We start from the raw sequence: 135,922 nt of genomic DNA on the forward strand, positions 1-135,922 counted from the left end.
CCTCTTCTTAACTTCTATCTGTATAGTTGGTATATTGGTACAGCATTGTTGACTTACAACGTTGTGTTAGTTACAGGTGTACAACAAAGTGAGTCATTTATATACTCTTTTTAGATTCTTTTCCCATATAGGCCATTACTGAGTACTGAGCAGAGTTCCCTGTGCTATACAGTAGGTCCTTATTAGTTATCTGTTTTATATGTAGTTGTCTGTATATGTCAATCCCAATCTCCCAATTTATCCCTCCCCCAGCTCTTTCCCCCCCGGTAACCATAAGTTTATTTTCTCTGTGACTCTATTTTTATGTTATAAATAAGTCCACTTGTACATTTTTTAGATTCTACATATAAGTGATATCATATGCTATTTGCTTTTCTCTGACTCACTTTACTCAGTATGACAATCTCTAGGTCCATCTATGTTCCTGCAAATGGCCTTATTTCATTCTTTTTTATGGTTGGTTGATATTCCACAGTATATCTGTACCACATCTTTTAAAAAATATCCACTGGCTATCGGTTTTACACATGGTAATATACATGTTTCCACGCTTTTCTCTCAATCCGCCCCACCCTCTCCTTCCCCGACTGTGTCCACAAGTCTGCTCTCTGTGCCCACCTCTCCAATGATGCCCTGCAAACAGGTTCTTCAGTACCATCTTTCCAGATTCCACATATATGCATTAATATATAATATTTGATTTTCTCTTTCTGATCAAATTCACTAATAGGCTAAATTCACTAATTCAGTAATAGGCTCTAGGTTGGTCCACCTCATTAGGACTTATTCAAATGGGGTCTTTTTTATGGCTGAGTAATATTCCATTGTATATATGTACCACAATTTCTTTATCTATTTACCTGTCAGTGGACATCTAGGTTGCTGCCATGTCCTAGCTATTGTAAACAGTGCTGCAGTGAACACTGGGGAACATGCGTCTCTTTTAATTATGGTTTCCTCAGGGTGCATGCCCAGTAATAGGATTGTTGGGTCATATGATAGTTTTATTCCTAGTTTTTTTTAAGGAATCACCGTACTATGTCAATTTACATTCCCACCAACAGGGCAAGAGGATTCCCTTTTCTCCACAGCCTCTCCAGCATTTACTATTTGTAGATTGCTTTGATGGTGACCATTCTGACTGGTGTGAAGTGCTACTTCATTGTAGTTTTTCTTTTCTTTTCTCTAATAATTAGTGGTGTTGAGCATCTTTTTCATGTACTTTTTGGCCATTTGTATGTGTTCTTTGGAGAAATATTTATTTAGCCTCAGGGGAGACCTCTGGAAAAGGAAAGAATCATCTCTGTGAGAATATCACAAATCACAAGACAATCCACAAAGTTCTCATTTCTAACAAATGTCAGACAGAAAGTTGTGTTGGAGAGTTGTAAAAAGAAAGAAAAAGAACCCGTAAAAGTATTTCCATGTAAGTTCATTAAAGAATAAATCTTTTTGATTGCAGGAAAAATCTTGGAGAAAATAGGAGCTCAGTGAATAGTTTTAAACAGAATTGGAGGCAATACAAGTAAAGATGCGTAAAATTCAGCTCGGCTAAAGCTGAAATCAAAAGTGGATTAGAATTAAGTGTATCTCAGGGAATGGAAAAAATGTTCTAAGAGTTCATATTAATAGAATGGGTTTATCTGAGGAGCAGATAGATAGCCAATGACTCTTTTATTATGAAATAGAAAAACAGAAGGATTAGGTGAGTCTAGATTATTTTAGAAAGGAGTGGGACTGTGTCTGTTACAGGTTTATCCCCTTTATATTCTCTTATAACTCCCCTGCCATTGTGAGAACTCAGCATTTGTTCCTCTCCTAAGCTTGACTTTAGTTCACCACTGACAATGTCTCTGTGACTGGTTTGTGCTGGCTGCTTCTCCAGAAAGACTCCCTAGAAAACAATTAGAACTGCCTTACCCAGCATGTTCCTATCCTACAAAATTGGATTTCCGTAAAAAGGTTCAGTGCTTTTATTTATGTTACATTCCCTACTCGTAACTTGCAATGGACTCCTATACTTGTTTCTAAGGTGACATCATGGGCAAAACGTGACCTAGAAATAACAACTAGTGTTTATAGCGGCACGTGCACACCATATGCCAGGCAGGGCTTCACATGCACACTCCATCGCATTCAATCCTGGCAGTCACCCTCTAGCTAACCTCTGTCTCTTACTAGCTATGTGACCTCAGGAAGGTTCTTACCCTTTCTTCAGCTTTTTTCAACTTAAAATCCAATAATGATAATAGAGCCCACACCATGGAGTTGTGAAGGTTGCAGGAGTTTAATATACTTAATGTGCTTACAGTGGTGTTCCGTATAAAGTAGGTCTCAATAAATGTATTATTATTAAAGTTGCTAACTTGTTTAGCTGCTAAGTAGTGTCCGACTCTTTTGCAACCCCGTGGACAGTAGTCAGCCAGGCTCCTCTGTCTATGGGATTTCCCAGGCAAGGATAATGGAGCAGGTTGTCATTTCCTTCTCTGGGGGATTTTCCAGACGTAGGGATTGAACCTGTGTCTTGTGCATTGTCAGGCAGATTCTTTACCGCTGAGCCACCAGGGAAGCCCATTATTATTACGGAGGCGCTATTATCATCCTTATTTTACACATGACAAAACTGAGACACAACTTGTTTTTTTACCCAGGGTCAACACAGCCAGGCGGGAAGTGGTGGAGCTGGATGGTACCAGAGCCGTTTTTCATATAAGAAGCCAGTTAGTGCACGCTCCATTGCGTCAGACTCTTTGCAACCCCGTGGAGACTGCAGCCCACCAGGATCCTCTGTCCGTGGGATTTCCCAGGCAAGAATACCTGAGTGGGTTGCCGTTTCCTACTCCAGGGGATCTTCCAGACCCAGGGACTGAACCCGCATCTCTTGTGTCAGCAGGTGGATTCTTCACCACTGTGCCACACGGGAAGCCAAAAAGCAATTAGACTAGTGAGCAAATAAAGCTCCCTGCTTATTTATAAGAAAGAAAGGTAAGGCACCATGGTTGTGTGGATTCCAATCTCACTGCCCTTCCTTGTCACCTGGAAGTGGCGCATGGCTTTCTTGCTCCATTTGCTTACATGCCCAGGTAGTCTGCATGGATTTCCTTGGGCACTCGCAGCCTTTTGAAATTCTGTGAGCTCTACTTTCCTCCAAGTGCATAGAGCACAAGCCATTTCTGGGGAAAAATCTTCTCTGAACCTTGACCACAAATATCTGCTAAACAGGGAGTTATTCTGGGGGGAACTTTGGTGGTTTTTTATGTAAAAAGAAACATGGGTCATGAGATTTGCAGGAATCATAGAGGCAAAGACTCCTTCATATGAAATATTGTCACAGGCTTCTGTTGTGGAAACACTGAATGCACTTCATTTACTTTTCCTGATCCTCTTAGGAGCTGACGCCTTCTTAGCATATGTACCTCTAAAAAAACCTCCAGACTCTTCATATTCATGCTAAAACTGATGCTTAATGACGTTTCATTATGCCACATGGAGAATCTTAGTCTTGATTTAGCCGTTCTGATGTGTAGGAACTTCCTGTACTGGCATAGTGTCTTTCCAGTGGCCAAAAGGGATACTGAAGCCTCTTGTTTATTTCTTCTCTCAGCACTGTTTTTACTACATAGCTGTTGGTGTTGCTGTTAATCTACTGGTGTCAAAACTCAGGCTCACTGATGCTAAGGAATGGTTCTAAGATTTTACAGCCAATCAAGGGAAGAGTTGAATGACAGCTCCCTTTCTGTCTTCGTTGTTTCCTCGGTTATGGGGGTATATAAATGTGCCCTAGTCTTCTCTTGGGCTTCCCTGGTGGCTCAGCAGTAAGGAATCCACCTGTCAATGCAAGCGATGTGATAGACATGGGTTTGATCCATGGGTCAGCAAGATCCCCTGGAGAAGGAAACGGCAATTCACTCCAGTAGTCTTGCCTGGAGAACTCCATGGTCAGAGGAGCCTGGCGGGCTACAGTCTATCAGGTTGTGAAAGAGTCGGACACAACTCAGCAACTAAATAGTAACAGCAAGTCTTCTGTTAAGACTGCTCAGTTGCAAGTAAATGAAAGCTCAATATCAACTGTTCAAATAAACAGGGATTTTTTTCCTTACATACCAATAATAAAAAATCCATAAGAAGCCCATTACTTCCATTGCCAATTCAACAGCTAAAAGATGTTAGGACTACTGTCCCTGCCATTTGCTCATTTGCAAGAGAGCTGCTGAACTTTTTCACCTTTTATCAAGGTGCTTCCCCCACTCTTTAGCAGATATCTGCTTATAATTCTTGCCAGGTTGGTGCATTTGGCCACCTTTATCTAGCTGCAAAGAAGGCTTAGAAAATAAGCAAGAGAGAAGGGGATTGGGAATGGCTGTCAAGTAAGCCAAACCAGTGTCTTCACATCTAAATCTTGAAGGCTAAGTTTGTAAAACTCCTAGACAATTGACTCAAATCGTTCCGCAATTCGATGAAAACTATTTGGAGCTGTGTTTGGTGGTGCAGCCTTCAATTGCAGTTGCATATTTTATTGTTTAATGGTTTGGGCTTTATTTGAACACCCTAATCCTGGCTTTCCGTGTTGGCTCAGAGGTAAAGAATCTGTCTGCCAATGCAGGAGACTCAGGAAACATGGGTTCGATCCCTGGGTCAGGAAGATCCCCTGGAGAAGGAAATGGCAACTCAATTCAGTATTACTGCCTGGAAAATCCCATGGACAGAGGAGCCTGGTAAGCGACAGTCCTACTTGCAAAAAGTAGGACACGCCCTAGTGACTAAAACAACAAAAACAAGCACTCCTGCTCAAATCTTCCATCATTTTGGTCCACTGATGTATTTAGATAAAATCTGATCAAAACCAATGATTTTCAATAATATTCAGTGAATCAGTGCTAGGTTGACTCCATAAGAATCAGATATCCATTCCCAAGTCAGTTTTGATCATTTGAGTCTTTCAAGAATTTGTCCATTTTGTCTAAATTTTTTAATTTGTTGGTATAAAGTTGTCCATAACCTCATTTTAATGTCTGTAAGATCTATAGTGATATTCCTTCTTTCATTTCTGATATTGGTAATGTGTGTCTTCTCTCTGTGTCTCTGGGTGTGTGTGTGTGTGTCTCTCTCTCTCTTTTTGAAAAGTTTAGCTAAATGTTCATCAGTTTCAATGGTCTTTGCAAAGAATCAGCTTTTACTGATTTTAGCTACTTCCCCCTCCCCCATTTTTTAATGTATTGTTTTTGGCTTTTTATTATTTCTTTTTTCTGTTTACTTTGGGACTAACTTACTCTTCTTCATCTTGTTTCTTAAGGTGAGATTTTAGATCATTAATTTTGGCCATCTTTTCTAATATAACTGTGTGTGTGTGTGTGTACTCTGCTGTGTCCGACTTCTTGTGACCCCTTAGATGGACTGTAGCCCTCCAGGCTCCTCTGTCTATGGGATTTTCCAGGCAAGAATACTGGAGTGGGTTGCCATTTCCTTCTCCGGAGGATCTTGCTGACCCATGGATCAAACCCATGTCTATCGCATCTTGTGCATTGCAGGCAGATTCTTTACTGGTGAGCCACCAGGGAAGCTAGGGTAGTCTAGAGTATTATTCATTCCAAAATAATAGAGTCCTATTACTATGATGTGATTCTTCTGGGCCCTCTACTGAATGTTGTAGATGATGTAAAGGATCATCAGACTGAATAATCAGATTTCACATTTTTCCCTCCCTGTGTGAGCTTTGGGAATTATTCAGTTTATAACTCTGTTCATTCTGTACCCAGGCTTGTGGAATTTCACACTTTATACAGCATAATACTCAGCAAAGATGCAAAGGAATCCCTACACAAGTAAGTTCTTTTTCTGTGTTACTCCCTCCTTTCTGGAACTCTGTCCCACAAGTTCAGCCACTTCAGTCTCCCCCAAACTTTGTCTCTATCTCTCCAACTCAGCAAGTCTCTGGATTCCCTCCTGCCATATCACTGATCTATAAATTGCCTGTGGGCAGAAGGTTGGGGGCTTCACAGGATTCACAGGGCTTGTCTTATCTCTTTTCCTTCTCTCAAGAATCAATGTGCTGCCTGTTGTCCAATGTATGAAAACAACTGTTTCATCTATTTTACCCTATTTTCTAGTTGTTTATGGTCTGAAATTAAATCCAAACCTCCTTACTCTTCACAGAAAGAGTGAAATTTTTCTCCTTAATCTTCACAGGAAGGTGAAATCTTTCTAGATGGTTCTTGATATGCAGCCATGTTTGGGAATTCCTAATATTAACAACTTTACATAATTCTTTTTTTTTTTTTTTGGCCTCATCACATGGCATGTGAGCCTGTAGGATCTTAGCTCCCCAACCAGGGAACAAAACCATGCTGCCCACAGTGGAAGCTGGACTCTTAACCACTGGACCACCAGGGACATCTTAATACTTCTCATTTGTATTTTATCAGCTTTTGATATTATCAATGGAATTGCCTTCCCAGATTCAACTTAAACATATGCATTTCTGATAACAATACATAAGATTATATTATCTTGTATTCTTAACCACTATATTACAGAGTGGCTTACACTAATATTATATTCAGTTCAGTTCAGTCGCTAAGTTGTGTCCAATTCTTTGCGACCCCATGAATCTCAGCACGCCAGGCCTCCCTCTCCATCACCAACTCCCAGAGTTCACTCAAACTCCTGTCCATTGAGTCAGTGATGCCATCCAGCCATCTCATCCTCTGTCGTCCCCTTCTCTACCTGCTCCCAATCCCTCCCAGCACCAGGGTCTTTTCAAATGACTCAGCTCTTCACATCAGGTGGCCAAAGTATTGGAGTTTCAGCTTCAGCATCAGTCCTTCCAATGAATATTCAGGGTTGATTTCCTTTAGGATTGACTGGTTGGATCTCCTTGCAGTCCAAGGGACTCTCAAGAGTCTTCTCCAACACCACAATTCAAAAGCATCAATTCTTCAGCACTCAGCCTTCGTCACAGTCCAACTCTCACATCCATACATGACCACAGGAAAAACCATAGCCTTGACTAGATGGACCTTTGTTGGCAAAGTAATGTCTCTGCTTTTCAACATGCTATCTAGGTTGGTCATAACTTTCCTTCCAAGGAGTAAGCGTCTTTTAATTTCATGGCTGCAGTCACCATCTGCAGTGATTTTGGAGCCCCCCAAAATAAAGTCTGTCACTGTTTCCATTTTTTATCCACCTATCTCCCATGAAGTGATGGGACCAGATGCCATGATCTTCGTTTTCTGAATGTTGAGCTTTAAGTCAACTTTTTCACTCTCCTCTTTCACTTTCATCAAGAGGCTTTTGCGTTCCTCGTCACTTTCTGCCTTAAGGGTGGTGTCATCTGCATATCTGAGGTTATTGATATTTCTCCCAGCAATCTTGTTTCCAGCTTGTGCTTCTTCCAGCCCAGCATTTCTCATGATGTACTCTGCATATAAGTTAAATAAGCAGGGTGACAATATACAGCCTTGACCTACTCCTTTTCTTATTTATTATAGAGTATTAATATAGTGTATAGTATTATATACCATATTATAGAGTACATTATCTTGTATTCTTAACCATTACATTACAGTGCATTCCAGAGAGCATTTCATGTAACTGCTATCCATCTACATTTAAATCTGGAAAACACTTACATAAGTTATATTAGTGGATATTACACATTTTGAGTAAGATCACATAAGCAAAGAGATATTAGCAAAAATAATATACCCCCAAGTACTTGACAATTTGCAATGGCCATATTGATAATCAGATTATTTGAATATCCCCCCAAAATTGTGCCACTAAAATTTTACATTTTAAATATCATTCTGCAGTACTCTGAAATTGTCATCCTTACCCAACCCCTAAGTTTCATCTCATCATCAACTACTACCTGGAAATTAAGATCAGAGTGACCCAGGGTGAGGGAGGGTCAGGACAGAAAGATCCACTAATTTACTGGGCATATCACTTGGAAATTTTAAAAAATAAACAGCATTTTTCATTCTCTTTGGAATACTGGGATCAAAATAGTTACACCAAAACACTTCCTAAATCAAAATAACCACATCCAAATGGCTGTGTTAATCAGTCCTGTTAAACTGTTTTCCTTCCTGTTATCTTTTTTCAAAAGAGAAAATGACTTAAAAACAAATCCCATTTTAAAAGATCATAGTTTCTGAAATATTTTGTTTTGGCTCTTAGTCATCTATTTTTGTCTATCTAGTCAAAACAGATTGGAATTTTCTAAACAGACCTTGAAATGGTAAGTGAAACCATGAATTAGGAGACTAAAGAGTAAATTGAATGTGAGAGGACATCTATCTTCTTTGCTCAGTCATTGAGGAAGGATATTTCCACCTTTATCCTTAAGCCCACAGGGCCATCACTCTTTGCTGTTAGGTTAGGGAATGGCTACAATGTGATTTTCAGTAATATTAATAGCACAGTCGTACTTCTTGAGATAAATGAAAGCAATCCATGTCTATTAATACATATTCCTAACACAGTAAATGACTGCAGGAATGTGCTTGGATGCCCATGGCTGCTGGCAGGCCTTGGGCTCACCCTGGCTATCACCCAGAAACAGCAGGGTTTTTGTCACATGACTGTCTCCTTAGGACAGCTCCAGGGTGGCAGCTGGCTTCCCCAGAGAAAGCAAATCAGAGAGTGAGAATGAGAGGGCAGCCCAAGAGAGAAACCACAGTCTTTCTCTTACCTAATATCAGAAGTGACACCCATCACTTCTTCCAGATTCTACTCACTAGTACTGTGTCACTAAATCCCACCACACTCCTGGTAAAGGGGATGATACCAGGGAATGCACAGGGAGTTGGAGGCAACGTACACTTAATTGATCTTGTGTGCAAATTGCAACTATCATCTTCCAGATCACGAGGTTGTTATTAAATTTGCTTGACACTGATCAGTCCAACGCCCCTCACTACAGTTGAGCTTGTCAACCACTTACTCCTTTTTATGATTTTCTTCTCTGATTTTTTTCAGCACTTTAGTCTGCAAGTTTTTGTCTTATTTTTTGGCCTCTGTTTTTATTCTTTCATGGGGCTACTTACTCTGCCAAGAGTTTTCACCTTATTCTCACCACAGATATTATTTATCCATGTGTTTGTGTATCACTGAAATGAACATTACTGAAATCTACCACGTATTAAGTGTCCTGACATCAACCACTCTAATTGGCAGAACCACTCCTTTGAGTCAGTGGTCCAAGCTTATTATTTTCACATATTTGGTTCTGAGGGCAGACATACTGGAGATGTCTTTGTATTAAATCTGAAATCACCTGCATAAGCAGGTGGGAGTAAGAACAGACCACTCTGCTTTATTGCTTTCCATTTTACTTTTGGAACATATGATGTAGTTTTAAAAGCTTGGGTTTGTTCTGCATTTGCTCAGCTGAAAGTGATTTCAGTTGAGTAATTTAATGATTGGAACATTTCAGAGCTTTTTCCAGGGCACCAAAAGTTTCAATACAGTTTATGAATTTCTGCATCACTCTCTAGCTGACTGTTCTCAGCTGTTGGGGAGTCTACCAAGTCTCTCTGTAATTCCATAGTTCTGACCTCAATAGGGATTTTCATACCTTTTATTTCCTTAAAATATTTGCCAAATGATCTTAGGCTCTGATCGTGGTGAAATATCAGAGATAGGAACAGTCCAAGGTGGGCAAAGATTACTGTAAACATTTACTTAATAGCCTTTTGGTGGAAGAGTCCTTGAACATTCCTTCTGAAGCCTTGACAGGAGTGGAGTGAAACAATTGACAGAAAGGAAACTGCGTGAGCAAAGGTGGAGGGTTGTCATCACTGCTTCTGCCTGCTTCTTAGGAATAAAAAAAAGTAATAGTCCTTTGTGGATTAAGTGAATCATGCATGAATCTAAAGAAGATAGTCCTTAGCTAAATTCAGAGTGTCCTAATTTAGGGGGCAAATGTCATGTCAATCACTGGGCTGACTCTTTGGATAAGGTTCTCATTGACAGAGCAGTTTTCATGATGCACTCTTGTTGAGTGTTCACTCATCCTCAACAAATGCTCTCCTCCTTATTTTTCTTTCCTTTCCCTTACTCTGAGCATCTTTCCCTGCTCCCTTTATATTTTAAACATGATTTTATAAAGAAACTATGAGCATTACTAATACTAATATGCTAAGCTGTATTAAAGAGCTGGGCATATGTCAAGAAGAAAACTATTTGGGGCACAGTTCCAGAAAACACATGCCCAAATGACTTCATTCCTAGCTCCATTGCATGGTATTGTCCTTGGCAGAAATGTGGCAATTAAATCCCTACAAATTCTGAAATAGCTGGATTCTTGGGTTGAGGTTTGTGGCAAAGAGTTTTGCTTAGAGTTTTAAACTGTTATTTCACTATAGCAGAAAGTTATTTTTAACTTTCATTTCATTTTTCTGTATTCTTGTTCAGTAATGTCTAATCGTGGGTAAGACGAGGCTTGCCAAATTAAGTCACAGACCAGTTAAAGCTAAAATGAGATTTCTGCCCTTTAATCGTCTTTGACAAGGAGGACACAGATTTGGGTTTATACAGTTAACAGGCAAACAGCTCGGGCTCAGGTGAATTGAGGCAACTTTGCTAAAAAAGAGAACTGAATTCTGGAAGGTCTTAGAATGCTTCAGTTTAATTCCACACTTACCAAGAAACTGTTTCATTAAAGATTCTTTGCTGGCAGCAGAGTTACAATGATAATAAGACCTGGTCTCCTGCCCTCAAGTTGCACAGTGTGTGCTGGATAGGGGTGGGGTGAGGGGAAGTGAACACATGAATAAACAATTAAAGTAAGACTTGATGCTCTACAGACCACCTTCAAGACACGTAAGATGAATAAGACAGAACATGGGTAAAATGCTAACAAGTCTTAACCTTCAAAATGTACAGTGTGGAAATTCATGAAATTCAAAGTTGTGCAAGTACAACTCTTAAGCAAGAGAATGAAATAATGTGCTCTATTAGACCTCAGTGGTGGGGTGGGCAAGAATAGCTGACTGAAGACACTGCTGCTACTGCTGCTAAGTCGCTTCAGTCGTGTCTGACTCTGTGTGACCCCATAGACGGCAGCCCACCAGGCTCCCCCGTCCCTGGGATGCTCCAGGCAAGAACACTGGAGTGGGTTGCCATTTCCTTCTCCAATGCATGAAAGTGAAAAGTGAAAGGGAAGTCGCTCAGTTGTGTCTGACTCTTCACGACCCCATGGACCGCAGCCTACCAGGCTCTTCCGTCCATGGGATTTGCCAGGCAAGAGTACTGGAGTGGGGTGCCATTGCCTTCATCTCTGCGTCTATATTCCTTGAAGGGATTCTAAAATATAACCATTTGAGGTCCTCTCTGTACTTTGTGTGTTAGTCACTCAGTCGTGTCCGACTCTTGCGATTCCATGGATTGTAGCCCACCAGGTTCCTCTGTCCATGGAATTTCCCAGGCAAGAATACTGGAGTGGGTAGCCATTTCCTTCTCCAGGGGATCTTCCCCACCCAGGGACTGAACCCAGGTCTCCTGCCTTGCAGGCTGATTCTTTACCTTCTGAGCCATGGACTTTGGGGATCACTTTTCATGGGGAAGGCAGCAGCCATGCTGGTTTCCCCCCAAACATCCTCATTCCTGGGCTGAGAAGCCATAGGCGAGTTCAATCTCAGTTGAGTGTAGCCCCCCAAGGGAGTCCACCAGAGCACTCTGGAGAAACAAGCCTGGACAGCTGGCCACTATGGCCTTTGCTCGTGTTCCAGTAAGTAGGAGGAGAGCACATGAGGAAAGTAAAGCTAGACAGATTGCAGGTACTGAAACTGCAGGTGCTTCAAACCTGTAGGGAAGGGAAAACTATTTTTGTGTTCTCCCACAGACTGGATTTTCTCTCCTAGCTGGTTCTTCTCCAGGGCTATCGCTAAGTCTTTGGATTCTGCCACTCTGTTCAATGCTTGTACCTCCTTGACATTTTCTGCCCACATCGATCTCTCTATTTATTGAAAGTTCAGCAGCTAACTCTTTGCTGCCATCGATGTCCATCTTGGCTCCATAATTAGATTCTAAGTTAAGCTATTCACTTATTCGAATACAGAGCCTCTCCTACATGCCAGCACCATGCTCAATGATGGGACACAACAGTGAACAAGGTTTCTGCCCCTAAAGAAGCAAACCTAATAAAGGACATAATATACACTATGAAAGTGCCAGGAAGAAAATTAACAGGTGGATAGTAACAGGCAGGACAGCTTAGAGGAGACCAACTTTACACTGAGACCTAAAGCAAGAGAAAAGGGCGGACACAAAAAAGGGGGTTAGAGGTAGGAGAATCTTTGAGGCAGAGGCACTTGTAAAGGAACAGAAGGGGAAGGAATCTGCCCCCTCAAGGAAGTGCCAGATGGTCAGTGTGACTAACGTATGGTGAGTAAGAGGGAGGAGGCAGGAGATGAGGTCAGAGTGGGTAGGGGTTGGATAAGAGAGGCCTGCAAAGGAATTCAATGTTATATTTCATTCATGCAACATTTGACGCTCAGTCCATGACTTCATTCAAAAGTCCTCTGGGTGTCCAGCACAGATCTTTGCCTGAGATGAGCTTTCAGCAAAGACTTGCTCGTTGAAATGACTGAGTGGCCCCAGTCTTGCACCAACACTTTCAGAACCTCCTGCCCATCACTCATGCTCTGCCCAACTTCAGAGACAGGTCTTCGGTCTGTCAATGGTCTCTCTTCAACCCTTGGGTTGGACAATGCTTAGCCCTCACACGTGCTTTTCCCAGGAAATGGAGAGCTCAGTGGATGAGAGTGATCTTGGTGAGCAGGTCTCATCACCAATTCTCTTCTTCTTTTTTTTTTTTTTTCCATTTTATTGAGAGAGATAACAATGGACAAATAACATAGCAAGAGACTTAAAAGTGTACAGTGTGATGAGTTGATATACGTATGTGTTATGAAAGAATTCCTCCCATCGAACTAATTAAATCAACACAGCCATCACCTCATATTTACCTTTTGTGTGTGAGAGAGAACACTGAAATTCTACTCTCTTAGCAAATTTCAGTTGTACAGTACATTGTTATAAGACTAACCTGCTTCCTAGAGGTGGCTCTGCAGTATAGTTAAAATGTGAGAGTTGGGAGCTGGGCTGCCAGAGACCCTAATCCTGGTACATTACCAATTAGTTGTGCTGTACGAGATGAATCTGTTCACCTCCTGAGCCTCGGGATTCTTCCTCGTAAGGGTGCTTTCTCAAAGGGTTTCTGTGAAGATTAAATGGGACTATGCATGGAAAGCCCTAAACACGGTGCCTGACATGTGGTGAAGACTGAACGATTAGCTATTGTTAGCTACTGCTAATTAACATTAGCATTTGTCTTAGCAACCATGGCCCTTAAAATACTCCAGGTTCCCCAGTTCTATCCTTCCCTTCTCTACTTGGAGAAACCCTAAGGCAGAGCTGGGTGCCACTTCTGCGATGGGTTCCCAGACCCTCAGACAGAAGTGACGGTCACCCCTTTCTGCCACCGAAGCAGTCCACGTGTGCTCCACCTTGGTGTGACGACGCTCAGCTCACTGCACGACGATCATTGAAGTCGTCTGCCTTGTGCGATTGTGCCTTGGAACAGAGACGTGCCTCTTTGTAACAACCACCAATTCAAGACTCGCTTTCTTTTTCACATTTTCACCTCTCCGCAGTTGAGGATGCATCTTACTAATAATGGCATGGCAAAGTTGATTTGTGGTGCTCTTTGCCTTCTTCTCTGGTGGCTCAAATGATAAAGCATCTGCCTGCAATTCAGGAGACCCGGGTTTGATCCCTGGGTTGGGAAGATCCCCTGGAGAAGGAAATGGCAACCCACTCCAGTATTCCTGCCTGGAAAATCCCATGGACAGAGGACCCTGGTAGGCTACAGTCCATGGGGTCTCAAAGAGTCGGCCACGACTGAGCGACTTCATTTTCTTTCTTTCTTAGTGTCACTTGAAATAACAATGCATCTCACAAGAGCTGGTTCCTTAGATTAGACGATATATGGTAGTTTGGGGCATGGACTTCAGAGTTAAGACTTCTGGGGTTGTTTCCTGGTATGCAACCTTGAGCAAGTTACATACTTCACCTTTCTCTATCACAACTTCTGATCTGTACAATGGACATAATAATTGTATCTCCCTCATACTGTTGTTGTAAGGACTCAATGACAATATTTTGTAAGGCATTTAGAATAGTACGGGGCACATGATAAAAGCTGTAAAAATTACTAACTAATGTGATTTGTGTTCCTAGTGACTAGCTCAATATCAGGCCATGATATGGTTGTAGATTTTTTAGTCTCGAAGTCATGCCAGACTCTTTGTGACCCCATGGACTGTAGCCCCCGTGCTCCTCCGTCCATGGGATTTTCCAGGCAAGAATACTGGAGTGGATTTCATTCCATTTCATTGGTCCAGGGGATCTTTCTGACTCAAAGATTGAACCTGAGTCTCCTACATGGGCAGGAGGATTCTTTATTACTGCTAGCCATGGTGGAGGCTCAACAAATATCTGACCTACGGATAAGCAAAAGGATGAAACAGCAACCTAACTATGACGGCCATTGGAAGGCGGGGGGTCAGGGTAGGCTCAGATGCTCCCTCAAGAAGCCCCTCATTGCAGGAGTTGGAGGATCACCACCTCCACCTTCAGGATCACATCCCCAGTCAGCAGCCTGGCGGAGCAGGGGTTCTGAGATCCGAGGCTTCTGCCCAAAGTGGGCTTCTCCAACAGTCTTTACTTCGAGCTCGGCATGGGCTTGGCCCCGGGCCCTCAGAGCTGCACGGGGGGCCTGAGGCTCCTCCTAAAGGTCCTCCCGCCCTCCTTGGCTCCTTCAACACCTAGCACCCTTCCCTCACGGCCCGGGCTCCCCTTACTCTCCTTTCTTCCATCCCTCACAGGCCTTGCCTCTCACAGAACTTCTCCTTGCCTGTTTCTTTCTCAGCCTCCACTTCCTGAAGGGCCTTCCTGGAGAACACACGGGCCCTTCCAAGGAAGGGTCACTGACACTGAGCTGGGAGGACGTAGAGCAACCGGGGAAGAACTCACACCCCGAGGAAGCCTTACCCCAGGACCAACTTCCGGCTCAGCCGGACCGGGACGCCAGGCAGTGATCCAGCGCCGAGCCGCGCGGCCTGCTCACTCCAGGGGAGGCTTCCCCTTCAGAGGCCCCAGCAAGGCGCTCTGAGATCCCCCCACAGAGGCCCACACTCGGCAGGGAGCCCCCCGGGGCCTCTCCCCTCCTGCCCCTCAGGGGACCTTTCCGTGGTTCTCTGTGTCTGCCGCCAACCAAGGCCGCAGCAGACCCCCGGAAATTCCACCTCTGGGATCTTCTCTCCGCCAAGAGCCAGAAAGTCTCACTTTAACTTCAGTTACTAAAAATATGTTCTGTTTCCTCCCAGTCCTGTGCTTAATTCAAGTAACTAAAAGGCTGCGCTCACACAGGTGCTATTTTTATTCCCACCTCCCTGGTGCCTGCCCTCCTCCCCTTCCAGTGTAGCTTTCCAACTCCGGGACTTACCCCTCAGCCCAGCTGTTGCAATGGAAAGAATGAGAACTCTCTCCCCATCACAGGAACCCTTGTTTCCATAGCCCGGCTTCAGTCTTCTTCCTGTCCCACCGCGCACTCCCAGGATGAGGATCATGTGTAAAAAGGTGGGGCGGGGGTGGAGGGGGGGAGGCTTTGATCTCTGTTCCAAAACACCAAGGGCTGTTGGAGACATTATTAAATAACCTGTGGAGGCCCCAAATGTGACTTGTGCCCTAGCTGTGGACATTATTACCCCTGGGTTCCAGAACAGTCCCTTCCCCTTTAGAATTATCTACCGTGTCAGGATGCCGCCCTCCTTGTCCAAAGGGCCCAGATGGCTGACACATGACAACAGGTGGCATACAGTCCTTTTGACATGTCGAATGGGGCCCGTACCATGCTCGAGGTACAAGTGGAAAAGCAATAAAATAGGAAGTAATTGTGTTATGAGAAATATTCTTTGTCTTTGACACTGTCAGGAAGTAGTAGTATCAGTCGCTCAGTCGTGTCTGACTCTTTGCAATCCCGTGGACTGTAGCCTGCCAGGCTCCTCTGTCCATGGGATTCTCCAGGCAAGAATACTGGAGTGGACTGCCATTTCCTTCTCCAGAGGATCTTCCTGACCCAGGGATCGAACCCAGTCTTCTGCATTGCAGGGAGATTCTTTACCATGTGAGCTACAGGGAAGACTGTCAGGAATGTCCCTTTAAATAACCAGGTCTCCAAGCACAAGAAGATCACTTTACAGACATGTGTGTTTTCGGAGTAATTTTTGCTCTAGTCTACAAAAGTTCTGCTCTTCCACAGGCAGAAGCCGCGTCTTTCTTCTCAGCTTCGTCGTTGGAGTTCACAGGCTCCGACATGCTGACAGAGTGACCTGGGACTGTACCCACCAGGCTGCTCTCAGCGGAAGGATCTTTGAGGGCCGAGGAATGGCTCTCTTGACAGCAACCCCCCACCTTCCCTGAGCTCTAGGTCATGGTCCGTGTTTCCACCTGGGAAAAGATGGAAGCAGCCCCGGGTTAAAGGTGCCCAGAAAGTTGAGAGGCTTGGGAAGCTGATGTTCTGAAGAAATTTGCTGATTCAGACCCCACAAAGGATCATATTCCACACCAGCCTGGTGCTAACCCCTCTGAGGATTGTCTGGAATAAGGGATCTCAGCCATGGTTGCACGTTAGGTTCACGTGGGGATATATATATATATATATACGGTTTTTTTCAGAATATTAAAACACCCTGCCCAGACATGCTGACTCATTTGGGGATGGGGCTCTGGAATGAGTATCTTTGAAAAACTCCGCCAGGTGATTCTAACATGTGTCCACTGAGCACCCTTGTGGTAGAGAGCTGGCCATCCAACAGCCGCCCACATTCTCGGGATTCGGCCAGAAGGAGACAGGCTTCGGTGAGAAGAAATTTAGGAGCAATGAGAGCATGTGTGTTTGGAGAACCCACGTGCATTGTGTATGCATTGTATGGATATTTTCATAGATATGTAAAATGTACATCTAAGTGTATAATGTGTGGCACATTTGAATGCAGCAAAATCAAAAATAGTATTAGCTTTGAGACACTCTCCTCATAAGATAACTTCTAGGTTTGAATGCTATTTTTCTCTCTTACTATTTTAAAATGTGTTTTAAAACATTGATATTATGAACAAATATTGTATGATACCTGATTCAGAAAGTTAGAACAGTGGTTGCCAGGGACTAGGGGTAGGAAGGGATGAGGAGTTCGTGTTTAATGTGCAGAGTTTCATTTAGAAACTCTACACATTCAAGAAAAAGTTCTAGAGATGGATGATGGTGATGGTTGTCCAATAATGTGAATGTACTTAATGCCCCTGAACTGTACCTTTTAAAATAGTTTAAAATGAGTTTTAAAAATAAAAATTTAAGACATTGTTTCTTTTCAGGTAACTCTTAAGTTTCCAAGTTTAACAAGTTCCCATGATGCATATAGCATTATACAGAACCTTGGAAACAAATTCTCTCCTTCTTGCCCTGGATACTTCAGAGGTAACCTTAGCTTCCTGCCTGTGAGTATTTAGACCATGCTCCCCACCCCCTCCACAACCCGAGATCTCTCCTCTTCATTTACTGCTGTCCAGAAACCCGTCTGGAAAATCCCATGGACGGAGGAGCCTGGTAGGCTGCAGTCCATGGGGTCGCTAAGAGTCGGACACGACTGAGCGACTTCACTTTCACTTTTCACTTTCATGCATTGGAGAAGGAAATGGCAACCCACTCCAGTGTTCTTGCCTGGAGAATCCCAGGGACGGGGGAGCCTGGTGGGCTGCCATCTATGGGGTCGCACAGAGTCGGACACGACTGAAGCGACTTAGCAGAAGCAGCAGAAACCCCCAAGACTTTCCTTATAGCTTCTCCCAGGAGTACCTCCCACCCCGCTCCTGAGACCCTCTCACTCTCACAGCTACTTCTCAATCATCCAGAAATTCCTGCAGGCTTTGTCACTCACAGGCCTCACTCACCACTGCTTTCAGCTCTGAGGATGTTGGAACGGCTCATCAGAGCATGGTGAAGTGGGAGTTTAAGGTATCGCTGCGGATACTGTAACTAAACACAGATGGATTAGTTTCGATTTTGTCTAACGGTTGCCTCTTAAATGACAATGGTATAAATGGCCTAAATGAATCAGCTGTTTCATGTATTCATTCTTTAAAAACTTATGGAGGAGCCGCTATGAGCCAAGACTTGTCAGAGAGATGCTGAAAGGATTCAGAGAAAGCCCAGACTAGTTGGGGAGGTCAAACGCGCTCCAGTTGCGGAACAGAAGGTCCACAAGTAAGGTTCGAACATCCACTCTTCTAGTTGCCAGGGCAGAGCTCCACTGAGCTTTAAGTAAAACAGGAACATACCGCCTCACAGGATAAGAAAGTCCAGAGCAAGGTTGCCCTCAGACAGAGCTGGAGCAGGCACTCGGCATTTTCAAAGTCTCCTCTGAACTCTCTGTGGTCCTCGCTCTGAGACAGGCTTACCTCTTATGGTGACTAGAATGCTCTAAGCTTATTTTCGCCTAGTTTTGCAAATTGTACTTAAAGAGAGCTGTTTTCTGAGAGTTTGAACAAAATTCTAGAAGTGAGTCTAGGGACATGGGGAAAAACAGGAAGTTGACTCTAAACTATACAGACGGGGTGTGGAAAAGCTGGGGAACGGGGAGGGGAAGATGTCTTCCAGTGGAAATGCAACCACTCTCACCAGCAGAGGGAATAGATCCTGGCATTTTCCTCACCACAATGTAGAGGTTTAGATGAGATGGTGGCCGGGTCTCTGTAGTTTCCTCACAGAAGGCTTCCCAAAGGGACCAGTATTTAAATTGGTCTTGAAGACTCTAAGAATGGGTAGGATCTGGTCATGAAAGGAGTAGAAGGTTCAGACGGAGGGCCCACGAAGGGGAAAAAGCATGAATACTAATCAGTGGTTTTAGATGAGAAAAAGCAGTGATTTTAGGTTTTAGATGGTTATGTGTGATCAGTCTACTATTAGGTGATACAAATTGGTCCAGAGAGGACAACCCTGAACTGAGGCAGGAGGGGTGCCTGAGCAGACCTTCCATGGAACTGCCTGTCTTTCAGGAATGATAAAGTGACCTGGCGTTCTGCAGTCCATGGGGTCGCAAAGAGTCAGACACAACTGAGCGACTGAACAACAAGGATGCAATTTTAAGTGACCTAAATCACAGTCACCCTTTGTCCAAAACACACAAGAAAACTTCCTAGAGAAGTTGCTGAGGAGTTAGACCATTCTTTAGGCTGGGGTAAAATTTGTGCAGTAAATTTGCTTTTGGCGCTCCTAGATTTTTGTTTTCTTTTGTTTGGTCTTTCAGCATTTGGTGAGACAAGAGAGAACCTCACCCATCATGAGACTTCCAATGAGTCTTGTGTGAAAAAAAAAAAAAAACGGGTAAAAAAGCTCAGTATTATGTTGGGGCACAGGATAACATTATGCAAGAAAGTAATATTGAGGTCTTAGAGTTTACATAATTTCTTTTGTCTTACTTTTTTGCTTTCAAAAATATATAATAAAAGCCCACAAAGAGGGTTATTTATGAAAAACAGAACTCCATGGCCTGCTTTAGCCATCAGTGTAGGAGTGCCTTTTCAGATACAAGTTCTTTTCCCCAAAATTCTTGAAAATTCTGAGAGGCTGTGTAATGTTGAACGCTTTCAAGACTCAAATCGGGAGCCAGACAACAGCCCCAGGTCCTAGAAGTGCTTCCAAATCTAAGGTTTTCCTATTTAAAAATTTAAAATTTCTCATGTATCTGCCTTGAACATCCCAATCCATGATCATAAGCACAGTGAATGTTTATTTCATTGCGGACCCCTCTTTATGGGTTAATTCTACTTGAGAGGTAATTTTGACTAACGATAGTTAACCACTGCTAGCTACTCCTTCCCTCAAGAAATGCAAAGAATCAGGAAGCAGAACCAAAGAAATCCAAGAAACAAAGCCACAGCCAATGTTTATTCTTGATTGTTGTCACTACATCTTTCATGCTTCCTTATTTTCCTTCACCATTAAATATATAATAACCAAAACTTTATTAATATACACACAAAGGAAGTGGGCACAGCACACGAGCATGGGAGGTGGTGAGTAAACATGGTGAGTGGCTGGTGTTTGCAACCAGGGTCTGTGAAGCAGGCCTCTTCAAACGATCAAGAGTTTCTGTTCAAACTGAGGGACAGGTCTGCCCTTTTATTTTTTCTTCCTGAGACTCTGTTTTGTTCTTTTCTCCAACAAATGTTTTAAAATTAGTGAAATACCAAAGGAGATATGGTGGAAGGAGACATGGGATGGAATTAGAAAAAAGCATAAATGGAATCCAGAAAGCTCTGTGATGGGTGACTGATAAAACCTCTTGAGGAAGCAAAAATAAATAGACTATTTCATCAGCCCCTCATTCCCTAAGAGGGAAAAATACACATTTTTGCGTTTGGAGAAATAGCTACGACTTTTGCAGAGTAGAAAAGTGTCATGAGAAATGGGAAAATATCTCTAATGTCTATAGCACATGAAATATCTAAAAGTAATAAAATATTGAAAGACAAGAGTTTATCTGTAAAACTTCCAGTGCATATGTTGGATGAAAAGTAAAAATATGGGACTAAATGGTTATGTTACTGAAATAGCACTTGGTACATAAACTCAAACATTCTTTTTCACATTCAGTTTCTCAGAGGCTTGGTTTCAGATGCCTGAGCACTTTCAGCATTATGTTGGCCTTTATCCCTCTTCATCCGGAAAAACATCACTGCTAAAATTATGCCTAAAAGAGAAAAATCAGAGTCAAATAGATGAAATCTTACAATGTACTGTCACATTCATTTATAAAGTAGCACCCTAGTAGGAAAAAATGACTCATAAATTTCATTTTGTGAGTGGGTCAACAGAGCTTCGTTGTCATGGTGATTAAGGGCTTCTAAGCATGGGTTTTCTTGGATAAGTACGCTTATCACTTTTCTTGCTGTCAGTGTGTAACAAGTCCCAAGTTATATCTAAGCTGATGGCTCTCCCCAGGCCTCTGTCAAGGGATATAGGACTTTATGCCTGCACTACCCTGAAGACCATATGAGCATCCGACAGAGTTCCTGAAGTCTGGACGCAGCCAATAGATGTTGATTCCAGTCCTTCTTCCCTGGAGGAAATAGGCCAATGAGAACAACCAGAGAGCTTTTCTAGGATTCGTCCATCTACCTAAAGCCTACTTTCGCCAAGTATCACATTTTCTTTTGCACCTTCCTCATGGCTCCAGCTTGAGTAGACTACCTAACCTCTCTGCTTTCCCTCATCTCTGACCTCCTGCAAAATTACATTGTGCATTTTAGCACTAAATGTGTACTACAAACCAGAGACCTATATGGAAAAGGAAAAGGTGAACTAAAGACCTATTGTTTTTAGGAAATTAACCTGGCATTAGGGTCACAGGAGGAATAATGGCAGAAAAGACTGGATGCTCAGAGGCCCATTAAGAATCTTGCAATAATCCCAATCCTCCTATTTTGAAAAAAAAGTAAGGATATGAAACTACAAGATCCTATTACTTCTGTCTGTAGATCACCAAACTCATCCAATCTTTAACTTGTGGTAAAATTTTGAGAGTAAATGGTCATGCTAGAAAACCATGGCATGCAAGCCCAAAAATCCTTTCAGGATGAGAAGACAAATAGAATAAGAAAAGGCATAGAGGTAGGGGGGAGTTTGGTAAGTGAGTAAACCTCAAAAGCCAGCTCAATTAGCATAAAATGTTTGTACCAAACTGTTGTCAGAGAGAAATGATGGTCACCATGCACATATTAGGCTTCCTTGTAGCTCAGACAGTGAAGAATCTGCCTAAATGCAGGAGGCCCAGGTTCGATCCTTTGGTTGGGAAGGTCCTCTGGAGAAGGGAATGGCAACCCACTCCAGTATTCTTGCCAGGAGAAGCTCATGAACAGAGGAGCCTGGCGAGCTATGGTTCTTGGGTCGCAAAGGGTTAGACACAACTGAGCGACTAACATTACTACTACTATGCACATATTAGGATGGGCCATGGTCACGCCACAAAGGCCTTTCTGTGTCATAATAATGAGGAATACAAACAGAAGGGTATGAGGAAATGAGATCCCTGTTAGAGCTACGAATCAGAATCCAGAGTGGTAGACCGGATGATGGCAGAAAAGCACAGATGCCAAAAGAACAATGAAAGAGACTTAGAATAACCCCAGCTCTTCCTTTAAAAGAGAAAGGATGTGAAACTGTGTCAACTCCTTTGCTCAGGTGCATGTGAACTGATGAAGTATCTACTAATACGTAATTTGCGGTGAGAACACCTGTTGAAAAGAGGCTAAAGACTACAGTAGACACTGAGCTGTTTACAAAAAAGAAGACAGGGAACTCTGCTGTCTAGGGGCCAAGGCAGAGTGAGGCCTGCGATGCAGTGGAATTATTCTGAGTTAATAAAGAATCAAGGTCCACAGTCACAAAAACATAAAAGGGGGAGTTCTGCAACATGTCAGGTCCTTCAGATACGCCCGCATCTCCACTGGAAGGCTGCTGCTGCTGCTAAGTCGCTTCAGTCGTGTCCGACTCTGTGCGACCCCATAGACGGCAGCCCACCAGGCTTCCCCGTCCTAGCTTCTACCTATTCCAACAATGGCGGGCTAGGCCCTAAGCTCTGTGAGTGAAAGATCCGCTTATGTCCGTCACCGTGTCTCCCACCAGGCACAGTGCCTGACGCATAGCAGAGGGACAGCTACTGCATTTATTTCCCCTTCAGCATGAAAGCTTGGTGACTCAGCGTGAGATACAATAATTTATTCTTTAAAGCCACCTATGTGATTTTAAATGAACTGGTTTAAACTTGCTGGTTTTAAACTAACCAGCAAGGCAGTGATGGGTGGAGGGTAGTACCAAAGCAGTAACTCCCAATCAGGTTTACTGGTGATCTGTATGCTTGGTTATTGCCCAGGCTGCCATCTGAGCAGCCCCAGCTCAGCCCATGAAGTCAGACCCTCATGTGAGCTCATGTTTCTGACAGAAATCGTTGAATCTGAGAAATTATACTCACCGATAACCAAAAAGGTGGCAAGGAGTATACCAACTGCCATGCCCACTGGGGGTATCCCAGGCATGCGAGCCGCTGGCTGGAAACACCTATTTTCCACACACTTGCAGAAAGTAACTGAGAAACAGAATAATATTTGGTAGATAAATTTTCAAGCAAACAATTGAGGAATCCTGTATTAAAGATAAGAATTCTCACAAATTATCATATTGAGAGACAATATTATCCCAAGTTGCCTGCAGCAAAATATCTACCTGGCAAAGAGACAGTCCTTTCCAAGGGTGGCCGGCCACCATCACCGATGCGGATTGGGATGTTGTAAACTCTCTCCTCAAAGCCCGTGTGCTTGGTGGAGAGGCGGGCATGAGTTCCTGTCAGAATAGGGGAAAAAAATGACTGACATGAAAACACAACTGTGGGCCCCTGGATGAGCAGGAATAAAGCTCATCTCTGCCTCGAACATGAATGGTTAGATGAAAGTGTGAGTTAAACTACCCCAAGTATCACTACTCCACAGGTACCCTCCATAATGTTAAAAAGGATGCTGAGGCATCCATCAAATTCTCAATTCCTGACTTCGCTGTAGAAACGAACACCAAGTGCAGTAGGCTGTCATTACTCCTGGTAGTTATGTTCCATAAAGTGGTCAAAAACACTGAATTAGAAAGCATATTCGAAGAAGTAATTGCTAACGTTTTTCCAAATTTGATGGAAACTCTAAATCCTCAGATCCAAGAAGATCAGCAAATCTCAGGAAAAAGAAAAATAAACAATTACACATAATACTCAATTTACTGAAAACTAGTGAAAAAGAAAATCTTAAAGGTATCCAGAGAAAAAAGGATATTATACTCAAAAGAACAAAGAAGAACCAATACAATCCAGAACACAATGTCTGTAAAGTACTGAAAGAAAAACTGAGTAAGTTTAAAAGTACCCCAATCACATGTTCTCAGGTCACCATGGAATTAAATTAGAAATCAGTAACCAGGAAGATGTGGGCAATCCCCACATATATGAGAACAAAATACCCTACTTCTAAATAATCCATGTGTCATAGAAGAAATCTAAAGGGAAGTTAGAAAGTGTTTTGAACTGAATGAAAATGAAAACGCATCAAACTTTATGGAATACAGCTAATACGACACTGAGATAAATTTATAACACCAAATACCCACATTAACAAAGAAAAAAATTCTCAATTGCTTCAGTTTCCATCTGAATAAAAGCAGTACCAAAAAGCAAGTTAAAAACAACATAAGAAGAATAAAGGAAATAATAAAGATCTGAGCAATGAAATATAAGACAAAAAATAAGGCAAAATCAATGAAACCAAAAGCTTGTTCAGTGTAATTAATAACCTCTAGCCAGACTGATCAAGACCAAAAAAGAGGCAAAAATTTCCAATATTAGAATGAAGTGATATCACTACATACTCTGTAATTATTAAAAGTAATAAAATATTATGAACAACTTCATGCCAATAAATTAGACAAATCTATTGAAATAGAGAATCATTTGAAAGACACAAACTAGCAAGCTCAACCAAAAATAAATCTATAACTTGAGTAGTCCCTTATCTATTAAAGAAATCGAATTTATAGTTAAGACTTCCTACAAAGAAAACTTTGAGTCAGAAGCCTTCACTGGTGAATTCTATCAAACTTGAAGGAAAAAATAAAAAGCAATTTTACACAAATTCTTCCAGATAATTGAAGAGGTAGAACACTTTCTAAATCATTCTGTGCAGCCAGTGCTACTCTGATACCGAAATCAGACAAAGGCACCATAAGGGGAAAATACAGGCCAATATCCCTTATGAATATAGACAGAAATAGTCTTAAAATTTCAGCAAATTGAATCCAATCACATAAAATGCTAATATTTCACCATCAAGTACGCCTTATCTCAGGAATAGACTGAATTAAGATACAAAAGTTGACTGAAATATTTCACCAACTAACAGACAAAAACAACAAAAACCTAAGTTAACCAACAATCATCTAAACAGATGCAGAAAAAACACCTGAAATTTTTAGCATCATACTTCATTAAAAAAAAAAACAACCTCTCAGCAAGTTAGGAGTAAAAGATAAAGTCCTCACTCTGATAAAGGACATCTACAAAAACTTATAGCTAACCTTAAACCCAACGGTGAGAGACTTCTGAATGCCTTCTCCCTGAGATCAGAAGCCGAATTGTTTCTTCTCTCACTACCTTCATTGAACATTGTCCTGGTGATTTTAACCAGTAAGAAAGCAAGCTAAACATATAAAAAGCCATCCAGATTGGAAAGGAAATAAAGCTATAATGATTCACAGACAACATGTAGAAAAACTATGAAAATGTAAGGAAACAAGGGAGAGAGAACTTACAAGTGAAGTCAGCAATGTTATACGCTACAAGATCAGTATAAGAAAATCATCGGTTATATTTCTATATGCTGGAATTAAAAATTTTAAGTATTTATAACAGCATAAAAATATGAAGTGCTCAGGGGAAATTCTGTAAAACTATACTTAAAAAATTAAAACACATTGCTCAGAGAAATTAGGAAGACCTAAATAAGTGGAGACATAATCATATTCATGGATTGGGAAATTCAGTTTTGTTAAGATTTAAATTGTCCCCCAAATTCAAGCACCGATTCATACTATCTCAGTCACAACCAGCATAGGTTTTGGGGATAGAAACAGACAAGCTTAATTCGAAAAATTATATAGATATGCAAAATAAACTTGAAAAAGAACAAAACGAGGACATTGACACTACCTGATTTCAAGTCTTATTATTGAGCTGAAATTATCAAAACGTTATGGTGTTGCTATAGACAAAGAACTCAATCAAACAGAAGAGAGTCCAGAAATAGATCCATGTATATGGTCACTTGGTTTTTGACAAAGCTGCCAAGACAATTCAATGTGAAAAGGATATTTTCAATAAACAGTGTTTAAATAATTAGCCATATTTAAAAAAAAATGAACCTTGACATTTACCATACATGCAAGAAAGATTAACTTGAAATGGATCATAGAGATAATTGTAAAAGCTAAAACCATAGCTTTCTTTTCCTCTGGAAGAAAAAAAAATCTCAGAAAACTTTAGTGACCTTGGCAAAAACTTCTTAAAGAATATGCAAAACAGTCACAGATTATAAGGGAAAAATATCAATAAATTAGATTTCATCAAAAAAACTTAATTTGCTCTTCAAAAGGTACTGTTACAAAATAAAAATATAACAGTGCCTTGGAAAAAAATATTTGTAAACATATATCTGACAAAGACCACAACAGAAGTCAAACCTTTGCTAAATTTTTTAAGCAGGCACAATATTTGACCAGACACTACACTAATGAGGATATATGGATGACAAATAAGCTTATGAAAAGCTGGTCAACACCATCAGTCATTGGGGCCATGTAAATTAAAACCATAATGAAATACTACACTCCCACTACAATGGCTAAAATTAAAAAGACTTAGCATAACAAGCATTGGGAAGAATATTAAGCAACTAGAATTCTCGTTCACTGGTGGAAATGTAACATATTACAGACTATTTGGGAAGCAATTTTATACCCCCTTAAAATTTGACCATATAGCTACCATATGACCACTTCCAGGTATTTAACCAAGAAAAATGGAATCACAGGCTCCTACAAAGTACTTTTTCACAAATGTTCATAGCAGCTTTATTTGAAATGGCAAAAAATGGAAGCAATTTAAGTGATAATAAGTCAACGAATAATAAATCATGATATACAATGGAATACTCCTCTGCAATACAAATGAGTGCTGTGTTGATATATGCAATAACACGTGAAATCTCCAAATAAGTATACTAAGTGAAATTCACCAAACAAAAAAAATTGCATGCTGTTATTTTATTTACATAAAACTCTTGAAAATGCAAACCAATCTACAGTGACAGGAAGCAGATCAGTGGTTACTTGGGGGTGATGGACAGGAAAGCCTGGCCTGCTGCAGTCCATGGGGTCGCAGAGTTGGACACGATGAGCAACTGAACTGACTGAGGGATGAACAGCGTGGGGTGGAAAATAGGGATTGCAACAGAGCATGAAGAAACCTGGTGGAGCTGGTGGAGTCGTCTTACCTGATGGTGCTGATGGCTTCAGTGGCACATACTTATATCAACTTTTATAAAACTGTATGTTTTAAATATATGCTGTTAATTGTATGTCAACTATATTTCAATAAAGCTGTTTTTAAAAGATCATGACAAAATCTGTTTCTCAGCTGCCACTGGTTGTTTTGCAATGCTGCTCTGATTGGAAAACAATTCATGTACACCAACTACTGTCCAACTGTTCGTTTACACCAAAGGGGACACTGAGTGTTAACAATCTGTCTTTTCCCAACCTTGGGGGCTTTCAACCCTCTGGAGAGCTTGCCTGTGCAAGTTTCCACAGCATGAACTTCCTTTCTGGAGCGGGGAAGAAAGCTCTGTGTTGAGTGCTGCACACACACCAAGGCAAATTAAAAACTCATTTCATCGCCCATCAGTGTTTTTCTCAATGTTCTTTTGACAACTCACCATTGATTTTGGAAACTTCCCAGTCTTTTTGTAAGCTTTCGCTGCCAAGGGAAAATGTAAAGTGTCGACCCCGAAATGTCAGTTCATCATCATCGGTGGCCTCAAAAATGAGACTTCCGGGTGCTTTGAGGGGATAGCAAAAGAACAAGCCTGTGTACTCCTTGACCAGCCGTGGGGGATTGTCGTTCACATCCATAAGGGTCAGGTGGAATTGCGCCGTGGAGCTCAAGTAGGATCCACCTAAGGAATTGAATCATTGAAATACGGTGTCTGTTCTCATTGTCTCAATCAGAAAAGATATTTCCTTTCCTTAAAAAAAATTTTACAATTCAGACCTAGTTTCATTTTCTGCTTTAAAAGTCTTGATAATAAAAATAACTAAGGATTATGAATCTGCCTGCCAGTGTAGGAGACACAGGAGATACAAGTTCGATCCCTGGGTCGGGAAGATCCCCTGGAGGAGGAAATCACAACCCACTCCAATATTATTGCCTGGAAAATTCCATGGACAGAAGAGCCTGGCGGGCTACAGTCCATGGAATTGCAAAGAGTCAGACACAACTGAGCACACACGCACACCCCCAAGAATTATGTGCTAATGTTTTATACATGTTACTTCAAAACAATTCTGCATGCATTTATTGATGAGAAGACTGGATGGAGCTCAGAGAAGTTGTGTGACTTGCCCAAGGTCACACAGCAGTGGAGAGTCTTCCAACTCAAGAGATCTGACTCTAGAGCCCACAACTTCAATTGCTCCTCATCACTGACTTGGGTGTGGTTGTTAAGTTTTCTAAGCGTCAGGACTTCCCTGTGGTCCAGTGGTTGAGACTTTGCCTTCCAGTCCAGAGGGTGAGGATTTGATTCCTACTCGGGGAAGTAAGATCCCACCAGCTGCAAGGCAACTAAACCTGCACTCCACAACTACCGAGCTGAGCCTGCACACCACAGCTAGAGAAGTCCAAGTGCCGCAGCCAAAAATAAATGAATAAATTAAAAAAAAAAACCTTTCTAAGTCTCATTTCTTCAGCTGTAAAATGTGACTATATGAGGATCCAACATGTAGTATTCTTAGAAAATTGTACAGAGCTGTACAAATGTTATTTGCTGGGGTACCATGGTAAAAATTTTGGCCTTGCTGCCTGAACAATTAGTAACTGTGTGATCATTGGCGAATTACTTATCAGTATCTTGGTTTCTTCATACATCAAATATAATCAATAATAATCCCTCCCCATAGTGTTGTGTGAGGGGTAAGTGCTTAGAAGGAGACGGTCAGTACAGCAGTGATGCTGACGGTTCTCATTCTCCCTGATGTTCCTACAATTTCTGACTCCAGCCTGCTTCAATTCCTGTAAATTCTATTTGCCTGCTTTTCTTGCCAGCTGTCTGCATAACCAAAGGAGGAAGAGCTACCGGGTTCTTGAAATCATATCATGGACATGGATCAGTCCAGGGCCAACAACTGCACACCCAGCAGGGTTTTGAACTCTGTTTTTGATTCCCATCACTTCTAAACTGTGAGAGGCTTTAGGACATGTCTAGGAGAAGGCAATGGCACCCCACTCCAGTACTTTTGCCCAGAAAATCCCATGGATGGAGGAGCCTGGTAGGCTGCAGTCCATGGGGTCGCGAAGAGTCAGACACGACTAAAGTGATGCAGCAGCAGCAGCAGCAAAGTGAAGTGCTGACCCCACGGTACATTTTAGCAGAAGGCAGAGCACAAAGATTTCACCAGAAACTTTCTGCTGATTAAATCAGGAGCTTTTAAAATCAAGAGTTAAATGTGTAGAGTGTGATAGTGGTATGTGTTAGAAGCACATTAACCAGAAGCAAGAGAGAGAGCCCCCAACCCACCTCAGCGAGGTCCGTGTGCTCACCCACAACCATTTCAAATCCAGCACACACATCTGCGGGTCTAGCTTCCTTGGTTTAACATGACTACAGTACTTTGCTGTTCTTCAGCTTTTCACAGACAGGGACCATTTTCATGATTCCCACCTACTGGAATTTTCCCCATTCCCCTACTCCCAAACCTGGGCTCTACATTTTGAAAGTTTCTTTCTTTGCTCTAAATCTGTGTTTATTTAGTCATACTTTGTTCAGTTCTCTCTCTTTTTTTTTTTGCTAAGTCAGGCAGGTATATTACTATATATTATATAATCCTGGGGCTTCCCTCATAGCTCAGTTAGTAAAGAATCTGCCTGCAATGCAGGAGACCCCGATTTGATTCCTGGGTCGGGAAGATCCCCTGGAGAAGGAATGGCAACCCACTCCAGTATTCTTGCCTGGACAATCCCATGGACAGAGGAGCCTGGCGGGCTACAGCCCATGGGGTCACAAGAATCGGACAAGACTTAGCGACTAAACCATCACCACCATATAATTCTATATACTACATGGTGGTTTGATCCCACTCCCTGGAGAAACCCACAGCCACTTTGGAGGAAGGCGGGGTAGTTCAGTGGGGTCACAGGAACCTTCCTAGAAGCCGTGGTCCCTGCAGGACCCCACAGAGGGAGTAGCAGCCCTGAAGCCCTGCCAGCCTCCAGGGGCAGCCCGGCCGGAAAGAGCCCCGCAGCAGTCACGAGGGTTCTCACCGGAACACAGCCATGGCGGGGTGAACCCTTCCCTCCGTGTTTGTCCTCTTCTTGTTTCTCCACTGGCAGATATTCTGACCGTTCAACCCAGTGGAGTTTCCCACTCACCTCGCCTTCCCTCCCTCTTCTGTTGACGTAGCCCCTGATCACTTGTGTTACCTTTTCCGTATTTGTGTTGGCTCACCTACTTCCGTTGCCACCACTTGTACCCGATACAGACTTTCAGCTTCCCTGTCCAGCAGCGCCACACTGAAGATCTCACCAGTGGCGGGGTCAATTCTTAGCCAGCCTCTCTTGTCGCCTCTCAGTGAATAACTTCAGTAAGAGAAAAGAGCAAAAGAAAGCCCACGTTACCCTGCATGAAAACGTGGAGACAGTTTATGCACCTCTACGCTGTTATATCAGCACTGTCCCTTGCAGACTATTGACAACATATATAAAGAAGCATAATCTAATATTACTAATGCTTTGTTTGCCTACCATCTGCCTTCAAAAGAAGGATTTGTTCATCCCTACAGAGTGGTTTTTGTACTTGTTTTAATTTTTTTTTTAAAGGTAGAGTCACAACCTCTAGTGAAAAAAGTTAAACTTCTTTTTCAAATAAAACAACCTGGAATTGTCTATTAAAACCATGCCCTCTAAGAAAACGTGAACACTCATTGGTGGATATATGCGAATAGGTGAATACTCAGAGGCACGGTGAACTCTTCATTCAACAGACATCTGCTGAGAGATAGCAAACATCAGGCTGTGGACCAAGAGAGGAAATCACCAAAGGGGGTTGTCAGGCCAGTGGAGGAGACAGAGACAGATAATTCTAGTGTGATGATTGTCAGGTCCATGTGGAATTCCAGATAAGGTAATGGGAATCAGAGAAGACTTTCTGAAAAAGTGAGCTGTGCTGTGTTTAGTTGCTCAGTCATGTCTGAATCTTTGCGACCCCATGGACTGCAACCCACCAGGCTCCTCTGTCCGTGGAGATTCTCCAGGCCAGAATACTGGAGTGGGTTACCATGCTCTCCTCCAGGAGATCTTCCCAACTCAGGGAAAAAACCCAGGCGTCCTGCATTGCAGGCGGATTCTTTACCAGCTGAGGCACCAGGGAAGCCTCTCCTGAAAGAGTTCAGTTCAGTTCAGTTCAGTCGCTCAGTCGTGTCTGACTCTTTGCAACCCCATGAACCGCAGCATGCCAGGCCTCCCTGTCCAACACCAACTCCTGGAGTTTACTCAAACTCATGTCTGTTGAGTAAGTGATGCCATCCAACCAAACATCTCATCCTCCATTGTCCCCTTCTCCTCCTTCCCTCAATCTTTCCCAACATCAGGGTCTTTTCCAATGAGTCAGCTCTTCACGTCAGGTGACCAAAATATTGGAGTTTCAGCTTCAACATCAGTCCTTCCAATGAACACCCAGGACTGATCTCCTTTAGGATGGACTTGTTGGATCTCCTTGCAAGCCAAGGGACTCTCAAGAGTCTTCTCCAGCACCACAGTTCAAAAGCATCAATTTTGCTGTGTTCAGCTTTCTTTATAGTCCAACTGTCACATCCATACATGACTACTTGAAAAACCATAGCCTTGACTAGATGGACCTTTGTTGGCAAAGTAATGTCTCTGCTTTTGAATATGCTGTCTAGGTTGGTCATAACTTTCCTTCCAAGGAGTAAGCATCTTTTAATTTCATGGCTGCAGTCACCATCTGCAATGATTTTGGAGCCCAGAAAAATGAAGTCAGCCACTGTTTCCACTGTTTCCCCATCTATTTGTCATGAAGTGATGGGACCAGATGCCATGATCTTCGTTTTCTGAAAGTTGAGCTTTAAGCCAACTTTTTCACTCTCCTCTTTCACTTTCATCAAGAGGCTCTTTAGTTCTTCTTCACTTTCTGCCATAAGGGTGATGTCATCTGCATATCTGAGCTTATTGATATTTCTCCTGGCAATCTTGATTCCAGCTTGTGCTTCTTCCAGTCCAGAGTTTCTCATGATGCATTCTGCATAGAAGTTAAATAAGCAGGGTGACAATATACAGCCTTGACGGACTCCTTTTCCTATTTGGAACCAGTCTGTTGTTCCATGTCCAGTTCTAACTGTTGCTTCCTGACCTGCATACAAGTTTCTCAAGAGGCAGGTCAGGTGGTCTGGTATTCCCATCTCTTTCAGAATTTTCCACAGTTTATTGTGATCCACACAGTCAAAGGCTTTGGCATAGTCAATAAAGCAGAAATAGATGTTTTTCTGAAACATCTGAAAGAGTAGACATTAACTAAAGCGAGAAAAAGAAGGATGCTTTAAGCAGAAGGAATTGCAGGAACTAAGGCAGAGAGGCCAAGGAATAGCTTAGGATGTGGGGGCATCAGACATTCCAGTAGTGAAGGGATGAAAATAGGGCACAGTGGATGGCAAAGCATGAAGCTCAAGGGATGGAAGGAGCTGGGTCGTGGGAAGCGATGGGCAGGCATGGGATGGTGACCTAGTCATGTTTGTGCTTTCAGTGGAACTCATTGGTAGGTGCATGAAAGGTGAAATTGAGCGAGAAAAGTCTAGAACCAAAGGAAAACAGATGGCTACAGCCTTTTGGGAACAAAGCGCATAGCCATAAGGATGTCTGTATCTTTAAATTTTAAAAAACCCGACCTCTGGAAATTTTCTCCAAATTAAGAAACAATTTAATAGAAGTCTTAAAAACGAATTATTTTCTATAAGTTAAAAAATACTGGAAACAACCTACATGTCTGGGAGTAGGAGAATGATTAAAAAGTAATAATGTTGTTGTCACACTAATTTTTTCCCAGTGTTAGAATATTCTTATGCAAAGCACTGTGTTAGGCTCTGTGTATGGGCAGTGAATTAATAATTGCCTGTGTTTGGTTGGATGGCATTACTGACTCGATGGACATGAGTTTGAGCAAGCTCCCGGAGTTGGAGATGGACAGGGAAGCCTGGCGTGCTGCACCCCATGGGATCACGAAGAGTCGGACACGACAGAGGGACTGAACTGAACTGATGTAGTCGGGATTTCTGAGTGAGATGGAAACCCTCTGGAGGGTTTTCAGAGGAGTTGCGTGATTTTACTTTTTTAAAGACCCACTCTCATTGCAGTGAGTGGGGTGGAAGAGTTGATAATGTGGCCTGGATCACTGAGGAAGTGATGAGAAGCAGGTCAATTCTGGATATAGTTCAATGAAAGAATCACTAATATTTACTGATAGATTGGATTAGGATCCATTGGGTGCTAATGGATTCCAAGTTTGTGCGTCTAAAAGAAAGAGAATTAAATTGCTCAGGTTTTAGCAGCAGCTTTGGAGTTATCCTTAAATCTTAACTGACTTACTCCTAGCATCTCAACTATTGATTACTCTCCATTCATGAAGTACTCTTTTCATTTGTTTCTGCCAGGACATTATCTTTCTTACTCATCTTCCTGATTTTAACTTAATAGTACATACATCACATCATTTCCTCAGATGAAAGAATGAACATCTGAGGAATGTTCTTAAATGACTTTGTTTTCTCCACTCATAAACTCAAATTTTTACTCACTTGCCCTTGACTAATGACTTTCTCATGGCATTCTCGTGAAGGAGATGGAAGCATTTGTTAAAGAGTAAACTGTTGTAAAATTAGGAACATTTTGTGCCCCATCACGCTTAGTGACTCTGACGTACAGAGCAGTATCTACACTGACCATCCAGTACAACACATCTCTTCTTTCCTTTCTCTTATCTGTCTTTGTGAAAGTTGATAAGTGCTTGCAGTGTAAAATAGTAGGTGGGAACTTTATTCCAACAGACAATCAGAAAAACGTCTTGAAACTGATTCCAGGTACCAAAAGGATCACTCAGTGGGAGGCAAGACTCCCCTCAAATATTTAGAGACACTTAAGGAATTGTCATTCATAACATTCATAATCACTTGCATGGGTTTTAAGCCATGCTAAAATATTTGTCATGCCATGGACAGTAGGGCTGATGTTATACAATAGAAACAAAAGATCCAGGTTCAAGTTCTGTCCTTGGGCTTATTAACGAGATGATCTTAAGAAGGTTATAGATATTGATACAGACATGGATGTATACACATACATCTGTTATCTTGGAAAATTTTATTATTGTTGCATATATTTAAGGAAAATCTGTGTGGGTTCTATCACCCTGAAAAACAAATGAGAACTACTAAAATGGAAATACTTACATATCTTGTCTAACCATCTTAGCCCACATACTCACCTTTCCAGGGCTGAGCTCCGGAGTGAATCTTGTTGCCCTGGACCTGCTCTGAAGAGCTCCTCACGGAGAAGGTTCCCTTCACCCTCTCAGGTGGCTGAGTCCACCCCGTCAGGTTTCTGCTTTATTTTGCTGTCTAGAACGCCCGTCTGCCTCAGGAGCTGGAGCCTGTCTCCGGACCCTGGCCCTGTGACTGGTCCAGCCCCACCTCCTGGACTCCCCAGCTCTCAGCTGGGACCTGCAATAGGCAGGCTGGGCTGGAATCTGACCTGCTTCCCACTCCCAAGTCTGGATGCTCCCCGATGCCCCCCAGGTGACTGGCGCCTGCCAAAACCAAGGGCAGATTCACCAAGCACACTGGGACACAGCTTCAGTTCCCTGGCTGCTCCTTTAAGAGACAGCCCTCAAGTCAGGCCAGCTTCTCTGCCCACCCGCCCCCCAGCCCTTCCTCCTCCCACGGGCCGTGACTACAGCACCCAGCCAATCTTCCCAGCACAGCTCCTCTCTACCTGACGTCCAGACCTTCCGGATCCTTGGCAGTCATGTTGCCCACTTTTGTGCCTTTAGCCACAGCCTCACTGACTTTTGCTTCAGACACTTGTTGGAAAAATTGCGGGGCCTCATTCACGTCGGTCACCGTCAGTCTGAAGGTAGTAGAAGAGCTGGCATTATACTGTACACCAGGCACCAGAGGCTCAGGATTTTCTGCTTGGACTACAATATTATGAATGGCTACTGTTTCAAAATCAAGAGGCTGTACAGGGGGAAAAAGAAGGAAAATCAATTGGGGGATATTTAATTCCCTTAAAATCCGCCCCCTCCCCAAGGCGCCCTCAAAAAACCCTCTGACAGAGCATCCGTTCTTAATCTAGTGTCAGCAAAAACTTTTTTCTCTGGATAGCAGAGCCATGGAGAAGCTTTTGCTACAGGACTTACCAGGACTTTGAATATGCTAATGTGTGTTCTGACTCTCCTAGAAGAGGGAATCAATACAGCACTCCTCCAATTTATTTAATCCTGGGATAATTCATTCATTCATCAGAAACTTATTGATTCTCTCAAGACAGTTCTCAGAAGTCACTGGGAAATGCTTATACAGAGATTTCCACATGGTGTGGGGCTTCCCTGGTGGCTCAGTGGTAAAGAATTCCACCTGCCAATGCAGGAGATGCAAGTTCAATCCCTGGGTCCAGGGGATCCCCTAGAGAAGGAAATGGGAACCCACTCCAGTATTCTTGCCTGGAGAATCCCATGGACAGAGGAGGCTGAAGCGGCTTCAGTCCATGGGCTTGCAGAGCTGGACACGGCAGCAACCAGATTGTATGGAGAATGATTTCCCAGAAACCTCAGGATTCGCATTTCAAAATAAAAGAACTTAAACTCTTGGCGGGTGGGAGAGGTTAGCATAAACTAGAGCATACCTGCTCATTTTACATCTAAAAACTATCTCAGAAATTATAAATACCTACCCCTCAAAATGGCCAAAACCTTACTAAAGACAACCTAGAATTTTGTGCGTGACAACTTGGCATGGTTACCATCAAACTGGGGCCCCAAACATGGCTGAGCAGAAAGAAATAGAGGCTGAACTCCGAACGCTGCTAAGGTTCCTAGCAAACTGCTGTCAGTCTTCAGGGGAATTGCTGCTAAGTCACTTCAGTCCTGTCCAACTCTGTGCAACCCCATAGACGGCAGCCCACCAGGCTCCTCTGTCCATGGGATTTTCCAGGCAAGAGTACTGGAGTGGGGTGCCATTGCCTTCTCCATAAGGGGAATTACAACGGCCATTAAGAGGAATGTTCCAATTAGACAAGAGCATTTAAGAAGAGCACTTAAAAGCAAGGAATACCTATTTTAATTGGCATGAAGAAACCTCCAAAAGACTTCAAAATTCCAAAATAATTTCATTGCAAAAGCCTGATAAAAAATTAGAGATATAAAAGGTATCCAAAAAAGACTATAGGACTCATGTAATTTCTACTGCTCCCCTCCACAGAAGTTCACTAAACATCTAGATCACTTCTAAGTAAGATAAAATACTAAAACATTAATTACTGAACATAGATTTTACCCACTTTGGTTTCTTTTTGCAGAGGAACTAAAGATATTTGGATCTATTAGTATATATGGCTAGTGCCACATTAAAAATGTTTACTATGAGGAAGCATGTTTTTCTAAAAATTATGAAATGTATTCATAAATTTGCTAGTCTAAAGAATGCTAGGGTAACAGTTCATAATAGCTTAGCAAGTGTTCACTATAAATTAAGGCTTCTAAGTGTTAAGAATTCTAACGTGTGCAAGCTCAGTCACTCATGTAATTTAAAACAATAAGAAATAATTGTGTATGCAAGGAAAATAGGATGTATTTTTTGTTTTGGAGGCTTTTTTTTTTGGTTAAAAAGGGTATGAGGTATGGCAATATATTTTGTTGAGGGAAATAAAAGTGGTTTTTTTCTCTAGTTATTTTAAAATAGGAAGGAGAAAAATTAAGGAAAAACTATGGACATAGAAAATAAAGAAGAATGAAAGAAAGAAAAAGAGGAAAAAAGAAATCCTGTGCAGTCAAGTTAGCTAAAAAAATTAATTGTTATTACAAGAGTTTTAAAATAAGTTTAAATACTAAAATATTCTTACATAAAGCTAAAACTTAATTTTCTTTCATCTGCTAAAAGGACAAATTTTATTAGATCTATTAATAAAAAAGATCTACTCTTTATGAGAAATTTGAAAAGCTTTTTTTTATCTTTAAAACAATCTGTTTAGAAAGCAAAGACTTTGTGTTTTATCAAAATAATTTTTTGTGCTTTATATCTTTATTATCAAGTCTTTGATTATTTAAGTAAACTGAGTTGTCTCAATATTAGAAAAGCAAAATTTGGCTCAGAAGTACATAACTTACTGCATTTGCTCTTGAAAGAATTAATTGGATAATTAAGTATTGTTTCATAATGATCTGTGATCCTTTTTAGTTGTGTCCAAATCTTTTGAATTTTTTGACAGAACTTCCCAAAATCAAATTCTAAGTGAAGTCTTTTTGACCTGGAAATAACTTTGGGATTTTCCAGAGGTACTTTGGAAAAATCAGAAAAGACATTTTCTTTCTCCTTATAAAAAGAGAGATGTTCCACTAATTAAGATTATTTGAAATGTTAAATTACATGGAAAACTTTGTCAAACAAGTAATACTAAGCCTTTTTTTTTTTTTTTTTTTAACGATTTGAGTGTTCAGGCTTCTTTTTCTAAAAAAATGTATTTATTTTTGGCTGTGCTGGGTCTTCATTGCACACAGGCTTTCTCTAGTTGCAGCGAGCGGGGGCCACTCTCTAGTTGCGGTCCTCAGGCTTCTCACGCAAACCATGGGCTCTAAAGTGCGTGGGCTTTAGCAGTTGTGCGTGGTTGTAATGTATCGTGTGGAATCTTCCCAGAGCAGGGATCGAACCCATGTCCATTGGACCACTAGGGAAGTCCAAACCTTCTTTATGCTATATTTACACAGGTATGTAAAGGTTATAGAAATTATACAAGATTCCTGGAAATCTATTATTTCCTGGTATGATGTTATCAGTCATAATTCTAGTTATCTTAAACATTACTCATTGCAAAAATTACCAAATTTTCTTGTCAATTCCATTACAATGAATTCTTATCAGATATTTGATAATGGACATTTTAAGGATTTTGTCATTTGCAGATAGTTAATTATTTTTTTCTGATGCTTTTGCAGAAATGTTCCTACAAAACTATTTCATCTTCAGAGAAATCCATAAAAAGGACTCTGACAGGTATTCTACAATATCTGATCATTTTAAAATCATAAAACTAAACTGGATAAGAATTCCAGAATAACAGAAAAACTAGATTAAAATAGAGCCAGTATTAATTACATTGAACTAAATAAACTGAGGAGGTTGATTATAATTTGTATGACTTTCTGTTCTAATACAGTACATATTTCTTAATGTTTTGTTTTTCCAGATTTAAAGAAATGTTTTCTTTTAAGTAATCTATGACTTACAGCAATCGATAAATCATACCTTTTTAAACAAAAATGACATTTTTTTTCTAGGTGCCTTTCCAGAATTCAGAAACTCTCAATATATTCTTTTCATGGCAATATAGGTAGTCATTCACATATGTTCAATAAGAATCTGTTCTCCTCATAATGGAACACATTTGGAAACATTGATTACATTGGTAAGGCTTGGACTGGATTGTCACATTTGAGAGAGATGTGCATAGACTCAGAGAGTACTTTGCTTTGAAGATTCCAGCATGAGCTTACATGCTATGCTATGCTAAGTCACTTCAGTCGTGTCCGACTCTGTGCGACCCCATAGACAGCAGCCCACCAGGCTTCCCCATCCCTGGGATTCTCCAGGCAAGAACACTGGAGTGGGTTGCCATTTCCTTCTCCAATGCATGAAAGTGAAAAGTAAAAGTGAAGTCGCTCAGTCATATCTGACTTTTAGCGACCCATGGACTGCAGCCTACCAGGCTCCTCCATCCATGGGATTTTCCAGGCAAGAGTACTGGAGTGGATTGCCATTGCCTTCTCCGATGAGCTTACATGGTCAATCACTATTCTTGCTGTGCTTATGTAAATAATCAAGCCAAATTTAATGCAAAAAAAATTATTTTACTGGGGTTATCCTTATAAAGAATTTTTTAAAAAGCAGGAATAATTGTAGAGAGAAAAATTCTATTTGAACCTTTACATTCCCCATGGACAGAGGAGCCTGGCAGGCTATAGTCCATGGGATCACAAAGAATCGAACATGACTGAGTGACTAAGCACAGCACAGCGCATTAGACTCGGTTTCCCAGGTGGCGCTAGTGGTAAAGAACCCGACTGTCAATGCAGGAGACAAAAAATGAGGGTTGATCCCTGTGTCAGGAAGATCCCCTGGAGGAGGGCATGACAACCCACTCTTGGACTCTTGCTTGGAGAATCCCATGGACAGAGGAGCCTGGCGAGGTATAGTCCATAGGGTTGCAAAAAGTCAGACGTGACTGAAGCGACTTGGCATGCACACATATACCCATAAACTGGACTGGATCCTGAATTTTTCTAGTTTCCTCAAATATCCGGCTACAACTCTCCAAGCTAATGTTTCAGTTGTCTCCCACCTTTCTGAATTGGAATCGGTGAGAACAAAGACTGCCCTTGAACCTCCTTGGAAGGGATCTGCCCGGTCCTCCTTACTCCCCACACGGCAGCCAAACTTTAGAGTCTTAAACCTTAGATACACATCTCACAGCTGAAGAGGGGTCCACCGGACATCTGGTTTTATAAAAATACTGAATCTCCAAATCAGATTGACTAGGAAGAGAGGCAGCTGACAGTGCGGCAGATGCTCCCTTCCAGGACATCAGATCAACACTTCATACTTCAGCTGAACATGAAACTCTCTTTTTTTCCCTTCCCTTTCCTTCACTCTGGCATTGGCCTGGAAAGGTAAACCACCATCTGTATCTCCCAGACTGTCGCTAAGGGAGGCAGCCTCTGAAATTTAAAACAACTAGGATTTGGGGCTGGGAGAAAACCTAACTGACATCTAACTTGAACAGGCATATGCAACTAACTATCCCTACGAGTGAACCCACTAACAGTGCTGCCTCGATGGAAGCGATTTGTGTCCTGACAGCATTTATTTTTGTCTGTGATGGTTATCATTCTCTGTATGTACCTAGACGGCTGGTACATTGTCATCAGGCAACGTCTCCTAGGTTATCTAACTGCGCCCCTGAGTGTTCACAAACCAACTGAGACACCTCATTGGTTGAACTCCCTGGATTTACATCAGTAAATGAGTTAGAAAGGAATTGTCAAGAGGTATTCATGACTCAGGATTCCCTTTCTTTAGCCGGTCCATTCTTCTTAAGTGAAGTGAAGTGAATTTTGCTTAGTCGTGTCTGACCCTTTGAGACCCCATGGACTATACAGTCCATGGAATGCTCCAGGCCAGAATACTGGAGTGGGTTGCCTTTCCCTTCTTCAGGGGATCTTCCCAACCCAGGGATCGAACCCAGGTCTCCTGATTTGCTGGTGGATTCTTTACCGTCTGAGCCACCAGGGAAGCCCTCCTTGGTTAAGAGTGCATGTAAACCAGAATATGATTAGGAACCTTTCCTTAATTCTTGAAAATATTGAAAAATTCACTGTTAGAGCAATAGCTGCCCAACAAAAATCTTAAGACTTTCTGGCCAAAGTTGTTCTTGATATAAGATAGCCCTTGATTCTCTTTCAGGTGAGCAAGGAGATGTCTATGCTGTAGCCAACACCACCTGCCGTACCTGGAGAACACTTTTGGGGCAGCAGAAATTCAGGATCATCAGATCACTGAACAAGCCACTTGCCTTCAAAGGGTGACTCCTGCCATGGAGTCTTTCTTTGAATTATTTGCATTTGATTGGTTTGGGTCTTGGGGGCCATGGCTCAAAGGTACACTCCAAACACAAGGAATTATCCTGCTTGTTAGAATCAGAGTACTCTCTCTCTCATGTGCTGCATTCTCTCAAAAGCTTTAAATACATGCTCACAACCACTCACTACCAAGTCTCACTAAGACTAAGAACATCAGAAAGGGGACAGAAAGAATGACCAACTTAAAAACTCTAAACCTGCAGTTGACACCTGTGAATATCACAGGGATTAAGTAGAAAAAAAAAAAAAAAAACCATTATGACCTGTGAATATCACACAGAAGATCAACAGAAGAAAGAACTAAAGAGCAGTATCTGATAGTGGCATTTAATGCTTCAAGTTTTTATCACATTTCTCAGATAAGTGAGAATCTGATCAAAATGGGGAAACTGTTAAAGGGCTTCGCCAGTGGCTCATCAGTAAAGCATCCACCTGCGGTGCAGGAGACGCAGGAGACGTGAGTTCGATCCCTGGCTTGGGAAGATCCCCTGGAGAAGGAAATGGCAACCCATTCCTGTATTCTTGCCAGGAGAATCTCATGGACAGAGAAGCCTCGCGGGCTACAGTCCACAAAGAGTTGGGCTCTTTGGGGTTGCAAAAAGTCAGACACAACTGAGCATGTACACACTTTAAAGAAACAACAGGCCCAAAATGGAATCACTTGTGCTAAACCCCATGTCAGCAACAAAACTTAATACCTAACTTATTGCATTCTCAATCCCTGCCCCAGGAATGCAACTTTAACCAGTCAGTCTTGAATCTGGTCGGCCCTAGTGAGGTAATCAACCTAGTAGGCCCTTTTGTTCCTTTTAGGAGGGCAACCTTGTCTGAAACAAGACATTCTTTGCCAATAGTTTCCTTTTTCCACTCCCATTCTACCTTTAAAAATCTTTCCTTTGCTACAGCTTGGTGGAGCTCCTTTCTATTTGCTAAATGGAATGACGATTTATGAATTATTTAATAAAGCCAATTTGATCCTTAAACTTACTCCATTGAATTTTTGATGTTTGTGCATACATGAATTTTTTCATCAGGAGAGGTTATGTAGCTTTTGTCAGAGTCTCGAAGGTATCCATGACCTCAAAAAGATGAAGGAACCAGAGAAAAGCTCAAAAAGCACATTATAGATTCTGGGAACTGCCCTGTTTTATTCACTCTTCCAGGCCTGGAGGACCCAGGATCTCTTGGGGAGCTGTCAGTTCTTTAACTTTAGTTTATATCAGTTTCTCATCAGTTAAACAAAAATGGTATTTTCCTTTCATAAAGAGGAAAAGCTGACACATGACTGCATTCGCTCAGCCTTCTCTTCCCTCAACATCTGAAAAAATTCTCCCCATCAGTCCAAAGTTGGCTCAGTGCTGTTCTCTGCATACCATCTTCCCCAAATCCCACTCTGTATCCCCAAATAGATGAGCTCCATGCCTTCTGTAATCTTATAGGACTTAACTCAGGATCCTAATTGTTTGCTTCTCTATTCCAGATCCTTACTGACCATGAGCTGTCTGAGAAGAGGAACTGTATTGCATTCTTTGCTTCTCATCACTTCCCTGACAGTGTGCATAGTATACCCATCAGGAAATACAAAAATGAGAAGGTCTTGGTCCTTCTCAAGCCCTTGCAGGCTCCAGTGGGAAAGAGATTCTGGAGAAAATCTTCACTCTTTAGAAACTCTCTCCTCCATGAACACACAAACACACACAATATCCGCAACCCAATTGCTAGTTCAAAAGGAAGTAAGACAGAAAATTTCCTCATATGAAAGAGAAAGAATTATGTGTAAAGACTCAAGGTCATCTGAGAATGAATTGGCTCTTGTTAAAATGCAGGGTATAAAATTTTGTAATCCAGCTGAGATGTAAAAAGAGAGGATTTTCATAGCAATAAGCATCCAGTGCCTACAGGGTATGACCCCATGATGACCTCTTGGTCAAGATCTCATGGTGGGATAGGGCTTCCCACCCAGGGGAGTTGGGAAGAGATGTGTGCACCCTGGAGCGTCTGACTCCCAGGGATCCACCCATCATCTCAGGGGAGGAGGGCAGGGCCATCAAACTAAAAGTCTGGTAGATGGAGCAGGAAGCCAACAGCCCCCAGAGCAAGCCCGCCATGTGGACCAAGGATGCGTCAATCTGTTCCTTGTGGGTCAAGCCAAGACCAAGCTCAGACAAGCAGCACAGCACTCTGTGGGCTCGGGCAGAGGACACACACCTCATCCTTACATCAAACAGGTCCTAAGTCCCCTCCCTGGCTTTCCGATCCTTTCACGGAAAGGTGAGGGTGAGGTGAGGTGAGAGATAAGAAACCAGAGGTGAGGGATACAGAGGTGAGGGATACAGAAATGAAATGGTGTACCTGCAAATAAGGAGCAGCGGGAGTTAGCAGGACAGAATGTGTGACCTGAGAGAAGAGAGAGGTGATGGAGAAGATGGTACACGTCAAGCTAGGAAGCTGGGACCTGATCCTTGATGAACAGAGAGAGGCGGCGAGCACAAGACTGACAAGGTGGGACTTGTACTGGAGGAAGTTAACTCTGGGAGCCGCTAGGGGAGGGGTGGATTTGAGCCAATCTGACCAGGGCAGGGAGGCCCGTTAGGAGACGGTGTCAGTGTTCCTTCAACCCTTACTGAATGGAAGTAACAGCTTGCTATCAGTCAGTCCGCTTAACTTTCACACCAGGAAAACACACAGAACCACATTTTCCAGGAAAAAAATTAGAAATGGAAGATACTAAAATTAGCAAGTGATAACCAGCAGAGTTTAATCAAGAACAAGCTTTGTCAAACCATGTGCCCTGTCTTTCACTACACAGGGCTATGCTTGCAGAGTCAAGTCAAGAGACCCTCATGACCTTACTCATCAGGTAGGCAGAAAACACCCACTTATGCCACAATCCCTCTTCTGTACATGGCTGCTTGAAAGGTCAACCCCATGATTTAGATTCAACCTGGAAGCAGAGATACAGTGCTGAAGGAAAGGAGCTGAGACCGGGGACATTTAACATTTTCATCAATAATCAGTGATGAGAAAAAAATACACATTAGCTTTCCACATGATATTCTAGCTGCTTAAAAATACATCATGTGACAAATCCTAACAAGTATGAAAGGAGAAATTAACAATAACACAATAATAGTGGGAGACTTTAATACCCCACTCACACCTATGGATAGATCAACTAAACAGAAGATTAACAAGGAAAAAAAAAAAAACATGTATCTATAAAGCTCACTAAAGCAAAGCACAGTAAAATGAGGTATGGCAATAAAAGGCGTTAAATTTATCAAATAAAAAATAAATAAATAAAGTGCTGAAAAATTAAAAAAAAAAAAAAAAGATCATATCCCAACATGTATGCCACCATCTGCTGTTAAGAGAATCTACATTTGCTGTGCTTTCCACTTTTCATATACATTATATCATGTAGAATGCATTAATTCTTGAAATGAACCCAACCCACCTCTCTTTAATTTCTATTCATAGATACTAATTATGAAGACAGACCTGTAAAACTTTGCAATTAGAAGAAAAAAAAATAATAAAATAGTCTTTTCACTTTTTCAAAACATTTAAAAATGTGAACACCTTTCTAAAAAAAAAAAAAAAATACATCATGTACTGAGAATTCAAAAGGACCAGCCATAATGAAGAAGTGACAAAATTTGTATCAAAAAAACATTAAAGCCAAAACAAACCTCTGAATTTCAATTTCAGGAGAGTTATTGATGAGTCTGGCAGGGCTCAGAGAAATAGCCTTCCTGGCTCCTGATACCTGCTTGGTCTCAAGAATATGCTGATCTATCACTCAATAGGCCAGAGCTCAGGGTGGCGATAAAGACAGGGAGGACAGCAGTTCTAAAATGTGTTTATTCCCAAGCATCACTTGCGGCATATGAATTCATAGAAAAAGTATATCTTGGTCTTTTCCTCTGGTTCCTGACACTGAGCTCCTAAATCCCTTGCAATTTCCTGGGTGATAGGGACACCTTTTGTTCTAATGAGGTGACTCTTGGTGGCTCCTGGTAACCAGGACGGGAACAGGTTACCAGACCAAGACCAAGGCATGGTTAGAAGCTTGGGATTTTCAGCACAACCCCTTCCACCTCCCAGGAAGGGGACAGGGGCTGGAGACTGAGTTCATGATCAATCATGTCTACCTGATGAAGCCTCAATAAACACCCCCAGAGTAAGGCATTCAGAGAGCTTCTGGGTTAGTGAGCACATCCACGAGCTAGGGAAGTGACACACAGCTCAACTCCATGAGACAGAAGCTCCTGCTCTCGGGGTCCTCCCAGGCCTCACCCCATCTATCTCTTCATCTGGCTGCTCCGCTGGATCCTTCATCATATCCTTTATTACGTGATACATTGGTAAATACGTTTCCGTGCGCTCTGTGAGCTGTTCTAGCAAATGTTGGAACTTAAGGAGGGAGTCATGAACCTCTGATGTATAGCCAGTCAGTCAGAAGAACAGGGGACAACCTGGGACTTACTACTGGCTTCTGAAGTGGGGTGGGAGAGTGGGACTGAGCCCTTAACCTGGGGGGGTCGGATGCTGTCTCCCAACAGACAAGTGTCATAATTGAGTTACATAGTAGGACACCAGGCTGGCGTTGGAGAATCGATGGATGGAAAGCCCACACACCTGGTATCCACCCTGAAGTGCAGTCATTACTCAAGAGTAGAGGAGAAAGGCTTTGCAGGGCACTTGCTAAAAAGACTGATTTCCAGGCCCCCTGCCAGAGAGCCAGAGTCAGCTGTCCCCAGAGGGCACTCTGGGATCGGGCAAGTTTGGTACCCTTGGCAAGAAGAGAAAACGTGTCATCTGTCCACAGCCAGAGTCCTAGCTTCTGCCCTCACACGTCTTAAAAGCTATGTGTGTATTTTTGCACTGAATCCTCCAGGATCCTCATCAAGAAGGTTCTACCAATTTAGGTTTTCAGATCAGAAAACTGAGGTCTGAGAGGTTACGACATTTGTGTCAAGGTCGCAGAGCTAGTACATGGCAATCCCAGGCTGCCACAGCAGTCCTTTCCTGAAAGGAGTCAGAAGCCAGGGGTCAAGTTCCCAGCTCCTTCATCTAGCAGAGCGGCTGACTGTAACTCATGAGCCTGAACCTCAGCTGGATGATGGGACTGTTTATGCCTCCCTCGGGATGAGCTTGAGAGGCAAAGGAGTATGTGCAGAAGTGCTTCATGAAGCGAAAGGGGCTTCAGTTGTGGAGTGTGCGCTCCTCGGTGAATTTTACCTGTTGCCATTTGCACATTTAGAGCTTCCCTCATAGCTCAGTTGGTAAAGAATCCATCTGCAATGCAGGAGACCCCAGTTCGGTTCCTGGGTCCGGAAGATCCCCTGGAGAAGGGATAGGCTACCCACTCCAGTGTTGTTGGGCTTCCCTTGTGGCTCAGCTGGTGAAGAATCTGCCTGCAATGGGGGAGATCTGGGTTCGATCCCTGGGTTGGGAAGACCTCCTGGAGAATGGAAAGGCTACCCACTCCAGTATTCTGGCCTGGAGAATTCCATGGACTGTATAGTCCATGGGGTTGCGAAGAGTCGGACTCCACTGAGCGACTTTCACTTTCATTTGCACATTTAATTCAGGTGAACAGGTGCTGATAGGATCGTGATAGTTTAACACTGGGATTAAATTTTTTTTTTTTAAATGACCAATACAATGGTTCTGAAGCCATTAATGAGGAGGGAGTTAGAAGTAAGGTTAACTAAGCTATGCGTGAGAAACCACATGCGTGCATGCTCAGTCGCTTCTGTCGTGTCTGACTCTTTGTGACCCTGTGGACGTGTAGCCCACCAGGCTCCCCTGTCCATGGGATTCTCCAGGCAAGAATGCTGGAGTGGGATGCCATACCCTCCTCTAGGGGATCTTCCTGACCCAGGAATCGAACCCATGCCTCCTGTATCTCCTGCATTGCAGGCAGGTTCTTTACCACTGAGCCACCAGAGAAACCACATAATAGAGTCTAAGTTTAAAAACCTGAAAACTGCATGAACACACCTGTCATGGCAAGGACACACACCCGAGGGGCGGTTGGCTGACATCAGTGCATCCTGGTCAGGGATCCACACCTCTGGGCTGGCTGGCACTTAGCATTTGAAAGATCCCAATCAGAGCCACACCCCAGAGGCAGCTGGTACAGGCTCTGAGCTAGCACTGTCTCAAGCTACACTAGAATGCTTGTTAATTAGCACAGTGATCTTGCAAAGAGGTTTTTGTGATATCAGTGGTATTCAAGACATGCAATTTGGTGGAAAAATACATTCTTGAAGAAGAACGTAGCATCTGGCTGGTCCAGCAGCTTACACCCTTCAGAGTTCCAGGACTCCAGTTCTGGTCTATCGTCACCTTTTCTGCAGACAATCAGATGAATCCTGTCACTATTCTACTGTGATTACAGCACCTGAGGGACAGAGAGCCAGGCCAGCACAAACCTAAAGCCTAAAGCACAAGTTGAATGCTGGTTTTCAAACCTGCTTATTATTAATTGCACATGGGACAGAATTCAACTATGTATTCAGGCAACCAAGATTTATTGAACCTCCACTATGTGCAAATATTCTGGACACTTGGCATATAACCACAAACAAAATAAGGATGTGACCAAGATTTTGGCCAGAGGCCCGCTGTACTGGAACACACCCTCTCATGTTAAGGGTGTGGGAAGAAAATTAGAGCCTTCACCTACTGCTGATCATCAAGGTTACCAACTGTTCCCTATAGATGCCCTTTAGCCACAGATGGTCAAATTAACTTACATTAGTTCACAACAAGCCACCATGAAAAGTTACCGACATTCATACTGAGATGGACAAGCCTTTATCTTCTCTTAGACACCTAGAGGGTGCTGGTCCTGGGGAAGGATGGAAGCTATCTGCCCCCGCATCCTGCCCCAGGACCAGGCCTGCCGCCTGGACCACCCATTGCAAACTCGGGGCCCTGACCTTTCCTTCTGGGTTCTTTGTGTCCATATAGGCAGCCATGAATAGAGGGGGAAGATGTAACGGCACCTTTTTCAAAGGTCAGACTCACACAAAATACTGCTGCTTAAGTAGGTCCACGCACAAACCTTGCAGCTGAAACCCAGTGAGGCCCCTTGTCAGAGGCGGGGTGTGTGGTCAGAACGATACCAGAATTCTGAGATTCTGCTCCAGGGTTTCCTTCAGCACCAGCACTTTTTCCCCCTATACTTCTATCCATTTTCTGTAAAATTATTTTCTTTTGTCTTCATTTTTAGTTTCTACCTTTATTCTGGGTCAAAACTTTCCTTCAGAGCTTTCTGATGCAGCCTCCCACACACTGTACTACAGACTTTCCGCATTCAACCATGTCTGCAGAGTCTCTATTGCTGTGACTCTGATCTCTTTTCGTTCTAAAGACATTGGACGACATTGAGTGCCGCTTCCTGTTGAGTCATCCGATACCCAGTTTACATGCATACATGAGGCAGCCAGGGAGGAAAGGGCCAAACTTCAGGTGTATACAGTAGGGGATAGGAGTAGATTGAGTGAAGAATGGGAAGACCCTGTATAAAGAAGCAAGTATCAGGGTAATCAAGATTTTGGCTTCCAGGCTACCCAGTCCTTACAAAGGGAGAGACGAAGCAAGAGCCAGTGGACTTAGCAGCACCGTAAAAGATGAATGTAAGGAGTGGGCAGGGAAGAAGGTATGAGAGAATACATTTGTTTATTATAACTTGCCTATTAAAGGAGACCTACCACCCTCCAGTCATTATTAAAAAGAGGAACCTATGGCTGGTCCACTAGAATAAACAGCCTAAATCCTAAAGGGTTCATGGGATTCATCTAGTCTAATATCCCACACCTGCAAAGGGAAAAATAAAGCCCTGAGCACTACCTTGCCCAAGATTTAGTAAATAAAAATAAAGAATGCCTGGTTAAATTTGGATTTCAGATAAACAGTAAGTGATTTTTTAGTAAAAGCATTTCCCAATTATTGCATGGGACATACTGATACTAAAAATGATTCATTCTATAATTTTTATGAAAATACTACCTCCCTCTGCAAAGGTTACTTGGTCAGCTAGTGACAGACTCAGAGCAAGAATCCCGGCCTCTGTCTTTCACGAGGACAGGAATGACTGCGGGGGTTCCAGGAGTCCATCACGTGCCTGAGAGGTCACCGCCAATTCATCACCTCTGCTTATAGGTCCCTGAATGGTCCTAAGGAAACTAATCTATGAAAAAGACAAATTCCATTCAATGGGCGATTTACCTTTTTAAGCTTGATGTATCCAGTATTGGTTTGGGGATCTGTTTCAATCTCCAAACGTCCCTCACTGTCTCCCTGTGTGATTCGATACAGGATTTTAGAACTCCCAGTATGTGGTTCATCAGCGTCTGTGGCCTGGATGGTTAAGATGACAGATCCCACGGCTGTGTCTTCAGGGAAAGTTAGGTTTCCATACTAAGAAGGAAATAGGGGAAGGAAACAATGAGAATGTCCATTGTCATCAAGCACAATTATCAACAAGCAAACTTGCCTCTGGTTTCAGAATGGACACAAGTCATCGTTTACATCAATACTTACCAAGCATGTTTTTCCCATTGATGAGTAGGTTGCAATTGCTTTTGACATCAGTCACACTTGTAGACTGATATCCGTTATACCAAGAAACAGTGTCTCAGAGAGCGACTGATCGGATTCTAAAACAGATTCTCCCACCCACATCCAATATATTTAATAACTGTAACTATCATTATAGTTGTTAGTAATGAGACAGATAAATAGCTCCTATGTATTGAGTACCTACAATGTGACAGGCACTTCACATGTATCATTTTAATTAATTCTTAATCAATCAGAATAGTTGTTAAGAGCCTGAACTTTGGAGTCAAATGGCCTCAGTATGAATCCTAGGCTTGCCACTCATTACCTGGGTGAATTGAAATAAGTTACCTGATTTTTTAAAGTCTCAGGTTCATCCTCTGTCCATTGGACATAATAAAAATGGAAGCTATTTTATGTTTCCTGTTTGGATTTGCAGAGATAATACATATAGAACCTCTGAATGCCTAGCACATAATAAGTGCTCAAAAAGGTAAGCAGCAAGACAAAATGCCCTACTGAATAGCTGTGTCATCACCTCCATTTGACAGAGAAGCAAAAGACTGGAGAGGTGAAACCCACTCCACACAGCTAGTTGGTCACAGAATTGGGGTTCAAACCCATGCTTGTCCACCTCCAAAGCAGGTGCTGTTAATCTCTTACTCCTCCACTGAAAATCCCCCAGGTCACGTCTCTTGGCATCACGATCATGAAGATGATAACAGGCAGGGTCCAGGAGTGGACCACGGCAGCGAAAGAAGTGGACTCACACTTTCTAGAGCCCCGTTTGCCTTTCCAAGCTCTGAGATTCCTAAAGCAGAACTCTTGTTCTCAGTCTAAAAACACTGTCTAGATGTAATGCGAGGAGACTATAACATACAGAAAAGATCAAATACCCAAGAGAATGGAGACGGAGAAGAGACAGGCTCTTCATCTCATGCTCACTTAACCTCAGTGCCTGCTACACAGGTTATATTGTCAAACCTTTTACCTCTGCACACCCTCCTGTAAATCAATTCCCTTTCTTTGCCACAGCTTTATCCTTATTTTGATTTATGAACATCATCACAAGGCTCGGGGCTGCCTCATCACTGACTTCAAACATAACAATCTAGTCAAAACAGCTTCTCTCTCCTCCAAAATAAATAAATAGAGGCATCCATTTTAAGGGAAGCAATGATAAAACTACTGCCAACTTCAAAGCCCACATTACCAGTAAATTAGCTTGAATTCTTCTTGATATAGTCAACTGATCTTTTTTCTCCTGCTCTTTCTGCCCAGTTCTTCTCTTTTTTTGCAAGTGTCCTGAGCACATTCTTTTGGCATAAACCAGAGGTCAGCTTTGTCTTCGCCTTTGTTGTTGTTATTCGGTTGCTCAGTCATGTCCGACTCTTTGCAGCCCCACGTGCTGCATGCAGCACACCAGGCCTCCCTGTCCTTCACCATCTCCCAGAGTTTGCACTGAGTCGGTGATGCCATCCAACCATCTCATCCTCTGTCGTCCCCTTCTCCTCCTGTCTTCAATCTTTCCCAACATCAGGGTCTTTTCCAATGAATCGACTCTTTGCATCAGGTGGCCAAAGTATTGGAGCTTCAGCTTCAGCCCCAGTCCTTCCAATGAATATTCAGGGTTGATTTCTTTTAGGATTGACTGGTTGGATCTCCTTGCAGTCCAAGGGACACTTAAGAGTCTTCTCCAGCACCACAGTTCGAAGGCATCAATTCTTCGGCACTCAGCCTTCAGATACTCTCACATCTGTATATGACTACTGGATTCTTATTCAATTAATGCAAGGTGAGCTTAAATTGCCAATATTTTGCCAGATTTTAAATTTTGACAACAAATTCTTGTTTGAGAACGTAGCAATAATCTATTTATTGTCCTACACACACAAAATATATAAAGGCAAACTGCAAGCAGCCACTCAATTCATCTCAATTTGACAAAGACTGTGCTTACAGCTTTCAAGCAGTCCTTGAAATAAATGAGCTGTTGGCAAAAGTTTATAAACAGATGCTTGCAGATACTATAACAGTGAACATTACTGTCCCCAGAAGGTTTCCACTGAAGACGATGCCTGAGTTTACTAGCAGAGCATTAACTAAGATATTAAATCTGGCATTATCCCTAACTACTGTTTGTGTCTTATTCCAGAAGTGGGGGTCAGGTAATATAAACAAAGTAAAGCAAAAACAAGGTGACAACTACTCACATCTGACTTTTCAAAGATGGGGATCTGATCATTGATATCAATAACGTTGATTTGCACAAAGCAGAGGGTCTTGAAATCTGAAAATCAAAAGCACATCACAAAAATTTTCACTGAAAATCATGCATTGAGATCAGAAATCTGCAAGAAAAACAGTTGGCAAGTACAGTGACAGCCACGCCACAATTTGACTATTGGCCTGAGATGTGCAGAGCAAGGAGTCTCTCTGTTCCCCACCAACACCCACGTGTAGGTCACCAAGGTGGGGTGGAAGAAAACCCTGGGAGAGGCTCCTCTGGGATTCCCGCTCCACCCACCTGCCTCCTCCTCCATAAAAGCTTGTTCCTGAGCCAGGCTTCCTGGGAAGCAGCCTCTGTTTTCTGGCTCGTGAAACTTACGTAGCCTTCAAAGCCCAGTGCAAAACTGTCCTTCTAGAAAGCTTCTTTGAGCATCCGAGAAGGTTGTCTTTCCTTCTCTGAACACTTCTGGCTCTCACTGTGCTGTATCTCTTCTGCCCCCATAAGGGAAGGCCCAAGTGAGGGAGGCACAGTACAATGGTGTGTCTGTGTACAAAGTCGCTTCAGTCGTGTCTGACTCTTTGCGACATTTTGGACTATAGCCTGCCAGGCTCCTCCGTCCATGGGATTTCCCAGGCAAGAGGACGGGAGTGGATTGCCATGCCCTCCTCCAGGGGAATCTTCCTGACCCAGTATTTTACCCAGGTCTTTTACATATCCTGCATCGGTAGGTGGGTTCTTTACCCCTAGCACCGCCTGGGAAGCCCATGATACAATTAGCCCTCTTCCAAGGGCATGCCTACCCAGAGGCAGCTCACAGAATCCTGGAAAGTGGCTTTGAGGGGTGGGTTTGACAATTCAGAGACCTAGTCAGAGACAGCAGTTCAACCTGGATCCAAGGTGAGCGTGGAGTACCAGTAGAGATGGGATCCCCAGAAAAACAGCCACATGAAGCCCAACAGGATGGGATCTTTTGTTGAGGTTTCCATTATTCCAGCCATGAAGCCTGTATTATACAATGGCTAAGGCTTTGGGCTCTGGAACCCCACCACTGAAATTCTGTCTCTGCTACTTATCAGATGTGTAAGAGGTTGGTTATGTTACTTGAAATCAGTGTGAGGCAGTCAGTTTATAAAATGTAGAGAGCAACAAAATCAAGGTTCTCATCCTAACAGACACCGCTGGCACTCTGTGCGTATCAGGCGCGGCATTAAGTGCTTTGCTTACGTGACTCATTTCATCTTCACTCTGACGCTGTGATGTAGGTACGATTGTCATTTTCATTTAGGTCACAACCGAGGAAGCCAAGGGCAACTTGACCAAGGTCCACGTGCTCGCCAGTCCTCTCCGTCTGCTCCCTGCCCTTCACCCTGCTCTGTGCCCTGGGGCTGCCCTTAGGAACAGCATCACTGGGCATCCTGGCCCTCTGGGTAGCGGTTGAGCTCTACCAGGGGGAGCACTGGCAGGAGGTCTGAGGAAGGGCAGGAGCACGGAGTCAGTCTGGCTCCCACTGCCAGCAGCTTCCTCTAGAGTCACAGCCCCAGGCCCAGGGCCTGCTCCTTCAGGGAAGGGCCCTTCCCTTTCCCTTCTCACTTTGGGGTAAAAATGACTCCATGGTGCTTCACACCTCCTGCTGGCTTCCCGTAACCCCTACCCACAGCTTTACAGATAATCCCTTCTTTACTCTCTTTTTGGTTACTTCTTTGAAGAGGGCTTTCTTTTCCTGGGATACTGACAAACATACTCAGGCTGCAGAGCTCCAGAGCTTGTTCTCAACACACCAGACACAAGGCCAGGCGTGTAACCTAATAATAACCATCTTATAAATAAGTGGATGCTAATTAAAGCTGGGTCCAGTCCCCAGGACATTTGTAGACAGCAAGAATGGCTGGAGATTTGGAGAGGTCCCAGGGCCTGAACTCACCACTTGCCTGTTCCACGTAAGCCTCATTTGGACCAGCAGTGAGCCTCGTGATTTCATGTAAATAAAATCACTTCCCTGAATTTATGTAAAACTATGCTAATTATAGCCTACTGACTAATTTTCTGTAGTATACTATTGAATGTTTAATTCCATCAACACACATACACCCGTATATTTACATATAAATATATTGCATAATCTGGTCCATATAGTCTCTAGATGTATTCATGTATATAGACAATTTGTCATCTGATTTCCACTTTATGCTCTTACGGCATTAAACTGCTTTGGGTCTCCATGCATTTGCACATGGACTTTCTTCTCCTCTATAAGCCTTTACACTGTTTTGTAACTTGTCATATTCATCCATCGAAAGTCAGATTAATGACACCTCTTCCAGAAAGCTCTCTTAGGTCTCTCTCCCTCTCCACTGAGTCACTCATTGCTTTCATGGGCTACCTTGTACATATTCCTTATAATTTATTTATTCACTTGTCCGTCTCCTCTACCAAAAGTGCTCCTTGAGGCCAGACACCGGGTCTTATTTATTTGTGCATTCCCAGTACCTTGAATGGTGCCTCAATCAAGCTAAATGCTCAGTAACCACTGGAAGAATGGCTGGCTAATGGTGTGAAATTGTCAGCTCATCACAGACAGGGATAATTTATTATACCCACTTTCATTGTACCTCTTAGCATAATGCTAAGCATTATGTTAGGCCCTCTATATTTGCCGAATTACTATGTCTCAAATGTTCTGCTTTGGGGGCCTGGTAAACCCCAGGACTCTCAGTTCTCTTTAGTATCTCAACATCTGGATAAAGAAAAAAAATACGAAGCACAACGTGAAATGATGCTCTTTAGTATAGCATACCTATATAATCTCTCTTTCCTAGCATAATAATTACTGAACTACTTGGTTCTTTAAGACTCAGGACCAGTTAACTCGAAGAAAGATTCTTAACTTAAAAGTACTAATGACCCTAAAACAGGCCTGTCTCTGAGGTCGAGCATGTTTGTGTGTCTGTGCAATTTATCTGAGAACATATGCATTTGTTTAGGAATTCATAGTTTCCATCAGATTCTCAAAGGGTCTCATGACTTAGCAAAGATTAAAAACCACTTGCTTTGAAATTGTATAAAGTATAAGGATGAATGTTTCCTGATATTGTCAAATGGCCAATTAGAAGCTAATAGGAGAAGACAAAGCTTTCCAAAAGTTCCTTCACAGTCATACAATAGAAGCCTTTGAGTCTGAAAGGGAGACTTGAGAAATACAACTAACTGTCTTGTTTGTGATCACGGTGGCCATGACAACGAGGCTTGCCAACAACTTCTAACAACAGGGATCTTAACTGACAACATGCTGCCGGGCTCTGAACTCCATCACCACGTGTGCACCAAGACCTTGCTTCCCATTGGCTGCCCCAGCAGTGCCTGAACAAGGCAGGCAGGCTAAGGTAGGCCTGCTTTGGGAGACCACAGACTCCTTCCACAGCCAACCTCGGACCTCCGATGACCCTGCCGAACTTCCCTTTGACCGGGAGTTTCCCCAGCACTTTCCTTCCTTCCCTCCTTCACTCAGGGTCAGGCTCGAATTGAGGTGTGATGGCTCTTCCACACTTCTCTGTATCCCTTTCCATTTTTTCTCATAGGCAGTTCCCCTAATAAAATCTTTATATATTTAATCCCCTCGTGGGCATCTGCTTCTCAGGAGACAAACATAATCACATTTTCTGAGCTGCAACTCTGGCCATTACCATGTTGGCTTCTGGGCTTGTTTTATGTGGGAAGCAAGACCTTTTTCAATGGTAGCCTCTGTAACACACCCAGGCATTAGAGCAGCCTAACAATCACAGCTAGAAAGAAAACAAGTGTTTTCACTCGACACCGTGAAAGCGATACTAACCTTTGTCAGACACCTCTATGGTCAGGTTGTACTGCGGAGTGTCCCACTTACGCAACAACTGCACCACTAACTGGAGTATTCCAGAGTATTCTTGGACCAGGAAGAGTCCATCTTGAGGAACTTTGGGAGTTTGATCCACAATTCTGTATTCTAAAACACTGTTGATAGTGTCTTGTTCATCCATGTCGTGAGCAGTAAGAGTTCCAATACTGCTCCCTATAGGGAAAGAAAGAAGGAAACCCGTCCATTAATTTTTTTAGCCTATTAAAAAATGGCTTCCGTGGAGAATCGGGTTCCTAGAAGGCACTAAAAGGAAACGTGAGAAGCAGAATAAAGTTCTTACATTGATGCTGGTGCTTCTCACCTTTTCAGCAGTACAGTGTGTGGAGCAGCGTCTTAGTTGGCTGCATGTGTGTGTGAGTCGCTAAGTCGCATTTGATTCTCTGCGACCCCATGGACTGTAGCCCGCAGGGCTCCACTGTCCATGGAGTTCTCCAGGCCAGAATACTGGAGTGGGTTGCTGTTCCCTTCTGCAGGGGATCTTCCCAAGCCAGGGATGGAACCTGGGTATCCTGCATTGCAGGCAGATTCTTTACTGTCTGAGCCACCAGGGAAGTCCATTTTTAGCTGGCTAGGGCTTGCCATAAAAAAATTTTTTTAAAAAGTGACCACACGATGGATGGCTTTAACAACAGCAATTTATTTTCTCAGTTTCTGGAGACTAGAGGTCTGAGAGCAATTGTGAGAAGGACTGATTTCTTCAGAGATCTCTGGCTTATAGACGGCCATCTGCTGCATGTGTTTGCACATGGTCTTCCCCCGTTCTGTGTCTATTCAGATTTTCTCTTCTCAGAAGGACACCAGTCATATTGGGTTAAGACCCACGCTAATGACGTTGAAGACCGTGTCTCTAAATGGTAGTCCCCCTTGAGGTGCCGGGGGCTAGGACTTCACCATATGAATTTGGGAGGACCCAAGTCAGGGTCTTGAACCATCCTGGATGTGGAGTGGGCCCTAAATCCAGAAGAGACGACAGAGACACTCACAGAGGAGGAGGCAATGTGAAGAAGAGGGCAGAGACTGCGGCAAGGCCACCATGAGCAGCCAACGAATGCCAGGAGCCACCAGGGGCCAGGATTCTCCCCTCGAGGGCACCTTGACTGCAGGCTTCTAGCCTCCAGAACTGTGTGCGGATACATTTCTATTGTTTCAAATCTCTGAGTCGGTGGTCATTTGTTACGGCCGCCCTCAGACACTAATGCACAAGGCAAATGGTAAAACTAAACAAGGACAAGCCAACTGTGCTGAATTCTAAGCAAGTTTCTGGAACAACAGCAGAGACTGACTCCACCCCCAAGATAAAGACAGCACGGGCCGAGAGCAGGCTGGCGTCCTCTCCACCTCGCTGCGGTTTATGGACCTAAGTTTTATTTCTGTGAGTGTCTCAGTCCAGGGAGTTCTAGAAGTCTGGCCACAACGCAGTGCTCTACCCAGGTCTGTCTGGATGAGCTCTGATAGATGCTGGGTCATCTTGCTGCATGAAATGGGAATTGTGTGTTTCTCTACGCACAGCCAGAATTCCACGTGAGGGCTAGAACTTGAATATGTATCCCCCTTGTGGAGTTGGCTTTATCCCCTCGCCCTGTTACTTTGCATCTACTGATTCACAGGGAGATTTGGAGGGTTTTGTGAGGGGAGGAACGAAAGTACCTATGTTATGCCTCTAAGAGGGTTGCCCTGGCAGACGTGTATCCTGGCCAGGGAAGGAGAGGCATCAGAACATGTGTCTAGCATGGTAGCAGCTGCCATTTCTGCGTGCTCACAAGCAACCAAGTCACCTTTGCAACCTGCATCTGCCCTTGTAAGAAAAGCATCTGCGTGCTGGAATGAAAGTGCGTCTCACTAAATTCTGTGGTGGTTTGGTGTCTGAGGGCTTCCCTTGTGGCCCAGCTGGTAAAGAAGCCACCTGCAATGAGGGAGACCTGGGTTCGATCCCTGGGTTGGAAAGATCCCCTGGAGAAGGGAAATGCCACCCACTCCAGTATTGTGGCCTGGAGAATTCCGTGGGCTGTATAGTCCATGGGGTCGCAAAGAGTTGGACACGACTGAGCGACTTTCACTTTCACTTTGGTGTCTGAGCAGCCCTACTCGGGACCCTTCCCTTGGCAAGTGAGCGTAACACAGGGGACACCGGTCTCCCCTCACTGCGGGGGAACCCTCCAGCAGTCAGAGACACCAGGACTGTTCGGCATCACTGACAGGGAAACTCCAGTAGGGGGCGCCACTCAGTGGGACCAGAGAACTTTATGAATGAGCCGGGAGTGAAAGAAGTGTCATGTCTCCGAGTGACAAAAGCTAGGAATAAGTGGCAGCCCAAACTGATTCAGAGGTACATACAGTATCTCTTGGGGCACCGAGAAATACTTTGGGGAGGTGGGGCTTTTATGAGAGGATAAAGTTCTGGTGTGAATACAAAGGCGTTGGTGGCAAGTGGGATTTCAGAATTAAAGTTGGCACTGCTGAGACTTGGGGACATGAGTCTCACAAGTTTCTGGCTGATACAAGACACCAAACAGGAGAATATAAATATACTAAAGAATAATCTGGTATTTTAGTGAGCTAGACAGGGCCCCAAAAGGCAGGGGCATTTTTGGGGGAGTATCCTTCTAGGCTATATATATTAGAATAGACTCATTCTGTGTTGATTTCTAAGAATTCCTGATCCATTAAGTCCACAACTCAAGACTGTGAAATATTGTTACAAAATAAATGATCACTTTTGGAGAGGCTGCACCCTTGAACAATTTGTTTTCCCAGCAAGGTAAACTAGTCTCAGAAAACAAGTACTGTCCTCCTCCCCAGTAATGCAGGCCACCACTACGATGGCCCCCAGCAGTCGCCCCACCCCTGATAGTGACGCCTTGGTGGAACTTCCTCCTTTTGAGTGTGAGCTGGGCCTAGTGACTCATTTCTAATGAATATGGCAAAAGTTATGGGATGTCACTTCTGAGATTAGGTTATGAAAAGACTGACTTTCATCTTACTTGCCATTTTTTTTTAAACTCTCTCTCTCTCTTTCTGAATGTCCAGATCCCTAACTCAGAGAAACTGTGAGATAATAAATGTTTGTTATTTTAAGCTGCTAAATTTGGGGGCAGTTTGTTATGCATCATAGATGAACAGATACACTAAATGTTGGGCCCTACACAAAAATACTTGAGGTATCATCTACAGAGGTTTTCAAAGATCTTCTGCACAACCAATGAGCTCGGCAGTAAGGAGTAATAGGTAAGAGGTGTCCCAAATCCAGTGAAGTCATAGAACTCCCAGAAATCAGTGTTCTAATAGTAGCTGTCCCTGCACAAAACTAAAGCTATCCTGGAATAGTACAAAGAAATGAAGCAGGTCAAGAATAGAAGGACAAAAGCAGATAGAAACTGAACTTCATCTTTAAGCCCCATGAGCTTTTATCAGCTTCCTAGAGAGGGTCAATTGCAGGGTATCTGGCATGGAGTGTGAATGTTTGTTTAAATTATTTAGCAAATTTGATGGGATTACATCTGTCACTGACTTTTTTGGAAGGCAAAAAAAGAATCTATGGGAAAACTGTGCAGATGAGATAACGTTACACATTTATACAGGATGCTGGTGCAAGTGGTTATGGTGCTCACGGCAGGTGTAGGGGTGTAAGTAGCGACAGGAGTGGTAGTAATGGTAGAGGCAGGAACCGCGCTATGAGTAGGGGTGGTAGTTAGAAAACTCCAGTTTTAGAACCCTTCTCAGACACTCCCTGAACTGAAATACTGTACCCGTGTGAGTCCCAAAATGCATTCTACCTCTATGCTGTGTTGGGCATGGACAACCGATCCCCAGTCACGTTTATCTGCCACCATTTACCCAACAGGGAGGAGAAAGGGATTACAGAGTTAAAGAAACAGACACACACTTTCTTACCTATTTGTTCATTCTCCTGGACCTCAAGTACAGTCACTGGAGATGGACACGTGGGTGGATTATCATTAATGTCTTTCACTTTCACTTGAATTTTCAGTGGGATCGAGAGTGATTTTCCCTGCTCATCCCTTGCAACCGCATAAAAAACATACTATAACAAGAACAGAGGTAAAACATGACTCCATCATCATCTTTTTTAAAAGGCAGAGAAAACAACTGTTTCAAGACTATTCCATTTATCCCTTTATTTTCCATTCATTTAGAACTGCGAAATGAGAAAATATAAAATGGATTGAATTTGTGGGGTTATTTCCATGCCTTTGCGAGCAATAAGGCACTGAGGTTCAGAACACAGTTCTGGGGGTTTGGTGGCGGTGGTGTGGGTGTTCAGTAAAACCCTCTCTGCCCTCAGGTCTCCGCGGGCTCAGGGTCTCGTCTCGTCACCCGTGAACCTCCTCTTAGATTTACTCACTGCGTCCTTTTCTTCTCGGTCCAAGGGCTGAGTCACATAAATATCTCCTTTCTGGTCTATCGAAAATGGAAATCGTGGTGTGTTCTCCTTGTCCACTAAGGAGTATAGAGCACCTGGATCATTCCACTGCACCTACAGGGCCCAGAGCAAAATGTGAGGAAAGACAGTCCCGGACGGACAGAACTGGAAAGGAAATAAACAATTTTCTAGCTCTCCGTTTGAAATTTCTGACGACCTTGTTTGGATGTCTGTGGTTTCTTATAACTGCTAAATTACATTTTTCATTTTCAACCTAAAATAATCCCTCCCCCTTTTTTCCTTTTCACTGTTGTATTGCTCCAGATAAGCACATAGCGGTATTTCCCTTCCCTAAAGCAATTCTTTGTGAACCCTCTAAAGAGTCTATAGGTTGTTCATTTGGAAGCCTGGTTGTGAAGACTTCCTGTCATGAAACACCACTTTAAGAAACAAGATGCACTTAATGTCTGGCATTATGTGAGGACCAAGCCATGATGAATGACAAGCTCCCAAAACTCCCCAGTAAAGACAGGAGACACTCTCAATTCTTCATCATGCTGTTATTTAAAACAAGTGATACATAAATAAAGAACATCTCTCCTTTAAATATTTAATCTCATAGACTTTAGGGATAAGAATATTTGCCAACTCCCAGTGTTGTTTTGTAAATAACTTGGAAAAAATAAAATCAATAAACTCAATAGTAAGTCCCGTCCACTTGCTACAGACAGAGCCTAGCCTATGGGATAATCTACTTACTACTAATAACAGCACTTATTGAGGGTTGTGCCCCATTCCAGACATAATACTAAACACTTTAAAGTGTCTCATTAAATCCGCAAACAGTCCCATCCGGTAGAGACTATTGTTACCCGAATCTTATAAACCGGGAAACTAGCACGCAGAATGTTTAAATGACCTGCCTAAAGTCCTACACTAACTGTTTTCTCAAAGACAACTTGGGAAGGGTATCAAGGAGCCACCACTGTCCTTTTCTAGTTACTTAAGCTCCAGGCCAAAGGTTATGCTCTTGGTTGTAAGCAAGCGCCCGTTACGCCCTACGGATTCGGCCGAGTTCTTCCATCTTCCCCCCTCCACTCTTCTCCCTCACTTTGAAGACACACCGAGTACTTTTCCCAGGCCTGGGTATTGGCTGTGCTCTTTATATTTTCTTTTCTTCGACAGTGCTATGAAAAACTAAGTATATGCATTTTTTTTTTTTAGCATTTATAAATCCTTATGAAGGCAACGTGAATAATAAATGGGAAGACTTTCATGAAGGAACCAAACTGAAATTCTTGGAGAAATGAGTCCTGATATACTTTCTTATCTGGTAAAGCAGAATACGTCTTGCTTTCGTTTTTTTTCTTCTGAAGGTGAAATTCATTAATTCAACATTCAGTAAGTGGGAAGCTGCTATATAACGCAGGGAGCCCAGCCTGGCGCTCTGTGAGGGCTGGGATTGGGGGGAGGGGGGTGGCAGTGAGAGGGGGCTTCAGAGGGAAGGGATATATATACAGTTATGACTGATTCTCGTTGTATGGCAGAAAACAAACACAACTTTGTAAAGCAATTATCCTCCAATTAAATAAATAAGTAAATTTGTAAAAGGAGGTAAAATATTTTTCACGTTAAAAACCTTCAATAAATAAAAATCTTAAGTTAGAAGAAAGATACAACGGGATGGGCCCCAGGACCCCTTAACAATAGCAGTACCATTAAAAAAAATATATATAGGAGTACTAGAGACCAGAACTGCCTCATAACGTTAATAACTTTTATCTACTTCCACAGATACTAATTAACTTCTGTCACACCCTAAAGAGCTGTCATTATCCCCATTTTATTGGTGAGAAGTTGCCTCAACTTCTCATAAACAATAAATGACTTGTTTATGCTTCCCTGGTGGCTCAGATGGGAAAGACTCTGCCTGCAGTGTGAGAGACCTGGGTTCAATCCCTGGGTTGGGAAGATCCTCTGGAGAAGGAAATGGAAACCCACTCTGGTATCCTTGCCTAGAAAACCCCATGGACGGAGAGCCTGGTAGGCTACAGTCCACGGGGTTGCAAAGAGTCGGACACGACTGAGCGACTTCACTTTCACTTTCTTTGTTTATGATCAGTCCTTGAGGTAATAGAGCAAGAATGTGGTTTTGCTTATCTGCTTCCAAACCCAGTGATCTTCCACTGACTCACAGCTTTCTGTGTCAAGAAATCTCCTGATCTCCCAGGAAAGATCAGATCTGGGTTGGCCCCAGAGTGGATTTCCAGGAATTAAAGCAGGAAGAGAAGGCTCAAAGTGAGACACAGGTGGGACCAGGGGAGGGTCTGAAGGGAGAGGGGAGGTACCTACAGGGGATGGCGTTGGAAAGGGGGTGGGCTCCAAAGATAAAAGTTGTCTACTCAGCTCTTACTCTTGGCCAGTCCTATCTCTGCCCCTCAGCCTATGATGGGGCAAATCTTTCACACTGAGATTTTCCCCACCGGAATAAGAAGCAACATTTCAAAACTAATTTGCAGTCTCAAATTCAAATCATGCACATGTACCATATACAACTCAGCCATATTCTACACTATAGACAAGAAAAAGAAAATAGCATTATCTACTTAGAAAATGAAGGTGAGTAAAGTTCTCTTTTAAAACTCAAATATATGTAAGTTGGGCTTCCCTAGTAGCTCAGATGATCAAGAATCTACCTGCCATGCAGGAAACTTGGATTCGATCCCTGGGTGGGGACGATACCCCACAGAAGGAAGTGGCAATCTGTTCCACTACTCTTGCCTGGAGAATCCCATGGACAGAGGAGCCTGGTGGGCTACAGTCCACAGGGTCACAAAAAGTCAGACATGACTGAAGTGACTTAGTGCACATGAATCTAAGTTGGTACAGTCCAGAGTTCACTCATGATGGCAAACTCCAGAGACTTGTGGTCAGAGATTTTGTTTATTTAGTTTGCTTTATAATGATACTATGCAAAAACATCAGTGAAGACCATGAGAGTGGGCCCCTACAATGTGAGTGCATTGATTGGGCAGGCTGTTAGCATTCCCTGGGCACTACCTGAGTGATTTTAACGGGGTAAGGTTCAGTCGAGTTTTCTTCAATCTCCACAGGTTCTGGCGGTTTCCAAATGTTCTCCTTCACCGTAATATCCACATGCACGCTGTCAGTGAAGGAATGCTCACTCAGGCCTCCCATGTCTTCCACTGAGACCAGCAGCTTATAGGAAGGATTCTTCAAAGGATCCAATTCCTGGGATCCTATGGGAAGTAGGAGAGAAGAGAAAAGGAAATGTCTCTGAAGATGATATAGATCTAGGTCATTTGTATTGATTCAGAGAGTCCCTTGAGGGCATCACTTAACTCACCTTGTGGAGTAAGTGAAATTCCTCCTGTTTGGTTGTTGATCTGAAAGTACATGACATTGTTGACCTTGGGAAGCTGCATGATAATCTGATAAATAAGTTGGCCATTGAGTGTGGCTGGATCATCCAAGTCTGTAGCATTGACATAGATAAAGGGCTTTCCTGTTTAACAAAATGTACCCAGAAAAAAAAAAAAAGATATTTAGATATTAAAAAAAGATGTTAAAAGATATTTTTTAAAGATATTAAACCAACCATAGACACATTTGCCTTCCAAGGGGCAGAAATAGAGTGGAGGAATGTGCCATAATTCATATTAGTGTGGAATAAATCTTTATTCTGCTCCTTTTTCCTAGGATGAAATTCCTTAAAGTATGGTCCAGGAACCTCTAGGGGTCTTTGAGACTGTTTTTAACGTCATACATGTATAAAAGACCCATCCAAATCACAAGATAAATTGATGCATTTTAGCATAAAGGAGTACCCCAAAAAACATTGATACAGTTTCAGATTCCACATTGCAATCAACAATAAACTATCCCTTGCTGAGTTTTGTCTCGTATCAAAGACTATTCACAGTAATCTGAAAACACTGTTACAGTACTCCTTTTTTCAACTACATACCTGCCTAAGGACAGTTTTTCTTTAAACGTTTCAACCAAAACAGTATATGGCCACAAAATGAATGCAAAAACAGACATAAGAATCCAATTGTTCTCAACTAATCCAAACATTAAAGGATGTGCAAAGACTAAAACAATGCCATTTTCTTAATAATTCCTTCTGTCTTTGAAAATACAGTTCTTTTTATTAAAATATGATAATTACTTTAGATCAATTACTAAATAATTTTTCAATTTCTCAGTTTTGATTTCAAATATGATAAATATTGGTAGATATAACCAGTGATATAGTGGAGCCAACTGGTACAACCCAGTTGAATTTCCAGAAATTCTGTGAGTCAATTATTAACACCATTGGTAGTTTAAAATGAGTTGTGGTGGGAGTAGTTATACCACAGAAATTGACAAATGCTACAAATCTGAGGTTTTTTTCCCACTCCCAGATAGACAGCTATTAAAATTTGCCAGCATACTACTGGATATAAGCCATATATCCTTGGAAAAGTTCCTTAGAGCCTGTAATAGTTTTTAGGAGAATACAAGGGCCCTAAGACCAAAAAGTTTGAGAACCACTGAACTAGAAAATCCTATTGGTGAAGAATAAGACCTGCAAGATAATTACTTAGCACAGTTCAGCAGTGAACCTTTGGTATGCAACCTCAGAGACAGAGACACATGAAATTACTCCACATAATAAAGTGAAAGGAATACTCTTCCAGAGTTATTGGAAGTGGGCGTTGAAAAATGAGAGAGAACATTAAGTAACACAGAAGGAAGTTTGAGAGTGAGTCGATGGAAATGGCCAAGAGTCTTTCTGAGAACTCAAAGTCTAATATTCAGGTTTATTTTGTGCACTGTTATGACAAGATGCTCCTTCATTTCTCTAAATCTTTAGTAAAGCCTACCACACACACCGTGATTGCAGCCATGAAATTAAAAGACGCTTGCTCCTTGGAAGGAGAGTTATGACCAACCTAGATAGCATATTCAAAAGCAGAGACATTACTTTGCCAACAAAGGTCTGTCTAGTCAAGGCTATGGTTTTTCCAGTGGTCATGTATGGATGTGAGAGCTGGACTGTGAAGAAGGCTGAGCGCCAAAGAATTGATGCCTTTGAACTGTGGTGTTGGAAAAGACTCTTGAGAGTCTTCTTTTGGACTGCAAGGAGATCCAACCAGTCCATTCTAAAGGAGATCAGCCCTGGGTGTTCTTTGGAAGGAATGATGCTAAAGCTGAAATTCTAATACTTTGGCCACCTCATGCGAAGAGTTGACTCATTGGAAAAGACTCTGATGCTGGGAGGGATTAGGGGCAGGAGGAGAAGGGGACGACAGAGGATGAGATGGCTGGATGACATTACTGACTCGATGGACGTGAGTTTGGGTGAACTCCGGGAGTTGGTGATGGACAGGGAGGCCTGGCGTGCTGCAATTCATGGGGTCGGAAAGAGTCGGACACAACTGAGCGACTGAACTGAACTGAATTGAACTGAACCGCACACACCTAGGCTTTGATGAGGGGATTTCCTGGAGATAAAAGGTAAGAGAATTGTGAAAGGATGAGCCCTAGCTAGGAGCTGGAAGTAAGAGAAGAAAAAGAACTAGGAGCCAGCAGTGACCATGAGAATGTGGATTCCTGGGAGGGTGTGGGGAAGTAAGCTTACCCTTTCAGAGTGTTCTAGAGCTGTGTGTGTATGTGTGTGTGTGTGTGTGTGTGTGTGTGTGAATTGCTCAGTCATGTCCTACTCTGATGACAACATGGACTATAGCTGCCAGGCTCCTCTGTCCATGGAATTCTCCAGGCAAGAATACTGGAGTGGGTTGCCATTCTTTTCTTCAGGGGATCTTCCCCATCTAGGGATGGAACCCAGGTCTCCCACATTGCAGGCAGAGTCTTTACCGTCTGAGACAGCAGGGAAGCCCCTCTAGAGCTGTAAGGTATTCTAAATCTCATCCAAAGATAGTGGTCCTTAACTGGGGGTGATTTTGCCCCCAAGAGATATTTGAAAATGTCTGAAGACATCTCGGCTATCAAAGCTTGGAAAGGAAGTGTTGCTCCTGGCATCTGATGTGTAGATAGGTCAGGGAAGCTGCTAACATCCTATAATGCATAGAACAGCAGCCCCTGACCAAAAAAAAAGAAAAACAACAACAACACAAAAAAGAATTATGGAGCCTAAGATGTCAGTAGTGCCAACGGTGAGAAATTGTGCCCTAGAGCAATGGGGATAATAAAACTAATCCCACAGGATTGCTGTGAAATTTAAATAAGATAAATAAAATTTAAATAAGATAGTAAGTGCTTAACGAATGATAGCTATAGCTGTTAACCACACAAATCTGCCATTCTGCCAAATATCTCCAGGCTCCTGCCTATTACCTGGGCGAGAATTCTGCCTTACTGAGCCTTCATAATGTTGCTGGAGAAACACAGGTCGGTTGTCATTGATGTCCTTCACTTCGATGGTGACAGGGACTGGGCCCTCCACTGTATTGCCCTGAGCATCCAGGGCTGAGACCTGATGTTGACAGGAAAAGGAAAGCTTCTCGGTGAGTCTGAACCTCATATCATACACCCAAAAGTCACTTGAAGGAAATTAGAGCCCAAATAATCAATGGTCTGATAACTACAGGGGAGAAAGACACCCATAAAAGCCCAAATTGGGAGCTGCTAAAATAGAGGCCCTATCAGTTAAGCCAAGCTAATCATGACTGTTTTCCAGCAGTGGGATATGCTGGACACTGGATATGCTGTTTTCTAAATAGCTAGAGTCAGTGAAATAAGAACACTTTGACCCTTGAGGATATGGAAACATCACGTGCTGTTACAGAGGCATTTTAGTGGTCAATCTGCATATTTACTAACAGAAAGCTTTTGGCCTGCTCTTTACCCACAGTTAGCTCTCTACCATTTCTGTGTATTCAGATACAAACCATGAAACCTAAGGGAGAAAGAGAGGGAGGAGGTCTCTTTAGTCAGACTCTGACTTTGGTCATTGGTTACTTCTGCTTCTTGCAAGGCCCAAAGGTGCGTCATCTAGCACCAATGCTGCCTTCTTTGTGGAGCCAGAGCCCACCCAATAGCCAGAGCAAGACACCAGTGAAATATCAGAGAAGTGTTGAGTGGTTTTGATCCAGGTGCCTAAGTAGGGCCTTACTTGATGAGTGATTCATCTGAGAGCCTTGGCAATATAACTTGGGTTACCTGGTCAAAAAGCCTAAAAACAAGGATATCTTTACCAAATCACTCTCTAGTTGATTAAAAAAAAAAAATATGGACAAACGAGATTGGCAAACACGTCGTTAGGGTAAGGAGAGTGGAAACGGGATTCTGTGCTGGGGAGGAGTGTGCCAGTGGCATCTCCAGCACTCAGAGATTGGAGCTGGTGTCCGTGGCCTGGTGTCGATTCACCTGCAGTCTGTGAACAGCTCTTGTTTCCCTGTCCAGGCTTTTGTTGTGATATAGAAGTCCATCAGGTTGTATCTGAAATATGCCATCTGTCTCCCCCGTTAGTTTGAAAGTCACAGCAGGAGGATTGGCCTTAAACTGGGAAAAAGCAAAAATTAGATTAAGTCATTAGGAAAAGCAATGTTGTAGAATTTGTTGTAAGTCACCAATTTCAGGTAACATTTTTATTTGCACAAGCACCAAAATAAAAATTTCTAAGCTTTTAAAGGGATACATTCTAAAAGTCTGCTTTAATACTAACTAATATTCAAACTACATGTCTCTCAAGAAACAATAAATGACATAATTTAATATATTTACAAAAATCAATTGATACTTTACATTATAGCTAGAGTTAGATGAGATTTTTTTCTGGGAATATCTGAGAGCTATATTACTACTAGCTTCTAAGAAACATTAAGAAGTGTAGTTTCATTGCTAGGATGAAAAAGACAGCATTTAGTACTTCTAAAAACTGTGACAAAGATTAAGAGATACTTTAATGTTAAGGGAAACAACTTTAAAGTGACTTTATTTGATAATATTCTGTATGAAAATCTCACTTTTCAGAAATGAAGAAAATGTCAATGATCATTCATGGGATAGCTATAGCATTTTTAAGACCACAGAAGAGAAAATTCACTTAAAAGCAGACAGAAAAGTCATTCAACCTCATTAACAATTTTAATATATTTTTCTATATTCACAAGTTAAAAATCAATAATAGCCAAGTTGTAAAAGCTCTTGTAAAGAATGGAAAAAAGCACATATATTATTAATGAAAATATAAATTAGCATAACCCTTTTGGAAATAACTTGAGGCATAATATGTTGCAGGACATAAAATCAACACACAGAAATCCCTTGCATTCCTATACACTAATAATGAGAAAACAGAAAGAGAAATTAAGGAAACAATTCCATTCACCATTGCAACGGAAAGAATAAAATACTTAGGAATATATCTACCTAAAGAAACTAAAGACCTATATATAGAAAACTATAAAACACTGGTGAAAGAAATCAAAGAGGACACTAATAGATGGAGAAATATACCATGTTCATGGATTGGAAGAATCAATATAGTGAAAATGAGTATACTACCCAAAGCAATTTATAGATTCAATGCAATCCCTATAAGCTACCAACAGTATTCTTCACAGAGCTAGAACAAATAATTTCACAATTTGTATGGAAATACAAAAAACCTCGAATAGCCAAAGCAATCTTGAGAAAGAAGAATGGAACTGGAGGAATCAACCTACCTGACGTCAGGCTCTACTACAAAGCCACAGTTATCAAGACAGTATGGTACTGGCACAAAGACAGAAATATAGATCAATGGAACAAAATAGAAAGCCCAGAGATAAATCCACGCACATATGGACACCTTATCTTTGACAAAGGAGGCAAGAATATACAATGGATTAAAGACAATCTCTTTAATAAGTGGTGCTGGGAAATCTGGTCAACCACTTGTAAAAGAATGAAACTAGAACACTTTCTAACACCATACACAAAAATAAACTCAAAATGGACTAAAGATCTCAACGTAAGACCAGAAACTATAAAACTCCTAGAGGAGAACATAGGCAAAACACTCTCTGACATTCATCACAGCAGGATCCTCTATGACCCACCTCCCAGAATATTGGAAATAAAAGCAAAAATAAACAAATGGGACCTAATTAACCTTAAAAGCTTCTGCACATCAAAGGAAACTATTAGCATGGTGAAAAGACAGCCTTCAGAATGGGAGAAAATAATAGCAAATGAAGCAACCGACAAACAACTAATCTCAAAAATATACAAGCAACTCCTACAGCTCAACTCCAGAAAAATAAATGACCCAATCAAAAAATGGGCCAAGGAACTAAATAGACATTTCTCCAAAGAAGACATACAGATGGCTAACAAACACATGAAAAGATGCTCAACATCACTCATTATCAGAGAAATGCAAATCAAAACCACTATGAGGTACCATTTCACACCAGTCAGAATGGCTGCGATCCAAAAGTCTACAAGCAATAAATGCTGGAGAGGGTGTGGAGAAAAGGGAACCCTCTTACACTGTTGGTGGGAATGCAAACTAGTACAGCCACTATGGAGAACAGTGTGGAGATTTCTTAAAAAACTGGAAATAGAACTGCCTAATGATCCAGCAATCCCACTGCTGGGCATACACACTGAGGAAACCAGAAGGGAAAGAGACACGTGTACCCCAATGTTCATCGCAGCACTGTTTATAATAGCCAGGACATGGAAGCAACTTAGATGTCCATCAGCAGATGAATGGATAAGAAAGCTGTGGTACATATACACAATGGAGTATTACTCAGCCATTAAAAAGAATACATTTGAATCAGTTCTAATGAGGTGGATGAAACTGGAGCCTATTATACAGAGTGAAGTAAGCCAGAAGGAAAAACACCAATACAGTATACTAACGTATATATATGGAATTTAGAAAGATGGTAACAATAACCCTGTGTACGAGACAGCAAAAGAGACACTGATGTATAGAACAGTCTTATGGACTCTGTGGGAGAGGGAAAGGGTGGGAAGATTTGGGAGAATGGCATTGAAACATGTAAAATATCATGTATGAAATGAGATGCCAGTCCAGGTTCGATGCACGATACTGGATGCTTGGGGCTAGTGCACTGGGACGACCCAGAGGGATGGTATGGGGAGGGAGGAGGGAGGAGGGTTCAGGATGGGGAACACATGTATACCTGTGGCGGATTCATTTTGATATTTGGCAAAACTAATACAATTATGTAAAGTTTAAAAATAAAATTAAATTAAAAAAAATGTTTATAGACTTTAATAGCAAAAATTACTAAACAGAATTTATCCTAAGGAAATATTTTTTAAACAGTAGTGGCATGTGCTCCACAAAAAAAGAAGCCACTGCAATGACAAGCCCGCTCACGGCAGTAAAGAGTTAGCCCCTGCTCACCACAGCTGGAGAAAGCCCACATGCAGCAATGAAGACCCAGTGCAGCCATAAATAAATAAAAAATTATTTTAAAAAAGAAACTAAATAAATGATGACTAAACTAACCCAAAGCAAGCAGAAGGAAATACAAAGTGGAAATTAATGAAATGGAGAATACAAAAGCAAAGGAGAAAATCAACAAAACCAAAAGTTGTTTTTCTTTTTTTTTAAAAAAAAAAAAAGATCAATACAATGAACAAATCTTCAACTGGACTTACCTCAACCAGTTCAATCTCTGGTTGAGGAACTAAGAACCTGCAAGCCAAACATGGCACAACCAAAAAAAAAAGAGGGAACATCACTACCAAACTTACAGAGATTAAAAAATCTAAATAGAATACTATGAGCAATTGTTTTCTCACAAATCAGACAACCTAGGTGAAATAGATAAATTTTTAGACAAAAACTACAAAAATTGACTATGCCAAAGCCTTTGACTGTGTGGGTCACCACAAACTGTGGAAAATTCTTCAAGAGATGGGACTACCAGACCACCTGACCTGGCTCCTGAGGAATCTGTATACAGGTCAAGAAGCAACAGTTAGAATCGGACATGGAAAACAGACTGGTTCCAAATTGGGAAAGGAGTAAGTCAAGGCTTTATGTTGTCACCCTGCTTATTTAACTTATATGCACAGTACCTCATGAGAAACGCTGGACTGGATGAAGCACAAGCTGGAATCAAGATTGCCAGGAGAAAGATCAATGACCTCAGATATGCAGATGACAGGACCCTTATGGCAGAAAGTGAAGAGGAACTAAAAAGCCTCTTGATGAAAGTGAAAGAGGAGAGTGAAAAAGCTGGCTTAAAGCTCAACATTCAGAAAACAAAGATCAAGGCATCTGGTCCCATCACTTCATGGCAAATAGATGAGGAAACAGTGGAAACAGTGACAGACTTTATTTTGGGGGGGGAGCTCCAAAATCACTGCAGATGATGACTGCAACCATGAAACTAAAAGCCTCTTGATGAAAGTGAAAGTGGAGAGTGAAAAAGTTGGCTTAAAGCTCAACATTCAGAAAACTAAGATCATGACATCTGGTCCCATCACTTCATGGGAAATAGATGGGGAAACAGTGGAAACAGTGTCAGACTTTATTTTTCTTGGGCTCCAAAATCACTACAGATGGTGATTGCAGCCATGAAATTAAAAGACGCTTACTCCTTGGAAGAAAAGCTATGACCAACCTAGATAGCATATTCAAAAGCAGAGACATTACTTTGCCAACAAAGGTCCATCTAGTCAGAGCTATGTTTTTTCCAGTAGTCATGTATAGATGTGAGAGTTGGACTATAAAGAAAGCTGAGGGTCGAAGAATTGATGCTTTTGAACTGTGGTGTTGGAGAAGACTCTTGAGAGTCCCTTGGACTGCAAGGAGATCCAACCAGTCCATCCTAAAGGAAATCAGTCCTGAATAGCCATTGGAAGGACTGATGCTAAAGCTGAAACTCCAATACTTTGGCCACTTGATGAGAAGAACTGACTCATTTGAAAAGACCTTGATGCTGGGAAAGATTGAAGGTGGGAGGAGAAGAGGGTGACAGAGGATAAGATGGTTGGATGGCATCACAGACTCAATTGACATGAGTTTGAGTAAATTCCGGAAGTTGGTGATGGACAGGGAGGCCTGGCGTGCTGCAGTCCATGGGGTCACAAGAATCGGACACAACTGAGCAACTGAACCTAACCAAAATTGACAAAAGAATAAAAGAACTATAGCAAGTAAAGAGATTGAGCTAGTAATTTTAAGAATTCCCACAAAGGAAAGTCCAGGTCTAGATAACTTCACTGATGAATTCTGCCTAACAATGGGAGAATTAACACCAAAGTTTCACAAATACTTCCAAAAAAAAAAAAAGAGTATGGAACACTTCCTAACTTATTCTACGAGGCCAATATCATCCTTATATGTAAATCAGAAAAAAAAATACAATAAAACTGCAGAGCGATATCTCTTATAAATACAGATGCAAAAATTTTCAACAAAATACTAGCAAACTGAATCTAGCAACTATAAAAAATTATATATCATGACCAAGTGGCATTTATCCCAGAATAAAAGGCTGGTTCAACATACAAAAATCAATTAATTTAATATTCCATATTAATAGAATAAAGGACAAAACCAGACGAGTATCTCAACAGAAGCAGAAAATCATTCCACGAAATCCAATATCCTTTCATGATGAAAAATATGCAACAATTCAGGAATAGAAGGTAAATTCCTCAACCTGATAAAGGATATATAAGAAAAACCCACAGTTAATATTAATATTATACTTAGTGGTGAAAGACTGAAAGCTTTCCCCATATGATCGGGAACAAGAAAATGAAGCCCAATCTTGTCACTTCTATATAGTAAGTCCGCTTCAAGTTGTGAGCTCTCAAAGATTCGAGTGTGCATTTTCGTGTCTTAAGTTAGTGCACTTATCTGGCGCACGTTGTCACGTGTGTGCGTCCTCTGCGAGTGGTTGTGCTTTGTGTACTTTACAGTTCTGTAGAGAATGGGCTTCTCAGGGGGCTCGGTGGTGAAAAGAATCTGCCTTCCGATGCAGGAGACACAGGAGATGCTACTTCAAGCCCTGGGCTGGGAAGATCCCCTGGAGGAGGAAACAGCAACCCACTCCAGTATTCTTGCCTGGAGAATCCCATGAACAGAAGAGCCTGGTGGGCTACAGTCCATGCGGTCGCAAAGTCAGATATGACTGAGCACGCACGCACGCACTGTATAGAGTGTAGTAGTATAATGTCTTAATTTCAAGCCCAAGATATCATCTACGATGAGAAAAAAAGAGGCACTACCCAGACATCACTGGATCATTTTATCAAAAGGGTAGTGTTGAATCCAGCAAGGAGCCAGAACCTGTGCTACCAACATCAGGCGGGAGTGGAATTGCAGCTCGCCCTCTGTCTCCTATTGCTGACACTCCTTCAGCTCTGTCGTCGGCCACCTCCTCTCCCTCTTCAGGTCGGTAACTCCTCTTGCCTATTCACTCTGTACCAGCCCCTGTTTGCCAGGTGCTGTCCTGTACTTTTCAGGGTACTATTCTGTAAGGTAAAAATGTTTTCCTTATTTTTTATATTTGTTTTTTGCATATTATTTGTGTGAAAAGTATTATAAACCAATTATAATATGGTCCTCTATAGCCAATTGTGTTAGCTGGGTACCTAGGCTAACTCTGTTGGACTTATGAACAAATTGGACTTTAAGAATGCAGTCTCGGAACAGAATTCATTCGCATGGAGGGGACTTCCTATCTAATATTGTACTTGAGATCCTAGGCAAGAAGAGAAATAAAAGTCATCCAGATTGGATAATAAAAGTACCTCTATTCACAGAAGACATGATCTTATATATGGACAATCTTAAGGAATCTAAAAAGAATTTTACAGCAAATAAACAAGTACAGTGAGGCTGCAGGACAAAAGATCAATATACAAAAATCAATACTATTTCTATACAGTAGCAAAAATAAATCTGAAAGTGATGTTATGAAAACAACTCCACACACAATAAGATTAAAAAGAATAACATACTTCAAAATAAATTTAACCTGAGAAATACAAGAAAATCTGAATTTGTAATCTGAAAACTTTAAAACATTATTGAAAGAAATTAAAGATCTAAAGAAATGGAAAACACCCCATCCTTAAAAGTTGAAAAATAAGATTTTTAAGATAGTAATATTCCTCAAATTGAGATACTGATTCAACACAATCCCTACCAAAATTACCTTTGTCTTGTTTGTAGAATTAACAGGATGATCTTAAAATTTAGGTTTAAATGTAAAAGACCCCAAATAACCAAAACAATCTTGAAAAAGAAGAACCAAGTTGGGAGACCTAACACTGCATAATTTCAAACTTTACTACAAAGCTACAATATTATAGAACTGTGTAAGAATTTCTTTCTTTCTTTTTTGGAGGATATGTTAATAACCTAAGGATCAACCCCATGGGGCAATAAGTTTATGGCACTGGCATGCTGCTGCAGCTGCTAAGTCACTTCAGTCGTGTCCGACTCTGTGCGACCCCATAGACGGCAGCCCACGAGGCTCCCCTCCCTGGGATTCTCCAGGCAAGAACACTGGAGTGGGTTGCCATTTCCTTCTCCAATGCATGAAAGTGAAAAGTGAAAGTGAAGTTGCTCAGTCGTGTCTGACTCTTAGCGACCCCATGGACTGTAGCCCACCAGGCTCCTCCGTCCATGGGATTTTCCAGGCAAGAGTACTGGAGTGGGTCACCAGTGCCTTCTCCGATGGCACTGGCATAAGGATAGACATATAGATCAGTGGAATCAAAATCAGGAGTACAGAAGTAAACTTTTGTATTTATTGTCAAATTAATTTCCAACAAAGGTGTTAAGATAATTCAAGGGGAAAAAAATAGTGTTTTCAGCAAATGATGTTTGAACAACTGGATACTCACATGCAAAAGAAAATGAAGTTAGATCCCTACCTTGTACCATGCACAGAACAACTAAAAATAGATTAAAGGCCTAAATGTTAGAGTTAAAACTATAAAACTTTAAGAAGAAAACACAGGCATACAACCTTATGACGCTTGATGAGGCAGTAGTTTTTTAGATATTATATCAACAGCACAAACAGAAAATAAAATAAATAAATTGAACTTCAAAATTAAAAGCTTTTGTGCTTCAAATGACATTACCAAGAAACTGAAAAGATAATCTACAGAATGTGAGAAAGTATTTGCAAATTATGTGTATAAGAAACTTTATGCAGAATATATAAACAGCTCTTACAATAAAAAGACATAATCCAATTTAAAAATAGGCAAAGGATTTGAAGAGACATTTCTCCAAAGAGCAGATACAAATAGTACATAAGTACATTAAAAGATATTAACATTAATCATTAGGGAAACCCAAACCACAAAGAAACCACTCTACTCCACTAGGATAGCTTTAATTAAAAAAAAAAAAACGGTAACAAGCGTTGCCAAGGATGTGGAGATATCAGAACACTTATACAATGCTGGTTGGAATGTAAAATAGTTTAGTTGTTTTGCAGACCAATTTTACAGTTATTCAAAAGGCTAAATATTAAATTCATCATGACTCAGAAATTTTACTCTTAGGTATATATCCAAGAGAATGGAAAACATGTCCTCACAAAAAATTGTACATGAATGTCCATAATACCATTACTTTGTAATAGCCATAAATGTCCATTAAATGATAAATGTATATTCAAAAGGTAGCATATTCACACGATGGAATATTATTCGGCTATAAAAAAGGGGTGGAGTACTAACAGCAGCTACAATATGGATGAACCTTGAAAATATGATGCTAAGTAAAAGATACTATACACAAAAGGCCACATGTTATATGACTTCATTTTTATGAAGTGTCTGTAAAGGCAAATCTATAGAGACTGAAAATAAATTAGTGTTTGCCAGGGGGTGGGAGGAGACGAAAGAGTGGCTGCCAGTGGGTACAGGGTTTCTCTGAGGCTGGTGAAAGTGTTCTGGGATCAGACAGTGGTGATGGTTGCATATTTTTATGATATATTAAAAACCAAAGAATTGGCCATTTTAAAAGGGCAAATCTTAAGATATGTGAGTTACATCTCATACATTACAAAGAGAAAAGGCAAAAAATGACCTATCTCAGAAATGTATCATACAATTCTTTCATCTGGAAGCCCCTGAGAATACAGAGCTGGGCATAATTGCAAATCTTCAGTGAAAGAAGTCTGTAGATGTGTAGTTCCTTCCTTCCTTCCTTCCTTTTCTTTCTTTCTTTCTTTTTTGGAGGATATGTTAATAATGCAAGGGTCAACCTCATGGGGCAATAAGCTTGTTGTGTGCCTCCCTGACTTCAGGTAAGAAGTTCTTTGGCACAGATGAGGGGACTGGGACAATTCCATGCCACCACTGGAATAAAGAGCTCAGAGTACATCTTACCAAGGCCGAGTTTCCCACATCATCTCCACAGCCAAAGATGGAGAGAGAATGAAATGCTTTTTTTTTTCTGAGATGTCAGATTTTATTTTTTGTCATGTAACCTACTTTTTAATTTAAATTGAAGCACAATATTACATGGGCTTCCCTGGTGGCTCAGATGGTAAAGAATTCACCTGCAATGCGGGAGACCTGGGTTCGATCCCTGGGTTAGGAAGATCCCCTGGAGGAGGATATGGCAACCCACTCCATTATTCTTGCCTGGAGAATCCCCATGGACAGAGAAGCTGGGAGGACTAGTCCATAGGGTCACAGAGAGCCAGACAAGACTGAGCAACTAAGCATAGCACAGCACACAATATTACATGAATTATAGGGATGCAACATAGTGATTCACGTCTAAAGGTTATACTCCACTAATAGTTACTACAAAATATTGGTCATATTCCCTGTGTTGTACAGTATATTCTTGTAGATTATTTGCTGTTGTTCAGTTGCTAAGTCATGTCCAACTCTTTGCAATTCCATGAACTGCAGGACACCAGACTTTCCTGTCCTTCACTATCTCCTGGAGTTTGCTCAAACTCATCTCCATTAAGTCAATGATGCCATCCAACTATCTCATCCTCTGTCATCCCCTTCTCCTCCCGCCCTCAATCTTTCCCAGCATCAGGGTCTTTTCCAATAAGTCAATTCTTTGCATCAGTATTGGAGTGTCAGCTTCAACCTCAGTCCTTCTAAGGAATATTCAGGGTTGATTTCCTTTAGGATTGATTGGTTTGATCCATTGCTGTTCAAGGCAGTTTTACACACAACAGTTTGTACCTCTTAATCCCCTGCCTCTCTCTCGGCCCCTCCTCTCCCCCAGCCTGTCGCTGGTAACCACTAGTTTGCTCTCTGTGCCTATGAGTCTTTTTTGTTGTAGTCACTAGTTTGTTTTGTTTTTCAGATTCCACCTATAAACAATTTCATACAATATTTCTCTTTCTCTGTCTGATTTATTTCACTTCAACGTAATACCCTCAAAGTCCGTCCATATTGCTGCAAATGGCAAATTCTCATTCTTTTTATGAAAGTGAAAGTGTTAGTCACTCAGTCATATCTGACTGTTTGCAACCCTATGGTCTGTAGCCTGCCAGGCTTCTCTGTCCTTGGGATTTTCCAGGCAAGAATACAGGAGTAGGTTGCCATTCCCTTTCCAGGGGATCTTCCCAACTCAGGGATTGAAGCCAGTTCTCTTGCACTGCAGGCAGATGCTTTACAGTCTGAGCCACCAGGGAAGTTCTTTTTATGGCCGCGTAGTACTCCACTGTGCGTGTGTGTGTCACGTGTGTGTCAAGATATTTTGTATCCATCATCCACTGACGGACACTTAGCTTGCTTCCATATCTTGGCGACTGGAAATACTATGAATATTGGGGTGCATGTATCTTTCTGAATTAGTGTTTTCATTTTTTTCACATATACCCAGGAGTGGAACCACTGGGTCATGTGGTAGTTCTATTTTTCGAGAAACCTTCATACAATTTTCCACAGTGGCTGCACCAATTTATATTCCCCCAAAAAAGTACACGAGCAATTCCCTTTTCTCCACTTCCTCACCAACCTTTGTTATTTGTGCTCTTTCTGAGGATAGCCATTCTGACAGCTTGAGGTGATATCTCCTTGTGGTTTAAATGTGCATTTCTCAAGACTATACTTTCAGGGATCATTTCTAGAGTTTATTAATTTACATTTCTCTGATGATTAACAATGTTGAACATCTTTTCATGTGCCTGTTGGCCTTCTGTATGTCCTCTTTAGAAAAATGTCTATTTCAGTATTCTACCCATTTTTAAATTAGGTTGTTTTCTGACGTTGAGTTGTATGAGCTCTTTGTATATTTTGGATATTAACCCCTTATCAGTTATATCATTTGCAAACATTTTCTCCCATTCTGTAGGTTGTCTTTTCATTTTAACAATCATTTCTTTTGCTGTGCCAAAGCTTTGGAGTTTAATTAGGCTTAACTTGCTTATTTTTGCTTTCATTTCCTTTGCTTTAGGAGACAGATATGATTTATATCAAAGTGTTCTGCTTATGTTTTCTTCTAGGAGTTTTACGGTTTTGGTCTTACATCTAGGTTTTTAGTCCATTTTGAGTTAATTTTTGCATATGGTGTTGCGTGCATGCTCAGTCACTTCAGTGGTGCCTGACTGTGTGACCCTATGGACTATAGCCCGCCAGGCTCCTCTGTTCATGGAATTCTCCAGGCAAGAATACTGGAGTGGGTTGCCATGCCCTTCTCCAGGGGATCTTCCCAACCCCAGGGATTGAACCCATGTCCCTTATTTCTACCTGCACTGACAGGCAGGTTCTTTACCACTAGCATCACCTGGGAAGCCATATATGGTGTTAGGTAGCATGATATACTCGACTAGAACATGAGAACAGCAGTGTTATAATATCAGTTATGCCATTAATTTATTTAAGCCTCAATTTTCCTATCTGTAAAACAAGCAATTGGTACAAAGAGTCTCTAAGGTGTTTTCTAGCACAAAGACTCTGAGATTCTAGAAGGAATTCCCCTTCATCTCCTACTTCTCCTCTGTAACACACACACCCATACACAAGAGCTTTCAGCCGTGACAACGGGGCTCTCATTTCCTGCCTAGAAGAGATAAGCTTTGTAGCATGACTGATGGAAAAAGAACAGAAAACGATGTGGAGCAACCCAAGGAATGATTTTACTGGCTGGGATCCTCAGAGACTGTGAAAGGATCCTAAGAAGCAATTTCTAGGTCTGCGATGTTTGTAAGCTGGAGATTGTACAGTTCAGTACATCAGAACTATGTACAGTTCTGATTCTGTTCAACGAGATGTGGACCTGTACTCACAGAACATCCATTCCTTTCTGCCAGAAGAAGTGACGGCAGACTCTCTGGCCCACAGACAACTTTTGCTTTGATTATAGGATGCTTTTTTTTAACTGTGCCAATATTCTTAGATTTTGATTCTTAGGAAATATTTAGATTCTTAGGAAATTCTACATAAAGATAAAAATGTCTGACTTTTGTGGAAAAAATCATGAAATCCTGTAATACACAAATTCTGATGTGAGAAATTATCTGGAATTGCCCTGAGCCTTTGCCCTGTGAGGCACCCTCAGTTAGTCCCGCTCCCCACTGTTCCCTGTGTCCCACAGGCTGACACCAAGTGTCAGAAGACTTTTAATTTCACATTTGCACAGTTTCGGGGTTTTCTACATCTGTTTTTTTGCTATTGCCTTTCTGATCCCAAGATAGTACCATTCATCATCTACCTGGCCCCTGTGGGTAGTTGAGGTACTCGCTACAGACAGGCTTTCAAACCCAAGCTCTGGATTAGCAACTGTGAGAGGAAGATTCTCCAGTCTACAGCTCCAGACTCATGTGGCCACTGTCTCTTAAACATCTCCACCTCGCTAACCCCACAGATTAAATTCAATAAGCCTAAAACTTATTTTCCCATAAACTTTCCCTCCCCTCCTTCTCTCGCTCTCTCTTTGAGTGACACCATGAACCAGCCAGTCAAGCAATCCAGAGACCCTAGAGTTACCCTCAACACCTTTCTCTCACTGCCTGCACGCACTCAGTAACCAATTCCAGCACATGGGACCCCCTCGCATTGCTCCCACCCGTCCCGTCCCCTCCACTCCCATTTATACTTGCTTAAACCAGGCCTCCGTCATGTCCCACTGGTTCTATGGCAAACAGTGTCCCAAGACCCTTCCCGCCTCCAGGCTCACTCCCCTCATCATACACTCAAAGTGATCAGAGAGCAAGTCTGGGCAAACACAGCCTAACTCCTTCACCCCTTCCTTAACGTCCCAGTGGGCCCTGCCGCCTAACACAGGTTAAACAGCCAGTCAGGACCCCCACGCCGACCCTCGCCCTCAGCAGTCTCACCTTCTCCTCACAGCCTCTCCCACCCTAAACCACCTGCCATCTTTCATTTTCTTGCTAAATGCCTGCCCCCATATTTTTTTTTCCATCTAGTCCTCAGGGCCTGCTTTCTGTTTGGGAGTGCCTGGTCAACTTTAAATACCCAGTTCTAGGGTCCAATGAAACTTTTTCTGTTCAACGACTACCCTCCACTCTTAAAATCGACCACTCTTTCTCCGCCTGCACTTGGCCCCTTCCTCAGCCCACCAGACTCCAATCAGAACCCTCCAGCGCATTGTTTGCCTTCTTGTTAGTCTCCTTCTGCTACCCAAGAGCGCTCCAGGGGCGGAATTGCTGCTGGTCTCATCCTGCACCCCCAGAACCCAGCACAGCATCTTGTAACACTAGGCACTTTCCGCACAGTTCATAAAAGGAGATGAATGTGTGCCCAGCCCACAGCATTCTTACCAACTTATGAAGCATAAAACACACAAATGAAAAGGACTTTCCAAATGTAAATGAGAAATCTCTAACTAAATGCTCCCTGGCGAGGGAGACAGAGTTAGTTAACGAGATCTTCCCCTAAGTGAGCCCTCGCCAGAGACTCCCAACCTTTTCCTGGCATCCTCTCCCATTTCCCAGCCCCCTCCGCTTTGCAGCCCTGAACAGAAACGTGATTCAGGCCCGCTCCTCTCGGGGGTGGGGGCGGAATCTAAGAACCTCAGAAGTCAGAATCCTTCCTGTCTCTGCGGCCTCCGTTCCTACCTCCTTCTCCAGGCTCGCGGCTTCCTGGCCTCACTGGCCTTCTGCCAGAACCCCAGGCAGGCCCTGCCCTCTCCCAGCACAGGGCAGGTGTCCCAGCTGTGCCTTTGCTGGACTGCTCTTCTGTCTAAGCTCTCAAAGCATTTGCTCCTCCCTCAGGGCCTGACTCCCCTAACTGGAGAGGTCAAAGCCTCTGTAACACCCCACGGCGGGGGCACAGAGATACCTGTGCACCCCCACCAGCTCATATAATAGGGCCACTTCGCACTGATCTGGTACCAAATGAGAGAAGGTGGGATGCGGCAGTTTTCAGTCCCTCCTCTGTGGATGGGAACTGTCCAACAAAAGAGATGTTTGGCACTTAAGAGAAGGCATACCCACCTCAGACAGTAGTTTGGCAACCCCTGTTGCCCCCCCAGTGCATGGAGCAGGGGATCACGGGCATCCTCTATGGCCCATCAAAGCCTCTTCAACCACTCCAGGGCCAAGCAGGTTTCCCCAGGGGGTTCTGACCAATGCAATAGGATGTTTTCTCCCTCTCTCCATTATGTTTCCAGGATTCTTTCAGTGCCCCTAAAGCTGAAGTCTCTTGGCCCTCAAGCCCCTGCCATCCACCCTCAATCTGAGGCTTCTCAGTGAACCAAGTGAACAAGATGACTGCCTCCCAGTGTGTCTCGGTCAACGCCTGGGTCGGCCTAGAGACAGGCTCAGAGGAGGCAGTGAGGAAAGCAGGCTGTGTGTGTGTGTTTGTGTGTGTGTGTGTGTGTGTTAGTTGCTTAGTCGTGTCCAACACTTTATCAACCCCATAGACTGTAGCCCACCAAGCTCCTCCCTTAGACTGTAGCCCACCAAGCTCCTCCGTCCACGGGATTCTTCAGGCAAGAATACTGGAGTGGGTTGCCATTTCCTTCTCCAGGAAGGCAGGCTATTCCAGCGCTAAACCAGAGAATCCGTATCTTCAAATGCTGCAAGCAGCCAGCTCACGGAATAGACCAAGACTCAGATAACCACCCCCTTCCGAGACTGGTTCCCCGCCCACCCCCGGAGAGGGGCGGAGCCTACAGGCCCTAAGGTTCCCGCCTCAGGGACGGGAGATATCCCAGATACCACTGAGAAAGTCCGAATGAGGACGCCTGGTATTACTGAGACTGCTCATCTCTTGGCTCCTGAAATCATTCTCCATAATGAGATCTCCTAGGCCTCTATTTTATTTCTGGGTGTCCAGTAGATAAAGGAGTAAAGTCCACAGAGAGCCTGCAAAATCAAGATGACAGGGACTAAGAGTAGCCCTTACCTGGAATATGGGTTGACTCGGTTCTTGGCCTTCAAAAATTGAAAATTCCATGGGTTTTAGGGGTCCACTAAACTTTCCCTCTTGGCCATATCCAGTTGTCTGTTAAAAGATGAAAGAAAAATAGAAAATTAGCAACAGCACGTACTATGAATGTATTTGGGCCACTTGATGATTTTTTTATGGTTCTGGGACTGATATATGAAATCTAAGATTCTAAAATGGCTCAAAAAAAAAAAAAAATGAAATCAAGTCAAAATAGGCAGGAAGGGTTCTAACATTTGTTGAGGCTCCACTATGTCAAGATGGTTTGTCAGCAGCCTAGCATTGCTTTTCTCATTCAAGATGATTCAAGCAATCACCCTGGGTGGGGGGGGTGGGGTGGGGGTGGGAATTAACACTGCCGTGTTTTCAATCAGGCTCACAGAGAGTTAGTCACTTGACCAGAGTAGAACCCACGAGCAGTTGACATGGCACACACACTAGGTTATAGCTGAAGGAAAACTGGTGATCGTCGTCCCACAGTGCCACTATGCCATTCAATTCTACCTGGTTGACACCAGCTTCTTAAAACCCCTCCATTCCACTCTTGTTAGTTTATAAGGAAACCCATGGCAGATTCCCCAGCATGCTAGAGTTCAGGCACCTCAAAGACAATTGAATCCATAAGGGGAAAAAAAAATACATGGACCTGTTTAGTACAATGCTTGCCTGACACACAGCAAAAAGAGCTCACATTCGCTACGCTAGCGTATGCTGAGCTTTGTCCTAAGCACATTTAACCACGTTAACAATCCTACATTTATCATCACTAGCTCTGTTTCACCAGCAATGAGACTCAGATGCAGAAATGTTAAGTCATTTGCTCACAGTGCAGGAAGCAGGATTTGAACCTACAATTCCAGACCACTTTTAGCCGCTCTAAGCCACTGCCCCACTACCCACTAGAAAGAGCACAAGTGGCCGAGACAGCCTGGCAGGAAATCTGCAGCATGGAGGGTGTGCAAGAGGGCACATTCAGCGGTAGTTCCTGCCATCCCTTTGTCTCCCACCAACGAGGATCATTGAAGGAAATCGCGAGGCAGAGCAGCACGCAGGAAGGGACCGCCAGCTATAAACCCACCACAGTGGGCACCCCTGGAACGAGGTATCTAGCACAACACCCAATGCCAGTGCCTCTCCTGAGTGGTCCTTCCGCTCTCCTCCTGTGGTGGCAGTCAGGGGTGGGATGGATTAGTATGATATGGGAAGTTAATGGTTTGGAGAACTGGACAGGTAAAACAAAAAAAGAAAGAAAAACTGGGGAGAAGAGATTTATTCTCCATTTCCTTATATGGAGCAAGTACACTCTTACTGCAGAACACTGGAGATAAATAACCCAAAACAATTAGGACAAAATGATGGGGAGAAAAGATCTTGTACTATGGCTCATTAAACCTTGACTGAGTTGATCTGGGTGTCTAACAAAAAAGCAGTAATAAACGAGAACACAGAGGTTTTGGAATTTGGAACTTCCCTCCCCTTCAGAGATGCAGTGGACTCTTGGGTTAGCTGCCCCCGCAGCCATCGTCAACCTCTATCCCTTGGAAAGACAAATGATCTCTTTCCCAGACTCCTTTGCAGGAAAGATCAGGGCCAAGTGACTCCATTCTGGTTATTGAAACAAAAGGTGGAGTCTGCTGGGTCGGGGTGTGGGTGGGGGAATGTTTCCAGTCAAGCTTTTGTTCTCCTGATGAGAAGGAGACAAAGAGGATGAGATGGTTGGATGGCATCACTGACTCAATGGACATGAGTTTGGGTAAACTCCGGGAGTTGGTGATGGACAGGGAGGCCTGGCATGCTGCAGTCCAAGGGGTCGCAAAGAGTCAAACACGACTGAGTGACTGAACTGAGCTGATGAAAAAGGACAGATGTGGGTGGCATGGCCCTTCCTCTTACCTTGTTCTTATTTAGGCAGTGGTCCCCTGTCTGTAGCTGTGGCAGCTGTCATGAAACCATGGGGGATAAACCAGCTCAGATAATGGTGGAGCAAAGATAAAGAAGCCCAGGTCTCTGATAATATCACAAAACTGCTAAACCTGCCCAGGACTGCCCACTATAGGATTCTTGTTGTCTAACAAAAAAATAAATCCCTGTTGACTGGAGACACTCTAAATATGCTCATAGCTAAAGGACTTCTTTGGAGAAAGCAATGGCACCCTACTCCAGTACTCTTGCCTGGAAAATCCCATGGATGGAGGAGCCTGGTAGGCGGCAGTCCATGGGGTTGCTAAGATTCGGACACGACTGAGAGACTTCACTTTCACTTTTCACTTGCATGCATTGGAGAAGGAAATGGCCACCCACTCCAGTGTTCTTGTCTGGAGAATCCCAGGGACAGGGGAGCCTGGTGGGCTGCCGTCTATGGGGTCACACACAGAGTCAGACATGACTGAAGCAACTTAGCAGCAGCAGCAAAGGACTTCTTAACTGATGCAATAACTATACAGACTCCTAGCTCATCAGTTCCTTTCAAGGTGTGTCTTCCTCTGAGGGCTCATCTTCCCTCCCACTTCTTTCCACATCTTCTCCAGCTCCAGCTCCAGCTTCTCCTCCCTCTGGAAGGCAGAGCACAAGAAGTGGGCGCTGTGGTGGATACAGGATGCTGCTGCTGCTAGGGCAGTGCCTTTTGAGGGGCTACTGCTTAATAGCACAGTGCTTTCACCAGCTTTCTGCTCACATCAGGAAGCAGTCTGTCTTGTGGCTCAGCTGGTAAAGAATCCGCCTGCAATGCCGGAGACCTGGCTTTGATCCCTGGGTTGGGAAGATCCCCTGGAGAAAGGAAAGGCTACCCACTCCAGTATTCTGGCCTGGAGAATTCCACGGAGAATGGAATTGAAATGGGGAATTCCATGGACTGTATAGTCCTTGGGGTCACAAAGAGTCAGACACAACTGAGTGACTTTCATTTCATTTCATCAGTTTTCTGCTCACATCAATAAGCAGTCTGTCTTTCAGCTGATCACACCGGTGACAGACCCTGCAGGAAAACTATGTTAGTCAGGCACACCTCACCCACAAGCCTGCATTTTTCCTCTGTGGACAAGCCGGCTCACCTATCAGGAAACAAGGAGATGTCTCAGTGGCAAGGTTCAAAGTAGGGTTGGGTTCTCATATCAGGGCTATTTGAGCTATAAAGATTTCAAAATGCATGAGTCAACAAGCCATACTGCCAGAACTGGGAAGAATGTTATAGTGAAAACTTGTGAAAGAGTTGGAGGAACAAAACCCACCATCTTGCATAAAGAGGTGAAAGGTAGGAAGCGGATGGAACTGATATTTTTGTGTTTCCTGCTATGGAATGTGACCCTCCACACATGTCATTTCTTAAGATCCTCACCACTATCAGGGAAGTCTCTCAAGAGAACCCCCCTAGCAGAGGCACAGATAGTTGGTGTTACAGTGGAATGGTGCCGAGGGGGCTGGACTGCCAAGCTCCCCCCCCCTCCAAGTTGCCCCACTGCCTTCCAGGCCAGCAAAGGACACTTGCAGTTGTCAGATCTGCCTGCCTAGTAGCCACCTTCATTGCGCTTTACACCAAGAGTTCTCTGTGTTGGTTATACAGTAAGTATTTCAAGCTCTCCTCCTTCTGGAGGAAGCAGAGTCCCAGGCACAATTCTAAAACAGTTGGCTTCTCCCTGATTTCCTTGCATCCCTACTCAGCACTCTCCCAAATCCTCTCTTCAGTGCCCTTCCAATGTGTTCACACAGTGTTTCTAATCCCCTAAGAGAACCAGTTCTCAAAAGAGAATGGCTGAGCCACTATAGTATGGAATAAATGGTAAATATCCTCTGCTAAATAAAAGCTTGATGCCGAAAGAAAGAAGCACCAAGTGAACTTGCAGTCTTCACAGGAGAGGGTCTGGGCACAGGGGTCGGGGGTGGGGGCAGAAGAGACATGGCTCCTCCCAACAGCCCTGAGACCCCAGTCCACAGGTCGCAGCCTCCCTCCTTCACCCAGAGACAGCTGTGCACGTGGCCGTCTCCCAGGCAACGCTCTTGCTGCCAGCAGTGGTTTGGGCCGCATTTCTCACTCCGGGTAGAAACTTCACTATGGTGAGAGTAAGGAAAACAAAAGGAAGGAAAAGGAAAACTGCTTTCCATCCTCTATCTAGGAAGAAAAATGCATATCCCCATCTCAGATCAGAAGCTGTTGAACCTGCTAATGTTAAATTATCATGAAAGAATCTTCTCTGTCTTTCTTAGAGCTCACTGTTGTTTCTTAATATAAATCCATAATTATGTATTTAATTTCTACCTTGTTCCTGGCACTGTGCTATGTGCTGAGGATGCAAAGATGACTAAAACACAGTCTTCCTCATGGAGGTCAGGGTCCATATGAGTGTAATCCCTGAATATTTAAAATGTGGTAGTAATAATTATAGCTAATATTTATCAAGTCCTTAGACTGTGCCAGTCACTGATCCAAGGACTTCGTATGATCTCATTTAGTTGCCACATAAGGCAAGTCCTCTTGTTAGACCCATTTCACAAGGCAGAAAACTGAGGTTCAGAGTGTAGTAACTCACCCAAGTTCCTATCACCAGTCAACAGCAGTGCGAAGTTTGAACTAGGCACTGGTTTCACCGTTCTGCCGTAATATAGATAGCAAAGCACATATGAGAAGGTAGCAACAGGAGCGAAGCCAAGTGGTGCTTCTTGGCAGTCCTGGGGACAAGCTTCGAGCCCCAGGCTGTGGGGATGCACAAGGCTCATAAGGTTCAGACTGCAGCTTTTCCCCTCAAGAGGAACGCTTTGGTAAGTTTACAAGTACAGCTGTATGTCACTCTAAATATTTTGAACTGTGTAGACTCTCAGGGGCTCTCTGGAACTTGAAATCCGATGTTATATTCGGGTTTTCAAAGAAAGGAACCAAGATTAGAGGTAGGAGGATCTAGTAGCTTCCTTCTAAGGAGAAAGCAAATGCTTCCCCATAATTTTGCTTCATAACACAGCAAATCTGGCACATGTATGACCCTTAGGAACCTCACGACAAAAGGGAAGACCGCATCCCTCTATCCACCTGAGGCCTGGGCTGGTCTCCCCACGTTCCATTCAGCTCCAACTTCTAGAAGCCTGAGTCGATAGGGTTAGCTCGACAAGTGACTAAGGGCAAATTTGGCCAAAAAAAGTCTAAGCCATATATGGAAACAAAAGTGCAGAGCAGAGTCAAAACTGGAGAAAATACTTTTCTTAATTTCGGTGGTAATTTAACGATGGTTAAAGACAAAATAAAGTCAAGACTAAGGGACAGAGACTAACACATGTATCAGTATACTTTTCTTTCCAGATTCCCTGAGCTGGATGTAAAAGCCTAAAACTGAGTAGATGAATGGTTTAAAACTTGCCCATGAAGGGGCATTGGCTTATAAGAGCTGAGGAGAAAGCATCTCCCTGGTTGAAAGTTAGACATATAACTTACAGCCATTTCATCAAAAATGGCCCATTAGTGTAAGCTGTGTGCTTTGTTCACAATAAGCTGATAGACTTTTTTGTTTAAGTGATGATAGCTGTTGCTTCCCCGGTATGGGCTAGAAATATTCCACTAAATAAAGACAGAACATTTCTCTTCTCTTACCAAGTAAAGTGTAAGGAGACACAAGCAGTGTAGCTGGGCTTGCGTTGTCATAATTTTCCTTATTCAAACTCCTGTGAATAAACCGGAGATAAGTTGATTAGTTCCCCTCCTATTAAAACCATGTTTATCCAAGCACAAAGGATCCCTGGACGATATTCAGTTGTAAACCTCGTAGGATGGCATCCTTGAAGGCCAGCCTCTCCTCTGCGGAACAGCCTGGACTTCCCCAAGCCCCCTGATACCTCATCCACAGCAACCACAAGTCAATATCCCGAAACAAGCTTGTGCTGACTCCAATTTTACCACTTCACTTTATCACTCTTCTTCACTTAAAGAGTCTTAAGTGGGAACTTCCCTGGTGGCCCAGTGGTTAAGAATCCACCTTCCAATGCAGGGGACGAGAGTTCAATCCCTAGTTGGGGAAGTAAGAGCCCACGTGCCCGGGGGCAAACAGAGAAGCCTCAACTACTGAGCCTCTGCTCTACAACTAGAGAAGCCCCCATGTGCCGCAATGAAGACCCTCATTATATGGATGGAGGAGATGCGCCAAATGCCAAAATAACGAGATGCTAAAATTTTAGTGGTTCTGATTCACAGCTGCAAATATGTGAGAGTCTTCAAGGAGGAAGAACCCAAGCATGTTCCCAATCCTTCATTCAACGACCTCACCAGCCACCTCTTTGGTCTTCTAAACCTTGCTGTTAATTGTACAATACACCAAAGGAAAAAATGTATTTATAACTCCCAAAGCAACTCAGTGAGAATCTACACTCTGCCCCTCTTCTCTCCTACTCAGTATTATTTTTCCTCTTTCCCTGTGTCTTCACGTTTCACAAAAAGTATACCTTTCACCCTAAGATACATCATGACTAACTGATTTTTTTCCTATTCTTATTTTTTCATGACTAACTGATTTTAAGATCTGAGACAAATTTTCCACATGGTCTGTGAAGCAGGACTGTTGCCTATCATAATATTGGACTGCTACAACAAAACAACAAAAAAAACAAGGAAATGAAGAATGCATTCACTTCACTAAAATTCCAATTATTTTATTGCCTCGAGGAATTGTAGATGATCTTGTTTTACTTTTTTTTTAAAATTTTTTAAAGTTTTCTACATTGAACTTACATCACTAATATAATCGGCACGGGAAAATGGTTATAAAATTCTAACTATCTAAAAATTTAAACCCTGAAAATTTTTAATTCCTTACCTTTGGACACCTTCTATTTGAACTTTAAGAAAGATCAAAGTACTACAACAATTTAGCTTAACAAATGTCCTGGGAAATAAAGATAGAAAATAGTGTTTATTAAGGATCATCCCTGGTGGCTCAGACGCTAAAAAAAAGAATCTGCCTGCTGTTTGGGAGGCCTGGGTTCGATCCCTGAGTTGGGAAGATCCCCTGGAGAAGGGCATGGCTACCCACTCCAGTTTTCTTGCCTGGAGAATCCCATGGACAGAGGACCCTGGCGGGCTACAGTCCATGGGGTCTCAAAGAGGTGGACACGACTGAGCGACTAAGCACAGCACAGCACATAGGGTAGATCAGTGGAGGGACCTTTACAGACAGAATGGCAGAGGCCCAGAAGGTGTACTCTTGAGTCAGCGAGTCTGGGTCGGAAACTCAGCACAGCCTTTCGTTAGCTGTGTGGCCACGTGGGTACTACTTAATCTCTCTCTGTGCCTCAGTTTACTCGAATGAAAAATACATAGCAATTGCTCAATAGTGAGCGAACACTTTTACGAGTTTCTCACAGTCATAACGAATTAGGAAATGTTACTCTTACTTTATACATGAGGAAACTGAAGTCCAAAGTTAAGCCATTCACCTTAAGACACAGCTAGGAAGTGATACTGCCCTGTTGCCAACCAGATCTGTCAGAAGCCAAAGTTCAAAGAACTTTCCTCTCTCTGCTCTACCCTGTACTGTGTGATAGCCCAAGAGAGGCAGATACAGGCATAGAGATGTGCGTGTTGTTAGCGCATGCTGTGTAAATGAGACCAATTGTCCCAAGGCTACAGCTATTTTAAGAAAGAGCTAGGACGGAAACCCTTCAGGACAGTTAGATCTGTAAATTCTGTGAATGTTTAGAAATGAGCTTTTGCAACAGAATTAGTCTGGTCTATGTGTCCAAACATCATTTTAGAATTGGCTCCTTGTCAAACACAAACAAGACATTTTTTCTACGGCTTTAGACTACTTACATGTTTTGGAAACATACGGAAACAAATAACAAGCCCAGGTTCTAGCATACTACAAATATATTTAAAATGAATAAATTGGTATTATTAAATCTAACTAGTCATTTTTTTATATTAGTAAAATGAACACGATCAGCTATCAACCAATATTTGCTTAAGAGAAGTAGCATTTGGGGATCTTTCTCCTCAGAACCCTCAGCATCAAGATCTTTTAAACGTTGGTCCCCAGTTGCTCTTCTGGCCTTATCTCCCACACCCGCCGCACCCAGGAATGCCACGAGCACTCCGTGGACTTTGCACCCAGCTTCCCTGTCTCCACGCTTCGGCACTGGCTGTTCTTCCCACCCAGCAAAGGGCCCCACCCAGGGTAAATGACAATTGATATTTGCTGAATCAAGCTGGATTGAGATTATGTGTTCTCATTTTTCCTTACATACCTGACCATCTAGAGCCAATTTATTTATTTTAAAATCACTGAATTTAACAATTCTATTATGTGCCAGATACTGGGCTAAAATCTGGGAAAACAAAATAAGGGGTATAGCATCAGCCTCATGGAGCTAGAAATTACGTCCTTCATGCAATCTCTCTTTTTTCCAGCCAGAAGCTCTCTCAAAGCCCCTCCTCCTGCTGCTGCTGCTGCTGCTGCTAAGTCGCTTCAGTCGGGTCCGACTCTGTGTGACTCCATAGACGGCAGCCCACCAGGCTCCCCCATCCCTGGGATTCTCCAGGTAAGAACACTGGAGTGGGTTGCCATTTCCTTCTCCAATGCATGAAAGGGAAAGGGAAGTCACTCAGTCACGTCCGACTCTTAGAGACCCCATGGACTGCAGCCTACCAGGCTCCTCTGTCCATGGGATTTTCCAGGCAAGAGTACTGGAGTGGGATGCCACTGCCTTCTCAAAGCCCCTCCTACCTGCATTTTATTTTTTATCGCTTATTTACATGTCTGTGTTGCTGCCTCTACTAGAAAACAAAATCCTTCAAAGCAGAGGCCTTATTTTAAAATTATATATTTTTAACCTCTCCCAGCTCTTCATACTATGGCTTGCATATATTACACTCTCAACAGATGTTTATTAAATTCTGAAACATTTGTGATTGTCTAACATTGGTATCGGAGAAGGCAATGGCACCCCACTCCAGTACTCTTGCCTGGAAAATCCCATGGACAGAGGAGCCTGGTAGGCTGCAGTCCATGGGGTTTTGAAGAGTCAGACACGACTGAGCGACTTCACTTTCACTTTTCGCTTTCATGCATTGGAGAAGGAAATGGCAACCCACTCCAGTGTTCTTGCCTGGAGAATCCCAGGGACAGGGGAGCCTGGTGGGCTGCCGTCTATGGGGTCACACAGAGTCGGACACGACTGAAGCAACGCAGCAGCAGCAGCAACATTGGTATTCTATGAATTTCTCCAATTAGTAAGAGCTTTCAGAATAAACAGAAAACATTAAAGGAAACTAACAAGATCTAAAGATTTATTTTGATGCACAGTAATACATTTTTATTGTTGATGATAAGGATTATTTCTCTTTTAAATACACAAACAAATTTCTTCTCAGTAAATAGGTTAAGAACTGATCGATATATACCATCTGCACTTGAAATGATTTCTTAGCACTTCCAAGCTTCCAAAGACATGTAAGTTGAATGGCAGAAAAGCAAATTAAAATAAATGCCTTATTTTAGCTAGATGCTCAAACAGGCCACCGTTTGAGGTGCTTAATGAAACCTAAAAAGTAAACAAAGCATTAAACTCATCCTTTATTTTGTTATTTACATTTGGTTTCACCCCTCACAGAAAGGTTTCCAGTGGGAAACAGAAGTAATTGCTTTCCGTTCCCATGCCTAGGGTCTCGTGATTTCTTTGTGGATGAATCAGTCACACAATGCAATTGTTAGATTGGCTGGTTTGGACCCTGGCTCCTCCACCGACTCGCCTCTGTAAAGCGAGGATAATAGTATCTACTTTGGGGACCTCAATAAGTGAATATTTTGAACAGTTAATATTTTTTGTCAAATAAAATTTCCTTCTGCCACCCAAGTTTATTAGTCAGAACTTTAAATGTTGTCCTACAAGACAGTTCCTGTCACAATTCCCAGCTTTCGATGGCCCTGGTCACAAGGATACTCGAGACGCAGCCTTTACAACAACACCCTCACGGCCAAAAGAAGCGGCCAAGTAAAGCCTTTGTCTGAATGATCCAAGGCAAGGTACCCCACTGCTAGGATTATGCCAGAGGAGGACTCCGTCCTCACAAACAAGTCTCGCCTATCTTTCTTCTTCACACAGACATAATTTCACTAATGAATATTACATCCTGGCTGGAGGGAAACCATGGTTTGTAACTGAAATTGCCTAAAACCACCAAGCCATACACACTTGGTAGACTACTTCACCAACCCTACTTGGCAAAGGATTGGAGTAGATTTCCAGATAATTCAGTGATGTTTTGTCTGAACTATCTGAAACAGTTGATCCAACCCTCTGCTAGGAATTTTTGCTGTCAGAGTTTCCCTCAGGCACAAAGACTAAATTCACACAGTTTCTATGCAACTATCTAAGAGGCCAAGTACATCCTTAGCAACAGAGGTCAGAGGTCTGGGAGAGTTTTGAAAAGCCACCACCAGTTGCTTTAACCGTAAACAATTTACAAACGCGGAATCAGGGCTGCTGGCCTTGACAATTAGGGCTGACGGCTTCGTTTAACTTACCACAACCCAGAAAACACTGAAACCCCTCCATGTCCTGAATCTGTGTCCAGCCAGGATAACGACACAAAGGCAGCTAACATTTCCTGGAAGCCCTTTGTCTCAGCACATGCTGAGACTTTTATATAATTATTGATTTTTCGTAAGAACCCTATGAAGCAGACGCTGTTAAAATTTATCTCTTAAAGGGGCTTCCCTGGTGGATCAGCAATAAAGAACCCACCTGCCAATGCAGGAGACATGGGTTCGATCCCTGATCTGGGAACATCCCACCTGCCTGTCTTGGAGCAACTAAGCCCATGTGTCGCAACTACTGGGTCTGTGCTCTAGACCCGGGAGCCACGACTACCGAGTCCAGGCCCTAGAGCCTGTGCTCCGAAACAAGAGAAGCCCCTGCCATGAGAAGGGGCACCACAACTAGAGAAAAGCCCGCACAGCAATAAGACCCAGCACAGCAGAAAATAAATATGAAATTATTTTTTAATGTAAAAAAATTTACCTCATAAAGATCAAAAATCAAAGAAGTCACAAGACACTGGTCCAAGATCACACCGTCTGGCTAACTTCACACCTATGCGCTCATTCATATATTAGTCTCTCTGAAAGCACGAACATCCTTACAAATAAGACTCCTGGTGTCACTGAGTCGGTTACGTATCTTGCTAAAATTTCAAAGTTTTGTTTTTTGCTCCATGGCGGCGCTTCCTCCTCAGACACTAACATGCGTCCGCCTTCTCAGAGGACCATCAGCCTTGGAGATCCAGCTCCTACCACACAACTATTTCTCTATCGTACCCTCTCCTCATTCACTCTCTGACCTTCACCCCCCTAGTTTCTTAGTTTTCAGTCGAGCTGAGTGTGATGGGTTGAAGACTGCCCCTTGCCTCAAAATTCATGTTGGAGTCCTGACTGCCAAGTACCTCAGAATGTGATCTGACTTGGAGACTCAAGTCTTCACAGAGGTAATGCGGTTAGAATGAAGTCGTCAGGGTGAGTCTGCTCCAATATGACTGGTGTCCTCATCAAAAGGGGGAAGTTGGCCACAGAGACACACGTAGAGGAAAGACAATATGAAGGGCCACAGGGAAAGACAAGCCAAGGCGAGAGGCTGCAGATCTCATTGTCTGCAGGAGTCAGCCCCTCAGGCACTTTGATTTTGGACTTCAGGCCTCTAGAGCTATGAGACAATAAATTTCTGTTGCTTGAGCCACTCTATCTGTGGTACTTTGTTATAGCATCCCTACCAAACTAATACATCAAGGGGCCCTAGTTTTGACTGACAAAGGCACTGCCATCCTAAGACAGAGGTGGCCTCAGATGGAGCCTCATCCAGTTACTATATAGGCAGTGGCCACTGCATCCCAGGGGCTCCACTCCAAGCTGATTGAGTCTCCTGCTGGGCTCCAGTGCCTCCAAGAGGTATTTTTAGACTCCCCTGTCGTTTCCCCATTTATCTGAGTAAGGACGAGGAATTTCTAGGTCCCAGGTCTCCAAACCTGCAAGTAAATCAATACACAAGCATTGATTTTCTTCCCCCTCTTACAAAAAGCTAAGTGATAGGCAAACCTTAAATCAAGTCAGCCATACTCATCCTTTTTGTTTAAAAAAAGAAAAGTTAAAGGCTTTGAATTAAAGTAATTCACCATGCTCTAAGGCTGGACAATGCATTTCCAAAGAACAATAAAGGTACAGAAGGAGAGGGCTGCAAAATTTGCTCTCCAATATCACAGGTGATGTGGCCAAGGAAAGAATGTGACTAGAATTCATAACACCATCAGGACCAATAATAGAGCCAAATATTCTGTGAGCCATTTAATTCACCGCTGCATTGTATATTGCTAAGAGCAGCATAAATTGGACAGCAAGGCCAGATATGAATAAAAATCAGATTAAAAGCTTGCTCACATTGTTCATCAAGTAATGTTCAGATCAATCATGCCCATCTTTGTGGTCTTCTTGCTCACAAATCTCTGGCACCCATTATATCACTTAAGGTTTAGAAAAAACCACAAGAGGATCTGACCAATTTGCATTCTTGGCAAATTAAGGACCAAATTAAAGCAGCTAATAATAAGCTGGAAACAAACAGGAAGGTGTAAAATCTGGGCTGCTGCCTTCCACTTCATGCTGATTAGAAAGGAGGAAGGAAGGTCCAAAGAAGGAAAAGGAAGGGTGGCTTGCCCTCTCCCCACCCAATGCACACATAAAGGCAGGCACTTTGTTCTCTCACTGAATTTTGCAATTGAAATATGCCCATCTTTCAGCATACGAAAATCTGTATTTACACGTATGCAAAATTGAGGGTGATTTTTTTACTTAATCAGTAGGTGAATAATTGGTTATACAGTCTTATGAGAGGGTAGAGGGCTCCTCTTAAAATATGTTAAATTTCTCTGATTGACTTAAATACAAATTTTAAACCTAATTATTAAAGAAAGTAATAATGAGTTCTAAGGACTATTTCAGGAAGTGTGCTCATACTTACCTCCACCCAGCACTCCCCCCAGAGTGAGCTAGGAAAAGGGCAGCTGGGGTGAGGAGATCAGAGGGAAGGGAGGCCCTTGCATGGGGTCACAGATGTCGACTCACCCCCATGGTACTTGGATGACTTAAGCAGATTGGCAGTAAGGACGACAGTATTGAGTTCTCTAAGGTGTTTCGGTTTCCACCTCAGAAACCTGAGGCAGAGATAGGACTTCTTTCCTCCATATCTAGCACAACAACATCACAAGGGTCTTTTCTAGCCTAAAAGGAGGACTGTTGTCATTGTGTAGTTGCTCAGTGGTGTCTGACTCTTGTGACCCCATGGACTGTAGCCCACCAGGCTCCTCTGTCCATGGAATTCTCCAGGCAAGAATACTGGAGTGGGTTGCCATTTCCTTCTCCAGGGGATCTTCCCAACCCAGGGATTGAACCTGGCTCTCCTATGCTGCAGGGGGTCTCCTACGTTGCAGGCAGATTCTTTACTGACTGAGCCACCAAAAGGAGAGTAGAAATCAGTATTTCTCAAAAGAGCATCTTAATTATTTTTGACCAAGTGTTTCTTCATGCTTTATACAACATTTCTTTGTGTATTAAGAAGTGCACAGGTGAATACTTTGTCAAGATAATACATTCTGGCCTTAGAAATTCAATATGAGGTAAATCTAAATTAGATCCCATCCCATATGATTTAAGGGCTTCCCTGGTGGATAGACAGTAAAGAATCTGCCTGCATTGCAGGAGACCCAAGTTCGATCCCTGGGTCAGGAAGATCCCCTGAAGAAGGGAATGGCAACCCACTCCAGTACTCTTGCCTGGAGAATTCCAAGGACAGAGGAGCCTGACAGGCTATAGTCCATGGGGTCGCAGAGTCGGACATGAGTGAGTGACTAACACTTTAACTTTCACATATGGTTTAAACCCTGAGATTTAAACAAAACAAAAGACTTGCTACAATACTAGCTCATGTATGAGGTGACCTTCAGACAAGGGCTCTAAAAACAAAAATGTGCAGTCCTCCTCAAGTGTGGCAGGCTAACTTTCTGATTCTGTAATTAAGTTGTAATTGACAACTGGGATGGGCAAGAGAATAAGGGGAAAATAAATTTAATTCTATCTTCGTAAAGGGTGCTTTACCACTATGAAAACTCACTCATGAGTTGGTTTTTTATAATTGAAACCTTTAAAAAGAAAAAAAAGCTAGCATTTAGTGAACATTTACTAAGTTATGTACTTTGGATGACTTATTTCATTTAGTTTCACAACGTTCCCATAAGGCAGGACCTGATGTCATCTTACAGGGCAGAACAGCTCAGGGAGGTTGAGGAAGGAGCATCAGTCTGATCGAAGAGACCAAGCATGGAACCCTCTGCGTGAGGAAGATGTGCTCATCCTGAGTTTAACATTCCCTAAGGGCACAAGTCTACCCTTCCGATTTCTCTGCCTCTCACTCATAAACACAAGTCCTATGCTTTAAAATAATTAAAATGCAGTAAGAAATCATTGATTCAGAATATCATGGATGAGAGAGTTCAATGTCGGTCTTACAGAATATTAAGACAAATTAGGTTTTATTTGTGTCACATACACAATAACCATGGACAGCTTGGTCTGTTACACACGCGTAAGTGAAAAGCTCAGCTTGAGTGTACAAGAGTTTAAACCTCAACCACTGGGTGAGTATCTGCTTTTGCTAACTTAACACTTCTTATACCTAAATAAACGCCCTTGTTTGTTCTCACAAGTAACAACTAGGTAGATTGATATTCCCCTAACAAACTTCAATACCTCTTTTCTTGTTTAATCACGCAGGAGAACACAGAACAACTACCCCTGCTAAATTCGACACCAGGGATTTCTGAAGGAATACAACTTGATGCTAACAAATAAACCTGTATGTCTCTACCTGTGTAAACTAACAGCCATAAAGGCACTTGTCAGCCTTCAGAGAAAGGAGCACAGCGGTGTTCAGCTTTCCTCCTGAGCAGAGTCACCTCTCTTGACGAGGAAGAAAAGGGGGACCCCACTCTCCTTTCCAGAGAGTTCCTTTGACAAACAAACAGGAAGTCGAGTTGTTGCCGGGGTATATTTTGCCTTTTTATGAAAGAAGGGAAGAGGTACTGGAAATGCAATCTTCATCCTGAACGACAGCAATGACTTTTCCCAGGGGACATCTTAGCAAGTCTCAGAGGATACCACACCCCCTTCTCACCCAAGATATATGTGAAAAATCAGACGTGCTTTAAAATGCTTCATTTGAAAAAAAGCAAAACTCAAGTATTTTCTCATTATCTCATATTTTGGGACCCCACTTCTTTGGCATAGAATCAGTTTCTCCCTTGCATACTGGTAGATGTAGTTACTGCAACATTACTGTTGGTTTCTTTCCCTAGGGATTGAAAGAGCAACTTCTCAGTCTGACCTGCATCACCTACTTAAAAGGTAGAGTCAACATCTTTTCTCATGGAAAGTAGTTAACATTCATTAAACATCTATTGGGTGCCAAACTATGTACTGAGTTCTTGACATGCTGATCTAATTTTTAACTTATTCTCATAACTACTTGGTGAGGCAGGTATCTCCATTCTGTAGGTGAGAAATTTAAGGTACAGGGAGCTTATGCAATCTGCTCAGTGTCCGCTGGCTGGTAAATGATGAAACTGGCCTAACCCATCTGCCCAACCCTGAAGACTCATAAACTATATACTCTACAGTCCATGATAAACCTTCACTCAGCAAAACTCATTTCATTTCCTGGTGAGGGGTGAATGCCATCCATTTTCCATGTCATCGAAACATATGCTTTCTTCTTCTTTCAAATTATTCCTCTCTTGCTATCTGAGTTTTTGAAGAAACAGAAAGACAAGAAAATGTTAGAGAATGCATTGCCCGTCTGCTGCTTGGCGTCTGCCAGCCCAGAGGGCATCTGTTTCAAAGTCACTCACAATGAATAAAAAACTGGGACAGAGACAGGGACTGGACCTTTGAAGATACTGACAAGCTGTACACGTCTTGATATCTCAAAATAATCACTCGTTAGCTGATATTACACCCACCGATGTGGCCGAAAGAAGGACCAGAACCTGACCGATACACGCACCAACCTTGCTTTCCCAGTTGGGAAGGCAGATCCGTCTTTCTGTTTTCAATTCCTATTCCACTACTTTTAACAAAGGACTTTTTTTCCTCCTATGCATTTCCTTTTCTCTGCTCTGTCCCAGGCAGTCCTATGAATTCTAAATTGAATCTCGCTAAGAAGTAAATAAAATGCACAGTTTTTAAAGATCACCCCTGAGAAATGACACTTTGTGAAAATGAGATTCTGGCCCTGATTTCTAGAGTATGAGAGTCCCAGGTCCTCTCAGGGCTGGGCACTTTTTTATATTTTAATTGAAAAGAATGGGTGTGATCCACACGTAAACATCCAAAGAATTATGCTTTCCTTTAATTCTACTCCCAAGCTTGACTTAACCCAAACCACTTCATGAAATGGATTTATAGAAGATATAGACTAATCAAAAGAACCTGCAGAAGAAATTATGCTCCAGAAGCATAACTTATTACACTAGGAATAAACTTTTCTTCCCAGCAAATGCTACCCAGCACCCCTCAAGGAATACTTTTATCCAGCAGCTTAAGTAAGGCCCTTCGCCATCTATTCTGCTCTCCTTAAAGAAATACATTATCAGCATAGTTAAGACATACCAAAGCTTACCTTTCTGTAAGTAACAAAAATGGTGGTTAAAGGTTATTTTCTTCCATTCAGCTGCTGGGACCCTTGCTGGGACTGGAGTGTCTTCCCCAGAGGCCACACCCAGTGCACGGCTCTGCTTCCCCAGCCTCTCCCTTCCCCTTCAGTCAAACATTAACCATCGACTGGTTTTATTGATTTTCATCAGATGTCATAAATGGAATCGTAATCCAGGAAAGAAATGTGTTTGTACCAAAAGCGGTTCGTTCACATCTAATACATCTCAGAACAAGTTTCTGAATATCAGAATGTAGGTTAAATAAAATAGAAGACAAGAGGAAGTTAGCATGGAAAAACTTTCTGTGTATTCAACTGTCTGTAGAGTGTAAGTTCCCTGACATCTCTGAGTTTCCTCCATATTTTGCTCTCCCAACCCTTGTGCACTTAGTCCCTCAGTCGTTTTCAACTCTTGGAGACTCCGTGGACTGTAGCCCCCCAGGCTCCTCTGTCCATGGGATTTCTCAGGTAAGAATACTGGAGGGGGTTGCCATGTCCTTCTCCAGGGGATCTTCCTGACTCAAGGATTGAACTCGAACCTCCTGTGTCTCCTGCATTGTAGGTAGATTCTTTACCCAGTGAGCCAGAGAGGAAGTCCTCTTTCCCACCACTTGGCACAGAAGAATAATTAACAGATATTTGTGTAGATTCTGTCTTAAACACAGACCAGTACAGGATGTCATGTCTGAGCAATGACTCAGTTCACTGATAACCAGGCACAAGAGACGGGGGAAATGATTTAGACGGTGCAACCCAGGGTGCAATCTGACAGCACCCGCTTCTGAAGCCCAAGGGTCCTCTTCAAAGTCTGCATGAAACAGCCAGCAGTAGCCTTCCCCCAAAACACAAATCAAGTCCTTTTTCTCACTCTCTGAGATTGGACTTACTAAGAACAAGTTACCACTTTTTCCACTCAAAATGAGGTTTCCAATTAAACAATAAAAGCCTATGGCCTTTTCCAAAGTCAAGGGCTCTTTTTGACGGATTCCTCATTCCCACCCCTCAGTCACTCTGGAAACCTACACTAAAGATGTGGATCAAGGTCGCTTTTATGTCAAATGTGATAGTCATTCTGATACTCATTTCTGGGCCGCTCCTGAGCTGCATTGCGTTCTCCATCTGTCTCTAGTGTGCATCTGGTACAGTCAAAGCACAAGAGCACAGCCCACTGTCTAGATGGGCTTCTTCCTTCTTGATCCCCTTGAGAAGACTAAGCCTCACTTGTCTCGGGGACCCTGAAGTGAAATCACCTGGTTGTGGGTCAGCAGTCAGCATGCTCGGTGGACCGGCAGGCCCAGCAAGGATCCTTCTTCCTTTGTTTCACAACATAGCTACATTTAGAAAAATGAGGTCAGTGAGGCTAAGCAACTGTCACATTCGTAACACCTCTGCCCTCCCGTGAACCAAATCAAATGACCTTGTTCCACAAGACCAAAGAACTTTCACTTGTGTGTTTTACTTCCTGAATCAATGACAAAAATTTAAAGGTGTTGCTCAGACTTTGCTTCTTCTTCAGAAACTTGTGGTACTTTTTAATAATGTATGCAAAAAGTACGTTTAAATCTATAAGCTTTTCTTCAAAAGAATGTGTATATATGTACCACTTTTAATCACTGATTCTTAGCAATGATCAAAATTATAGAATCAGGACTCCAGCCTTCGTCTGTCTGATTCAAAGCCTAACCTATTCACCACCAAAGCTGTTGAATTTGCCAATTTGTTTTTCTTCTGATTCCATTTAGGAAGAAATCCATTTGTGTGACCCAGTTCCTGATGGGAGATAGCCAGGTTCCTAAAGTGGGCTTCCCTTTATATATTTTATGTTCTAGGTTCCTAGCTTCTCAAGTCCGGAGAAGGCAATGGCACCCCACTCCAGTACTCTTGACTGGAAAATCCCATGGATGGAGGAACCTGGTAGGCTGAGAGTCGGACACGACTGAGTGACTTCACTTTCACTTTTCACTTTCATGCATTGGAGAAGGAAATGGCAACCCACTCCAGTGTTCTTGCCTGGAGAATCCCAGAGACGGGGGAGCCTGGTGGGCTGCCGTCTATGGGGTCGCACAGAGTCGGACACAGTTGAAGCGACTTAGCAGCAGCAGTAGCAGCAGCAGCTTCTCAAGTCAGATTGATTAAATTCTAAAAAGGCCAAAACCACCCATCAGAGAAATTAACAGGTAATTACATCTCTGTATTATAAAGGCTTCTCTTGTGCTCTCCATGATAATTGGTTAGCATAGTTTTCAGAGCTGTGTGTTCACCATTCATACATTAAATTTAAATTTATAAGTTATAAAATTATCTGGGTTTACAATTCTAGATTAAAGTCATCTGGATTTATAATTCTAGATTAAATTCTGCCCTGTGTTTCAGGGTGAACACCTTTGCATTTTAGGAACCCATTCTTATGTAAAAATGAGGCATTTCCAGTTCAATAGTTTAACACTGACAGTAATAATAAGGAAATTTTAATCGATCAGATCAGATCAGATCAGTTGCTCAGTCGTGTCCAACTCTTTGCAACCCCATGAATCGCAGCATGCCAGGCCTCCCTGTCCATCACCAACTCCAGGAGTTCACTCAGACTCACATCCATCGAGTCAGTGATGCCATCCAGCCATCTCATCCTCTGTCGTCCCCTTCTCCTCCTGCCCCCAATCCCTCCCAGCATCAGAGTCTTTTCCAATAAGTCAGCTCTTCGCATGAGGTGGCCAAAGTACTGGAGTTTCAGCTTTAGTATCATTCCTTCCAAAGAAATCCCGGGGCTGATCTCCTTCAGAATGGACTGGTTGGATCTCCTTGCAGTCCAAGGGACTTTCAAGAGTCTTCTCCAACACCACAGTTCAAAAGCATCAATTCTTCGGCGCTTGGCCTTCTTCACAGTCCAACTCTCACATCCGTACATGACCACAGGAAAAACCATAGCCTTGACTAGTCGAATCTTTGTTGGCAAAGTAATGTCTCTGCTTTTGAATATGCTATCTAGGTTGGTGATAAAGATTAAAAATTCCTTTTATCAGAGCAAAGTAGATATAAATTGTTTATATGATGGAAACAAGTGAACAACTGGAAAAGTTAGGATAAATACTTCTGACTAACAGCTTCATGGTATTAGAACATATTAACAATTAATATTAATAGTGTTTTTTTGATGTAGCAGCAGCAGCAGCAGCAACCATTCCTCCAACATTAGCCATAGAAAATATATAAGCAGTGTTTGATCTATGGACTGTGCTACTTAGCTAGTTAGCAAGGAATAAAGTTTGGATAGCCTCCCAGACAAAAGCTTGATGAAGAGTAATTAGCCTCAATTGAAATGAATAGACTTAAATTAAAAAAAAAAGCTTGATGAAAATTGGAAATGGTTCTTAAATTTCAAAGAATGTTACATTTCTAATATTCCTATTATTTAAAGCTCAAAATAAATTTATGAATGCTAAGTTTTTCCATTTTTCATTTGCTTGCACTTTAACTTGGACTTTATTTGCATTACATATCATGCATTTTAAGAACATTTTATCATGCATCTATCAACATAGAGCCTCATCTAATAGGAGTTATATAATACATATACATAATAATACTTTTAATTACTTAATATCTGTCTTACCCATGTTACTGGTGGCAGAAACTGTCTTCCATTAGCACTGAATAAATTCTTATTATTTTATTTGTTTGTTTTTTGACCAAGCCATGCAGTTTGCAGGATCTTAGTTCCCAGACCAAGGACTGAACCTGGGCCCTCAGCAGTGGGAGTGCAATGGCCTAACCACTAGCCCACCAGGAAATTCTCAGTAAATACTTTTTAGAATTAAACTCTTTTGAGTTATTTAATTCAATAACTCCAAATAGTCAGGATTGCATGCAGGCCCAACCAAGGCTAATGGGAACCCAGATACGTGAATGATTTTGGATCCTCTCAAGGCTATGTTTTACATCTTTTATTCCACATTTATTTAGTGGAATGACATGAAACTAATTTTCTGCTGGTGAATGTTTTAGACCAAAGCAGAATTTTCTCTAATTCCTTTCACCGGCCAAGGCAGTTATTCTTATTCTTGTCCTTGAGTTTGTTTGAATTTGGGCTTTTTATTGTTTTTCATGTTATCATTTCAGGCAATTTCCCAAACCAGAACACTCTAAGGAATTACTAAGTGATTTAAGACTTAGATATTAAAATAAAACACTAACGCCAAGGAAAAAACACTGAACCATACATAATGAAGTTTCAAAATCTTAGCTATGACCTGTGCTCATCCTAAAAATATTCAAAAAAGACAGTTTAAAGCTAATGAAAAGTTTTTTCCCTGTTTTCAATTTCGACAGAAGTGGATCCGGTTTGCATTTGTTTATTTCAGGAATACTTTAACTCCATCTATAGAGGGTTACTTCTGACAATTGCCTAGGAGGCAATTGGTCCTAATAGGCACTAGGTCCTTAATCTGGCTCCAGTTACCCCATCAGGAAACTTCTGGAGAACCCTATGACTGGAATGGTTAATAACTATCCACATCAGACATAGATTGGACAAATGCTTTCTGGAGCTTTCTGACTATGGGCAGTTTATTAAAACTGGGCCTCCTATGATGAGATCCTGACTCAGGAGATCACAGATGCATCCCAGGGATCAATATTTTTTTAAACCCCTCTGGATTCCTGATGCAAGTAATCACATGGACCCTTCTCTGAGAAACACAGCTTAGTGATTCTGTGCTCTATCTGTGAGTAAATATTCTTTAACAAGGTCTGTCCTTGATAATAATTTTCCCCCACCATTTCTGCAGGACCTGTCTCAGACAACACTGCAGTTGAGTTGATGTCGTCCATGTAGACTGAATCTGGCAAACACAAAGATGCTTATCTTGCCTCAGACATTTTTTTCACAGTCTACTGAACATTTCATTTGACCTCAAATTTTTTTCTTAATTCCAAGAAATTACAATAATCTTGTTGCTTTTCTGAGTCTGATCTCTGTATCTCTTACCAGATTTCACCAGCATTGGTCTCGGCTTACATCCAGTTCAATGCTCAGACTATTGCATCTTATTTCCACCTCCAGTATCCCATGGAAGCTGCATTCACAAAGGCGATAACAACCCCGTTTGATAATCAGAAACGCTGCACTTTACCAGATCTCTCACAACATGTGACACTATCAATAGCCTTCCCTGAACTGCCCTTTATCCTTAGTTTATTTTCAAATACTGTTCTGATTTCTTTTCTACTTCTCGAGCCAGTCTCTGGCAGTCCCATTTGTAGCCTCACCAGACTCCTTGGGTCAATGCCAGGTTATCTCACCTTATCACTCATTCTAGAAGGTTGGATCTGTTCCCATCTGTACAGCAAAGTCTCAAGTCTCTCAGCATAGATTCCCGCCCCCCCCCCCCCGGCCTGGGTTTCAGTCTTTTTACACCAACCAATTATTGCCAAAGCTCCCTTTATATGTCCCAGATGCACTACAAACTCAACATATCCGAAATTGACCTCACCATTTCACTCTCTCCCAAACTGAATCTCTTGGAACACTACCCCTTCATGTTAGCCTTGGTAGTCACCAAGCCTTAGCCAGGGTGCTGTGATTGATTGGTAATTCCTGTCATGGGTACAAATAGGAGGCTGGCAGTGAATACGCCTGGGAATCACCCACCTTGCCTAGGAAGGACTCCGTGACTTGGACACGAGGGCTCAGTGAACTCTGGATTGCCTTCTCTACTTATGGGTTTCTCATGGGAAAACAAAACATTGGAATTTCCTCTGAAAATGTTGTTCTTAAGAAGTATTTCCTGGAGAAAAATAGTATTTTCAACACATGGTGATGAAATAACTGCATACCCACATGCAAAGGAATGAAGTCAAAACTCCTGTATCATACCATCCAGAAAAATGAACTCAGAGTGGATTAAAGACCTGAAATTAGGGACTCTATAAAACTCTTAGAAGAAAACAGTGGTAAATCTGAATGTCTTTGGATTTGGCAATGGTTTCTTAGACATAACAGCAAAAGCACAAACAACAATAGAAAAACAAATTGGACTTCATCAAAGTTAAGAATTTGTGCTTCAAAGAGCACTATTAAAAGTGGGGGACTTCCCTGGTGGTCCAGTGGCTAAGGCCCCCCACTCCCAGTGCAGGGGCCCAAGTTCAGTCCCTGGTCAGGGAATCAGATCCCACATGCCACAACTAAGAGTTTGCGTGCTGCAACTATAACCAGATTCCACGTGCTGCAACATAGACCCAGTGCAGCAAATAAAGAAAAATACTTTTATTTTTTTACAGTGGAAAGGCCACCCACAGGGTGAGAGTAAACCACATATCTGAGGAGGGAGCTGTAGCTAGAACACATTTTAAAAAAAACTCTTAGAATTCAAAAATAACTAGATTAAAATCCATCAGAAATAGACAAAGGATAAGAACAGATATTATTAAAGAAGGTATTCAAATAGCTAACAAACACATGAAAAAATGGTCAACATCATTAGGCATAAACATCATGTAAATCAAATCCACAGTAAGATACTACTTTATACTCATTAAGATAACTATAACAAAAAGGACATATAATAGCAAGTATTGGAGAGTATATAGAGAAATCAGAATCTTTGTATACTCAGTGGGAATGTAAATGATAAAGTCACTTTGGAAAAAAAAAAAATCTGGAAATTTCCTCAAAAACTTAAACCATCTGACTTAGCAATGTCATTCTTAGGTATGTATCTAAGAAAAAAATGACATATGTCCACATAAAAATCGGTGCACGAGTGGTCATGGCAGCATTATGCATAATAACTAAAAGTGAAAACAACGAAATGTCCACTCAACCAACAAACGGATAAACAAAATGTGATGTATCCAGGTAATAGGGTATTCTTCAGCCACAAAAAGCAATGGAGAGCTGGCACATGCTATAACATAGATGAAGTAAAAGTAGCCAGACAAAAAAGGCCAAACACTGTATGACTCCATTCATGTGAAATGCCCAGAACAGGCAAGTTCATAGAGCTAGAAAGTAGATTCAGGGTTGCCTGAGGTCAGGGAGTGGGTCGATGGGGTTAGAAGTTTATGTTAAAGGATATGGGGTTTCTTTTCATAGTGATAAAAATATTCTAAAATTGGTTGCAGTGACGGTTGCACGATTCTGTAAATATACTAAAAACAACTATTGAGTTCTGACTTTAAATTGGTAACTTTTACATACATTAATTTTTATCTCAGTAAAGCTGTTACCAAAAAAAGGAAGAGGTAATTCCTGCAGCCAAACTCACCCTGATATGAAATACAAGACACAGGCTTAAACATTTCCAGTTTCCTCAAACAAAGAACTTCAGAACAAATTCATTGTGTTCTATTATCATAGATGATTTGAGGGATTTTAATCATGTTAGTCTCACCTAAATGTATTTGTTTTGCTTACTTTACTTATTATTTGATCTCATCTTCTATGTTTTACTTTTAAAAGTGTATATAAGAACATTTCCATTCTTGAAAGTTCTCTGCCCTGAGCAAAGAAGGAAGGAAAAGAGGACCAGGTGGCCACAGACCTTTCCGTCTCTCTCCTAGCGCTTCAGGTCAGTCAGTTCAGCACTAGAGAAACTCTTTGAATTCACTGCCCCCCAAAAAGGGAAGTCTACTTTCTTTCGACGTGACCAAGTCTCGTAACTCGGAAAACAAAAGAGAAATTTTTTTCTCCCTTTGGTCTTCCGGCTCAGGGTAATATTAAGCCTAGGGTCACGTACGCACACAATAATAACGCAGGAGAATTTCTGGAAAAGCTCTCTCTTCTTAAGCCTGCAATTTTCCAGTTGCTACATGAGAAAATCCAGGAATGAAATCTCACACCTGAGATCCACTTTGCTGTTCTTCAGGAGAAGCCTGAAGGAGGAGGAAAGAGGGAAGCCACTGGGGAAAGATTCTTGAGGGTCACCAATGAGAGCTCAGGTTATGCCAGGTCCCCTCACAAAGCATGGGGAGGCCCCAGACCGTCTTTGATTAAACTGTTGGAGTCTGACTCACACTGTGCCCCTATTTTAAACCCCGTGGTCTTGTCCGGTGAGTCCCAGAGGCAAGGCTCCAAAGAGACTGTTTTACTCCCATATCTTCCCAGTTCTGCTCCTAAGTGTGAGAAGCAAAGGGGATTGCCTAGAACCAGCGCTATATCCAATCAGATTGATTTACAAGCCAGAGGTGGCTGTACCTTCTCCAAGTTACCATTTTATACAAAAGCAAACTAATCACAGTTAACAACACAGGACTTGACTAAAAGTTAACCAAAAACCACCACTCTTTTCTATCCTCTGAGCTTTCCGAAAACAATTAATTTTTAGTACTGAGCTTCTTAACCCTGGCTGCACAGAAGCAAAGTGATTCTAATTGGATTGGCGTTTGATAACCTGACAATAGCCATCTCTATGTTCTCCTTGGTACCAAAGGCTCAGCTGAGCTTGAGACTCACCGATCCAAGGCCTGCCCTTTGTCAGGCACTTTCCTAACTGGTCTCAGCGTATTACCCTCACAACAATGCTGTGAGGTCATTATTTGTATTACTTTGCAAATAAAGAAACCGAGAAAAAAAGAAGATAAAAATAGACTCAGCAAGGCTTGAATCCAGGTGTGAATTAAAAAAAAAAAAAAAAATATATATATATATATATATATATATATATATCAGAGCACTTCATAGCTACCCAGGGCTGAGAGCATTTAATACCCGCAGGGTGCCTCTCCTATGCGGCTCTACTTATCCACCAGGCACCAGAATCAGAGGCAGTTTAGACGCATCAGCTCACAGAACCACAGCCCAAACATCCACACTCCCACCCGGACATCATTCCCACCAGCTGTCCCTTCGCCCCACCTTTTCTGAGAGCTCCTTCCCTGGGAATCCTCCCCTGGCTGCGAAACCTGCCCTGGTGTCATTTCCATTCCCAGATAACACCAACTACTTTACCCCCTAGAGCACGTTCCACCCAGATCTCCTCCCCAGCTGGTATCCTCTTAGACATCCCCCTGACCTTTCTCGGCGTGGAGGGAGAGCATCACCTGGCCGACTTGGATCCAGTCTCTCTCTCAGCTGGTCTGGAGGAAGGTCACCCTGTCTCAGAGCTAATGAGGAAGTGGTTAGCTTTACTGGAGTTCAGCTCAGACCAGCCCAGCCCAGAAGCCAATACTGTTCAAAGAATTAGACACGCGGCCAGGTGCACTTTGCCCCAGCAGTCAATCAATTATCCCTGACTTCCTGGGTTTTTCACATATTGTTCGTTGTTTAGTCACTCAGTCTTGTCTGATTCTTTTGCAACCTCCTGGACGGCAGCAGGCTAGGCTCCTCTGTCCATGGGCTTTTCCATGCAAGAGTACAGAACGGGTTGCCAATTCCTTCTCCAGGGGATCTTCCTGACCCAGGGATCCAACCACCATCTCCTGCTTGGCAGGTGGATTCTTTATCGGTGGGCCACCTGGGAAGCCCCTTCCCCCAATAACTGAACATCCTCTCCATTACTGGGGTATCACATGGCTCCCAGTACAACATTGCCAATGTGCTGACTTTCCTTCTGGAATTTAACAGGGGCCTTGGACTTTGACTTGGACTTGGGCTTCCCTGGTGGCTCAGCTGGTAAAGAATCCGCCTGCAATGCGGGAGACCTGGGGTCGATCCCTGGGTTGGAAAGATCCCCTGGAGAAGGGAAAGGCTGCACACTCCAGGATTCTGGCCTGGAGAATTCCAGGGACTGTATAATCCCTGAGGTTGCAAAGAGTCTGAGTGAGTTTCACTTTGGACTTTGAAATTAATTTTCTGTCTTTGGAATAGAGGACCCTTTGGTCTTTTTCTTTGTTGATCATGAGGAAAAGACTGGAGGGAGAATTACCACAGAGCCAGTCCCAGGGCTCTCAGGGTCAAGGACACATTTCCTGAGCCTGACACGGGCAATGAGAACTTATTTCTCCCCATTTTTAGTCAGCTCCCTAATGAACTATTAGTCTACTATTCTTTGTGGAGAAGGAAATGGCAACCCACTCCAGTATTCTTGCCTGGAAAATTCTATGGACAGAGGAGCCTGTGGGGAGTCCATGGGGTCACAAAGAGTCGGACACGACTGAGAGACTAACATATGCACACTCTTCTTTGAGTCAGAGTGTTTAAGACCACAGCTTTTGGGGACTGGCAAATTAGGATCTGAATCCCAATTCCAATGCTATTCTTGACTCCTATATTTATCACCAACAAAGATTTGGAAATCTTAGACTAGACCTTCCATAACTGAACCGCCTACTCTGTGCTCATAACCGCAGTGGCACAATTAAGGGGTTAAAAAAACTAAGGTGCAATAGGGGTGTTTGTAGGGAGCTCTGAACTCTGCTTAAAAATGGTACCAAGATACGTAAGAATATACTGAAGGTAGAAAGAGGAGATTCCAACATCTTCCATTAATTACTTTTCTAAGGAGCCTTTCAACCCTACTCTACCTGCCTTGAGAGTGTTTTGCCATTTGCCTCCCAACCTCATTCAGACCAGGAACCAACAGCAATTAGCCTCATCTACCACAAGCCTGGTGTTGGAGAAGACTCTTGAGAGTCCCGTGGACTGCAAGGAGATTCAACCCGTCCATTCTAAAGGAGATCAGTCCTGGTTGTTCATTGGAAGGACTGATGCTGAAGCTGAAACTCCAGTACTTTGGCCACCTCATGCGAAGAGTTGACTCATTGGAAAAGACTCTGATGCTGGGAGGGATAGGTGGCAGGAGGAGAAGGGGACAACAGAGGATGAGATGGCTGGATGGCATCACCAACTCGATGGATGTGAGTTTGAGTGAACTCCGGGAGTTGGTGATGGACAGGGAGGCCTGGCGTGCTGCAATTCATGGGGTCGCAGAGTCGGACACGACTGAGCAACTGAACTGAACTGAACTGACCGCAAGCCTAGAAGGCTTAATCAACCTAATCTCGTGGTATTGCAAAGGCTGCTAGGAAACTAAAATTGGTGTTGTTGATAAGCAAACCAAATACAAAGGAAGCCACAGAAAGCTAAGTTCAAATTCTCATTTAAGTTTCTATTTTAAAAGCTAAAATACAGCAAAGATCAGTGAGAAAGCTTGAAAGAAGTCGTTAGCATCTCAGCAGACACCATTTGGACATATTTCTCACCAAATGGCTTCTGAAAGTGCAGTGAGAACTCTGATTTCTACTGGTAGCTGACTAGAGAGTTGCCCTGACTTTACAACCCTGCAGCAACGTCTTTGGATTTGGTGGACATACAACTCTCCCCAGTAGGGACCTTGCACAGTTTTCAAATGTAGCCCCTGTGATTGCTCCAGAAGCTGTTTTGCCACCCAATGTGTTCAGCCCTGAATTTAGGGATGGTCCCCAATTCCGACTTGACTATTTAGTCTGATCATTAAGCAGTTCCTTTGTCTTTCTTCCATTTATTTGTTTACTTACGCCTTCTCCTTCTCCCTCCTGGCCAACAAACTTTCAGTCCGTCCCTCTCCCACCCCACCTCCCCCTTGGCAACCACAAGACTATTGTCTGTGTCTGTGAGTTTGCTTCTCTTTGCTAGATGAGTTCATTGTGTCATATTTTAGATTCCACATATAAGTGGTATCACATGTTGTTTGCTTTTTTCTGAATTACTTCTAAATGATGATGAGGTCTACTTAGCAAGTATCTATTCTGTGCCAGATGCTGGGCAAAGTGCTTGGCTTATCTTATCTCTAATGTACACAAGACTGAAAGGTAGATCACAGTCTCCAACCCTAATTACAGAAACTGAGCTTCAAGGAAGTCAAATACCTTGTTCATAGACACATAACTGGTGGTTACAGAGCTAAGATTTGGATTCAGATAACTCAGGATCTTTGTCATTGTGAACACTGCTCCTGATTTATAGAGATGTCCTAGTCACAGCTTCTACCCTGGACACCAGGACCACATCCTTTCTCCTATTACTTGGACTTGAGTGTCTCAACCAAACAGAAGAGGCCTTAGTGTACAACTAACTGTTTCACATAGTTTAAAAAAAGTTCTAGAGAACTTACATCAAAGCCAAAACTGTTACTTTGGGCAAACTCACTAATGTTGAAGTAGACAATGTTAAACCAGCCCTGTTTATTCATCTACTTCTATATTCCCTCCAGGACATATTTATATGAGTTCATCCAGACTGCTCTGTCCAAATGCCATCCTCTCCATTTCAGAAGTTTACTAAGGTTCTGCTGAGGTTGAGGAAGGTGGTAACCACTCTTAGCATCTTCCAGGCTTAAAGCATGCCAGCCATTCCATGAGGAGAGGAACTCTAGGGTGATAAGAAAAAGTTTCTCTTATAGATGTCTTCCAGCAAACAAATGAAGTGATGATGATATAATCTGAATGTTATCATTTTGCAAATGCCTAGTGAAATAATGAGTCTAGGTAAAGACTAGACTGTCCCATCACATGTTGGCAAACTGGTCACTAGATGCCTTCTGGTAGAAGTATGCAATACCATTTATACAGGATTATTCCTGGGAAAATATACCTGAATCAGATTAAACCTCAATTCTAGAATGTACATCCAACAATGTAATATCTTTTTGCATTGACTGTATAAAAGATGTACATTCTCTATAAGGGTATCTCTTACATCCACCATTGATAAAAGCAAAGCATATAACATGAAAAATTAACTTAGTAAAAAGGCTTTTCCGCTGGAATTTAAATTAATGAGATCCATCTAGGATAATCTTTCTGCTGGTGATTAATTTGATTCAAGGATTGATGTAGAAGGCCCACAGGAGTATCTGTAGTCTATGGTTGGATACCAAATGCTTCAGTCAGGCTGTGTGTGTGTGTGTGTGCGACTTGAATTCTCTTATTGTAACATTTTGCAGTGGAAAAAATTAAACATAAACAGAAGTAGAGAGATTAATGTAATGAACACATGTACCAACCTCCAGCTTTAGCAGTTAACAGCTCATGTCCAGCTTTGTTCCATCTGTGCTTCCCTTGAAACACATGGCCTGATCCCTCACCCTAGAGCATTCAAACTGACTTCTTAGGAAAAAAGAAATACTGGTCTTGCCTAGAAGCAGACTTCTGGTCAACTCTCAGTTCAGTTCAGTTCAGTTCATTTCAGTCACTCAGTCGTGTCTGACTCTTTGCAACCCCATGAATCACAGCACGCCAGGCCTCCCTGTCCATCACCAACTCCCGGAGTTCACTCAAACTCATGTTCATCGAGTTGGTGATGCCATCCAGCCATCTCATCCTCTGTCGTCCCCTTCTCCTCCTGCCCCCAATCCCTCCCAGCATCAGAGTCTTTTCCAATGAGTCAACTCTTCACATGAGGTGGCCAAAGTACTGGAGTTTCAGCTTCAGCATCATTCCTTCCAAAGAAATCCCAGGGCTGATCTCCTTCAGAATGGACTGGTTGGATCTCCTTGCAATCCAAGGGACTCTCAAGAGTCTTCTCCAACACCACAGTTCAAAAGCATCAATTCTTCGGCACTCAGCCTTCTTCACAGTCCAACTCTCACATCCATACACGACCACAGGAAAAACCATAGCCTTGACTTTTTGGGCTCCAAAATCACTGCAGATGGTGACTGCAGCCATGAAATTAAAAGACGCTTACTCCTTGGAAGGAAAGTTATGTCCAACCTAGATAGCATATTGAAAAGCAGAGACATTACTTGGCCAACAAAGATCCGTCTAGTCAAGGTTATGGTCAACTCTACTAGAAGTCAAATGATCCTGCATCACCTGGACTATAGGCCAAGCTTCTCTATTCATAAAATTACATCAGCTTTTCTCTCTACCTGACTGGCATCCAACGAATAGCAGCTCTTCTACTTTTGAGCTGGTTGGGTTCTTGGAGGCTTTTTCCAAAACTGTCTGAGCTAGGGTCTGAAGAGGCACCATGCAAGTTACTCTTAACATTGCTTATTTGTGGTAGACAATTTTGAGGAACTTTTGCTCTCTGGACCACAGAAATTCATGAGTTGAAAATTCAACAACTGAGAGGAATTGACTTTCAGGCTCTAACCAAGCAGCTGAGTCTTTGCTTGGCTGCTGCTACCCAGAACACTGCTATATTTAAAATGGTTAATCAACAAGGACCTACTGTAGAGCACATGGAATTCTGCTTAATGTCATGTGGCAGCCTGGATGGGAGGGGAGTTTGGGGAAGAAGGGATATATCTATATGTATGGCTGAGTCCCTTCACAGTTCACCTGAAACTATCACAACACTGCTGGTTAATTGGCTATACCTCAATACAAAATAAAAAGTTTAAAATAAAATAAGGACTGTGAAGAAAGGTGAGTGCCGAAGAATTGATGCTTTGAACTGTGGTGTTGGAGAAGACTCTTGAGAGTCCCTTGGACTGCAAGGAATCCAACCAGTCCATTCTAAAGGAGATCAGTCCTGGGTGTTCTTTGGAAGGAATGATGCTAAAGCTGAAACTCCAATACTTTGGCCACCTCATGCGAAGAGTTGACTCATTGGAAAAGACTCTGATGCTGGGAGGGATTGGGGGCAGGAGGAGAAGGGGACAACAGAGGATGAGATGGCTGGATGGCATCACCGACTTGATGAACATGAGTTTGAGTGAACTCCTGGAGTTGGTGATGGACAGGGAGGCCTGGCGTGCTGCAATTCATGGGGTTGCAGAGTCAGACACAACTGAGCGACTGAACTGAACTGAACTGAACTGAAAACCAAAAGAAAATGTATATATTTAATAGTATGCTACCATCACTCATCTAGGGCTCATCCTGGAGTCAGAAGTCAAGTGGGCCTTAGGAAGCATCACTAGCAACAAAGCTAGTGGAGGTGATGGAATTCCAGCTGAGCTATTTCAAGTCCTAAAAGATGATGCTGTGAAAGTGCTGCCCTCAATATGCTAGCAAATTTAGAAACCTCAGCAGTGGCCACAGGACTGGAAAGGGTCAGTTTTCATTCCAATCCCAAAGAAAGGCAATCCCAAAGAACGTTCAAACTACAGCACAATTGCGCTCATCTCACATGCTAGCAGAGTAATGCTCAAAATTCTCCAAGGGAGGTTTCAACAGTACATAAACTGTGAACTTCCAGATGTTCAAGCTGGATTTAGAAAAGGCAGAGGAACCAGAGATCAAATTGTTGACATCTGTTGGATCATAGAAAAAGCAAGAGAGTTCCAGGAAAACATGTACTTCTGCTTTATTGACTATGTCAAAGCCTTTGACTGTGTGGATCACAACAAACTGTGGGAAATTCTAAAGAGATGAGAATACCAGACCACCTTTCCTGCCTCCTGAGGTATCTGTATGCAGGTCAAGAAGCAGCAGTTGGAACCAGACATGGAACAATGGACTGGTTCCAAATCAGGAAAGGAGTACGTCAAGGCTGTATATTGTCACCTTGCTTATTTAACTTATGTGCAGAGTACACCAAGTGAAATGCTAGGCTGGATGAAGCACAAGCTGGAATCAAGATTGCCAGGAGAAATATCAATAAACTCAGATATGCAGATGACACCACCCTTATGACAGAAAGTGAAGACTAACTAAAAAGCCTCTTGATGAAAGTGAAAGAGGAGAGTGAAAAACCTGGCTTAAAACTCAACATTCAGAAAACTAAAATCATGGCACCTGGTCCCATCACTTCATGGTAAATAGATGGGGAAACAATGGAAACAGTGAGAAACTTTATTTTGGGGGGCTCCAAAATCACTGCAGATGGTGACTGCAGCCCTGAAATTAAAAGACACTTGCTCCTTGGAAGGAAAGCTATAACCAACCTAGACAGCATATTAAAAAGCAGAGACATTACTTTTCCAACAAAGGTCCATCTAGTCAAAGCCATTGTTTTTCCAGTAGTCATGTATGGATGTGAGAGTTGGACCATAAAGAAAGCTGAGCGCCGAAGAATCAATGCTGTTGAGCTGTGGTGTTGGAGATTCTTGTTGGAGGAGATTCTTGTTGGAGAAGTTTCTTGAGAGTCCCTTGGACTGCAAGGAGATCCAACCAGTCCATCCTAAAGGAAATCAGTCCTGAGTACTTATTGGAAGGACTGATGCTGAAGCTGAAACTCCAGTACTTTGGCCACCTGATAAAGACCCTGATGCTAGGAAATATTGAAGGCAGGAGGAGAAGGGGACAACAGAGGATGAGATGGTTGAATGGCATTACCGACTCATTGGACATGAATTTGAGCAAGCTCTGGGAGCTGGTGATGGACAGGGAAGCCTGGCGTGCCGCAGTCCATGGGGTCGCAAAGAGTTGGACACAACTGAGTGACTGAACTGAACTGAACTGAAGCATTTATCTAATACTGAAGAAGGGGAAGATACTAATTCATATATTTATTTATATACATATATATATAATTATGCACATATATAAACACATCCAGATATACATTTACTTATACTTTAGAAAATAGAAGGATAAAGCACATTTGTTTAATAGTTATCATAGGGGAAGCTAGAGATCAAAGTGGAGAGAATAAGAACAGAAGCTAGAACTGCTCTGAATATAACTGACTGTATAGATTTGACATTAGAACCATGCAAATTCTTTACATAACTACAAAACAACTTTAGGTCAAAAATTAAAAGAAAGCTACTCTTAAATGGAAAGCAAATGAAACAAACAAAATTCATTATGTATTGAATGAGAAGCATAGCCTGAGAGGAAACAATTCAAACAATTTAAAAACAGCAATATCACTGTGAACCATGGTGGGTTAGATTCTAAGAACAAAAATCACCTTAAAAATCTTAAACTGTTTTCAGAAATCATTCTGCTAGCAATGATATTAATATCATCATTCTGAAACACAGATAGTAAAGCCAAAGTAATTATATTAATACTGCTTGGAGTCAAGATTTTAGGCAGAAGAGCAAAAATATACAAATACAAAATCAAAGAAGTTAAATAGCAGTCCTACAATACTAAGTCCAAATTCAAAATTTTAGCAGGAACTCATGATGTATTTTCTCCTAAATAATTTTTATCATTCTGCCCACTGAAACAGCCTAGAAACAATGACCAGCTCATAAGCAATGAGCAGCCCTAAAGCCATCTTGTGATCTTTAAACATCATTTCTCACAAAAAGAGCTAAGTCTCCTTGAAGAAATTGCTGACTCTTGGTCTGGAGCAGGAAATGTACAAAATGTACCTAGAACATTTGTCATAATGGACAGCAAAGAAGTTATCAAAACCCACTGGAGTTGTATTCAAAGAATTCAGCAAACAGAAAGAGGCTCTCAGAGGCAAAAAATGACTGAAATGAACTGAAAGACATCAAACATGTTTAAATCCATGAGGCTATAATTATACTCAACGACAAAAACTCATTGATCACCCTTGGAGGATGACTAAGAACCAAGTTATCATTACGAATCAGATCAGATCAGATCAGATCAGTGGCTCAGTCATGTCCGACTCTTTGCGACCCCATGAATCACAGCATGCCAGGCCTCCCTGTCCAACACCAACTCCCGGAGTTCACTGAGACTCACGTCCATCGAGTCGGTGATGCCATCCAGCCATCTCATCCTCTGTCATCCCCTTCTCCTCCTGCCCCCAATCCCTCCCAGCATCAGAGCCTTTTCCAATGAGTCAACTCTTCGCATGAGGTGGCCAAAGTACTGGAGTTTCAGCTTCAGCATCATTCCTTCCAAAGAAATCCCAGGGCTGATCTCCTTCAGAATGGACTGGTTGGATTCCTTGCAGTCCAAGGGACTCTCAAGAGTCTTCTCCAACACCACAGTTCAAAAGCATCAATTCCTCGGCACTCAGCCTTCTTCACAGTCCAACTCTCACATCCATACATGACCACAGGAAAAAACCATAGTCTTGACTAGACAGACCTTTGTGGGCAAAGTAATGTCTCTGCTTTGGAATATGCTATCTAGGTTGGTCATAACTTTCCTTCCAAGGAGTAAGCGTCTTTTAATTTCATGGGTGCAGTCACCATCTGCAGTGATTTTGGAGCCCAAAAAAATAAAGTCTGACACTGTTTCCACTGTTTCCCCATCTATTTCCCATGAAGTGATGGGACCAGATGCCATGATCTTCATTTTCTGATAGATAAGAATAAAGGACTTAACCTGCCCTTACTGTGCAAACTGTACCTTGGGGTAACCAAAGAGTTTTAAGGGAAACTTCCTCTTTATAGAAGACTTCCATCAGATAAATGAAGGAATGATATAATTAGACTATTATCATTTTGCAACCCCTAGTGAAAAATGAATCTATCAAAATGATGAACTATGACAAACAGACAACATGTCGCACCATTGCCCCCGAAAGAAGTACGCTTATGAAGATTTCTTGATAGAAAATTGTATCTATCAATAGATACAGCAGATCTATTGTATCTAATAGGTACAATAGAAAGAGCAGATCAAACTTTCCATTCTAGACTGTGGGTCTAAAGAATTAGTCTACAGGAAATGCTGGTGAGAGGAACAAGTTACAGATGAAATGACACTCGGAGTTGCAAAATAGAAATACTCCAGGACAGATGACTCTGTTTCTTCCATGTATAAATTGAAAAGGAAAAAAGATTAAACAGTTATAGATTAAAAGAAAATTGAAAGAAGGCATGGACCAATTCTCTGTTGTGGTTTTGTTTTTTCATGCAGCATGGAAGATTTTAGCTCCCCAACCAGTGACCGAACCCAGGTCAGTGAGAGTTCAGAGTCCTAACCACCGGACTGCCAGGGAATTCCCCAAACCAATTCTTTTTTAAAAAAAGTTCTATAAATAAGTAAATTCCATTTTGGGGTGTGAAAATGGTGATGCGGTTTCAGTTCTTTAAGGGTTCTTATTTAGCGATATGTATAGAGCTATGGATGAAGTGATTTGCTGTCTTAGATGTGCTTTGCAAGAATCCATTCTGGTTGTAAGGGAAGGTAGTGTGGTACAGGGCAGCAGAAATGAAACAAGACTAGGCACAAGCTAAGTACCAAGGCAATTGGGCAATGATGCCACATGGCAGTTTATTACATTATTCTATTTTTTTTTATTTTGACATGTTCTATTAGTAAACTTTAAAATGAGAACACTTTAGTTACACACACACATACGCAGGCACACCATGACTTTCCCTAACTTCTTATTCTTGTTTTGAGCAAAGGATCTGGGTCAATAAGGGGTGAGTGGTGGGTTTTTTGTTCAAACCATCGAGGCATTTATTTCTGTAGAGACAGTGTTGAGCACATTCTCAACTGGACAGTTTCCAGAGAAGACAGTTTCACCACAACACCATGTGCTGGCCCTCGTTTCACATTCTGAACCTGGCCTTTCAGAAAACGTAAATGAAGCCTCCTGAATTGGAAGGTAAACTTGGAGTTTAGAGCACTACAATATTAGTATTGAAACATAAGAACTGTTCTCCTTTGTTAGCATCTCAAGGATATAAGGGTCTCGACCAGTGGACACAGCGTGAAACACAAGTTGCACATCTGTAGACACAGGAGCTGGTGACCTGGAAGCAAAAGGGGTGCAGAAGGAAGGGGCAGGTTGTCTGACTTGAGGTTAGGTCTCAGTCATCTGCAGGTATCTTGGGGGTGTCTTTAGACTTGAGATTCTGTGTCTCCAATGGTCAGAGAAATCTGAGCTGATGGCAGGGTTACAAGCACTTAGATCCACTGCCATTCATGAATTATCATTCCAGACCAAGTACTAAGCGTTTCATATTCATTTCCTCCATGAATCTTTACAGTCTCCCCTCTCCCATGGCACAGGCATTACCACCACACTTTTACAGGTAAGAAAAAGGAGGTTCGGAGAGGTTGAGTTATTCTCTCAAGATCACACAACCAGCAAGTGACTTCATTTGTCCTCTAACTTAGGGAATTCGGCCTTCAAAAGCCTTCCCCCACTGTCTGGGTTTGGCAGGCTGCAGATGGTATTTTGTGGGCACCAATGCCCAGAGCATTTCCTGTGTGAAAATCCTGCCCACTGAAATAAGGACAACAGCACCACCAGGAAAAGGATGAACACCTGTTACCAAAGGCGAATGAGTTCAGAAGACAACTGATGCCTCAGTCACTTATCTGGGCAGCAAATCCAGGACAAAAACAGCCAGAAAACCCGGCAGGGGCTGGTGGGCACTGAGAAAGGAGAAAGTATGTTTCACAGCTCCTTTTCCCATCACCTTCTATCACTTCTAAATAAATTGACCACAAATGATATTTTATAGACACATGCAGCCTTCGTCTCTCGTGGCAAGTAATGCAGTAAAGTCTCATTTATTTAGCGTCCTGCTGATTAGCAAGTAGTGCACTGCCGTGTGTGAAAACAGACACATGGGAAGCTGCCATATAGCACATGGAGCTCAGCCCGAAGCTCTGTGGCGACCTAGATGGGTGGGGATGGGGGCAGGCTGGGAGAGGGCTCTAACAGGGAAGGGATACGTGTATACATATAGCTGATTCATTTCATTGTACAGCAGAAGCTAACACAATGTTGTAAGCAACTATACTCCAATTTAAAAAAAAAAAAACAAAACAGAAAGTAATGATACATACAGTGAGAACTGATGACTGTGAAGATGACCCAGAGGCAGAAAGATATCCTCAAGAGGTTTATGACCCACCAAAATGCTATTACATTCCAGAGGCAGAGCAATAAATATATCCTATTGAATTAAATGTATCTGACAACTGTTCAGCCGCATATGGTTATGTGAAATCTATATAACCAGAATACATGATTACCCAGAATAAACATGCTCTCTGAGCATGCTGGCTTTTCTGCCACTGGATAATGATAAACACAGCCTCCACCGTACATAGTTATTCTACCACATGAAGAGTTGAAGACAGATAAAACTGAATGGAACGAATCTGGCAGAAAATAACCAAGAAACAGTCCTTTCAAAATGTATCATTTAGGACTTCCCTGGAGGTGCAGTGGTTAGGAATCCACCTGCCAATGTAAGAGACACAGTTTTGATCCCTGTTCCAGAAAGATCCTACATGTCTCAGGGCAACTAAGCCCACACGCCACCACTACTGAAGCCCGAGTGTCCTAAAGCCTCGAGTGTCCCAGAGCTCAGCAACAAGAGCAGCCACCTAAATGAGAAGTCCACATACAACTAGAGCAGCCCTCACTCGCTGCAACTAGAGAAAGCCCATACACAGCAACAAAGTCCCAGCACAGTCAAAACTTAAAAATAATTAAATAAAATTCAAAGAAATGCATCATTTGTAGGGAGAAATTAAACACTAAAATTTAGGGGCCTGCAGTGATTCTCCAGTACATTTGGGAAGGCCTCCCACCACTATTATCATGTTTAAGGAAATAATACATGTAAATTCTTGTATATAGCCAATAACTGGTAAGGGTTTCCCTTGTGGCTCAGCTGGTATCCGCTTGCAATGCAGGAGACCTGGGTTCGATCCCTGGGTTGGGAAGATCCCCTGGAGAAGGGAAAAGCTACCCACTCCAGTATTCTGGCCTGGAGAATTCCATGGACCATATAATCCTTGGGGTCACAGAGTTGGAACGGACTGAGCGACTTTCACTTTCATTTTCTTTCTAAGAGTCAACTATTGCTATTACTATCATAATTATTAAAATAATCCTTGTTTTGTAGGTCCTTATAATAGAATTATGTTGACAGAAACTATCTTGTATTGTCTTTTGTCTTCAGGAGTGGGTGTGTGTCTCTGGTCTTAGTTTGAATTAAGATTCCCTTGAACATAGTACAGTCTAGTAATGACCATTGTATTCCCTGTTTTACACTTTTAATTTATCCCAAATAAGAAAATAATGAAAAGCAGGCACAAGACAGAAACACTGCAGTATTTCTAAAATGCAGAATCACTGTGAAAAAAAGCGCTGTGAGCAGGTTTGACAAGTGAAGTCTCTCAGGTGATATAAGCCAGCAGGGAATGCTGATAGTCTTCTTGTCTCACCAGAATCAGTCAGGGTTCCCCAAGGAAGTAGAACCAACAGAAAGACTTCTTTTTTAAAAAATTGGCTCATGCAATTATGGCTCTGGCAAACCCAAAATCTGCAAGGTGGGTCAGCAAGCTGGAGAATCAGGAAGAGCTAATGTTCCAGTTCAAGTCCAAAGCCAACTGAAAGACAAAATTCATGCTTGACCCAGGGAAATCAGTCTTGTTTTATTCAGGCCTTCAACTGATTGAGTAAGGTTGACCACACTAGGGAAAGCAATTGTCTTTATTCGATCCCACTAATTTAAATTTTAGTTCAGTTCAGTTCAGTCGTGCAGTCGTATCCGACTCTTTGCGACCCCATGAACTGCAGCACGCCAGGCCTCCCTGTCCCCATCTCAAAACAATCTCATAGAAGCATTTATGTTTGACAACATATCTGGCACAGCACAACCAAATTGTCCCTTAACTGTCACAGTCTCTGTCTCTTACACACACACACGCGCGCACGCGCACGCACACTTGATCATGATTCATCACAAAGTGAGGAAGGAAGTACCTAGGTCATAATGCCAAGCACCAGGGGTCTTCTGGAGCCCTCCAAAGAGGCTACTTGTCTGATGAGACTATCAGCATATCAACTTCAAGATATGATTTATTTTCTTCTTTCATTATAAAAATAATCCATTGATTCAGAAAACAGGCACTATTTATCTAAAATGCTTTTTTTTTTACCATCTCCGAGGTAAATATTGCTATAACCCCATTTTCACAAACTCTTCAGTTAAGTGACTTGCCCCAGCATCCATCAGCTAATAGAAGAACCTAAATTTAAACCTACATTTGGAGTCCTTAGCCTCCACATGACTTGTGATTTCTCTTCATGCTGCCCAAGAGGTAAGGGAAGAAAGAAAATCAGAAAAATGCTTCTAACAGAAGAAACCTGTGACTGTAAGTGTGCAATATGCCACGCTATTCCCTTATTCATCTCTGTTTAGGGGTCTTATGGGGAGGAATACTCACTCGGGTAAACAACCAAGCCTGTAGACTGAAACCCATACCTCCTCTTCTAAAGGGATTTGGGGATGCCTTTGTTAGCAGGACATGCCCATGTTTCCAGTCCATTAAGCCTGTTGACAATTGTCAGTTGTAGATTCTTACTGAGGCCCTGGAAAGGCTCTCATCCAGGCCATCTGCCTGGCCTCTTATCTCTGCCAACCCCAAATTTAGACTAACGGTTGCTCATGGCTTGTGGCAGAGCGAATCCAAAGACCTGCTTGCTCAGAGGCAGGCAGCTGGTGGCAAGGCTGCACTTTGATCTAGAAGGTGGCCCCTTCTAGAGCCTGGGTGACCTACATCAGGTCTTCATCTGTCTTCAGCTCATGCTCAGAATCACCCTTGTTTGTGGCTGGGTGCTTTGAGTGTGGAAACACTCAGTTGGAGTTACATAACAGGAGGATAGTAACAGAATTGTGTGTGCTGTTTACTTATAAAAATTTGTGTTGGACCAAGGGGGATGGTTCCAAATAGGAAAAGGAGTACATCAAGGCTGTATATTGTCATCCTGCTTATTTAACTTATATGCAGAGTACATCATGAGAAATGCTGGGCTGGAAGAAGCACAAGATGGAATCAAGGTTGTGGGAGAAATATCAATAACCTCAGATATGCAGATGACACCACCCTTATGGCAGAAAGTGAAGAGGAACTAAAGAGCCTCTTGATGAAAGTGAAAGAGGAGAGTGAAAAAGTTGGCTTAAAGCTCAACATTCAGAAAACTAAGATCATGACATCTGGTCCCATCACTTCATGGGAAATAGATGGGGAAACAGTGGAAACAGTGTCAGACTTTATTTTTCTGGGCTCCAAAATCACTGCAGATGGTGATTGCAGCCATGAAATTAAAAGACACTTACTCCTTGGAAGGAAAGTTATGACCAACCTAGATAGCATATTCAAAAGCAGAGACATTACTTTACCAACAAAGGTCCATCTAGTCAAAGCTATGGTTTTTCCAGTAATCATGTATGGATGTGACAGTTGGACTATAAAGAAAGCTGAGTACCAAAGAACTGGTGCTTTTGAACCATGGTGTGGGAGAAGCCTCTTGAGAGTCCCTTGGACTGCAAGAAGATCCAATCAGTCCATCTTAAAGGAGATCAGTCCTGGGTGTTCATTGGAAGGACTGATGCTGAAGCTGAAACTCCAATACTTTGGCCACCTCATGCAAAGAGTTGACTCACTGAAAAAGACCCTGATGCTGGGAGGGATTGGGGGCAGGAGGAGAAGGGGATGACAGAGGATGAGATGGCTGGATGGCATCATCGACTCGATGGACATGAGTTTGGGTGAACTCCAGGAATTGGTGATGGACAGGGAGGCCTGGCATGCTGCAATTCATGGGATTGCAAAGACATGGGGTCGGACACAACTGAGTGACTGAACTGAACTGAACTGAAGGGTAATGGGGAGTGGGACTAAATTGGGAGATTGGAATTGACATATACACACTACTATGTATAAAATGGGCTCCCCTGGTGACTCAGACAGTAAAGAATCTGCCTGCAATGCAGAAGATCTGGGTTCGATCCCTGGGTAGGGAAGATCCCCTGGGGAAGGGAATAGCAACCCATTCCAGTATTCTTGCCTGGAGAATTCCATGGACAGAGGAGTCTGATGGGCTACCATCCCATGGGGTCATAAAGGGTTGGACATGACTGGGCGACTAACACTGTCATTTACACTTACATATATAAAATACATAACCAATAAGGGCCTATGTATAGAATAGGCAGCTCTACTCAATACTTTGTCATCACCTATATGGGAAAATAATCGAAAAAAGAGTCAGTATATATTTATGTATAACCAATTCACTTTGCTGTACGGCAGAAACTAACACAACATTTTAAATCAACTCTGATGGCTCAGTGGGTAAAGAATACACCTGCCATGCAGGAGACAAAGGAGATGAGACACAGGTTTAATCCCTGGGTCAAGAAGATACCCTGGAGGAGAAAATGGCAACCCACTCCAGTGTTCTTGCCTGAAAAATCCCATGGAAAGGGTAGCCTGGTGGGCTACAGTCCAAAGGGTCACAAAGAGTTGGACATGACTGAGTGAGTAAGTACACATACTCCACTAAAAATCAATTTTTTAAAAACTTTGTGTTGGTATTTGGACTAGGAAAGCAGTCTATCTCTGTATTCTCCCTGTGGCCCCCAGATAACCGTATTCCTGCTTTAGTCCAGTGCCTGGTCTCCAGGACGACCAGGAGTAAGAGGCAGAGTGCTTGGTAGAGTCATGAGCTTGCTGGGTGCGGACATGAAAATAAAACACCCATTTGTGGAGCGTGACCACAGCCACATCCAGAGCAAGCGGATCTGCTGTGGCCACCTTCTGGTGGGGTGAAACAGGAGATCCTGCCTTCTCCCCCGCTGTTGCTACAACAGTAGGCCAGTGTACATTTGCCAAAGCTCTGCAAATCATGACTTATGTGAAAAATAATGCAAGGGCAGTCAAACTAAGCCAAGGCAATCATGGGCAAGTGGTAAATTTAAGTCGACAAGGCGTAATCCTAGTCTGATACAAAGATAATAACCAGAAACCAGGAACGCAGTTGCCTTAATTCAAAAAATGTGTTATTGGCAATAAGGCAATAATTCAGAGAGGATTCCTATTAAGAGAATCCTGCACTGGGAAGAAGACAGCAAGGCATTAATTCATTCAGATCTCAAAACAACATTATGAAGCAGGAATATATCATTAGCACTATTTTCTCCATAAGGAACTAGGCCCAGAGAAGTTAAGTAAACTTACACAAAGTAACACAACTAGTAACATGATACTACCAGGATATGAAACCAGGAAGTACAACACCCACGTCTACAGACTTAACCACTCTACTTACATGGCACCCTAATTTTGTAAATTTTTTATGCCTATGAGACACTAATAAGGCTGTTGAGATTTTTCTTTTCTTTTTCCCCATCTCATTTTGCATAAAAATATCACATGCATTGGTGTATAATATAGAAAATAATAAAAATTGCATATTTTCTAAATATTTTATAATTTGGCCTTCTGTCCAGCAAATATCTTGTCTGTGCCCTTTCTTCCAGAATTTTCCATATATGTGACTTGTACTGGGCTGGCCAAGTTTGAAGCCAGATTAGTTTTTTGAAACATGAGATCACAGCGCTCATTTACCCCACACTATGTTGCCTCTTTCAGGTCATGTTGAGTTTTAGCTTCTTTCAAGAATGATCCCATTGTATCAGAAATTAAAACCTTAAATTAAGCTCCAATTTATTTTCGCATATGAGTGAATAAGGTGAGAGGAAACTGAAGTAAGATTTGGGTTTTCTGATTTTCAGATTTTGGAAAGAATTTTTTCCCCCTTAGAGTCTTCCTAAAATCATACTGTGGAGCTAATCTCATTCTGCCTCTTCAGAAAGGGGAATAGAAATTTTATAGAAAAAATTTTAAGTCACTCCAATGGCTTTAAACTGCCCTGTGTTGTCACAGGTTAGCCGTATGGTGACTTAACTTTTAATTTAGTTGCAGTAACATCGTAATTTCTTGAAGCCTCAGTTTTCTCAGCTATAAAATGGAGACAATATTCCCTGTTTTCTAAAGCTGTGAGATACAACTGAAGTAGTAAAGATGAAGACCCAACATAAGCCTGGAACAAGAAAGGACACAGTAACAGTTAAAATCCCGCTAGTCTGAGCTCTACGTCACCAGCAAGCAATGTGACTCTAGATATGCTTGATTCTTTTTCCTTTATGTGGGTCTAGACATCAAAGAGCCCCGCTGACTCTCTTTGTGATTCCAAGATGTCCTCCGTCCTACCCACCACCCCCTCAGTGTGCTGACTGCACCCCCACCACCCAGGCTGGCACTCAGACCTGGTCCAGGCTCCTAACAGATTCTCGAATCCTTGTTCACATCTATTATCTCCAGGACATCTGAACTGAGCTAAATGTGCTAATTATGCACTCCTCAAGTAATTGCACAAGTTTGAAGTTGCCTCCATTAAAATGAATGTTTGGGCTGAGGAAAACTTCAGCTTGGAAAAGAAAGAAGATTCCCAGGTTTGCCAGAGAATTTTCTTAATGCCATGACTAATCTAGACTTGGCAGATCTGAGAGATTCCCCCAAGCAAGCTCTCTTCTTTATCTTCCCAACCCCAGCACGCTCCAGTAAAACTACACCACTTCTCCCCATCCACTATCATCATATTTTATTTGGAAACAAACTGGTCCAAAGAGAAAGAAAACTGTGCTTTGTGAAAAATAAAAAATGGGGTACTGAAATAATAAAACAATAATTACATAGTACCCACCATTTATTGAACATCTACTCCGTGTTGAAGTTGAATCATTAAGACATTTAATCCCCACAACAATCCTGGAGGTAAGTAAATATTAATGAAGTAATCATTTTAATTATGTTCATTTTACAAATGAGGAAACTGAGGCAGATAGAGGTGAAGTGGTCTGACTTTAGAAACCACATTCCTTACTACCACAGTCTTATCCTTGATGGCAATAGTAACAGTGATAATAGCTCATATTTAGTGAGTACCTTCAATGCACTGGACACTACACAGTGTAACATGAAGAGGGAATTTGCTCATAAAAAAAAAAAAAAAACAGCTTCTAAGATGCCCATATTTTAAAGAAGGAGTAAAATCCACTTCAGGGATACATGGTTCTTTTGTTTATTCCAGTGGTTTTCAACCTTAGCTACATATTAGAACCACCTAGAGAGAATTTTTTTAAATATCAACATCCAAAACCTAGCCCAGACCTGGGGGTGGGACCAAAGATATCAGTAATTTTTTAAAGCATTGTAGGTGATTCTGAATGGCACCCCACTCCAGTACTCTTGCCTGGAAAATCCCATGGACGGAGGAGCCTGGTAGGCTGCAGTCCATGGGGTCGCTAAGAGTCAGACACAACTGAGCAACTTCACTTTCACTTTTCACTTTCATGCATTGGAGAAGGAAATGGCAACCCACTCTGGTGTTCTTGCCTGGAGAATCCCAGGTCTACGGGGTCGCACAGAGTTGGAGATGACTGAAGCAACTTAGCAGCAGCAGCAGCAGCAAGTGATTCTGATGCCCACCAGTGGTATACTTTAATCAACACACTTAGGATCATTTTTTTTGGTGAGAATGTGACTGGAAAAGAAAACACTGTCAATAAAGAAAAATAAACATTCTGTATAATAAAGTTACAGGAAATCAGAGTCTTCTTTAAATCAGAAGAGGGATTTGAAGAGGGAGAAATTATCTCTTTGGAAAGAGATCCAGACAGTCCAGGAGGAGGGACTGAAGATCCAACAATAAGATAATAGGAGAGACCCTGAGGGGAAAAGATGGAGCAGGAGATTAAAAAAACAGGGATACAGTACTTCACTCTGCCCTTCATCCACACCCTTTGCCATCTGGATCTGTAGCTCCTCACATCCAAAAATATATTTACTTTCCCCTACTTGAATCTGGATTGATTTTAAGAATTGCTTTGACCAACAGAATGCAGTAAAAGTAATGGAGTGCCATTTCTAAGACTACATCTCAGAAACCTTGTATGCTTCCACTCACTTGCCATATGAACAACTAACTGCTACAAGTTGAGAGACCACGTGAAATAGAACCAACGTATCCCAGCCAAGCTCCCGGACATGTGAGAATTCAACCAGGAACAGCAAACTGACCACTGCTAACTGATGATCCGTATCAGAGTTCAGATGAAACCAGAACTACATGGCTGATCCTCAGTTGCCAATGCACAGAATTGAGACCACTATGTTTGGGGGTAATTTGTTGTGCAGCAATAGCTAATTGATACAGATGACTAGTGAGATGGCCTGTGGAATGGCTGAGACAATAGAAGGGTCCTACCTATTGCTCAGTTTTAGGTTGTTCTCTGGACTGTGTTGTAAACTCTCTTGAATCAGGCCCAACTAGGCCCAGATCTTCAGTAAACACAACCACCTAGACTAATGATCATTTTCCTAGTAACTAAAGGCGAAGGAGAGTGCTGAGTCACAGAAGGTCAGTTACAGCAGGAAAGCTGCAGAAAGGGCTTGAAAATTCTGCAGAGACAGGAAATCAGAGAGAGAAATCATCAGGAGACAAAATTCCCCCCAGAATGCTGAGAGCCATAAAGGAGGGGAGATGGGAGGAGCCACAGCCTTGTAGACTGGACCTCAGGGAAGGCTTTTGGGATATCAAGGAAAATGGGGAGTCTCTCGGGGCTGGAGGCCTCAGGACATCCCTGCAGCTGGGTAAGCTGGTACAACATGATTCCATCTGACTCTCACTTCAGCCCTAACAGGGAGATATTTATTACCCTCATATTATAAGGGTAAGATAGAAGGTTAAATAACCTTCCCAGGATGACTCAACAGGAAGGAGAGAGGGGCGGTGTGGAACCAGATCTGACTCAAGCTTTTTGAGTAAAATGTGATTAGGAAGTAAGAGTTCTGAACCCTTCATCCTGAAACTCCAAACTTCCGGGCTTCCCAGGATGTGGCATTCCGCTGTACCACGGTTGAATAAAAGAGACCCCAAATGCTGGCGTTCCGTTCAAGCACCATCCAAACCAGCCCTGGGATTTTTCTCTCTAGTGAACAATTTCATTCAGTTCAGTTCAGTTCAGTCGCTCAGTCATGTCCGACTCTTTGCAGCCCCATGAATCGCCGCACGCCAGGCCTGCCTGTCCATCACCAATTCCTGGAGTTCACTCAAACTCATGTCCATCGAGTCAGTGATGCCATCCAGCCATCTCATCCTCTGTCGTCCCCTTCTCCTCCTGCCCTCAATCCCTCCCAGCATCAGAGTCTTTTCCAATGAGTCAACTCTTCGCATGAGGTGGCCAAAGTACTGGAGTTTCAGCTTTAGCATCATCCCAACGCCCCCGCCCCTCGCCCCCCATCCCATCCACCTGCTTTCAACAAGAGCCAGTGCTTCAGGGTTCCTGTGACACTCCCCACTCCCCGCCCCCCCCCCAAGTCCTCCTGGATAAGGATGACGAAGACGACATTGCAGGACTGGGCTCTCAGACCCGGAAACCACCCCGGGGGTCACGTTAGCGTTCCCTGCTCTCTCCAGTGACGCAATTCCGCTCCAAGATGGCGGCGCTTCTCCCTCAGAGCCCGCGCGCAGCCTGGTGCCAGCCTCCCGCTCTCCAGCGTGCGAGCCGGACCCTCCGCGGGGAGCAGGGGAGGGGGAAACCAAGACCCCGGCCTATCAAAGTCAGGAAGTCCCACAAAATATCAGGAACCCAGGGCTTGTGCACCCCCCCCCCCCCCCACCTCTCACTCTGCCACTACAGGGTCAACATCATCTCTGGATACTAGAGAATTTTTCCCCTAAAAAAAGTATGCTTTCTTGAAGGAAAAAAAAAAAAAAAAAAAAACTGTGCCACCTGATTTATTTTTCAAATTAAAAAAAAAAATCCACCAGGCTCTATTTAAACCTCCCCAGCTCTCCTGGGGGTGGGACAGGGGACAGTGACGCTCAGTATTCCCCATCTGCGCCATTTGCTCGTCTCACAAATACTGCTTTCCAGTCCGGGAGGACCCGGCGCCGCAGCTCCCTTCGGCCCTGGCAGAGAACCGAATCCGTACAGCAGCGGGAGCCGAGCTTTGTTGCCGGGAGATCAGGCAGGTCAGATTAAAATTAATTGAACGTGAAGCACCTTCTCTTCATGCTAATTGCAAACCCAGCTTGGAGCCTCCCATTTGTAAGAAGCTTTTGTCATAATTAATCATGTATTTTATAGGAGGGTGGCTCTGGTGACAGCTCGGTGTGTGTCCCTGGGTTTGGGAGTAAGCCTGTGAGTCTCTCCCACCGTGACTCACAGATGCATGCCTCATGCCCAGCTCCACGGAGGCCGTGACCTTTGTCCATTAGCATCTGTCCCCCGCTGGTGACTTCACCAGCTGTCAGAGTCTCCTCTCCTGGGGCCCTGCGGCTAGTAGATTGTCTCTAGGCAGTTCTGCTCACTCCCCTTTAGCTGCGGGTGGTCCCTCCAAAGCCTCTGCACATCCCACACACTTCCTGTTGCTAAGGAATGAGTCTAAGCTTGTCTTGGCTGCTTGCTGATAATTAAAATCCAGGGCCTGGAGGGTCAGCTTTCAATTGGTAGTTAGTCCTCCAGTTCCCAGCCAACCTCCATAGGGACCCATCCAGGCTTCACTCACGTCCAGTTTACTGCTCCCTACTGTGAACCCAGGTGCTGGTTGTTGTTCAGTCACTCAGTCGTGTCCAACTCTTTGCGACCCCATGGATGGCAGCTCACCAGGTCTCCCTGTCCTTCACCATCTCCCAGAGTTTGCTCAGACTCATGTCCATTGAGTGGATAATGCCATCCAACCATCTTGTCCTCTGTTGTCCCCTTATCCTGCCTTCAGTCTTTCCCAGCATCAGGGTCTTGAACCTGAACACAGGTGGTGCTGGTGGTAAAGAACCCGCTTTTCTATGTAGGAGACAGAAGAGACTTGAGTTGGATTCCTGGGTCAGGAAGATCCCCTGGAGGAGGGCATGGCAACCCACTCCAGTATCCTTGCCTGGAGAATCCCATGGACAGAGGAGCCTAGCGGGGCTACAGTCCATGGGGTCACAAAGAGTTGGACATGACTGACACGACTTGGCGTGCATACACCGTGAACCGGAAGTCAGGAAAATCTCAGGGTGGCAGTGAGGGGAGGGGACAGTGAGGTGCAGCGGAGGAACTCAGAGGGTCCTGAGCTTGAATCCTTCCCTAGTTCTCTAGCCAAGTGGTCTTGGGAAAGTTATTTAACCTTTCCAGGCTCGAGGCTCCTCATTTGTAGCATGGAGACAGTACTACTGGCCTCCCTGGGTGGTTGTAGATGAGTTAAGCACCTAAAAAATAAACTAAGGTGTGAGCCATGGTTACCCCAGGTTTCGGGGGCCAGCTCTGCACCCCACCCTTGGGAACCAAGTCCACGCTTCAGGCCTGATTTCTGCTGGTGGTGAGTGAGTTGAGCTAGTTCCTTCCCCTTTAAGCCCACACGTACTCCTCATCTGTTTGCTGGAGTGCACTCTACTACTTTCAGCCTTCCCACAAGGTCATGAGGCTAAGCAGAAGCCCTGAGGTGAGGGCACTGCCCAGCGGGAGGTTAATTTGCCCCCAGAGCCTCCAAGCACTGGATGAAGGGAGCACCACAGGCAGGCTTCAGGAAGAGGAAAGGCCTTTTGGGGTCCTGAGGGTGGGCGGAGGGAGCCCAGAATGGCAGGCCCGGGGCTGGCGGGGAGGGAGGACCTTGCTTCCGCAAGACCCCAGAAGCATCTTCCCCAGCCAGTCCACATCACCCCTTCTGGAAAATGACAGGGTGCTCCTGCTTTTCAGCTGACGCCTACGGGGGCCTCTGGGCCTGAGACCTGGAATGTCTTTGGAGTCTTGGAAGTCTGTCATATTTCCCCATGAAGCCCCCAAACTCAGGACCTTCAGCCCAGGAGGGGGCACTGACCAAGGCCTCTTCACAACTCCCTCAAGTCCTCTGGCTTTCTCAGTTTTCTCCAGAGGGAACCAAGGAAGACACAAAGGCCCAACCTTCAATTCTCTAGGAAAGAACAGGGTCCAGGGTCTTCCCAGTCTTCTCTCTCAATGATCCCAGAAGGCAATACAGTTGAGCAGCCCCAGACAGACCTGGGATCCAATGTCACTGACAAGCTGTGTGACTCTGTGTAAGGCTCTCAACCTCTGAGCCCTGGTTTCCTCCTCTGTAAAATGACAGTAATAATAACTACCTAGTAACGGTGCTGTGAGATTTCCACAAGATAATGTATGTAGCAGGACCCAAAGTAAGTGCTTCTCAAATGATAGCTATTATTTCACTGGGTGGAAAAAAATCTGGAAGGAAGGAGTAGTCACAGACAGCAAGCTAAAGAGCCGAGAGCACAGGACTGGGAAACAGAAACTCGGGATTCAAATCCAGCCCTGTTGCTTCACAACGGTGTATCCTTAGACAAGTCACTCGACCCCCACGCAGTAGGAAGGGTGACTCATCTCATGTGCAGATGTGATAATGTGTGTGAAAGCAGTGTTCGAGGGCTGCTGTGAGCAGGCATCGCTCCTAGACTCACAGAATGCCAGCGTGTCAGAAGACCTTGGAAAGCGTCATTACAAAGGCACGCATCAGGTTTATTTAACGTCACATCCCTCCAGCACAGAGCCGAGTGCATCATCAAGCTCAGTAAATGTTCATCTTTGAATTAATAGATTTGGCCCAACCCTCCCGCTTTCTAGAGGAAAATATCCTGAAGCGTGGAAGTGACCACCAGGCCTTAAGTTTTGGAGTTAAAAAGCAATCATTGCCCCTTTCCTGAGCTGAGGAGGTTGCTGCAGTGCTTGTGGACAGCCGTTCATTTCTCGAACACCAGGGTTTGTGAAACAGTAGAAATACGGTGCCTGCGTGGGATTTGGGAGAGGGTGCTGGCAACAAAATAGACACCTCTTCTGAAAGTCACAAAGATCCCCAAATCAATGACAGATTCACCACTGTGCCCTGGGGAAGACAAGCCACACCCATGAACACAGACACCGCCCCCACCCCCATTTCAAGCCGGCGGCCTGTCAGACGCTAAGAGTTAGCAACCCAGGCACTCGGCCAAAGTCCTGCTGATACCTGCCAGGCTTCAACAGAGACACAGAGAAATAGAGACATGATAGAAACACAGAGGCTCTCTTCTCTGTGTTTATGGGGAGTTCCAAAACACAGATCTACAGAGGTGAGTCATGGCAAATTGGATGAGGATATGGAAATTTAACCATATGGGTTGTTTTGATATGTTGCTCCTTTAGAAGCACACTGTCCATTTTGGGAGACCAGCTCTGACATCTCCAAAGACGGAACTCTTTCTATCCTACCCCCTACCCTTGTCCAGGAGACTTGTCTGGTTTTTGTCCCCAAGATGAGGACACAGCCCATCAAGTATGGTCAGAAGATGTGTTGGATCAGACTCTCTGACAGTGTGTTCTGGTCCCCACCGCTCTGGAACTGAATCAGAACCTCTGCAGATAGCACCTTGGGAGCTCCAAAACCTGCAGGAGACTGAAATTCCACTACTGAGCTGCACTCCCCTTACCCCAACTGCTGGATCACTAAGAACCAGAGGAAGAGGAGATGGAGGTATTGATGCCTTGAAGTAAGAAAGAGAAATGACTCAATGTCAAGTGGGGTTGGAATCCCATATCCTGGGGAGGGGATGCGGCTTCCATGGGACTACCCCAGCCTTCCATTGCACCACCCACATGCAAGGGGAGTTTGGGTTTAGCTCTGCTTGTCAGAGGCAGATGCTAAGAGATTTGGGAAGCCATGCTGAGAGTCCTAGGCTGAGCATGAGGTCAGCGGAGAAGAGCACCACGGGGGGCGGGGCACCTCTCAGGAACCCAGTGAAGGCACCCAGAAAGCACAGCAGTGATGAAGATGACCAGTCCCTAGAGACCAGCTATTTGGGCCTTGAATAAGTCCCATGGTGTCATGAATAATCCAAAAGAGTGGTGGTCTCCCAGAAAGACCAGTCCTGCTGAGAAAGAGCTAGGTGAAGATTTTTTAAAAATTAAGGAACATGTCATTTCTCACATCAAAGTGTCACAGAGAAATGTATTCCCATCACAAATATTGTGGATGATATTTCTGCTTGGCTTATGTGAAGTCATCTTTCCTCTGTGAGTGTATGGGAGAGGGTTACTTGAATCTGACCCCTAACTTCCCAGCACAAACTCGGGAAGTCCAGACCCACTTCAGCTCAGTGCTTTGGTGTATGTGATGTGTGTGTCCTTGCTCTTTGTGTAAGCTGTGTCTAATTTACGAACTGAAGAAAAGAGTCAACCAGAATTGAACTTGCTATTGTACAAGTACACAATTCTTTTTATTAGCATGTGAAAGCATTTCCCAAAACATGTTCTATGGAACATCAACTCTGTAAGATGCACTTAAAAACCCTGATGCTGGGAGGGATTGGGGGCTGGAGGAGAAGGGGACGACAGAGGATGAGATGGCTGGATGGCATCACCGACTCGATGGACATGAGTCTGAGTGAACTCTGGGAGTTGGTGATGGACAGGGAGGCCTGGCATGCTGTGATTCATGGGGTTGCAAAGAGTCGGACACGACTGAGTGACTGAACTGAACTGAAAAGTATCTTGGACAAATAGGTGTGGAAAACATGACATACTCTGTTGCTGTCTACTCAAGATTCGCAATGCAGTATCAATCAATATCTGAGAAGTTTTCAGTGAGTATCTATAGTTTGACCTAGCCAGTATTCCTTACCACTTCCTTTTGCTCCTGCATTCTGGTTTTCTTGTGGGGAATCCCTTACCCCCTCCTCCCTCTCTCCCACTCACTCAAACCCTGCATTTCAACTGATCTTATCTGTTGAGAAAATTCAGTAACAATGCTGCCTCATCCTCAGCACACACACACAAACACACACACACACACACTTCCCCTTATAGGCCTCCTAGCCAAATGTGACATCCAGTGAAGTACACACACACAAGATCTTTGGAGCCAGTCACAGCATCTCTCCAATCACAGCATCATTAGAAACAGTCCATGACTAAGATTCCTAAGTCACTGCCATATTCTTTACCTACAGAGATTTTACCATTCAGAACTTCTTTTAATTTCTATGAACTACCTAGAATGATTCCAATAGTTAGCCTCTCAGTTTCTGTTGCTTGCAACCAGTGAACTATAGATGATGCACGAAACCTATTTCCCATTTGCAAAAAAAAAAAAAGGAAGTTGTACCTTTACCTTACACCACCTACAAAAGTTAACTCAAAATAGATCAAAGACCCAAACATGAGTTAAAACTATAAAACTTTTAGAATAAAACAGAGAGAAGAAAAGTTTCATAACATTGGATTCAGCAAGGATTTTGAAACTGAAGGCAGTAATCAATTAGATCTTTTAAACCATAACTTGCTTAATAAATAATATCCTAAAAGATCTGTATAGTCATAGCTATGATTTTTCCTGTATTCATGTATGGCTGTGAGAGTTGGACCATAAGGAAGGCTGAGCACTGAAGAATTGATACTTTCGAACCGTGATGTTAAAGAAAATTCTTGAGAGTCCCTTGAACGGCAAGGAGATCAAACCAGTCAGTACTAAAGGAAATCAAGAATACTCATTGAAAGGACTGAATGTTCTTTGGAAGGACTGATGCTGAAGCTGAAGCTCCAATACTTTGGCCACCTGATGTGAAGAGCCGACTCACTGGAAAAGACCCTGATGCTGGGAAAGATTGAAGGCAGGAGAAGAAGGGCACGACAGAGGATGAGATGGTTGGATGGCAAGACTGACTCAATGGACATGAGTTTGAGCAAACTCCAGGAGATGGTGAAGGACAGGGAGGCTTGGCATGCTGCAGTCCATGGGTTGCAAAGAGTTGGGCACGACTGAATAACCACAAAAACCTGCCTTCACCAATCAAGCTTATCTTAATTGTTCTTGTGAATTACATACCCTTCAAGCTTCATGGAGCCTAGACAATATGTCACACGACTCGATTAACTGCCCCCTAGAGATAACACCTCTGATGTATGGGCTTCCACAGTAATGGCTGAATCATTTTTCAGAAACATGGAGCTAGTTTTGCTCAGATCAAACCGATCAAGATGACCAACATCCAACTGAGACTGTGCAAGTGTCTGATGGATAGCCTTTTGACGTTAGAGGGCCCCGAACTCCACCCTTAGATCATGCTAATGCTGCCATTTTCTGAACATACATACTATGAAGAAGAATGTAACTCAGATACACCTGCACAGAACACCAGTTATTTCACCATTTTCTTGCCTCCAGTCATCTTTCCCCACTCCTCAGACCACGTTACCTCCTTACCCCATAAATATTACAAGGCCCTCTTGCCTTTGGGGAGGTGGACTTGAGACTTGTTCTCCTGACTCCTCGCTTGACTGCCTTGTGAACA

At 42.8% G+C, this 135,922-nt stretch overlaps 1 protein-coding gene across 7 annotated transcripts; it reads right to left on the reverse strand.

The window, feature by feature from the left end:
* Positions 1-19,986: 19,986 nt before the first annotated feature.
* On the reverse strand, positions 19,987-108,213 carry CDH17 (cadherin 17). 7 transcript variants are annotated; one of them, XM_086335314.1, is made up of 20 exons: positions 108,081-108,213; positions 104,720-104,855; positions 104,057-104,144; positions 87,923-87,993; positions 82,309-82,407; positions 67,381-67,515; positions 66,349-66,487; positions 63,350-63,508; positions 63,043-63,242; positions 59,965-60,096; positions 59,493-59,643; positions 55,539-55,754; positions 51,693-51,769; positions 49,147-49,338; positions 34,986-35,230; positions 30,436-30,566; positions 27,652-27,891; positions 23,351-23,467; positions 23,100-23,213; positions 19,987-20,819 (listed from the first exon to the last, which is right to left on the reverse strand). In XM_086335314.1, the coding sequence occupies exons 4-20, from the start codon at positions 87,971-87,973 to the stop codon at positions 20,719-20,721; spliced, it is 2,499 nt and encodes an 832-aa protein (XP_086191440.1). In that variant the 5' UTR covers positions 87,974-87,993; positions 104,057-104,144; positions 104,720-104,855; positions 108,081-108,213; the 3' UTR covers positions 19,987-20,718. The 7 variants fall into 7 exon arrangements, with proteins under 7 accessions (XP_086191440.1, XP_086191439.1, XP_086191438.1 ...); XM_086335313.1 differs by lacking the exon at positions 104,057-104,144; XM_086335312.1 differs by lacking the exons at positions 104,057-104,144; positions 104,720-104,855 and having other exon boundaries at positions 108,081-108,211.
* Positions 108,214-135,922: the final 27,709 nt, after the last annotated feature.

The sequence above is a fragment of the Bos grunniens genome, chromosome 14, assembly GCF_055505025.1.
Source record: "Bos grunniens cultivar Pamir isolate PY7600 chromosome 14, Bosgru_T2T1.0, whole genome shotgun sequence".
Classification (NCBI taxonomy): domain Eukaryota; kingdom Metazoa; phylum Chordata; class Mammalia; order Artiodactyla; family Bovidae; genus Bos; species Bos grunniens.

What these genes read in the sequence shown, in the direction of transcription:
- CDH17 (XM_086335313.1), bottom strand. Translation starts at nt 87,973, where the DNA reads ATGACAACGCAAGCCCAGCTACACTGCTTGTGTCTCCTTACACTTTAC. An exon ending in CGAGTCAACCCATATTCCAG is followed by an intron (nt 67,516 to 82,308) that starts GTAAGGGCTACT and finishes GCTTTTTCCCAG; the next exon opens with TTTAAGGCCAATCCTCCTGC. An exon ending in GATACATCAAGCTTAAAAAG is followed by an intron (nt 35,231 to 49,146) that starts GTAAATCGCCCA and finishes CCCCCTGTACAG; the next exon opens with CCTCTTGATTTTGAAACAGT.